The sequence below is a fragment of the Topomyia yanbarensis genome, chromosome 1, assembly GCF_030247195.1.
Source record: "Topomyia yanbarensis strain Yona2022 chromosome 1, ASM3024719v1, whole genome shotgun sequence".
NCBI lineage: Eukaryota > Metazoa > Arthropoda > Insecta > Diptera > Culicidae > Topomyia > Topomyia yanbarensis.
This window is the reverse complement of record NC_080670.1, coordinates 77,966,591-78,110,769: the sequence shown is the minus strand read 5'-3', so window position 1 is coordinate 78,110,769 and position 144,179 is coordinate 77,966,591. Positions and strand designations below refer to the sequence as shown.

At 38.6% G+C, this 144,179-nt stretch overlaps 2 protein-coding genes, 3 long non-coding RNA genes and 1 pseudogene across 5 annotated transcripts; 4 read left to right on the top strand and 2 right to left on the bottom strand.

The window, feature by feature from the left end:
- Nucleotides 1-43,895: 43,895 nt before the first annotated feature.
- LOC131677997 (uncharacterized) lies at nt 43,896-56,986 on the bottom strand. The gene is made up of 5 exons (XR_009303520.1): nt 55,736-56,986; nt 55,461-55,678; nt 46,532-46,676; nt 46,084-46,474; nt 43,896-46,026 (listed from the first exon to the last, which is right to left on the bottom strand). It is a non-coding gene; the product is annotated as an uncharacterized LOC131677997 (long non-coding RNA).
- Nucleotides 56,987-60,836: 3,850 nt separating this feature from the next.
- LOC131677994 (26S proteasome regulatory subunit 10B) lies at nt 60,837-62,329 on the top strand. The gene is made up of 3 exons (XM_058958106.1): nt 60,837-61,028; nt 61,132-61,972; nt 62,027-62,329. The coding sequence occupies exons 1-3, from the start codon at nt 60,932-60,934 to the stop codon at nt 62,268-62,270; spliced, it is 1,182 nt and encodes a 393-aa protein (XP_058814089.1). The 5' UTR covers nt 60,837-60,931; the 3' UTR covers nt 62,271-62,329.
- Nucleotides 62,237-124,593, bottom strand: LOC131677996 (tRNA (guanine-N(7)-)-methyltransferase non-catalytic subunit wuho). Its single transcript, XM_058958107.1, has 2 exons — nt 123,956-124,593; nt 62,237-63,024 (listed from the first exon to the last, which is right to left on the bottom strand). Exons 1-2 carry the CDS (start codon nt 124,471-124,473, stop codon nt 62,364-62,366), a joined length of 1,179 nt encoding a protein of 392 aa, XP_058814090.1. The 5' UTR covers nt 124,474-124,593; the 3' UTR covers nt 62,237-62,363.
- A 4,956-nt stretch (nt 124,594-129,549) lies between these two features.
- On the top strand, nt 129,550-131,267 carry LOC131677991 (DEAD-box helicase Dbp80-like; annotated as a pseudogene).
- Nucleotides 131,268-139,106: 7,839 nt separating this feature from the next.
- Nucleotides 139,107-140,215, top strand: LOC131677990 (uncharacterized). Its single transcript, XR_009303519.1, has 3 exons — nt 139,107-139,480; nt 139,570-139,823; nt 139,885-140,215. It is a non-coding gene; the product is annotated as an uncharacterized LOC131677990 (long non-coding RNA).
- A 494-nt stretch (nt 140,216-140,709) lies between these two features.
- LOC131677989 (uncharacterized) lies at nt 140,710-142,335 on the top strand. The gene is made up of 5 exons (XR_009303518.1): nt 140,710-140,799; nt 140,864-141,059; nt 141,120-141,264; nt 141,321-141,596; nt 141,658-142,335. It is a non-coding gene; the product is annotated as an uncharacterized LOC131677989 (long non-coding RNA).
- Nucleotides 142,336-144,179: the final 1,844 nt, after the last annotated feature.

Here is a 144,179-nt window from a genome sequence, read left to right as displayed (position 1 = left end):
GAGGCTTACTTAGGTGCTCTCTCTGTCGCACCTTGATTCACTCCCTAACACTCCACATGAGGCTGACTTTTGTGCTCACCTTTTTCGTTCCTTGCGAGGCTGACTTGTGTGCTCACCTTTTTCATTCCTTACTAGGCTTACTTTGTTTTCATGTAACTTTAAAATGTTTCACAATATCGCCTTGATGTCAAAGAGAAAGTTGCAGGAAAGTTTACGGGCCTTTTGAAAAACCTATTATTGTTGATGGAGAAACGCGACTAACTTATGAAAAGGTCGTAATAAAACAAAATAATTGCGTTGTTAAAACAAAAGTTAAAATATCTCGAGAACTACTACATTTTAGAAAAATTTTGTTAAGAGCATTTCGATTTAAAATGGCGTTTAGAATCATATTCAAAAAGAAAATTGTATTTTTGACTGCAAATAGTAAGAATTATAAAAAAAATGTCAAAAGTTGTTGTTAGGAAAACTTTTTTATTGAAAGCTTCTCCAGGATCCAAATACACTAAAAAAGTAAGCTTTTACGTCTTTAAAACGATAAACATTAAATTTTTGACATTTTTTGATGGGGTAACGCGAATAACTTTTAAAAAGAGCATAATCACACGAATTGTTTTTGAAGGAGCAAAATTTCAAATATCTCGAAAACTATCGCATTTTGGAAGATTTTTGTTAAATGCATTTTGATTTTAAATGGTGCTGTATATTCTGTAAAAGAATTACAATTTTTTATGTCTATTAGTATGAAATTTAAAAACATGTACGAAGTTATTGTTAGGAAAACTTTTTTACCGATTTTTTCTCCATCATGCAATCACATTCAAAATGTTTCTTTTCTCTTTAGGTTTTTGGTAACAAAATATAAAAAATTTAAAAAAATGGGTTTTTTCGCAATTTAAATTTTTATCGCAATTTTTTGTTTTTTTTGAAAAATGACACATTTTTTTCAGTGTATATTTTTTCAGACAGAAGTATTCCCTGTAACTCGTTCTCAGATAGTTTTGCTGTATAAAATACAGTAATCGAATAAAAAAATTTGAAATTCATACACGTAGAAACGTTTACGCCCTTTTGAAAAGTTGCTCTTGAGTCAAGTAATCTTATTACCTGTGGAAAATATTTAGTCTTGCATGACGGTGAAACGTGTAAAGTTTCATTGGAATCTAAGATGGTCGGTCATGATTTTAAAGATTTTCGGACGGATCTTCGTGGAATTCCTCAGTAGTAACACATACAAGCAACGAAGTACTCCTCGAATAATCCGGTGGAGAAAATATAAAATAACAGAGTTAAATGATTACAAGCGCGAAATGGTACTTCTATTTCTACCATTCCGGAATGAGGCTTGCGACATTATTGATTGTAACAAATTCATTGATTTGTATGATCAAAATGAGTTTTTCATATTGAATAAGTTGAAACAATATGATTGTAACATTAATCTCGAACAAATCGTCGAAGAATACCTTCGTATAACCGAAGAGAGTGAAACCGACGATCTACAAAAGGCAATCAACGATAAACATAACGAATTCGTAAGGGCCATTACAATTGAGCCCAACTATGACGATATCGAGCAGTTGCCTACTGGTGCTTTGGCAGCGGTCGTTAAAAAACGTACTAATGTCACGAGCAAGCAAGAGTATTGTGCTATGGTCAGGACAACAAATGTCGAACAACGAAACTTGGTTCTACATTTGATAAATATATTGCACAGTTTTAACGGAACAAACACACCCTTGCAGATATTTTTCATTGGTCCTGCAAGATGTGGTAAAACCTTTACTCTTCGAATACTTATGGAGACATACAATCGCTTCAGTCAAGTTCGTTGAAAAATGCATATGTTACTTGTGCTTCAACGGGTAAAGCAGCTGTCGCTATTGGTGGTACTACAGTTCATTCCGCGTTCCGCATTACAATGGCGCGCAGAAATAATTCTAAACTTGGATTTGAAACACTTCAACTTTATCGAAATGCTTTTACAGGTGTTAATACGATCATTATCGATGAAGTAAGTATGATAGGTGCAGATAGGGTGATGAGCCCATTATCGCTATGTTTCTATTATCACGCTACCCATTTGAAGCCGTTGGTTAAAGCAGTGTCTGCCATCTTTGTTTAACGCATTGAGTCAAATGGTAGCGCAACAGTAGGGGCACTCGATTCGTGTTTTCGTTGCGCTCAAACACGAGAATTTCACTGTTTTCAGCGCATGTATGTTATTATCATGGTACTTAACAACGAAGCAAAGCTTTTGATGCCAATTTGTACGCATTCCATTGTTTGTAGGCCGAGTAATGAATGAATCAGTGAGACGCCCTGCTTAGTATGGTGAAAATAGGCACTTCACCCTATACTTAATAACATACATACACGTTTGCAAGACATTACTGGAAACTATGATGAAGCATTTGGCGGAATTCATCTTATATTCTGTGGTGATCTTCGTGAGTTGCCACCTGTCAATGCGCGTCCAGTTTACAAGCCTTGTAGGAACTCCATTTGCGGACCTATACTTTGGCAATCTCAAAATTTCTTCCCGTTAGTGCAAGTTATGCGACAATCTGATGTGGAATTTTCATCTATTCTTAGAAAAATTGGTAATGGCGAGGCACTTACTACTTCAGAAACTGAACTGATCGAGAGTCGATTCCGAACAGCGGAGTGGTGTAGTCAAAATGTTCCTAATGCAATACGCCTCTGCCATCGTAATATGGATGTGGAGAGGTACAATACTGAAACATTGCGTGATCGTGAGGGACTTGATTTTATTGCGGAACAACTAGCTAGTGCTAGGGTTAAGCTACATAAAATGAGCGTTGTAGAGACAGGTGGTTTACCTTACTTATTGCGATTAACACTCGGCATGCCCTATATGACCACCACAAACATTGACGTTGAAGATGGTATGGTTAATGGTGCTATTGGGGAACTCAAATATATCGAACACTGCGAAGATGATTCCAGTGAACGCATTACCCGACTTTGGCTAAAATTCGAAAGTGATGTTATCGGTACCGCTTTGAGAATTAAATCAAGACCTTTGGTATATTCCAAACCAAGTCACTTGAAATTTGATTGGGTTCCTGTTACAAAACGATCAGCCAGTATAAAGCTTGGCAGCATCACTTGTAAACGGATTCAATTCCCGCTCGTTAGTGCGTGTGCACTAGAGTGGCCCAAGGTTGTATGAAAAAAGTGCAAAGTTTGGAATTTCAAACCTTACCCCCCAAAATGATAGTTTGGGTCCCCACCAAGCTTTCCTGAAAATTTCAGCTCGATTGGTCCACTGTAAGGGGTTCTGCAAACTGTTCAAAGTTTGTATGGAAAAAAGAGACCAAATGTATGGAGAAATGCATCAGTTTCACATTTTCAGCTCTAGGTGGCGCCGTAATCGATGAAAGTCTTTCGTGTGACAAAATAAGAATCTTGATGTAATAATGAATGGACTCGTGAAAACCGGAGGTCAATCTGATGACAGCAGACAAAGTTATAAGCGGGCAAAGTTGAGGGTGTCTGGTACTGCAGTTGGGGTGGCTCTGTCGAAAGTGCAAAAAAAACTTGCTTATGAACGCACGAATTACATGAGGTAGAAACACTCGATTACATGGTTTAACAACTTCTAATAACTCAAAATGCTGGCTATTTGGAAGAGTGGTATCTTCGGCAAACTGGACAACTATGTCAAGGGCTTTCCGGTAAAGACCTGAATAATTCAGAATTCTCTCACTAGGTGGCGCTAGAGCGAATGAAAGTGCCCTATACTTTTTTTTTAATAGTGCTATAGCTCGTGATCGGGAACACTTGGCTGACCGTAGTCTTCTGCAAAGTAGATCATAAGGTCAAGGGCTTTTCGACTGAGAACAGTTTAATTCAAAATTCTTCCTCTGGGCGGAGTTGGAGTGCCTGGAAAATTCTAACACTCTTTAATTTTATATTAGGCCATATCTCGTGATGGGAATCATTTAATGGGGCGGAGTTTTCGGCGCAGTAGTACAATTTCTAACGGTGAACATGATTCTCGTACTAATCGACATTTTTTTTTCTTTTTGGCTTATTATCTCTCAAGTGAAATTATCCGGTGGAGATGTAGAGTGGTTTTTTTTCTCAACATTTCACCAGAGTTACACATCTATTTTACATTTATTAATTTTATTGTGCTACAAAACCTTCCTTTATTTTAGTGCGTATGGTCTTCGGAAAAGTCTGTCTACGCTGCTGCACTACTTGCAGAAGAAATTGCAGTTGATCTTCATTTTTCGTCAATTTTCTACAATACTCCTGGATCAACTTAACACCTCGTTCCGCGCAATCGTTCACTACTAGTAATGCTTTATTTTTTTCCCTGCCTTCTAAAAAATCTGCCAATTGATCCCATTTGTTCGGATCTTCCGGAAGGACATTCGCGGATTTTCCGGTAATTTCGAAAAAAATCATTGAGTTTTGAGAAACGACAACTCGTATGACTTCACTTTCACCGACTTTTTTGCATTTTTTGATAGTTCTAAGTAATAATCCATCCATAATAACAATTTAGATTTTTTGCAATTAGCAGTCAAAGTTGACCATGAAGGTAACCCCAGTACTATCTGGCTTCCAAAGGGGACCCCACATTGAGTCTTATGGGAATTCAAGTTTTCTCGTTCGTTTTCCAAGGTTTTAAGAAAAAGTAGTCTGTCGATTTGCAATCAGTAAATTTTATGTTGAAACTCACATATCGGCGAACTCGATATAATACTGTTTTAATTGGATTGCATTGTACGTTGACGTTCCGGCCCAAACAGTCGTTCCTGAAGGTAAGGGCAGCTGATACACTTGCTATGTATGGCTATTTTCTATCTAATATTTATTTCTTGCGCAAATGTATATTTTTGAGCATATTTTTCGAAAATTCCAGTGAAGGTATCATGTCACTACATTGAAAGTTCACCGAACAATACGGAATTAAAAGAAAAACGGTACATTGGGGTCGGCAAAAAAATTGAATAAATTATTATCTTTAGTTATAGAGTTATCATGCCTTCGGAAGAGTTTCTGTACGACAATTAGCGTTTTATTTGGTTGAATAACACTAGTTCGAAATTCAGTCACTAGGCGGCGCTGTTACAAACTTTTTAATAAAGCTAGATAGAAATGTAGTGTCTTCGAAAAAGTTGTAGGTTCTATAATTTTAAACATATCTTGCAAAACTTTGTAGGTCCTGTATGTTTCGAGATAGAGAAGGTTTTAGTTAAAACATTTACTTACAGATTATGTTTTCAAAAATGCGCCATATTTCAAAACCTGTATGACCTACAAAGTTGGTATCTTTAGAAGATATATTTATAATTACCTGACATACAACTTTGCCTAAGACACCATCTTTCTATCTCATTCCATTTAAAAGTTGAAAACAGCGCCGCCCTAGCGATTGTTTCCGAACTAATATGAAATGATCAAATAAAGCGCTAGATGTCACACAACAACTTTGCCAAAGGCACCATACCTAACTCTAAAACGAAAAATAAGGAAAGGACGTGTGAATTGTGGGTTGGCCCTTTTTGGACGCTAGGTACCCCCGAGGTTCGCCCCCTCCCCCGAATTACGAAAATGTTCGTGAATTGAAAACTAGTACATGTAATGACCTTATTTTTTCTAGACACCATGGGTCAATGAACTACTAATCAAATAGTGTATTTTTACAATGCAGACAATGCTAATTTGAAAATGCGGAAGTTTTTTCCATTTCCTTTAAAAAATGCAAAATGTGGGTTAACCTCTTTTGGACGCCAGTCATTCAGTTGTTCTTTCTTGTTATAAACCTTTGGTTGCTGTTGAAAATCGTAATATCGTGATTGCAACTTACGTTTTTTCCCGCTATTCTAGTGTTGATAGTTTTGTCTTGAATTGGATGCCATGGAGCATGAAGAGAAGTTCTCTCACTTAACAATATTGCAGCTGCCAATGATTCTAAGAAGCACACGTTCATCTAAATTACTTAATTTAGTAAGTGTTTGGTTGAATCTGAAGAGAAAATCTAATTCAGCTACCAAACTAAATCTACTAGTTTGCAACATAAGCTTACTAATATGCAAGATAAATCCGCATCTTTTCTTTGTTTGCGAGAATGCAATTCCGCGAATCGTAAAATTTGCCACAACAGAAACCGCGTGAGAATTAATTTGTGTGAATTTTAATTTATTTCTCTTGGGAATGGAGAGACATTAAATTGTTTTCTCTAATCAATGGGTTTTGATGCTCTTAAAAACAATTAAACTTAATGCTACATCGCACAACTTCGGACACTACCCTCCCCCATGTCACACTTCGTCACAAATTTGGTATACCCTCCGTACCCTCTAAAATGCTACGTCATTTATGTATGACCCCAAAAAGGTTTTACACGGGGTCTGAAATTCCGATTTTCAAATGTTCGGTTTTAAGACAGAGCGAACTAAGTCACAAAACATAGCATTGGATAATGAATTTCTTCAGCTACATTCGACTTTTACCAGATTTGAAAATGTTGCCATAAGAAAAAAAATATGGCGTAAATTCTTTTCAAATTAAAATATAAATTATGCTGCGATTCAAACATTAAACTCGTTGTTCTCGAAATCAATACAATGTCCCTTAATCCGGTCTGACTTAACACCGTCCAAATGATCATTGTACAATACGTAAGGGGTTACATACCTTTTTTTTTTTTTTTCAGAAAATCGAAAAAAAAATTATTACTTCATCTGAAAGTACAACAGCTTAAGAATATTTTCCCAAATTTTTATAGAGATGCAAGAAATAGATTGAAAGTTACAGCGCTTCGAAGCGCGTCGAATGTCGATGTCGATTAGTACGAGAATTATGAAATTATACTACTGCGCCGAAGACTCCGCTCCATTAAATGATTCCCATCACGAGATATGACCTAATATAAAATGAAAGAGTATTAGAATTTTCCAGGCACTTCAACTCCGCCCAGAGGAAGAATTTTGAATTAAACTGTTCTCAGTCGAAAAGCCCTTGACCTTATGATCTACTTTGCAGAAGACTACGGTCAGCCAAGTGTTCCCGATCACGAGCTATAGCACTATTAAAAAAAAGTATAGGGCACTTTCATTCGCTCTAGCGCCACCTAGTGAGAGAATTCTGAATTATTCAGGTCTTTACCGGAAAGCCCTTGACATAGTTGTCCAGTTTGCCGAAGATACCACTCTTCCAAATAGCCAGCATTTTGAGTTATTAGAAGTTGTTAAATCATGTAATCGAGTGTTTCTACCTCATGTAATTCGTGCGTTCATAAGCAAGTTTTTTTTGCACTTTCGACAGAGCCACCCCAACTGCAGTACCAGACACCCTCAACTTTGCCCGCTTATAACTTTGTCTGCTGTCATTAGATTGACCTCCGGTTTTCACGAGTCCATTCATTGTTACATGAAGATTCTTATTTTTTCACACGAAAGACTTTCATCGATTACGGCGCCACCTAGAGCTGAAAATGTGAAACTGATGCATTTCTCCATACATTTGGTTTCTTTTTTCCATACAAACTTTGAGCAATTTGCGGAACCCCTTACAGTGGACCAATCGAGCTGAAATTTTCAGGATAGCTTGTTGGGGACCCAAACTATCGTTTTAGGGGGTAAGGTTTTGATTTCGAGATTTATGCCATTTTGGGCCAGTCTAGTGTGCACTCACAGTACACAAATCACAAGGAGGTACCTTTTCTGAAATTGTGTTTGATTACGATAAATGTTTTGAACAACAATTAGTATATGTAGGATTATCACGGGATACATCAATGGATGGACTTTTTTTAACAAACTCGAAAAATAATTTCAAATTTCACACTCTAAGGGTAGTAATTCACCCCGAATGACTGAATTGAGAACAGAGCTAGTACGCCTGTCAAATCATCAGCTGTTGACTATTAACAGTGAATAACTGAATTTTATTGGAGCGATAGATCATAGTTGCAGCTTGATAAGTTTTAACGTCCAAAGTTTGAATGCTCATTTCAATATTTCAACGGACAATTTACTAACCATAGTCGACATTTTAGCCCTCAGTGAGACTTAGTTGAACAATTGTTCTTCTGTGGATATAAACGGTTATAGTTGTATCATAATATAAGCGTATATAAGCGTCCTAATTCTAGAGCTGGTGGTGTTGCAATTTATCAAAAGACCACTGCATCTACTATGGCTATTGTTCATGAAATTGAACAAGTCAGTGAAGAGCCTGACGCGAATTTGTCTCTGGCGGATAATAATGGTGATATTTGTGCAGCAGAAGTTATGCTAAAAGGTATTAAAACGTTACTGGTTGCTGTATACATTTCGCCAGATACAACATTTAAAGAAAAGCAATTTTTCATTACACGTAATTTATTTCCTTACGCTTGGAAAAATATCCCGATGGTTGTTTCGGAAGATTTTAACATAGACATTTCAAAGCAGGAAAACATGAAATTTGTTCATTTCATGAATGAATGCCTCAAGCTTCGTCTTATTACTGATCCTTCACAAACTACTACACTTGGAGGTACATGCATTGATCTAGTGTTTGTCAAGAACTGCAATGTAGAAAGCCGAAGATATATTTCGTACTTTTCATATCACAGGCCAATACTTTCCTTAATTGATCCGATAGAAAGATGAACGATCACTTTGTTTTCAGTAATGAGAGATGGCATTTCGTCACGGGTTACTTACAATAATATTGTATTGAGTCTATCTCCTGCGTTTCGAAGATCTATGCCTTCCTCTTCAGGGTAAAAACACTAACAATGTTATCTTTGTCAAGTTAGTTTGAACATTTGAACGGAAAACTCAACGCACTGATCTACCTGAGCCGGTCCCCCCACGCATCACTAGCAGACTGAGCAATGAGTGCACACTTAATCTTGTTCTACCGAATCCCAGCATTTTTCACTACTTTTACCGAGTTTTGCACAGCTGAGCACTCAGCTAACAAAGCTTTTACCGAGATCTCAGTAGAAGTGACGTTTGTTTTGAATAAACTCGGTAAATATATCGCTGAAAATCAGTAAATTAACGCCACTTTGCTGAGCTATCAGTTGAAAAATTTTACTGACTGTTCACCTGTGCGGAAATTACCGAACTGAATTGAGTGTGTGATGTGCGCGGGGTCCAGCTCAGGTAGATCAGTGCGTTGCGTCTTCCGTTCAAATGTTCAAACCAACTTGACAAAGATAATATTGTTAGTGTTTTTTACCCTGGAGATGAAGACATAGACCTTTGAAACGCAGGTGATCGACGCAATAAAATATTAATGTAAGAAACCCGTGACCAAACGCCATCTTTCTTGAATTGATCCAGCAATTTAACATTTTCATTATACGATGCAGAAAGAAATCATGAACGGTTTATAACGCTACAGCTACACCAATCATGTCAGTATCGCACCCATGGACAACAGTTCAATCCGGAAATAGAGAGCAGAAGTCAGCAGCCTCCAACGGGAATCGAATCAAGCGCATCATTCGCCAAAGCGAACATAAACGGTCCTTTTCAGGACCACCATTATTTTAATGAAGAATTAATTAGAAGTCTTTCCTTGTTCCGAAAAATTCCGTTGATAACCTACATATTCATATAAATAGTGTATTCTACTTCACTCCGGTTATGTCTTTGACATTACCCACCCATATTTTTTCACCTCAGAAAAATCTCAACGACCTCGGCTGGAATTGAACCCAGCCAAATTGGAATGAGTGGCGGTCACGCTTACCACTCAACCACCGGCGACGTGTTTGCTTTCCACTACTCATGTGTACCAAAAATAATATCGATCAATTTCGCTTCTACTTAATTTCTTTCCTTTTTTATTTATTCAGCATGTTATTTTTTCTTTTATTGCTATGTCTTAAAGTAGATCCATGCTATCACTCACTAACACAATAAATTGCTTATTATCTCATTTACAATCACAATCTCCTTCATCCCAAGCAAACAAACGTGGCCTTCGCGATAGCACAAACCTGATCACAAACGCGAACGCTCGTGATCTTGCCAACATTCAAACACCCAAGTAATTAAGTGAATGTTTTAGCACATATAAATTTACAAACACGGTCTCAAGCATCAATCCATCGCTCGCACAATCATGAATCGGTCACGTCCACAAGTCTCTACTCTCGTTCCTGGCAGCACAAATGCATGCTTTTAGTTGGACCAATAGAAAAAAAATTAGGCAACACCGTAAAAGGTAAAACTTACTTTCCTCTAGCATCTAAACCAGGCACTAAAAATTAAGTATATTCACGGTCCGCGCGCGATCATTCAAGAACACGCGAACATACAAAGCTACATATACGCTAGCACACGCGACAAAAACGTCAACATAATAACGCTCGAGTCCTTCGCGGTCATCCACGCATACATACGCCCACGACCTAGCAAACAAGGCAACACCCTGGTGACTAAGTGAACGGTTTATCACTTATAAATTCACAAACGCGGTGTCAGGAGTGAACCTCCAAATGTCGTGTTCGTGCGATCATGAATCGGTTACATCTGGAACTCCCTACCCTCAGCTCTAGGACCAAACAAAAAGATGACGCTTACTTCCACTAAACACGACATAAAAATCACAAGCTACACCAGCGTTTTAGCAGACATGATAACACACGGGGTTAATATGAACGTCTCATCACCTATAAATTTTCAAACGCGGCCTCAAGCATGAACCTACTGTGCTCACGCGATCATGAATCGGTCACTTCCGGAATTCTGGGTACCAGCAGTCTAGGTCCATGCCTTCAGTTGGACCAATTAAAAAAAGAAAGCTCTCCACTGGATCCACTGATTAACACGTTCCAGAAATTCCTCTATCGAAAAACTCAATCGGAGTAGGGTTATTTCACCGCCGTGTCCTAGCAGATCGTAATAAGGCTGGCAGCTTATTGACCCACGGAAATCAGCAGCTAAACGGCTCACTGAGACGAGAACAAAATGGCGACGTAATGGATTGAGACGAAAAACAAGAAAAGAGTCGAAAGCTAAATGACTCAAAGGACGAGCCATTTCATGCATCAAGTGAGGTTCCGAGATAACTGCAGAAAACTCGTGGGCCAAAGGACTAGATGCGAAGAAAGCACAACGCTCCCCCTCTCCCCCACGAAATAATACCTTGATATAGTTCCGTGGAGAAGAAGGGCGAACAAAGAGTAAGGAGTATTTTAGTGGTCAGGTTCGAAAGAGAGTCGTGAGTCTCACACAGTACCAATATACTACAGGCCAAGCTTTCGAAGCTTTTTGAACCTTAGGTAATTGTTCCGAATCGCGGCTTTTTCGAAAAGAGGGTTAATTTCTTTTGGAAATGGTTCTAAATAGTCTATTTTATAACAAGCAATGAAAAAAATTTGGGGGGAAAGCTTTAAAGTAGTTTAAACTGGAAAAATAAGTTGTTCCCACTTACCTTACTAACAATGGCATTACTCATGAGGTAGTGACGTTAAGGGTGAAGGTATTGTGATGCGGCTTTGCCGCATAGTCGAGTCCAAGGATTCGAAGCGGCGCAAAGCCGCTGAGAAACCGACGGACGAGGTGGTTTTGATCTTGCTATCGAAGGGTGCATTCAAACCTGTAATCCACTCGTTTGCCCGGTATACTCAAACAAAGGGGCTATCCCTAGTTTAAGTCCGACTGAGCGGCAGCGAAGTCGGACAGCATTTGAATGAAGCGATGTGGCGTAGCCACATTCGGCACTGACATTTTGTTTTTGTAAATGAATACTATCCTGTTACTAAATAAAACATTGTTAATGCCTAATGTGGCTACGCCACATCGCTTTGCTCAGTCGGACTTAAACTAGGGATAGCCCCTATGTTTGAGTATACCGGGCAAACGAGTGGATTACAGGTTTGATTGCACCCTTCGATAGCAAGATCAAAACCACCTCGTCCGTCGGATTCTCAGCGGCTTTGCGCCGCTTCGAATCCTTGGACTCGACTATGCGGCAAAGCCGCATCACGCTACCTTCGCCCTTAACGTCACTTTCTCATGAGCAATGCCGTTGTTAGTAAGGTAAGTGGCAACAACTTATTTTTCCAGTTTAAACTACTTTAAAGCTTTCCCCCCGAATTTTTTTCATTGCTTGTTACAAAATAGGCCATTTAGAACCATTTCCAAAATAAATTAACCCTCTTTTCGAAAAAGCCGCGATTCGGAACAATTACCGAACCTTATTATAAAAACCTGTTTTTATCCACCTAGTGGTGCAATAGTGCCTTTCTCATTTGTTTAAACTAAGATTCCATGGCTGGTTATGTTCAATACAACGGTGGAAATGTATATTACATATTCAGCACGATTTGCACATACATACAATGGACCGACAGCCACGATCTTGAGATGCTATGTGTCGACACTGAAACATCGCTTAAAAACAGCGGCTGATCAAGGAAGAGGATCCAGGGGGACCGGACCCTGCCGAAAATTTTCAACTTGTTAAGAAACTTTAAACTAGTTTCAATTTTAAAGTAGCAACCCCTCACTGGATACTCCTACCTATGCCTAAAAAAGTAAAAAAAAATCGCCGGGATCAGATTGACGATTTTAGAGTGATTGCATAACCTTTCTATATGAGGAAGGCAAAAAGGTGCCAAAGTCCAAAAAAGTCAATTTTCGCCAAAAAAATTTTTTCGAGCTTACATCAAATCTCGACGTTTCATGCATTTTAAAGACATTTGGCATCAAAAATACAAATTCGATGTGGAAATTTCTCCTCCCCCATTTGAGAATTTTTTATTTCAGTTTATATGAGAATTTGCTGTGTGGTTGCACTCTTCAACCCGAAATTCCGGAACCAGCAGTCCAATCAACAAAAAATTCAATAGCAGCCGGTGGGAAGGTTGTATCTTTCATTTGAGACCAGGTTTGTGCAAATCGGTCCAGCCGTCTCTGAGAAACAGAGGTGACATTTTTTCCACATACGCACATACACACACACATACATACACACACAGGGGTTAGGTTGACGGTTTTTAGAGTGATTGAATAACCTTTCTATATAAGAAAGGCAACAACATAGAGAGAGAAAAATTGACCCAAATCTTTGGGCTATGTCGATTGGTATATAGGGAAAGAGTCTTGAAAGTTTGAGCGAATTCTATGCTTTTCGTTTATAAGAAACGTAAAACTACATAAATAATAACATGGGGAACGTGCCAATTGAGCCAATATATTCTAATAAGCTGTCCTGACAAATTACAAGATTTTCCATGCCGAATATTGAGTAGTCAGCGTACAGATCTTCTCCGTCGCAACTATTATCGCCAAAAAAGCACAATTACATCAATAGATGAATGAATCTGCACGACAATCAAAACAGATTCACTGCCGAAACTCCCCCCTTTGAGAATTTTTCATTTCAGTTTATATGGGAATTATCTGTGTAGTCGCACTCTTCAACCCGTAATTCCGGAACCAGCAGTCCAATCAACAAAAAATTCAATAGCAGCCCATGGGAAGGTTGTACCTTTCATTTGATACCAGGTTTGTGCAAATCGGTCCAGCCATCTCTGAGAAACAGAGGTGACATTTTTTTCCACATACACACACAGACATTTTCCGATCTCGACGAGCTAAGTCGAATGGTATATGAAAAAAAAACAAATACTTACAAATTTTCACTCATGCATACAACTGATCGTACGACCAGTTTTTAAGCATGCCAAACTACCATACGATTCGACCCGATCGTACTACATGTCGTACGACAGAGGCACACACGTTACGATAATCGTTCAGACGGTCGTTACGACCCAAATCGTACGACCGGTCGTACGACCAATCGTATCGTGTATGGCCTGTTTATGATATTCTGTGGTTAAAGTTTAAACGATTTTCATGGCCCTTCTTCGCCATAGTAGTCTAACACGAAGGATTTTTTTTTGAAAACCCATTTTTTTATTAAATTGCCCAAAAAAATTGGAAAGTCCACGTGAACATCGTAGGAAGAGGGGTAGCGGTACAGCAATTGTCCACGGAGGGGGTGGAGGGGGTTAACAATGAAGGTTTTTTGTCCACGTGGTATATGAACGACCCCTTATTAGATTTTTTACTGAGGCAGTTAACCTCACTTTTCTTGGCAGTTCACTAGTACTGTTTACATGGACTTGGAAAAATTTGTGGATGAATAGATTCGCTCGAAGCAAATCGCAAAGAATTTTTTTAAGTCCATTACGGTGTGTATATAAAATGACCTTGTAACAAAAAAATAAGCATCGCTGAATCTTTTGCTATTCGGATGAATAGATTCGCTCGAAGCAAATCGCAAAGAATTTTTTTAAGTCCATCACGGTGTGTATATAAAATGACCTTGTAACAAAAAAATAAGCATCGCTGAATCTTTCGCTATTCGATAGCAGACCTTTATACCTTTAATTTAAGACTTGTTTGAAAATAATCCACCGAGGTTCGACGAACATTTTTATTTTTTCAATTCAATGAGGGTGGCTAACTATCGCCAAGGTCCAAAATAACTCTTCTAAAGGTGCAATCATGCCATATGTATTCGATAACATATAAAATAGTTTCAATTTAAGTGTTTTATTACAAGACTTATCATACATTAACATTAATAAATAAATCTAATTAATCGTGAATGTTGTATAGGTTAATATTAAAGTTATCACTTCTTATTCGAAAAAGTTGTTGATCATGCACAATTCCATAAATGTCTCAATAACTACCTTAGAATAAGATGGTAAATTCCACCAAAAAAATTGTAAGATAGAGAGAATTCCTTTTTATTTGATACCCAAACTGGTCAAGTTACGGTTGAGATATTGATCAATTAAAAAAATGTGGCAAAGTTTCATGGTTTGAAAGCATTTACTAACAATGCTATATTTCAGCTCCCCGACTGAAATTTCACAATATTTATCCACGAAAACTTTTGTAATGAATAGTACTTTCCAATATATGCCTTTGGTTTAACGAAAAAAATATTGATATTTGTTTTGTGTGGGTTTTCTTCAAAATTGAAAAAAAATATTGTTCACGCTTTGTATAATCATTGATCGCTTTGTTCTATCACTGATATAAGCACTTTTTGTAAAAAACTTTTAAATGGGATTTATTCTCCACGGTCTGCGCAAAATAAAAAAAGTATTTAAAAATTAATCAGACTTTGAATTTTTCATAAATCTTATTTGCCGAACCTCTAGATGATTTTTTAGAAACTTGATTTGTTCTACAAAAGCAATCAAAATATGCTTATCTTTCATTATTGGGTCGATCACCATGACTTTTCGAACATCGATTTTTTTTGGGACAGTCTAATATAGTATGTTTCATAAATCATATTTAGTTTCTTTTACATTTTAACGACATTCAATTAGTTAAAGATGTTGGGTAAGTTATGAGAATTTAGAGCCTCAGTACTCAAGTGAGAACAAGGATATGAAGTATACAAATCGGAAAACTAGAAGTGGCAGGGTCATTAGAACAGGTTTAATACCTTACGGGCTTAACTTTTGTCTGCTGGTGGACTTGAGTGATTCGTAGTTATGCTGCCTTAGCTCGACCCCTATCAGCAGAAGACAAAAGTTAAGCCCGTAAAGTAATAAGCCTGTTCTAATGACCCTGCCACTTCTAGTTTTCCGATCTGTATACTTCATATCCTTGTTCTCACTTGAGTACTATGGCTCTAAATTTTCATAACTTTCCCTACCCAGTAATCTCTAGCTAATTAAATGTCGTTAAAATGTAAAAAAAAGAAAATGTGACTACATAGTCGAAATAAAAAGGTAAAATATACTTAGATTTGAACTTAAAAAAAATGTTCTAGATCCCTCGATGGATTATTTCCGAATTAGTTTTAAATGAAAGGTAAAAGTTTCTTTCAACCAATAACGAGCAATTCAGCGATGCTTATTTTTTTGCCATAATATTGTTCTATTATACACACCAAGGAGCTTTTATTCTCTGGTGATACGATCCTCGAAATCGCCGATCAGCCATGTTGGTTCTAGAAACGACAGCTAACAACATTGTTTACTACATCCCCATGCATGTTTGCTTGGCTTTCAGTATGTAAACAAAGTTGTTCGCTGTCATTATTCTTCCCCGCAGCTTGCTGCACGCTTACCTCACTCCTCACCTAGTTACTGCCAAAGACGAATCTCCTTAGAACTCTAAGCACCTTGATACACACCGTGCATGTAAACAGTACAAGCAAACTGTCAAAAATAAACATCGAGTTCATTTGTGACTTCAGTGTAAAGTAACGACGCTGAATCCCTCTGGATGAAGACTCGCCAACTCTATCTTATGGCATATTCGTTTTTGACAGTGCACTACACCGGTGTAGTCGGTGCTACACTCATTCAAACTTGGGTGTAATCAGTCTATCTCTTTCTTTGCACTACACCGGTGTAGCACCAAGAAAAAACGAAAACGCCATTGAATACTTTACGCTGACGTCACAAATGAACTTGAGTGTTCATTTTTGACAGTTCGCTTGTACTGTTTACATGGATTTAGAAAAATTCTTTGCGATTTGCTTGGAGCGAATCTAGTCGTCCACAAAATTTTTCTAAGTCCAATGTAAACAGTACAAGTGAACTGTCAAGAAAAGTGAGGTTAACTGTTTCAGTAAAGAACCTAATTATTCTTATTATTTATCAGTGTCATTCCAATCGATCACGAGACCTGTCAAAAGCCCTCTATCCGAAGAAAGTCGCTTCGAATCCTTCTGGAACGAGGGCCATTGACAGGTCTCGTGCTCGATTGGGATGACACTGACAGATAAATGATAAACAAAAGATTGACGTGTCGAGTCTTTATTCAGAGGAATTCAGCGTCGTTAAAGTATTCAATAGGTTATATGTATTAAAAATAAACGATGGAATTATTTCATCTTGATTCGAAATGCAGTCATGAGTAATGTTTACTTAGCTCGATTGGCCTGTATTTTGGCTCACACTATTCGTCTCTCCTAATTCTCTCTGGATTTCACTACCTCAATTCTTCGGTAAGATTTTCAGCCTCACCACCGATACTAGACAATAAAGCCGCGATCGGATCGTAGAAATCGGTCATTTCTACCAGCACGTCAGCTTCATCCTCAAAGCCCTGACTGCCAACCGAGTCGATTGCGTGAAACACTTCGTTCATTATGAATTCTCTCGTAAATTAACGAAATAGGAATAGGAAATCACCAACAGGGTATCGTAAGCTAATAAATTTACAATTTACACAAGTCAAAACCAAATGCGTTGTTTATGTTTAAACGAAGACTGCCGAAGACTGAACCGACCAAAGGGCCGAAGTCGCAATGATATCGAATCCAGACAAATAGCTTTGAAAATTTTCTTCAGAAAAATAAATCGTATTTTAACAGTGTTTGCATACTGCGCTTTCAAATGTATTAATACACTTAAAAACAATACTAGTTTTCGAAAGCATAATTAAATTGTTATAAATAATAACGTATTCATTAATAAAATTGAAAAAATATATTCTGCCAAGTGTTGTTATCAAATGTTGATTAGGCCATTTTCGAGTCTCTCACTGTTTTGACGACTCTCACCCAGTTAAGCTCAGCCGGAAATGAACCGGAATTCTGGCTGGTTCCAGCTCGTGTGTCACTGGAGTCGGAATATGAGCTGGAACCAGCCAGAATTCCAGCTCAATTCCGGCTGAACTTTACTGGGCAATCTTACAGGATTTGGGATTGACGCCACCGGTGTACCCACTGAGACGTCCAAAAAATTGTTTCAAAACCGTTCAACACAGGTCCAACGATGGACGTTTGTTGAACGGTTATTTGGACGTCGTCTAAATCGGTCCAGCAAACTTCCTTCATTCCCAGTTAAACTCATTCCGGAACCGGTTCGGATTTCTGAATAAGCCTTTCTATTCCCGTTAAAAAAGAAACGGGGCCGAATTATTTCGTGAGGAAAACAAAATATTTTGCGCTGCAAAAACCCGGTCAAACCATTCGGAATTTGATTCGGAATCCTGAATGGAGTCAGTATGGATTCCAAATCAAATGCAACAACCGATTCTGAGTCAGAATCGGTTGTTGCATTTGATTTGGGATCCATAATGACTCCATTCAGAATTCCGAACCGGTTCCGGAATGAGTTTAACTGGGAACCGGTTGTGGTTAGGTATTTCCTCCCAGTTAAACTCATTCCGGAACCGGTTCGGATTTCTGAATGGAGTCATTATGGATTCCAAATCAAATGCAACAACCGATTCCGACTCAGAATCGGTTGTTGCATTTGATTTGGAATCCATACTGACTCCATTCAGGATTCCGAATCAAATTCCGAATGGTTTGACCGGGCTGATGCAAACAAACCAAAATCCGTTGGCGATACATTGCATCTGTGGTTGTAAATCAGCTGTCAGAAATCTTAATGGAGTTATTATGGATTCCAAATCAAATGCAACAACCGATTCCGACTCAGAATCGGTTATTGCATTTGATTTGGAATTCATACTGACTCCATTCAGGATTCCGAATCAAATTCCGAATGGTTTGACCGGGTTGGACCAAAGACCTTATGTGGTTTTTGTTTGAGGCGAACTGAGTCAGTTCCTAACCCCAACTGCTGTCAAAATGTATGAACTGACAGCGGTTGGTGCTAGAACCTGACTCAGTTTCAGGTTCAAACGAAATCGTCATTAGTATAAAGGTTCCCCCACACTGACGCGATTTTGTCGCAGCGACTGCGAAAATTTCGCCTTGCGATTTTATCGCGCTTGCTGCGACGGTGCGATTCGCATGTATGCCCAAACTGGTGCGAATTTCGCAGTGATCGCGACAATGTATTCGTCATCGGACGAAGAAGAGGCGCTTCTATTTCTTGCATTGGAGAACGCGGAAAATTCAAGGTATTTTTTAATATTCATACTAAGACGTATATATTAAGTGATAATATATATATTGGAATTTGTATTCCAGAAAAAAGAAAAGAAAGTGGGTTCACGATATCAATCTGGAGCGCAAGTTATTTGGAGAATATCACACTCTTATGCCGCAATTAAAACAAGACGAAAAACGATTTCACATTTATTTCAGAATGCCAATCGCATGTTTTTATCAAATTTTAAATTTAATTAGAAATGACATCGTGAAAATAGACACGAATTTCCGGGAGGCTATAGGTCCAGAAGAACGACTGGCTATTGCAATAAGGTAACAAATCCATCTATTCAGTATATACATAAACGTATAGACCTAAACGTAATGCAGCGGAATATTTTATACATATATGGATCGGCTAAATTTGTGGCAGTTTCAGTTTTACTGCATTTCATATATCTAATGTCTAGTTTGCTGCATTCCATATAATATAGATATTTTCTGTCTCTGTTTGGATACATTCCACATATCTACACGGAAAAATAAAACAACCCGCAGAATAAGTTCTTTTAACTTAAATTTAGGTAGTTTTGAGTCTTGCGTCGCTTTCGCACTTATTAAAGTTGTTGTTAAAAACAAAGTGAGAGATTCGACTCAGTCGAGACCTTCGTGGAATAAGCACAGAGAACAGACGTCCATCTTCAGCGTTCAACTTGTGTAAAATCTCTAACGGTTTCGAAGGTAGTTTGGATATCTAAACCAGGTGCGCTACTGTCGTCATGATTTTTTGTGGCTGAGTGCGACAGAATTGACAGCGGTTATTCCTCTACCCAGTCAAACTAGTCCGGAACCGATTCGGACTTCCAGCATGAATTCCAGCTCAAATGCGTCAACCGATAGAGTCGGAATCGGTTGTTTTCTTTGAGATCTAGATTTCATGCAGAATCCATCCAGGATTTCGAACCGGTTCCGGAATCGATTTGACGGATAGTTGGGATAGGTTGGTGTGGCGGCGCTAGTGTTTTTAGTATATTAATTCAAATGTTTACACACGTTTTTTAAATATTTTTGTTCGATCATGGATGTCTGTTCTCTGTGGAATAAGGTACTTTTGAGATGTTTGAGGTGTACTCAAAATTAGGTAGATTCAACTTAAATTTTGGCATATTTAACTCAAGGTTGAGTATAAAAAACCTGTCAATGAGATGTGGTTTTTTGCCGTGGTTAAAGGGAAACTACCTTCAACACTGTTTACCTAATTTTACCTTATTCCACGATACCCCAAGATTGAGTCAAGAGAGCTAAACTTTGGGTAGTTTTTCGTATCCGTGAATTGCTAATACACGTAGTAAATATCTTTGATATAGGGCCGATTTAGATCCACGTTTAACTTTTAAGCGAGGTTTACTGCCTATGATCGCAAATCAGTTCCATAAAGATGAGGAATCCCATAGAAAAGGGGACAAATGTGCGTTCATGAGTAGTTTAACACACTGTTGATCCTGGTTTTAAAGTTAAGCGTGAGTTCCCGATCAAACACATGCGGAATTCGGTTCGGAATACTAAATGGGTTTCAGCTCTAATGATCTGATCCCGACTTGATCGAAATTATTCTCAGTGTGCGGTGATTTTTTGATTTGTTATTTTTCATTGTTGACATTCTATCTGAAAAAGGACGTTTCAGACAATACATCAGCTTCCGTCAACGTCAACGGAACGTCACCGTTCCGTCACGATAAGTTTAATACTTTTCTCTTGTGCCCGTTCACATGTGTCGTACGTCAAAACGTTCCGTGCCGTTGATGTTGTGTGTGAATGCTTCCATTTAACTGCATGTAACTAATCTTGACGTTCCGTTGACGTTGACGGAAGCTGATGTATCGTCTGAATTGTCCTTTAAACTCTTGAAGCTGCTGATCCAAATCATCGGTGGTACACAGCAGAGTAACATCTGCGGAATCGTAACATGGAGCTTCTTGAGATACAGGAACACTGACTAGCAATCCGAACACAATGCGTTGTAGTAAAGGTTGGCCAATTCCAGGAACAATTCCAGGACCAATTCCATTAGAAAAAGGGAGAAGAAAAGCTGTGCTGAAAAAAACCATACCGATATGTTGTGGTGAAACGAAATCAGGATCGGCCAGAATCAGACTGGATAAAAATTTTCAAAGTGACATAATCAGCCTTATTCTGCATTACGGCGGATCGCTTTTTCGAACGGATGTGATTTGCATTCTCAATAACGACAGCAAAATCAAACGGGAGCCTACTTCGATCGAACCATATTTGTTTGAAAATGTGATCCGTCGTAATACAGAATAAGGTTGAATGCAAATTGCAATGTCTAAGAATATTATAAATGTAATAGGTCCGAAAACCTAACACAGCAATAGAAAGGAGTAAGGTTGATTTCAATGCCCTGGAAACATTTGTGAAGCTGAACTGGATTGCTAAATGAGGGTGGTTGATGAAATGGAAACATGGGTGGCACCAGCTTACTGGAAATGGGGGGGGGGGGCGTATTATAGCTGAACGATGTATATTGTATGCGAACTAGCTTCCAGCAATGCAATTATCTCGATCGATTAACCCAACTATGATTGCGAAAAAAAGTTATGACATTATATTTCACAATACGACATCAGAAAATGAATGCATCCAGTGGGAAATCTTTATTAAAGTAGACCACAAGATGAAGATTTAAGTTATCAGCGTAAACCGATTTACACACAACACAATTTTGACCCCCACGAGAATACGTTTTGTATCCCAAGCTGAAAAATATAGAGGTTTTTTTTTACAAATTTAATTTCCTACAATTTGTCATTATTGTGTTCAAGGAAGGCTGATGTTACATGAAATAATTACACGATCAAACTAATATTCACTCTTTAGTCTTGTGGATTGCTAAAACGACTACACAGCACGACATGTTAGTAACACGAATATACCGAATATTACCTGGTACCTAAAAATATCAACCTTTTCCTAGCCTTTTAATTCGTCCTCAATGCTAACAATCTTCAACGGCGTAGTATACAACCAAAAGCTTCTTGCATGATTCACTGCACATAGAAAATCTTCATTCATGCCGTATGGGTTTTTCGAGTAACTACACTGCTTCAAAAAAGGTTGTATTAGGCAATCGGTATGTTGGTTTTGACCTGTCGGGCTGTCGTTAGTTTACAAGCGCCTTGCGTCTCACCAGTCTTGCCGGGGTTCATTGCACGCTGCTGTGCTTTCGAAACGACTTCTGTGAGTGTGATCTGCGATGCCACTAACATCAACCCTTGCATGACGTCTGCCTGAAGGACTTGTTCCTGTACGAAAAAAGCAAATGTTTAATCAATATGGAGGTTTATTGATATTTAACTCGTTTTCGACATTATCGGGCTCTCGTCCAGTTTAATGGTGACAATTTACAAATTAGGCCGCGGATTTTCTCGGTACCGTGCCAAAAAACTGAGGATTAGTTTATTCCAAACAAATCACACGCTTGGCCCGTTCCCCAGACACAGTTCGGGGAACATTCAAAGTTTATCTCACATTTCCCGGGCCAAAATAAAATGTTCCTATTTCTATTCCGGCGACAAAGAACAGGTACCCAGTAGGTCGGTACACACATCTGCTACTGATTCACCTGGCACTATAACCTCATTCCTCATTCCGGTAGCACATATTCATTACGTGTCAGAAATCAATTCAGATTGTTATTATAGCCGAAGGATATTAAAATAGTGATAAAGTTCACAATTATCAGAAAACTGACATCAGTTATATATAATTATCGTTTGCCATATACTACAGCATAGTAAACAAAACAATGTGAGAGCAACATGTGAAAAGGACACATAAGCACAGGTCACTAATAATCCCAGTAAAGTTCAGCCGGAAATGAATTGGAATTCTGGCTGGTTTCAGTTCGTATTCCGGCTCGTGACACAACCGATTCTACCTAGAATCGGTTGTGTCACTGGAGCCGGGATACGAACTGAAACCAGCCAGAATTCCGATACATTTCCGACTGACCTTAACTGGGAAAAAGGTGACCAGTCGAGTTTAAATAAATGCCTGCGAGCGGTAGGTTTTTAAAAAATTATAGGCTACTTCTCGTAACATGCCGTTCACTGCAGTGAACTTCGACCCAGCCAAACCATTCGGAATCTTGTATAGATTCAGTAGATTCCAGCCAGAGATGCCAGATTTGAAGATTTCTCGACAAACATATGATTATAGGGAATAGGGAAAGAGACGAAGAGTGAAAATCAGTCAAAACGGCAACACTCCCTTTATGATGATTTCAACACTAGAATTTTGGCAACCGCTTCCACAGGCAGCACTTTAAATGACTCCTATTATATTTTGAAAACAAACCGTATGTCGATCGTTGGATTTGTTTATTAAACGATGCGCATTTCGAAAAAAAGAGATTAAATAATTCTAAAGCTTGTTTTTACTCATACATATACTCTAGAATGCACCTCACAATCACGATTGAACCAAATTCTGACGAAAATTGAAATTTCTTTTTTAATAGATGTACAATACTTATCTCCTCCAACTCAGGCATGAGTAATGTTTATTTACATTGCACGATTGGTCTGCTTAATAAGGTATTTTTGGTTTCACACTGTTCGTCTCTTTCCCTATTCTCTTTGTTCTGAACCAGCTCGTGATTGGACGAAAGTGACATCAGCAAACGTTCGGCTTGGAAACTAAAAGTACTAAAGGGCAGCTTGGAAGTGTTGTCATATTGGTCACTGCACAGTGACGTCATGCATTAAATGTGACAGGTGGTGGTCCTGTTGATTAAATTTTGAACTTAGAGATTATTCGTATTCTCAAAATAATATATTGGGAAACATTTGAAATATATTGGGAATTACGTTTTTGGAAGTATAGATGTACTCTAGAACACCTTACAATTAAATTGTCCTATTCCCTATCGTGGGGAAATGTATATGAAAGATCTAATAAGTGAACTATTATTAATTGTTTATCAATTACTTCTAGTGTTCTCTGAATCGGTAGGTAGTTTTGTGGTAAAATTTCTTGGGAATTGATTATTAGCACTAAGCTTATTTTAATTGAATTCAAATTTGTTAAGTCCAAACTGTAAACAAAAGGACCAGCACTTGTCAAATTTGTGAGGTTAAGGCATTTCATACAATGGTCAATTGTGATATAAAATATAAAACGACGATTGTTTGCTGTGTTTTTTTTGTTTTGAGATACCGCTTTCTTTCCATAACATCCGTCTGTAATTATGAAGTACAAGCAGAGCTTTCACCATTCATTCAAATTCAATCCGAACGAATCACAATACAGTTCAGTAAAACGCTTGCCTTCACCCCAACCGAATGAATTGCCGCTATGGATACCGAAGTAACAACACGAGGAAACAGAAACAGGAACGAATATATTCACACATACTTGCATAAGCACGTATCATTATAATGATGAACAGTTGTGAGTATCATGGAGAGAGAGAGAGTATATCAGTATTTTCTTCTCTCTTGAATAGTGGTCCATTGTTGCTTGGTTGATTATTTGACGGAGTTGTTTCACGAACATAATAGCTGTTGAATCATTCAGATTCATTGTGAAATGCCGAATCCGAATATAAAATTCGACTGGCCATATTAGCGGTTTTCAGCGTATTTCGCTACGTCAGTTAAGAACATATGGCTTGTGGAGCGGGCATTAGGCAATAGACCTTTCTCGTCCGACCTAACCCCCTTTTTTCTTATTTTTATTCAAAAGACTACACATTTTTAAGAATATTTCCGCTGAAATGAGACTTTTTAGAGCTATCGTGATTTTTTAATGATTTTTTCAAATTTGAAAAATGCAAGAATGTTGAGTATTTTTTTCACCTTTGCAAGAATGGTGGGACTCAAAATATGTGTTTGGGCAGCACTGTTTTGTATATTTTTGCTTGGCTTCCTGGCAACGCGGCAAATGAAGTGGTGAGTAGCGGTACAAAGTTCATTGGTTATGTAAACAAACTAAAGTGAACCTCTCGTGGAGAACGTTGCATGGTAATGTTTAACCTCACTTTTTTGACAGTTCAAAGAGATTGTTTACATGATCTTGGAATTTTTGTTGATTCGATCATAGTATGAGAAACTTGGTTTGGTTCGCTGCCAAATGTTAACACTTTCCCAACAAGGTCGCTCAGCTGTATTTTTTAATTGATGTCGGCATCATACATTGTTCCGTTAAATTTAACATTTTTACTTTTCTTGTACATGATTCATTGAAGAAGCAAGGAATTTCTAGCCAAACATTTGAAAAAGGCCTACTGCCAAATGCAAACAAATCGAATTTTGATGTTCTCTATTAAAATCCTGGGACAGAACCTGTGGATAGATGTTTTCTTTTTCTTTTTTCTGTTCATTTTATCTCTTGTCTTGCATAGCCACTCTTTCTTCCTCACATATTTTAAATGGACTGGCTACATTTGACAGTCCCCCCTGACTGCATTTGACGGTTCCCTTTGGCTGCATTTGACAGCTCCCCTGGATACAATTGACATTAGGTTTTTTCGTATCCACACGTTCCGTCCCAGTAAAAAACTATCTATCTGGCCATGTACATAAACATAACGCAACAATGGATTATGAAGAATTTTGATAATGATTTTATAACAAATTATAAAAGAGCCCGGCTGATATAAAAGTCCTAACTAGCAATACACTTATTATAAAATGATTATAAAGGATTATTGTAACTGATTCTAAAAGGATTATGAAGGCAGTGAAATACGTACTCAATGAATTAAGGGGTGTATCTGATGTAAACAATATGCGCAATCAAACTAAATAAAACAGTATTCAATTTTTAAATAGAATTATAATGAATTCGACCAAAACTTCTTTTGCCTTTCTCTCATTTTCAAATGTTTGGGTAGAATTTAGATTATTTTATCGTTGTTGCGATCAATTTCGTTTGGTTTGTTTTGTTCACAATGTTAGTCGCAGAGCATTTTGGTGATCTATGGCAATTGATGACCTTTACACCCCATACTAGGTCCGCTCCTGCGCCGCACTCGTCTGTCGCTATGTCAATGACAGGGACTTGGATTAAAGGCCAAAATTTCAGCTACGGTTGGTGGTGTTGCTGCAATCGGTTTGCCTTCGGCTACGTTGGACATTCGGCTAACGGGAATATTCAGCGATTCCGATTCGAAGGAAGCAGCGCCAGTAGCAGACTGCTTCGGTTCAGCAATACGCTCCGGTATCGGACGAAGCTAACACTCCGACAGGACGAAGGTTTCAACGAGGGGCTCAGGCATAAGTAGCAGAGTTCTTGCACTTCCTGCTTGTCGAGTGAACAATTCCGACGAAACCACTGCCGCTCTCGTCAAGTTTGATCACCGTAATAAGTGCGACGTCAGCGGTATAGTGCCAGGATTAGTCGAGAACAGTGCCAGGACTGACTTGCCAAGAGCTACAAGATGAAATAGCAATGCGTTTTTAAAGTGACCATAGTATAACGTAGAGGCTTTAGCCAGATGATTTATTCAGCAGAATAAGATAGCAAAATTACCCAAAACATAAGACCTGGCTGCCGAAGTGAATCCACACACATCATCACCTACAGAGGCAACCAATATTGGAACGCAGCGAAATTCCACACAATGAATTGATCTCGTTAGGTGAAATTCCAGGAAGTACAATTTTCATAGCACAATTTAGTCGACCGAAATTGTAGTCCTCAGTCGAGAGAGAGAGAGAGAGAGACTGATAGAGTAGCAGCAGCTAGGAATTTTCTTTCGAAAGCTAGCAGCGGTTTCGCGTATCCTGCTCTAAGTAGAGAGCGTTAAGACAGATCTCCGAAACATGTCAAGTGCTATCAGATGAGAAAAACGTCGCATCTATGACCAGTACGACAAGGACGGTCTTCTGACCAACGGTTCCGTTCGGCACCACCATCCCGAGCAAATACTCATGGGTTCAAACACCACATAGCCCCTTGAAAAGACCTTGAGCATGGTCCGTGCCAAAATTCACAACCATCAAGACACCATAAAATGGTCTCAATAACCCATAAGTACACCAACATATGGTATTTTATATGGGATCTACCGGACCATGGTGATGGTGTTTTCATGGGTTGAACCCATTTCAAACACCCATGACAAACCCCATGAGCATGGGGGTATTATGCGCTTTTCGTTTGCTCGGGATAACACACGGCACCGGCGACACATATATATTCACAACATACTAATTACTTATCCTTCCGAAAAAGTAAATAAATTGACTATGCAATTTATCATTCGCTGCCTAGTTATTTCCTGCCAATTTGAACACGACAGCAGTTGCAGAAAGCTTTATTGCGGTGCAAAAATGATGACAACTCGGGATATAATATAAATTTACATATTTCTCCTTCCTGATATTCTTCCAGAATGTATAATGCTCTGCATTCTTATCACTCCTATCAAATCCTTCTTACTCCTTATTGTCAGTGTCGAGCACTGTTTTGCATTTGCCAGCTAAATCAACGACAATGCGATAATCGTCAATCGACGAAACCTTTGCTGTAATGGAACTTGAACACGAATAATAAATATTTGTTCCATTCGAAAGCGATAACCTTGTTGTCCTCATGTTTGCAGCTATCATACGCTGGTAGGCATTCTGACCAATGGAAACGTTTTTCGGTATGGTCATTGAACGATCATTTCAACAACTTATCATCGACCGAATTCGTTACCTATAAAGTTCAGGTAAACTTCACCACCTAAAAATGAGTAATAAATCGGATCATCTTATTAGGACTTAACCCACGAGCAAACAAACAAATGTGTACAAATCCTTATCCATCATCCAGAAAGCAATCGTTTTATAGCCCAATGCTTGATCTTACTATTCAGCATATGCCACCAGGTTTTGCATCCAGCGCCGATTGGTCAATGTATGAACCAGGGGTGACCTTACGCATCTCGAAACGAAAGGTTTATTGTATTCAAGCTTGTGTGAAAAGGTCGATTCGAATTGGTTGCATAATGTGGCACCAGGTTCCCATTGTTCCAATCCTCATCCCTCTTGAGTTGATAGTCTTTCAAAGAGCATCGAAAGTATTCAAGTAATGTAAATTTTAAAAGTCCATGTAAACAAGTCTTAGGTAAACAAGCACACTGAACTGTCAGAAAAGTGAGGTTATACATTTTCATGCAATGCTCTATGTTTTTGACAGGTATATGAATGAATCATTTCAGCATCAGTGATGCCAGGTCTATTTAAACAATAGCCTGCAGTGAAAATATAAAAGTCTGCAGATTGCTACAAAAATCTTCAATAAATTTGACATAGAAATGTAGTTGTTGTTGTTTGTTTATTTATGACACTTTACACATTTGGGTGGTGCATTCGTGTCAAGGAAGTAGTATCTGGTTTACATATCATTCGTTTCGATCAATTCAGTGTTCATATTTGCGTATCAAGTTTGATCTGTCGTATAAAGTTTAGTATCTTCATTTCGCTGCTCTCCTCGCCATTCAGTGCATCTCTTAAACTAGTTGTACTGATACCATGCTGTTGTCTATCGTTGGTGTATTTCCTGCAATATAGTATTACATGCCGTACATCTACTACTACTCCACAGCATTCACAATTCGGTGGTGCTTCTCTCTTTAGAAGGAATGTATGGGTCAGTCTTGTGTGACCGATTCTTAACCGAGTCAGTATGCGTTGGTCGGCAGCACTATTTCGCTCCGTCCATCGCTGTGTATCGCATTTGATTTCTCGCAGCTTAGCCTCTCGGGAACCAAACCATTGCATATCCCAATGTCACCGTATCGCGTTCTTTATTACTCTCCAAGCATCTTCAGCTGGGATTGGTACATCAATGGCCGGCTGTGCTCTTGCCTCGTTCGCAAGTCGATCTGCCTCGTCGTTACCTGTTATGCCACTATGTCCTGGGATCCAGACGAATCGAACAGGATTGCTTTGTGCTAATGCTTCAGCCTCTTGGATCCACGGATGATTCGATTTGCCGCCTTCTAAGGCCAACAGGCAGCTCGCAGAGCCTGTAAGAATGACCAGTTCCTTCTGAATGTTTGGTATTGACAAAGCCATCTTAATTGCATACGCTTCCGCAGACAATACACTACAGTGTTGCGGAAGGCTGTGTGTTCCCGCTATACCAACACCATAGAGTCCGGCTCCGACTGTATCATTACATTTGGAGCCGTCGGTGTATAATACAGTCGATTGTTGGAATCGGTTTTTCAACAGATTTTCGACTATTGGTCGAACTTTACCGGGTGGGTCTCCGGCCCGTACAACTTTCTTCACATCCCAAACAATCGTCGGTTTCGCTGTGTGCCACTCTCGATCCCTTCTTCGGGAAAGCGTGCCTATTATGGGTAACGTTGCTCCGGTGAATTGCTGCGTAAGCTCCGACGCTCGTCGGATCAGTGGGAGGTCACTGTTGTTACGGTCTTTCTCCAGCACTCGTAAAGCAATCCGCGCAATCGACTGTACCGCTAGTAGTTCGAAAGGAAGTGTGCCTGCTTCGGCCATAATCGAAGGGATTGGGCTGGTAACAAATGCACCAGAAGCGAAACGGACCATTTTGTTGTAAGCAGGTGTGAGTGTCTGCAGCGATATTTGGCCTCCTCTGCTCACTAGGCCAATCCCATAAATTAGCTTCGAAGTGATCATCGCCGATCCCACTTCAAGTAATGTCGACCGTTTACCACGCGGGAGTTTGGCACCTATCATTTTAAGAATCCGATGTCTGGATTCGCAGGACTTCTTCACCAGCTTGCAATGCGCTTTAAAATTCAAAGTCCGGTCCAACGTTACACCGAGGATCCTCAATTGGTTTGTTTTCGGGACAACTACACGGTCGATGGTGATGTTACGCACTGGGTCTCGACGTGCGTTCGGACTGCAGTAAAAGATGTTCGACTTTGTAGCAGAAATCGCGAAGCCAACATTCTTCGTCCATTTTTCGACAGCCCTAACCGCGGCCTGCAGTTTTCGATGTAGACCTTCTGTTTTGCGACCTCGCACAACAAGCAGTATGTCGTCCGCATACAAAAGTATTTCTACGCCAGCTGGGATTACTTTGAAGATCGGTTGCATCGCGACAAGGAACAGTGTCACTGATAATACGGAGCCTTGTGGTACTCCATTTTCCAGTTCATATATTTCTGACAACTGATTTCCTATGCAAACCTGGAACTTCCTTTCGGAGAGAAAGCTTTGCAGCATGTTGATCATTCGACCTCGTATTCTCCAAGACTTTAGTGTGCGAAGTATACCATGCCGCCATGTTGTATCGTATGCCTTGGAGAGGTCCAACGACGCTATGAGACTGTGCTGGTCGGTTGTTGGGAGCGATCTCTCTAGCTGTGCAAAGTATGTATCGACGCCTCGTCCTGAACGAAAAGCATGTTGCCGTTTATCGAGTCGCCCACTTGACTCCAGTGCGGTGATGAGTCTGCGATTTACGATACGCTCGAACAGCTTTGCCATACAGCTAGTGAGCGATATCGGGCGAAAAGTAGCAGGTCCAGAGTCGTTGCAATTTGGTTTTTTGATAGGGATAACTATAGCGTTTCGCCAGCTAGCGGGAAAAACACCGCTGCGCCAAACAACGTTGAAGATCTCGAGAAGTGTTACCTTCACGGATAACGGGAGTCGTCGAAGAAGCGGATAGCCTATCATGTCAGGTCCTGTCGAGACACTTCGCCCTTTGTCCAAAGCCCACATCAGTTCATTCAGAGTAAGGTCAGTGTTGTACACATCATTGTTATCGGGCGAGTAATTTATGCGCCGTTGCTCGGCTCGTGCCTTCGTCGCTTGAAATGATGCAGAGTAGCTCGATGTCGCCGATCTCTCACTGTAGTGTTTTGCTAGCTCTTCCGCTACTTCTTCGGGGTGGTTCGTAAAGTCGTCCGATCGCTTGAAAGCTACAGTGCTTCGCTGCCGGTTACCACGCAAAGTATTCACTGTTCGCCACAGCTCAGTTGTTGTGCTACTCTGTGAAATCTTAGCCACGAAATCCTCCCATGATTGTTGTTTCGCTAGCTTAACCGCTTTTCGTGCTGCTGCTCGTGATTCCTGGAATCGTCTGAGCACTGTTGGCCTGTCTGGATCCAATATATCCAGACGTCGAAGGGCACGGAGATGTTTTCTACGCTGCCTAACAGCTTCCTTCACTTCAGGGCACCACCATGGTACAGCTTTTGGTCCAGTTCGGCCACTACTACGTGGTATGCATTTGATAGCGGCCGCCACGATTGTATCCGCGAACTTATCAATGTCCCACTCATCTGTAGCGTTGATGGCCTCAGCCGTGATGCGCTCATACAAAGGCCAGTCTGCTCGATCATAGAGCCATTTTTGTCGAGTTTTTTGTACATTCGACCAACTAGGGATGGAGATCGTGATTGGGATGTGATCGCTGTTATGTGTGTCCGGAAGGGTTCGCCAGGTGAACTTTCGAGCCAGGTTTTCCGAGCAGAAGGAAATATCAATAGCTGAAGTATTGCCCGTTGCGGGATCGATGCGAGTTGGAGAATAGTCGTTCAGAATCACGAGCTTTCTACTCAAAGTAGTTTCTGCGATGAAGCGACCAAGCGCGTTCGATGACTTAGATCCCCAAGCGATGTGATGTGCGTTAAAGTCTCCAAGGAACACTACTGGACCTTCCAGTTCATTGAGCAGGTCGCTCAATGCTGTCTGGCATTGCTGAGTGGAAGGTGGGATGTAGATAGACACAACTGTTGCCTGTACTGGCAGGAAGATACGTGCGGCGACGAGCTGTAAGCTAGTGTTCAGTTGCACGCGTTCAAAGGGTATGCCCTCTCGGATCGCAAGTCCTACACCATGTTGCCAATAGTGTTGGGACTTTGATTTCAGTAGCAGCGTATAGTTCCTGCCGACAAAACTAGATTCCACCACGCTTTGGTTGACTTTCGTTTCTTGCAGCGCTATTGCGCAAGGTTCGTGCTCGGAGATGAGCAGCTTCAGCTCGCTGATGTTCGCTCTTAGACCGCGCAGGTTCCATTGCAGTGCGAAACATCCGTTGGAACGACCATTTGTGGTCGACTGTGTTGACGATGATGTGGTCGATATTCGGCGCGTCGGTGGTTGGGTATTGGCGCGTGATGATCCTTCACCGGTGGAAAGCCAGGAGGAGAATTGCGAGGACTGTATATCCGGGAGGTAGGGACAGTCCTCTTCCCCCCGATCGATCCCTTCATCATGAAGTGGGGAAGCTACTTTCTTCTCTTCTTCCCCAAACCGGTTACTCGTTCGATGCGTGTTGGTCACATCTGTAACGGGATAAACCGCAACAGAATCCGTTCGTAAGGAAGGTAGAATAGGACTGACCTGTCTAGCCCCACAGTGCCAGCCGCTGTCGAGATTACTACACGGTTACTTCCAGAACTGCCGACAGCGACCGGCACTGGGGAAAGACTTTGTGTAGCTCTCGTTGTTTGTTGTTTCATAGCTCTAGTTGTGGTGGTGATGGTAACGTTTCGATACGGGTCTCTTGATGGACCTTCTCCGGGTGAAGTCAGAGGAGGAGGCGAAGCATGGATATGCTCTTCGTTACCAGTCAAACCTGTAAAAATGTTAAGGACAGCAGTATCTGCGAGATGATTGACGCCTTTAGAACTGACCTGAGGAAGGTCCAGCCCCACAGTGCCAACCGCTGTCGCACAAACTACACTGTCATGTTCAAAAACACCGACTGCGGTCGGCACTGGGGATAGACTTTGTGTAGTTCTGCTGATCTCCTTCTGTTCGTCGATCGTGGGTTTTTGGTCTGCTGGTTTACAAGTTGTAGTGGTGAAATCGGTGTTCCTATCGGCCACAGAGGTGAATTCACTATCAACGGGTTGGGGTATGATGGCCCGGATAGTTCCTTCATCCTGCTGTGCTTGCGTTGGAAGGAGTACTACACTTTCCTCTCTTCCAAACCGATCTATCTCGTGGTCAGTATTCGTGCGTGGGTTGTCGTTGGTATCCAAACGTTGTTGAAAATGAAAATTATCGAAGAGGCTGGCTAGGAGGCGTCTCGGTAATCTCAATTTCATCGTCTGAATAATCCATGGTTTCGTTGGTGGTAGTGGTAGCGGTTCTTTTTGGTGGTGGGCTCAAGTTATCCGGTGGGGTTGTCGTGGGTTTGCTGAACGGGGTGTGTTGTTTCTGTGGTCTTCCTCGCTTCGAGTCCGTGTTAGTCGCTGGTGAGTTGTTCCTTGATCTTGTTATTGGCCCGGCTGTCTGGTTCGTTGGTTTTTGTTCTTTACTTTGCTGTGGTTTTTCTTGACTAGCGGACTGTTGTTTCATTTGGTGTATGTACGCTATCATTTGTTCGATTTTTTCATCCTTTCTTTTGGCCTCCGCCAGAAGTTTTGCGATCTGCTCATCCTTCCTCTTCATTGTCAGCTCCAGCTCTTTTAGTTTATTAAGAATTTCGCTCGGTTGCGCTGAGGCTTGGGCGTAACTTCCAAGATTTTGCTGTTCAGCTCGTTTGCGCGCTTCCGGGAATGTCAAATTGTCGCGGATTTTTATTTTTATGACCTCTGCTTCCTTTTTGTAATTTGGACATTGGCGGCTTGTTGGTTGGTGATCACCTTTGCAATTTAGGCAGAACTGAGCTGCTCGACATTTTTCTTCACCTTGATGTTCTCCAGAGCAATTAGGACAACGTTGCGGGCCAGGACAGCGAACACGAATATGGCCGTATTTGAAGCAACCATAACAAAGCATCGGGTTTGGGAAGTACGGGCGGGTAGGGACGCGAAGCAAACCGATCTTCATGTATTCCGGGTATGTGGTCTTGCAGAAGGTCAAGATAAGCGCTGGCGTATTCACTCTTTTCTCCTCTTCCTTTCGTGTAATTCGCTGTACACGAATCACACCCTGGCTTATAATTTCTTGCAAAACCTCCTTTTCTTCAAGGTGAATCAGATCGTAGCAGGAAATTACGCATCTGCTTACGTTCAGATTCGGATGGGATTCAACCACAACATCAGTACCGTCAATAAGCTTGGTCATCTTCATTAATTTGGTAACTTGGACTGGGTTCCGAACTCGAAGGGTATACCGTGTCCCTTGAGCTTCGGTATTCGCACCTTCAATTGGGCCTCCAGCGACAACCTCCACCGATTTACCAATGACGAACGGGTTTCTTGGCAAAGGTACACCGTCTTTGCCTGTCAGCTGCAGGAACGTCAATTCGCCGAATTTGTTCGTCGGATCCATGTATACCGGCAATCTTCTTTGACTTGACCCTCCCGGATCACCGCTACTAGTGGCCGCCATCTTGGATTACGCCACCAGACGTTGGAAACTGCTATGTGGCACGGTCACCCGATACCAACCCCAAATGGACAAAAAAGGTGAAGAAAAGGAAAGATCTTACCTTATTTGCCCCCTCAACGTCGACTTTTTCGAAGCGTTCCCACAATTTTGGGACACACTGTAGATGCGCAGTGATGAATCTGTTCGCTTGCTTGCTTCTACACAGCCTCTAAATAGCAAAACAAGCAAGAAAAACGCAATTTTCCAATTTTTATTTTTTGCCGTTCATACACTTTTGTCCCGCACTGTACCGTACAAATATCGGTACACACTGTACTGGTATCTCAAATACCACCAAATCCAACGTTAAAAAAATCAATAATTTTTCAAAAACTTTTTACGTTTTTTGCAACTCAAAAATATCGTCCGTTCGGCACACCGTCACACTCCACCAGCGAGTGAATGCAAGATCGGCCCGGCAACCACGCGGGTACCCACTGAGAAGTCCAAAAAATTGTTTCAAAATCGTTCAACACGGGTCCAACGATGGACGTTCGTTGAACGGTTATTTGGACGATGTCCAAATTGGTCGAACGAACGTCCTTCATTGGACGATTTTGAAACCAACCGTTCTTAGAGGGTAGGCACAGCGATGGCTGTTTGTTTACCTATTGCACCGCGTGGGCAAAACTAAAATTCACTTTTTCAGCCGTTTCTGAACCGATTTTCACCAAACTTTCACTGTTCACCACTAGAGAAGCACTTCGATCACCTTTTTGTCGAAAAATAAACCGCGACTATCGCGAAAAACACCGAAAAAACACTGTGTTTAATTCCCGAATGCGCGCTGTTCATACCGTAAGGAACGGTGTTTCCAACTCAGAATATAGAAATGTAGTATGTATATATTTTAAATGATCAAAAATGTTGAAGGCTTGTGTATAAATTGGCTGGCATAGGCTTTGTTCTGCTAAATATTTCTAATCTGCAAAACATCTGCAGTGAAAATGCAAAATCTGCAGATTTACTAATATATATGCAGATCTGGCATCCTTTTAGTATTCCCCACAGGAAATTCATCCAAATGGTGTAAAAATACGGGGAAACAAGGCAAGATAGGTATTCAGAATATGGGGTTAAATGAGCAGCTTGCACTATTTTTGATTTTTCCAATAGTTAGAGGTACCAAATCATCGCGGCAATCGGCAGTAACGAATTGGGGATAAAAAAGGAAGCATCCTATCATATAAAATTTTTTGACGAGAAAGGTCTATTGTTTAAATAGACCTGGCATCACTGATGCTGAAATGATTGATTCATATACCTGTCAAAAACATAGAGCATTGCATGAAAATGTATAACCTCTCTTTTCTGACAGTTCAGTGTGCTTGTTTACCTAAGACTTGTTTACATGGACCTTTAAAATTTACATTACTTGAATACTTTCGATGCTCTTTGAAAGACTATCAACTCAAGAGGGATGAGGATTGGAACAATGGGAACCTGGTGCCACATTATGCAACCAATTCGAATCGACCTTTTCACACAAGCTTGAATACAATAAACCTTTCGTTTCGAGATGCGTAAGGTCACCCCTGGTTCATACATTGACCAATCGGCGCTGGATGCAAAACCCGGTGGCATATGCTGAATAGTAAGATCAAGCATTGGGCTATAAAACGATTGCTTTCTGGATAAGGATTTGTACACATTTGTTTGTTTGCTCGTGGGTTAAGTCCTAATAAGATGATCCGATTTATTACTCATTTTTGAGTGGTGAAGTTTACCTGAACTTTATAGGTAACGAATTCGGTCGATGATAAGTTGTTGAAATGATCGTTCAATGACCATACCGAAAAACGTTTCCATTGGTCAGAATGCCTACCAGCGTATGATAGCTGCAAACATGAGGACAACAAGGTTATCGCTTTCGAATGGAACAATTATTTATTATTCGTGTTCAAGTTCCATTACAGCAAAAGTTTCGTCGATTGACGATTATCGCATTGTCGTTGATTTAGCCGGCAAATGCAAAACAGTGCTCGGCACTGACGATAAGGAGTAAGTAGGATTTGATAGGAGTGATAAGAATGCAGAGCATTATACATTCTGGAAGAATATCAGGGAGGAGAAATTATATGTAAATTTATATTATATCCCGAGTTGCCATCATTTTTGCACCGCAATAAAGCTGTCGTGTTCAAATTGGCAGGAAATAACTAGGCAGTGAATGATAAATTGCATAGTCAATTTATTTACTTTTTCGGAAGGATAAGTAATTAGTATGTTGTGAATATATATGTGTCGCCGGTGCCGTGTGTTATGGTGGTACCGGACGGAACCGTTGGTCAGCAGACCGTCCTTGTCGTACTGGTCATAGATGCGACGTTTTTCTCATCTGATAGCACTTGACATGTTTCGGAGATCTGTCTTAACGCTCTCTACTTAGCGCAGGATACGCGAAACCGCTGCTAGCTTTCGAAAGAAAATTCCTAGCTGCTGCTACTCTATCAGTCTCTCTCTCGACTGAGGACTACAATTTCGGTCGACTAAATTGTGCTATGAAAATTGTACTTCCTGGAATTTCACCTAACGAGATCAATTCATTGTGAGGAATTTCGCTGCGTTCCAATATTGCTTGCCTCTGTAGGTGATGATGTGTGTGAATTCACTTCGGCAGCCAGGTCTTATTTTTTGGGTAATTTTGCTATCTTATTCTGCTGAATAAATCATCTGGCTAAAGCCTCTACGTTATACTATGGTCACTTTAAAAACGCATTGCTATTTAATCTTGTAGTTCTTGGCAAGTCAGTCCTGACACTGTTCTCGACTAATCCTGGCACTATACCGCTGACGTCGCACTTATTACGGTGATCAAACTTGGCGAGAGCGGCAGTGGTTTCGTCGGAATTGTTCACTCGACAAGCAGGAAGTGCAAGGACTCTGCTACTTATGCCTGAGCCCCTCGTTGAAACCTTCGTCCTGTCGGAGTGTTAGCTTCGTCCGATACCGGAGCGTATTGCTGAACCGAAGCAGTCTGCTACTGGCGCTGCTTCCTTCGAATCGGAATCGCTGAATATTCCCGTTAGGCGAATGTCCACCGTGGCCGAAGGCAAACCGATTGCAGCAACACCACCAACCGTAGCTGAAATTTTGGCCTTTAATCCAAGTCCCTGATATTGACATAGCGATAGACGAGTGCGGAGCAGGTTGGACCATCGGTTGACTCGGTGCCGGACAGGGCGAAACAGCTGCAACAGGAGCGGACCTAGTATGGGGTGTAAAGGTCATCAATTGCCATAAATCACCAAAATGCTCTGCGACTAACATTGTGAACAAAACAAACCAAACAAAATTGATCGCAATAACGATAAAATAATCTAAATTCTACCCAAACATTTGAAAATGAGAAAAAGGCAAAAGAAGTTTTGGTCGAATTCATTATAATTCTATTTAAAAATTGAATACTGTTTTATTTAGTTTGAGCATATTGTTTACATCAGACACACCCCTTAATTCATTGAGTACGTATTTCACTGCCTTTATAATCCTTTTGGAATCAGTTACAATAATCCTTTATAATCATTTTATAATAAGTGTATTGCTAGTTAGGACTTTTATATCAGCCGGGCTCTTTTATAATTTGTTATAAAATCATTATCAAAATTCTTCATAATCCATTGTTGCGTTATGTTTATGTACATGGCCAGATAGATAGTTTTTTACTGGGACGGAACGTGTGGATACGAAAAAACCTAATGTCAATTGTAGCCAGGGGAGCTGTCAAATGCAGCCAAAGGGAACCGTCAAATGCAGTCAGGGGGGACTGTCAAATGTAGCCAGTCCATTTAAAATATGTGAGGAAGAAAGAGTGGCTATGCAAGACAAGAGATAAAATGAAAAAGAAAAAGAAAACATCTATCCACAGGTTCTGTCCCAGGATTTTAATAGAGAACATCAAAATTCGATTTGTTTGCATTTGGCAGTAGGCCTTTTTCAAATGTTTGGCTAGAAATTCCTTGCTTCTTCAATGAATCATGTACAAGAAAAGCAAAAATGTTAAATTTAACGGAACAATGTATGATGCCGACATCAATTAAAAAATACAGCTGAGCGACCTTGTTGGGAAAGTGTTAACATTTGGCAGCGAACCAAACCAAGTTTCTCATACTATGATCGAATTAACAAAAATTCCAAGATCATGTAAACAATTTCTTTGAACTGTCAAAAAAGTGAGGTTAAACATTACCATGCAACGTTCTCCACCGAGAGGTTCACTTTAGTTTGTTTACATAACCAATGAACTTTGTACCGCGACTCACCACTTCATTTGCCGCGTTGCCAGGAAGCCAAGCAAAAATATACAAAACAGTGCTGCCCAAACACATATTTTGAGTCCCACCATTCTTGCAAAGGTGAAAAAAATACTCAACATTCTTGCATTTTTCAAATTTAAAAAAATCATTCTCATTTCAGCGGAAATATTCTTAAAAATGTGTAGTCTTTTGAATAAAAATAAGAAAAAAGGGGGTTAGGTCGGACGAGAAAGGTCTATTCCATAAAAAGTGCACATAGTCAAAAATTGAGTTTTCGTCGCTTACTCAGTTTTGAGTTCGGGAAGAAAATGTCAATTTTGAGTACTTTTTACTCAAAGGCCAAATATGAAATTTAACCATTCCGTATTTTTTTTAATAAAAGTAACAAACGCCTTAATCAGTATTTTAAAATCCACTTACCTGCATCTCTATTCGTTAATACGATGCGTACAAGTCTATTCCGAGGTCCTTTCTCCACTTTCCTGTAAATAGGATCTCGTTTGAATTGATCTAAAAAATAATAAAGCCTGTTATTAAAAAAAGAACAACACTTGTGAATACTTACCTTTTAGTTTTTCTCCTCGTCGATTCTTTTGCTGTGTAATTAATCTACACACAGAGAACAGACATCCATGATCGAACAAAAATATTTAAAAAACGTGTGTAAACATTTGAATTAATATACTAAAAACACTAGCGCCGCCACACCAACCTATCCCAACTATCCGTCAAATCGATTCCGGAACCGGTTCGAAATCCTGGATGGATTCTGCATGAAATCTAGCTCAAAGAAAACAACCGATTCCGACTCTATCGGTTGACGCATTTGAGCTGGAATTCATGCTGGAAGTCCGAATCGGTTCCGGACTAGTTTGACTGGGTAGAGGAATAACCGCTGTCAATTCTGTCGCACTCAGCCACAAAAAAACATGACGACAGTAGCGCACCTGGTTTAGATATCCAAACTACCTTCGAAACCGTTAGAGATTTTACACAAGTTGAATGCTGAAGATGGACGTCTGTTCTCTGTGATCTACATTTGAATCAATTTTCAATCTTGTTTGCAGATTGTGCCACTCCGTGCACCACCAGTAAGTTTTTTTTTCACTCAAATCATTGATAATTTAATGGTTCCTCAAGAGTGGAGTCAATTCTACTCAAATCGATACTCATTTTTGACAGGTTACACCGGTTTTTGAAATTGAGTAGTGAGAACTCAAATTTTGAGTAGTTTTGAATGAGCGTGTAGAGCATTGCATGAATATGTATAACCTCACTTTTCTGGCAGTTCAGTGTGCTTGTTTACCTAAGACTTGTTTACATGGACCTTTAAAATTTACATTACTTGAATACTTTCGATGCTCTTTGAAAGACTATCAACTCAAGAGGGATGAGGATTGGAACAATGGGAACCTGGTGCCACATTATGCAACCAATTCGAATCGACCTTTTCACACAAGCTTGAATACAATAAACCTTTCGTTTCGAGATGCGTAATGTCACCCCTGTTTCATACATTGACCAATCGGCGCTGGATGCAAAGCCCGGTGGCATATACTGAATCGTAAGATCAAACATTGGGCTTTAAAACGATTGCTTTCTGGATGATGGATAAGGATTTGTACACATTTGTTTGTTTGCTCGTGGGTTACCCAAGTAACCAATAAGCATTATAACGTAGCCTAATATCTGCTTTAGATCCACATATAAAGCTGTCCTACAAAGCCGTGAAGCCCTAAATACTTATTTAATGCCGATATTATGCCAGAAAAGGCGAAATATAGTGCTATTACTGTGCGGAGATTGACAGCTCGTTTCTGCAGTACTAATGCTATTATATAGCAAAAGCGTACAAATGTCAAATTTGAAAGCCTTATATTGACACTACTAATGCTATTAAAAAGCTTCAGTTGGTTGTCATTGTCCGCCATGGTTTTAAAACCATTTCTTATGTTTCCTTTCGGTATGATGAGCAAAAAGGAAAAATTTTAAAATAAAATATCCTGTTTAAAACCGTAATTGACTCTGTTCTAATGCATTGTTATGAATATCCTTAATGGGTTTTCGTGCTCACATGATATGAATGTTTACGAAAATTACCTTTAGTAAGTCTCGAACTGAGGTACCTTGCCTCGCCTTCACTGTAAGTGCGCTGCGTTTGCTTCCTGGACTATATTGCATATGTTCGATTGAAATGAAATATGCCGAATATAATCTTCAAGAAGAGTTGCATAATAAATAAACCCACAGCATTACAATAGCATTATATCAACTTTGTATATGCTCTATAATGGCATTAAATGCACTTGTAAAGCTTACATGCTTTAAAGATCCTTGAAGCATGTACGCGTTATATCAGCTTTATATACGCATATAGAGCAAGCTATAATGCTATATGTCGGCTGTGCAGTTATGCATTATTGATGCTAATAAAGAGCTTTATTGCGTTGTTAATGCTGTAATGTAGTTTCAATGCAACATTAGTGCAAATGTATAGCCAATATAGTGCAATGGCTTAATGCTTATGGTTACTTGGGTAAGTCCTAACAAGATGATTCGATTTATTACTCATTTGTAGATGGTGAAGTTTACCTGAACTTTATAGGTAACGAATTCGGTCGATGATAAGTTGTTGAAATGATCGTTCAATGCCCATATCGAAAAACGTTTCAATTGGTCAGAATGCCTACCAGCGTATGATAGCTGCAAACATGAGGACAACAAGGTTATCGCTTTCGAATGGAACAATTATTTATTATTCGTGTTCAAGTTCCATTACAGCAAAAGTTTCGTCGATAGACGATTATCGCATTGTCGTTGATTTAGCTGGCAAATTCAAAACAGTGCTCGGCACTGACAATAAGGAGTAAGAAGGATTTGATAGGAGTGATAAGAATGCAGAACATTATACATTCTGGAAGAATATCGGGGAGGAGAAATTATATGTAAATTTATATTATATCCCGAGTTGCCATCATTTTTGCACCGCAATAAAGCTTTCTGCAACTGCAACTGAAATAACTAGGCAGCGAATGATAAATTGCATAGTCAATTTATTTACCTTTTCGGAAGGATAAGTAATTAGTATGTTGTGAATATATATGTGTCGCCGGTGCCGTGTGTTATCCCGAGCAAACGAAAAGCGCATAATACCCCCATGCTCATGGGGTTTGTCATGGGTGTTTGAAATGGGTTCAACCCATGAAAACACTATCACCATGGTCCGGTAGATCCCATATAAAATACCATATGTTGGTGTACTTATGGGTTATTGAGACCATTTTATGGTGTCTTGATGGTTGTGAATTTTGGCACGGACCATGCTTAAGGTCTTTTCAAGGGGCTATGTGTTGTTTGAACCCATGAGTATTTGCTCGGGATGGTGGTACCGAACGGAACCGTTGGTCAGCAGACCATCCTTGTCGTACTGGTCATAGATGCGACGTTTTTCTCATCTGATAGCACTTGACATGTTTCGGAGATCTGTCTTAACGCTCTCTACTTAGCGCAGGATACGCGAAACCGCTGCTAGCTTTCGAAAGAAAATTCCTAGCTGCTGCTACTCTATCAGTCTCTCTCTCGACTGAGGACTACAATTTCGGTCGACTAAATTGTGCTATGAAAATTGTACTCCCTGGAATTTCACCTAACGAGATCAATTCATTGTGAGGAATTTCGCTGCGTTCCAATATTGCTTGCCTCTGTAGGTGATGATGTGTGTGGATCTAGGGGAAGATCACTCTAAGAATGTATAACAAATTTGCATCAAATTAGAAAAAATGCATTTAATTTCCATTTTTGCATCAGCTTTGCACTCCCTCGCAGAAAAGTTTGTTTAACAAACGTTCTACCACAGAGAACAGACATCCATGATCGAACAAAAATATTTAAAAAACGTGTGTAAACATTTGAATTAATATACTAAAAACACTAGCGCCGCCACACCAACCTATCCCAACTATCCGTCAAATCGATTCCGGAACCGGTTCGAAATCCTGGATGGATTCTGCATGAAATCTAGCTCAAAGAAAACAACCGATTCCGACTATCGGTTGACGCATTTGAGCTGGAATTCATGCTGGAAGTCCGAATCGGTTCCGGACAAGTTTGACTGGGTAGAGGAATAACCGCTGTCAATTCTGTCGCACTCAGCCACAAAAAAACATGACGACAGTAGCGCACCTGGTTTAGATATCCAAACTACCTTCGAAACCGTTAGAGATTTTACACAAGTTGAATGCTGAAGATGGACGTCTGTTCTCTGTGCTAATATGTAATGTAATATGTCTGTAACTTTTCCGCTGCACCTTGGCACATCATACAGACAGCAAATAGAGTCAGACAAATAATCCACCACAGATTCTGTACTCGAGGACAGTGTTTGACTTATCCAGAAGGATTGAGGAACGGGTCTTAGCGAAGTTGAAATGTTTCTAACATTATTTTATTCAATAAAGTTATGGTAATTCTTTTGATAAACTATAGGGTGATGTGCCTATTATGGCAGTAGAGCCTATTGTGACTCTATTTCGTACCTCTTGGTTTCGAACCAAGCATATGAGATAATAACACTATCGATTTGGCTAAAACAGGTGAGAAAAAATAAGCTCAAGTTATATTCTTTATTTGTTGTGCACATATGTATCTAGAACTATCCTCTAAATCCAACTTTTAATTAAAACAAAATCACCTTATTGAAATATCTACTAATCCGCCTCACTCACGTAGTGAACCGAAACTGGATGCATCGGAGCTTAGCAAAATAAACACTAACGAGCCAGCATACACCGCCTCATATCTCGTTATTCCGGCACAAATATACTAAACATTGCACTGATATATACCTTTATTTTAGCTGGAGAACCTTTTTACGATAATTTCACTTTAAAATCACTCGTCAAACACTAGAATAGGCCTAGTGTTATAATAGGATAAAACTAAATACGGGGGTTCCTATTATTGGCATGTTTTGCTGATACACTACCACAATCAAAACCAAATTTTTGCATCCATCATAGAGAAAAGAATCACCAGTGCGGCCAAACCAAAACATGAACTTGTAAATATAATGTAATGCAATTTCAGGTAAAAGTAATCAATTATTTCAAGTTATTCAACTAATTGTTGATTGCAGATATTTTATTTTCATCTGCACATACAATTCGGATCGGGAGAAAGCAATGTGTGATGTGAAACTTGTCATTCCAGTTGCTAACCTTCGAATGTTTTTTTTCTGCGTGCGCAATTCTGGGCGCTCTTCTACTAACAGCTGATGAGTTTCATTGATGTGCGCGATGTTTACGTTTGTTTTGATCGGCTGAAAAAAGTAGAATGATTCGTTTTACAAATCACACGTTGGCGTCCATGATCTGGATACCTAGTTAGAATCGACGCAAATGGAATGAGGCATTGTGTTTCAACTAGATTGTTTTTCGATGAGGTGGAAATTGGCACACCCATGAGGCGATATTTGGATCGTTGAGGTGGGAATAGATGCACAGAATGGAACGTTTATTTTTATTTATGCTGAAAATTGAGGCAATTCTGCTAAATAAGGATTATATAGATGTTTAAGAAACAGTACACTAATACTTTATTCTGAGAAAGGTTATAGATAATATGGCTTCTTTTAAAGTTGTTCAAAAAATAGTGCGACCCTCTCCCTAATGGTGCCAAAATAGGCTCATCACCCTACATATAAAATATAATTTAAAATTATAAAAATATAATTTATCCTGTTTCTTGATATAGTTCAGCCGAAAATGAGCTGGAATTCTGGCTGGTTCTAGTTAGTATTTCCGCTCCAGTGATACAATCGATTCAACTAATCGGTTGTGTCAATGGAGCCGAACTAGAACGAGCCGGCTGAACTTAACTGGGATCCTGAGGAAGTTCATGGAATTCATTGCTACGGTTTTAAACCAGAATCTCTTCAGTCCTGATTGGAATTTACAAGAAGCAACTTAGGTTGAGTTTTAACTTTTTTCAATCCGAGATAACCGGGACAAATTGAATTCTTGGTGCCATTTTTATGCTGGTCTATGGCTATACGTGTCAGAATCCTCAGTGATGCCTCAGCCACAGAGAACAGACATCCATGATCGAACAAAAATATTTAAAAAACGTGTGTAAACATTTGAATTAATATACTAAAAACACTAGCGCCGCCACACCAACCTATCCCAACTATCCGTCAAATCGATTCCGGAACCGGTTCGAAATCCTGGATGGATTCTGCATGAAATCTAGCTCAAAGAAAACAACCGATTCCGACTATCGGTTGACGCATTTGAGCTGGAATTCATGCTGGAAGTCCGAATCGGTTCCGGACAAGTTTGACTGGGTAGAGGAATAACCGCTGTCAATTCTGTCGCACTCAACCACAAAAAAACATGACGACAGTAGCGCACCTGGTTTAGATATCCAAACTACCTTCGAAACCGTTAGAGATTTTACACAAGTTGAATGCTGAAGATGGACGTCTGTTCTCTGTGCCTCAGCTATGCGTTTGAGAGGAATTATGAAAAAGTACGGAAAAGACGAAGCTATATGGAATTTTAGTCATCCAAGAGAGTACTTGTTGGACGGCTGTTGCGAAACTGTATACTTTGCACGTTAACGAACGCTTATTCCAGGAAATTTATTTTATGTTTGTAGTGCAAAACACTCGCGTTGGGTTGTTCAGTAGCTCCATTTATCTACAATACAAGAACTGTCGCGACTTCATTAACTTGAATGAAACGAGCCAAAAACGTACTGTTTCATCAAGTGGCTGGTCGTGTCGTTGGTAAGGCAGCGATGATCAACGCAATTCTATTGGCTATTCCAAATTCAATCTTTTGAAGGTCAGCCCCAAGAGCTGTGATTCCATTAGTATCAGTTAGGATAACATTTTTTACTAACCTAGTAAAAATTAAAAGAAATCGTAGTCGTTTTCAGAGCCCGACCTGAAACCACCCTTCATGTTGTGATTACTACATTTGATGGCCTTTATACACAGCTGCATTGGCGTTGTCCGTTCAATTTTCTTTCGTCTGATGCTCCTGGTTGACGGTGATATTGACAAGGAGTATGAACGAAGATTGATGAAAGGGGCTTCATTAATTACGCAGCTTGATTCGATGAACTTTTGATCATCTTGGCCATTTCAGCATCAATGAATTTGTATTTTTGGTATGGTTCTAGAAGGGATCAGCGATTAAATTGTTCAAAATAATCAAATATTTTGGTTAGATTCTTATAACAACAACTGCGGTTTATCTATCCACTTACCTATTAATTATTATAATTAATTATTTAATTAATTTAGCTATTACTAAAGGTTCAATTCAGGTTTAATAAAGCTTATCACATCACGGTACTAGTTACTTAAGAGAAAATATTATTATTCCTTATCAATATTCTATTTTTCCTGATGATACGGAAAACTCCCCAAATAAAGTTCTTCACGCTCTTACGGATCTTGACGCTCATATAGAACGTTATGCTTCAGTATGCGCGACATACCAGTAGATACTCGGGATTCGCTAGTTCTGAAACATATAAACGGCTATGTTGAAATTCTGAATGTACTGCAACCGAGTACCAAGCTGCTTCAGATTATCCTGTAATGTGGCGAAAAAATGACGATATGTTGTCATTGAGATGTATTAGATGCTTACCTTTGTTCACAAGACCAGTCAGTTCGTAGCAGTGCATTGCTTCACCACAGATAGTGTACAGGCACCGTTTCGGAAACTGCTCCTTTTTCAAGCTGCTTCAACGTTCGGATATTTTTGCTATCAGTACTCTTTGACCTCGGCAGCTGTTGAGGTAGTTCACCGGTAGCTAAAAACGTGTCAGTGCAGATGATACAAACGTTGTCTGCACCAACTCGTGTCATGATGCGAATCACTGTGAATGTCTAGATAGTGCTGCTTTTCCACAAGGCAAAATCAATAGGTGATCGCAGATCGTCTTCGGCTTCCTGCATTGATTTAGTATCCCTGTAAGCACCAGCTTGGCGAAATAACTTTTATCGCGTTTATCTAAACCAGTTACGTCGAAGTAAACCTGAAAATGCACCCAAATTAAACCAAAAACCAAACATAGCCAAAATTCAGAACTTACCGTTTGCCTCATGTGTGAGTCCGTAATTATATTCGGGGCATTCTCGCTGATTCATCGGGTGGTAGCTCGTTCAGAGGATTTGTTTCCCCAAGAAATAATTTTTTTCCAGTTTTACGGAGTTAATGTTGTAAACATAATATGGTTGCTATACAGCAACAGAAAATTAAACAAACAAGGAAGTGTTGCTGAAGAAATTATTTTTTGGTCGCATCGAGGGGCGACTCAATGAATTGGTAACTGGCGGTAAATAACACGGACACTTTTCATTCAAAAGATTTCATGAAGTTTCAGGTCGTGTCGTTGGATATTCTGTTACGTAGGTATATAAATCTATGGATGATCGTGTAGAATTATTTAATTCAGTCGATCCACCATGCTTTCAGGAGTATTGGTTTTATACGTAACCTACCCAGCAGTCTCCGTCAGGCGAAGGTTTTTATATTTAATCGAAAGAAAAGAGTTCTTTCTACGAATTTTTGCGATTAAAGAAGTTGCTTAAGGTGTAAATTGACCTAAAAATATTCTAAAATTTACAATAACTTTGTTGTTTCGAGAGCTACAGATTCATCGTTGTAATAAAAAAATGTGTATTTTATCGCTTTCAACAACTTTGTAGAAGATACTTTTAATAATAAAAAGTAATTGTAAAAAGTTATATTCGAAAAACCGTTTTAAGGGATTTATCCAAAGCAAACCTACATATCTCGCTACTGTTACTATATATAGAGCTTTAGTATCTTCAGTAAAGTTTTTCACGATAATATTTTCTAGAACTTTGCTGAAGACAGCGAGCTTCTAGCTAAATTATTTGGGGAAATAAATTTTCTATTTCACTTCTATCTATTTATATCTGGAAACTTCTTCGAAAAAATCCATTCTCCAAAACCAATGGTTCAGGAGTTATTGAATTTTGATCGTGAAAACGTCGTGTTGCAACACTGTGCACCGCAAACCATCAAGCTAAACGCAAACGAGGAAATCGTAATAGAACTACCCACACCGGCAGAAGATGGAGATTACTTCGTAAAAGACCCACTCCCACTGACAGATGATATCGTCGTATTACCGGGTTGATACAAGGTAAATGCGAACAAGTCATTTGTACTGTTACAAAATCGCAGTAACATAGAAGTACGGACTAGTCCCAAACGCGTGGTGTTTGCGGAAATAAATAATTTTGAAATATTTAAAACTAACGCACCTTCTAAAGACGAGCTACCTCCCAATCCAAAACTACGCGACCAACTCAGACTCGTTCATCTAAATTATGAAGAAAAATAAACTTCTTTCAATCGTAACAAAGCACCAAAACGTCTTCTATCTCGACGATAATGATCTCACGTTTACAAATGCGATCAAGCATAGAGACAAATGACGAAATCCCAGTCCACGCCAAAAGCTATCGGATAGCTGCCACAAGCAAGCGGTGCAAAAGCTAATCTCGAAAATGCTTGCGCAAGGAATCATCTGTCCGAGCACGCTACCATGGTGCTCGTCAACTTGGATTGTTTCAAAGAAGCCTGATGCTTCGGAAGAGTAGAAATGGCGCTTAATAGTAGACTACATGAAACTTAACGAAAAGACCCCAGCAGACAAATACCCGTTGCCTAATATTACTGAAATACTAGACAAACTTGGCAGATTTCACGACAGTAGACCTCGCATCCGATTTGTAACAGATTGAAGTACAAACTAAGAACGTTCCAAAAACGGCATTTTGCGTCGAACACGCACTATACGAATATCTTCGTATGTAGTATGATAGCGAAAGATAATAATTCATTCCACGTTTTTTAACTTTCCGACCACAACGTACCATTTTTCTCTTAATCCTTTATTGCTCGGTGAACTTTCAATGGAGAGACTTTCACTGGAATTTTCGAGAAAATATGCTTAATAATATACATTTGTGCAAGAAATATATTAGATAGAAAATATCCGTACATAGCAAGTATATGAGCGGCCCCAATCTTCAGGAACGACAGTTTGGGCCGAAACGTCAACGTACAATGCAATCTAGCTGAATCATATCGAGTGCACCGATATGTGAGCTACAAAATAAAATTTACTGATTCCGAATCGATAGACTACCTTTTCTTAAAACCTCGGAAAACGAACGAGAAAACTTGAATTTACATAAGACTCAATGTGGGGTTAGGGTGCTTACAGAGTGGCAGCGAGAAACTGAGCGGAGGCTGGTACTGACAGTAGGATGCGAGAAACTTGTTTGCTGCAAACTAAAGGAATGTTGTCAGAGTGAAAGCCGAGCGGATCTGCGCCGACTGCCTGCGTTTACTCTGACATGCTCCATTTGATACGCTGTTAGCAGGTTTCACGCATCTCGCATCATAATGTCAGTACCAGCCCTGGCTCAGCTTCTCGCCGCCACTCTGTAAGCGGCCTTAGCCCCTTTTGGACGCCAGCTAGTACTGGGGCTACCTCCAATGTCAACTTTGACTGCTAATAGCAAAAAAATCTAAAAATTGTTTTCAAAATTCCTAGAAACCAGAATGAATTAAAAAGCTTTCTAGGAATACTAAAGTATTACAGGCGATTCGTTCGCGATTTCGCCAAAATCACAAAACCACTAAGCGACCGTTCATAAACCACGTAGACCGAAATTTGAGAACTTTTAACCCCCCCCCCCCCCCTCCCCCCTAGTAGACCTTAGTAGACTTTTACCAACCCCCCCCCCACGCCAAAAGTCTACGTAGACTTTTAATTTTTTTTATTCGCGGGAAATGTGAAACTAGCAAGAAGCACATTATAATGTTCAATTAAAAATTAGTGTTCAAATTTATTTGAAGCTTTTTAAATATTAAAGAAAGGTTTTTACATTGGTTTTTGTCTATGATTGATTAAATCAATTAATACCAATTCAAGGTGCTTTCCAACGTTTGTGTAGCGGAATACTTCTTTTCGAGATTAGTAACTCAAGTATATGTATAAAGATATATTGCTATAACTAGTTCAAATTTTGACCGAAGTGCTACCTACACCAACAATGCAGAATTGATAAACACTTTTTGAGCCTTATTAGTGCATTCAAAATTGTTAAATTATGAGAAACAATTACAAAATAAAACTGTATGTATGTACTATCATCTAGACTAAAATAATAAACTAAACATGCACACAAATTTCAATTTTCGTGAACAAATTTCAATATTTCTAAGATAATAAGACAATATAAATTGCCTTATGTGATTAAGGGAACGAAGCTATTTAAATCTTCCCAAAAATATATTTATTTTTCTTATGTAATAAATACCCATATCACCTGAGAATGTTATCGTAAAGTATCAAACTCCGCATATTTTCGAAGATAAATATAATAGAACCGGTCTGCACGGAGTTGCATAGGGTCAAGACGTAAAATGTAACGGGTGTTTAATTATTTTGAAATCAGTGTAAATGATTGCAAGAGAGACTGATTAACTCGAGTAAACTCTTTGTTGTAGAATTTTAATTACACTACTGCTTTTTACCACCGGTGTCAATAAATAAAAAATAAGAAAATTTATCCACTTAATCCTAACTGACCGATACTTTGAATACAACTCTCTTTAAATCTCATTTATAATTAGTAATACGAGAATAACAAAAAATAAAAGTCTACGTAGACCGATGCAAGTAACTTTGATCTAGAAGCAGTGCACTTCCAAGGCCCCATTGGGAGGGACAAGCCTGTTGCTTTCGCATCTAGGACTCTGACAAAACCAAAAGGATACTCCGCGATAGAAAAGGAATTGTTGGCGATTATTTGGGCAACTCAATACTTCAAACCATACTTATTTGGAAGGAAGTTTACTCTATATACAGACCACCAACCTTTAACGTATGCTTTGAATCTGAAAACATCTAATTCAAAGCTCGCCAAATGGCATCTTCAACTGACTGAATACGACTTCGACATAAAATATCGCCCCGGCAAACAGAATGTCGTCGCTGAAGTGTTGTCAAAAATTCAACAAAAAAATTAAAGGGTTGTGTACAGGACACGACCGCGGTGACATTAAAAATATAGCTTTTTTATCTATCACACATATCGACACACGTTCTTGTTCACTCGCCTGTTTTCATATGTTACAATTTGCTATATACCCTCCCCATTAAAACATAATTTATTGAAGGTCTTTTAACGGTAATCTATTAATTAATCAAGTATCTCACTAGGTGATTGGCATTATTTGGCTGATCCATCTAGTAAAAATAGGCTGGTCTGTCCAGAAAATATATTCAAAAGAAAAGTTCCATATTGAGAGCTGTGATGAGGAAACCCACGCCCGCCAACGGAAATATACAGATTCTCCATAAAATATGAAATTTCATTTTCCATTTAAATTTTCAATAATGTACTAATGAACTTAAGTAAACAATCTTAAGTGTAAGTATTTCTTGATCGATTAGTGGTGGAAAAATGAAATTATTTGATAAATTACATTGTTATGCAACGTTCGCACTACCAGTTAAAACGGGGTTTTATGCTATCTTGGTGACATTTTTCTTGTTGCTAATTATTAAAACGTGTTATAACTCTGTAGTGTAAACATTGTATTATTAAACCAATTCTGCAGCGTTTTATGTTATATAGGTGTTTTATGTGGTAATAGGACTGACATAATTATATCTTCAGTACAGCGGTTTGTTTCATAATTTAAAACAGATTTATTTTAAAATTTAAATTAGTATACCCAACCGTATTTGTTGTATACCTTAAAACGCAATTAGAACTGTGTTTTAAATACATAGGGTAGGACAGACTGACTGGTTAAACTGGGAAAACAATTTTAAGTCCAGTAACGCTTAAGACATGGCTTGAATTTGAATCGAAAAAGAACACCCGCTTCAACTGCTGCTGGGACGGTAAGTTCTGTTTTAAAATTTTCCGTTGTGTGCAGTACGAAACAAAAGTGTTTGAAATTAGAAAACAAAAAGTTCTGCTGGGAATGTGATTGTTTCCGATGCAATTACACTCAGATTTTTCACGCAGGGGATACAGGCCGTGTAAATAAAAACCGCGTAAATTTAAAAAAACGCGTTAATGAAAACCGCGTAAATTTCAAAATCCGCGTAAAAAACCTGAGTGTACTCTCCTATATAAAATATTACGCTGCTGAACAGTGCAATAACTACAGAAGCACGTTGTCAGATGCCTTACTGATAAAAAACATATAACCGAAATATGAAACATGAAAACCAATTGGCTCTTTACCCTACGCAGCTACAAAGCGCCGTAAACATGGATTAACAAGTTACAACGCACACGCATGCATAAAAATAAATATATTTTTTTCAAACGCAACACTCTTAAGCAGCACACACCGTATTGAATTAAATCCAAACCACCCCGCCCACTCACTTTGCAAATCATTCTGTGACACCATGCTGGTACCCGACAAATCCGCACACGGCCGCCGCTGCCGAAAATGCATAGCGTCTACCGCTTATTGTAGTGCCCAGACGCTGCAGCCATGATCTTACCCGTTCGACATAAGAACAAAAACTGATTCAAACGGGTACGCGTCACCTCTATTTATAAACTAACCGTATATGGTTTAGTCACTTAGGTGCGAGTGTGTGCAAATGCCAACGTTACCGAAAATCGTTAGCGCTTATTGCATCGCCCGGAGACGACGTTGCTCGTGTGGGATAAGAGCAACAACTGATTTAAACGGACATGCGTTGCTTCTATTTATGACTTTTCGTGTTTCATTGAGCAACTAAGCTGCCCTCTTTTGACGGCTGTATCTGAGAAATCTACCTCACGAATGGTATTTTTCCCGTTTTTTGTGAACTTTTTAATTTTACCAATTTCCAAAAGTCTACTTTTATTGGGGAGATATTAAATTATTACCAATATTTAAGTTAGGTGTTTCTGAATCGATTGGTGTATGAATGATTAAAATCCATCTAGTAATATCGGAGTTATAAGCGTGCAAACCTTACATAGTTTCGTTACATGGGAGATAGTTTAGATTTTAGAATGACACCTAGCCCCAGATAGTGGAGTAAGACATTTTTAATGTCAAAATTACCACGAATGAAGATAGACGGCTCAGCGGACACTGATGATTCGGAGTTTATCCCGTGCACAGCTACCGTTGAACGTCTTCCATAACCAGATAATACTAAAAGTAGGACAACGTGACTCCGAAGAATTAGAAGTTTTTCCTAGAATGTACAGGAGAACAGTAACGAAACCAATATTTGGAGTCTCAGCCGTAATCCGCATTTTCCGCGAACCTATGAACCCTGGCCAGGTAAATTGTATTTATTGTCCCAAGCGACTTATCTCAACTCTATAGACTACTCTATAAAAACTACTTCAGCAGATGAAAAACCTTCAAAGTAAGAATCGCTCAAACAATCTTATTTGATTTGAAAACTGTCGAAGACCAAGATCACATTATAGAAGAAACTCATGAAGTATCCCGCAGAGGAATTCAAGAGAACAAAGCAGAAATCGCAAGAAGCTTCTTCTTTCCCAAAATGAAAACGAAAATTTGTGATCGTCGAGAGGTTCCATTCGACCCTAAGCGAAATATTTAGATCAACCCAACACACATTCGAAGCCGTTCCTAACAAAGAAATATTCTTAGTATCATGTACGCTATATAACAATAGCATACACACGGCGACAAATCTTAAACCCCGCGAAGTGTTCTATGGTATCAAAAACGGACAAGAAAGACCTTTAAACATCAATGCTCTAATAGAATTACGGGACACATTATACGACGAAACGACGCTTAAACTAGCCAAGGTTCAGAAACAACAAAACGAATACCAAAATGCGATAAGGGAAGAACCACCATTCCTGGAGGCTAACGAACCAGTCTTCAATCGGATCCAAGGGATCAAAACGAAACAAAAAAACCAGTTCGGACCCGTTTGCGTCTCTCTAGTACTATAGTTTCTACGTCATTTAAATGTTAGCGGATTAGCGAAAAAAGCCGAAAGATCAATGAAATATTAGTGCATATATAATTAAAATATCTTCAACCCACATTTGTGAATTCGACAATAAAATTTTTACACCTTTAAAGTCGCTATATAACAGGGCTGTCAAAGCGGTGTTTCCTTGCAAAGCTAGCCGCAACACTACAGATTTTGTTCTATCTAGTCGCACTAGGCAACATCAAAAGTTCGTGGGAAGCCATAATTTTTTGTGCCGTGTGCGCCGTCGCCTCGTCTGCACACATATTTTATGATCCAATTGCGGAAGAATTCGACAACAGAGTGTATTCTGTGCGGTATGAAACCCAGACGACGAGACGAGAGACGGAACATGACATCGGAAACCCCAAGTATGTGAGCCGTGATATATCCCGAATGTGATGTGAAGTGTTTACGTACGAGCTACACATGCGCCGAAATCGCCAATATGTGTTCAGATAGATTTCTCACACACTAAACCAGCCAAAAACTGTTCAGTAATTTTTTTTGACGACTTGAACAGTAAAGTGATGTTTTTACGGAGCTATCAGCAAATTGGTTAAAAACATTGCGATAAAGTTTTCATTTTTTGCGATTTTCAGTAATTTTTTGAATATTTTGCTGAAACCCGCAATATTTTTCACTGAATTTATCAGCACTTCTGTTTTTTCGGCACATAAACATTATCCAGTAAAATATTGACTGATTGTTCGGCAAAATTGTTCCAACATTACCGAACCTTGTCAAAAACTTACAAAACAGGTACAGTAAATCATCTGTCAAGTCGCCATTTTCAGAGGAAACTGCTGACTGACCAGTATTTTTTGACGTTTGGAGAGAACGGATTGCGGAGAATTCGGTAACCGAATTGTTTTACTGGATTGATTACCGAACGGTTTGCTGTTCAAAACCCCAGCAAAATTTTACTGTTCACAGTAATTCAAATTCAGTGTGCATGTCGAAATTATTCACGGTGTGGGAATAACATTCTCATCTTTCCATTAAAAACCCTACTGAACAGTCAATCAACACGACGTGTACGTTGAACAAGGCGCTTCTTTAGTAGGAATCGTTTCGTCCTGTGCCTTGATTAGGGTTACTGCTCCCTAATTCATCTTAGCACCTCTATTCATCCCACCCATTTGAACACATTAGTTAGAGCAGTATCTGCTATCTCTATTCAACGCATTAGCTCAAATGGTGAAATGAATAAGGGTACGTTGTAGTCAACTTTTCGCTTCGCTCAAGCGTGAGAATTTTACATTTTCCAGGCATTGCTGTACTGCTTCTTAGAAACGAAGCAAATATTATGATACCTATTTGAGCGCAATCCTTTCGCTCTAAGTCGAGTTATCAACGAAATAGTGTGACATCCTGACTAATGAGATGAATAAGGGCTCGTCTACTCTATTTTTCACAAGCTGACAATATGAGAACCGTTATCATATTATCAAACTGCCAAGTTTTATAATATGATAACATGCCCTTAAATTTTGCTATTTTAGTGTTTAGATTTGCAAGAGACAAAAAGTTAAAATTGCCTTGGATCTTTGCAAACTTACTAATTTTACTCTAAATAGTTAAGCTAACGTGGCTCCTAGTCCGAGATACGCATTTCTGTTTTGCGACTATCTCGTTCGGGAAATCCTTATGGGGGTTTTGATTGAAAAACCTCGGGGCGGTGGATTGCACTGGTGTTGCATTTTCAAGCAGAAGAGCAGGCCACTAGACGTGTTCCCACTTCTGCTAGAAAGTGCAAAACCAGTGCAATACACTGCCTCGGCGTTTTTCAATGAAAAACGACATTAGACTGCTTAGGAGGTTGTGCTAATGCCTCTTGCACATGGCCCGGCATAAGATTATTTCAATTCAACAAAAGCAAGATAAGTCGCATAACACTAGCTTTGCAACATTAATTTCTGGAGCGCAATATCACTATTAGTAAGGTTATTTGATAAATTTACAATATTTAAATAGCAAAATCACTTACAGAGGGAAAAGTACATGTCATCCTCATTATTTTTCTATGGCGCCCATCCAGCCATTCTTGATACCCGCCTCCAAGAAAAGACAATAACGGAAGGGTCTTCAGATCATAATTATTCGGATTATACTTGAAACCAATCTACATTGCCTGTTACGAACCAGCCAGCGACATCATGTTACCGAATAAGCTAGACGAAGCCATACATTCCTGCTTCGTTTGAGCTGCAAGAAATTATCATCTGTGTGCAAGCTGATAATAAACGAAAATTCAATACTCACTGGTAAGTTTATACTTGGTGAATCGTTATCCAAAATAATCCAGCAGACTTTGAGAATCAATCATTGACGAGGAAATACTTATTTTGTTGAAAGAGAAAGAACCCGTCTTGAGTGAAAACGGTGAAAGGTCCGCGTCACTATAGTTACTATATTCATAGTTAGGCGGAGACACCCATTGAACATGTCAAATACCGGAGCCAATCGAGCATGACGTCACATAACATGTTGTCTTTGGATGTATATGGGAAAGGTATTAGGTCTGTTCCAGTACCAGGAGAAACTGGAAGTACTCCGGAGAAAATCGTTCCTGTACTCTCTTCTTCTCTTTTTTCTTCTGGTGGAAAACCGGAGTAAAAAGGAGCAAAGATTTTTTGCTCCTGTTTACTCCGGAGTGACTTCCGTGTACTGGAACAAACCTATTGTGATTATGCCCGAGTAGAATTTTACAATGGTATTTACCCTACAAACAATCATAAAACAATAAATATTATAGTTATTACTGTTTCACAATTGTTTGACGCAGAGTTCTCGCAATAGATTTACAATCAAATTTCAAGTAACAATCAATTTTATTGTTCAACAAAAAACCGATACAGTAAATTCACATTAAATTTTACTGTTTACGTGAGAAAAATGTATGGAAAAAATCGATTTTTTTAATGTTAAGATACATAACCACCCCCCTTTTATACTGTAAAAGTCGATTTTACATTGAAATTTACTGTAGAAACATCAAAGTTTATTGTTTTTGTATTGTAGCATAACACTAGAATTCACTGTAAATTATTGTAAAATTACTGTACTGTCACAGCGAAATTCATAGTTTTGTTACTGTACATTTCTATTCGGGTGGTCATTAAAGATGCTGAATCCCTCTGGATAAAGACTCGCCATCTCTATCTTATTCTTATTATTTATCAGTAAGTGTCACTCCAATCGAGCACGAGACCTCTCAAAAGCCCTCATTCCAAAGAAAATCGCTTCGAATCCTTCTGGAGTAGTTGAATATAATGTTATATTAAACTGCGTATATACCCCCTTAAATCAAAATTTCCCAACATTATATTAAACTAATTAAAAAATAAAGAACTCTTTCCGAAGACATCAAAGTGTCTTAACCAATAGTTTCGTCCCAAATATGAATGTCCGGCTTTTTTTTATTCTGTCCCACTGTGTGCCGTAATGCAATGATTGCTGACAGTAAGCCAGACTGTCCGTGAAAAGTCGACGCCTGTTTTGGTCGCTGCATTGGATGATAGGGTCTGCGTTCGAACTGTACTCTAATGAGGTTTATGAAAATACAAGTATCCGTCTAGCAATCCAAATTACGGAACTCTATGATCCGTGGAACGCTCAAAAGGGAACTAGAAAGCTGCTAAAGAAGTATTATGAATCAATCAAGTTTGAATGTGAATGTCAGTGATAGGTTGGACTCCAATGAGGAAGACATTGGTGCTGAAGTGCTTCATGATTTTACCACCTTGAACATGTAGCCAATTGAGCTGTAGGAAAAAGCCTTACGAGAGGGAAAAAGAAACTAGTTATAACAAAAATCGCTGATTAACTCTTCCATATGGACCCAGAATATTTGCAAAAATAAAACGCCAAAATTTCTATATTATGCATATATTTTTCAATTCAATCGATGCCTTTTGGTATAACGACCCATTTGATCAGGTTGTGTTCGACTCTTTCGTTTTCTTTAACACCGGTTTGATTATCTTGAACTACGTTTATTCCAAAAATCAATCCGTCGTATTGTTAAATGTCTCCAATTTATCTTTTTTGTTTGCCCCATAACAACTAAATTAAATTTTCTCTGCCGCTAATTTGATGGATTGCATAGCCGTTCATCTGCGCGAAAAATGAAAGTATGTAACCAGCGGTATACATTTAGGTACTCTTGAAAATACAAAATTAGGAAAATTTGCGATATTTTTTTCAATTTTTTCTACCAAGTTGTGGAAGATAGCAGGAATAGGCTGCTCAATTTTTTTATTTTTCTGGCTAGATTCTGTAAACTTAGCAGGAAAAGGCGGGCTCTTATGTTTGTTTACCTTGCTAGATTGTGTGAAGTTAGCAGGTAAAGGCGGGCCATACTGTTGTTTTCCTTGCTAGATTGTGTGAAGTTAGCACGAAAAGGCGGGACATATATTACTTTTTCCTGCTAGAATGTGTGAAGTTAGCGGGAAAAGGTGTGGCTTTGTAGTTTAATTTTTGACATGTAGGCTGAGCCAGAGATCGTTTTTCCTGCTGACCTTTTTTCCCGCTGTGTTGATTCCAGTTCTCTTCTCTTACACCGAGCAAAATTTACATTGAATTTCCATAAAAACGTCTTATGACTTTCAGACATAAGGATTTTAAATGGATTTTATAAATCTGTCTTATGATTTGGAGGGGAAATTTTCCAAATCCATCTCTTATTATTTTCATAACACAGTCTTATGAAATTTATGAAAATGTCCGAATGAACGCCATAGGTGCCCATTTATGAAAATTGCTGACATTTATAAGTAGAAAACATAGTAGAAACACAGAGAACAGACATCCATGATAGAACAAAAATATTTAAAAAACGTGTGTAAACATTTGAATTAATATACTAAAAACACTAGCGCCGCCACACCAACCTATCCCAAATATCCGTCAAATCGATTCCGGAACCGGTTCGAAATCCTGGATGGATTCTGCATGAAATCTAGCTCAAAGAAAACAACCGATTCCGACTCTATCGGTTGACGCATTTGAGCTGGAATTCATGCTGGAAGTCCGAATCGGTTCCGGACAAGTTTGACTGGGTAGAGGAATAACCGCTGTCAATTCTGTCGCACTCAGCCACAAAAAAACATGACGACAGTAGCGCACCTGGTTTAGATATCCAAACTACCTTCGAAACCGTTAGAGATTTTACACAAGTTGAATGCTGAAGATGGACGTCTGTTCTCTGTGGTAGAAATAACGATTTCCATAGAACAGTCTTATGAAATTCATTACAATGTTCGAATGAATGCCATAAGTTTTTTATTTATGGATATTATTGTGCATTTATATAAAAAAAGAACATGGCTGACATTTCTAGAGCATTTTTAGTAGACAAAAAATCAACAGTAAAAATCAACCTTGAGAGGATATTAGGTTTTACACCAACCGACATAACCCCACAGAATGAGCCGGATGAACTTCGTTTAACAATTCTCGGTGGTTTGTTTACATGGGAGTTACGTGAGTTTGAATGTAACAGATGGGCACCCGTTGCACTCCAACTCACGCAACTGACAAATTAAACAAATCACTGAGAATCAGTGTTGGGAAAATTATTATCAATGAAAGTTCATTCCAGGTTCATTCGCGAATTAATCTTTCCCAGAACATTTCCAAACAAAAATCTGTGAAACCAAACATCGCATCCGAGTGTATCATTCTTGAGACAAATATTCAATGGTTCTTTGAATCGAAGTTCGCACGCGAACTTCTGCCTCAGTGAAACTCTTGAAAGAATGTTCACCAAAAACAAAATCGCAAAAGAGACATTCGGTAGCGAAAAACGCTTTTAGTGATGTGCACATCATATGGAAAATATAATTGTATATGAACTTCCTCACTGGACCATACAAACAACAGGTTGTTAAGAACGGTCACCACCACCAGAATTTGTTTTTTTCCATATATATTTTGCCAACATACCACTCAAGCACCATACAGTTTGTGGATATTTTAGATCTAGCGATGCATAAAATATTAGGGCGGAGAAAGAAATCTTTTCTCTTTCCCATTTTAATTCTGTCGATTGGTAAGTTTTTTTTACACGCCGACTTCTGAAGAAAGCTTCGTCGAGACTAAAAGTAGACTGACGCTTTATCCCATTGAGCTGTCGCCGCAATAATGAAAGGGAAAGGTTTTTTGTATTATATTAATCTACAGGTTTTTGGAAATCCCTCGGGAATCAATTGTTCGAAGATTGTGCAAGATGTTTTCATAAGGCGAACTTTTTTCTATATTTTTGCCGATGCAAAAGTTCGCAAGCGATTCTTTCTTCTTCCGATATTTGCTTGAGCCAAATAATGTTCCCAAATATCGGCACTCTTGAAATTCACTGACGATTTTTTCCCTAGCGATATTTTATATCAGTGAACTTTTTATTAGAAAATCGGCGATGAAAAGATTCTTTTGTGAACATTGATATTTTGATTTTTTCCCAACACTGCTGAGAATTGTCAAACATGAACGTCATTCCTCATGAGTTCATTCGTGTGGTCATCTTGTGGAACTCAATTCGGGACAAATTAACCGCCAAGTATAGATCCCTTCAGAAGATTGAAGAGAAAACTCTCATTAAATATTAAAATTTGTACATAATGAGCAACGCTTCGTCAATATTTTTTGGGAAGCTGGGCTTAGACAACTGGGAAACTGGACTTGGCAACTGAATGATAATGATTGTTACTTCTCAAATGATTTTGATAATTATAAAATATGCGTCAGACACTAATTATATGCACAACTTATTTCATTTCAAATAATCGGATATCTTCTGTAAAAATCATAACCATGTAAACAGATTTAATGCTCACAGTAATGTATTCAATAACATAAAAACAATTTAAAATTTTGTTGCAATTTGACTGAAAATCTCACTTCTTTTGTTTCAAACAGCGGTAATCAAAAAGTGCTGAAACTATTAACTCCTGGTTGGCCGTCCAGGCCAGTACTGAATTCATAAGAAACAATTATGAACTTTTCACAAAAGTGACGTTTATGAAAAACAAAATACAATTTTATAGAATCAATAACAGATCTCTTATGGGTTTCATGAGAAAAACTTATGAAATTCTTAAAGGAGCGAAGTCATAGGACTATTTTATGAAATACATTATTTGTACGTCTATGGAGTGCATGAATAAAGATAAATGAATTCATAAGCCTGCCTATGACATTCTAAAGCGTTCAATGACATCGTCAGAAGGTTGGTTCATATGCCGAGACTTATGAAATTCTCAGATGCTTTTTGCTCAGTGTAGGTTTTAACCAAATTTATTTATTTTACTGATTTTTTCTGCGTGTAGTTTTTCGTCGTGTATTTTTTCTCCGTGTGTCTTAATATTTAAAACAATTATATCGTCTTTGGTCGACGTGGTGCTCTTCTTGGCTTAAGCGAAAGCAGAAGTGTATTATTCGATTCTTGAAAATAAATAGAAAATGACCTCGGCTTTAGAACCAGCCCGTGACAAGGCTTTACAAGATTACCGTAAGAAGTTGTTGGAACACAAAGAAGTGGAGTCCAGACTGAAAGAACGTAAGTATTAAGGCTGTGACTTCCAAGATGGAGGTTATACATAAAAATGTCTTGTCATGCATTGCAATTGTATTCGATTGACTTTACTTTTCCTTTATTTTAGTAAGAGAATCTTTGAAAGAATTAACAAAACAGTTTGATAAATCTGAAAACGACTTAAAGGCACTTCAAAGCGTTGGTCAGATTGTGGGTGAGGTGTTGAAGCAATTGACAGAAGACAAATTCATCGTGAAAGCCACTAATGGCCCCCGCTACGTTGTCGGATGTCGTCGTCAGCTGGATAAATCTAAGCTAAAATCTGGAACAAGAGTGGCGTTAGACATGACTACTTTGACAATTATGCGATATTTGCCTCGTGAGGTAGACCCTCTCGTTTATAACATGTCGCACGAGGACCCGGGCGAGGTAACTTACTCTGCTATCGGTGGTCTGTCGGAGCAGATTCGCGAACTGCGGGAAGTTATCGAGCTTCCGTTACTTAATCCTGAACTGTTTCTGCGTGTAGGGATCACTCCTCCAAAAGGATGTTTGCTTTATGGTCCACCTGGAACGGGAAAAACACTTCTGGCTCGTGCAGTAGCTTCGCAATTAGATGCAAACTTTCTCAAAGTGGTGTCGTCGGCAATTGTAGACAAGTACATCGGAGAATCAGCTCGTTTAATTAGAGAAATGTTCAACTATGCTCGTGATCATCAACCATGCATCATTTTTATGGACGAGATTGATGCCATCGGAGGAAGACGTTTCTCCGAGGGAACTTCAGCCGACCGTGAGATCCAACGCACGTTAATGGAACTTCTTAATCAGATGGATGGATTTGACTCTCTTGGTCAGGTCAAGATGATTATGGCCACCAATCGGCCAGATACTTTGGATCCTGCTCTATTGCGTCCTGGTCGTTTGGATAGAAAAATTGAAATTCCACTGCCAAATGAACAAGCCAGGTTTGTCTACATGTATTTGTGTAATGCTATTATTTTTACATTTTACTTCTAAAGGTTGGAGATATTGAAAATTCACGCTGGGCCTATAGCCAAGCACGGCGATATTGACTATGAGGCTGTAGTAAAACTTTCCGATAATTTCAATGGAGCTGACTTGCGAAACGTTTGTACAGAAGCTGGCCTATTCGCGATACGCGCCGAGCGGGAGTATGTCATCCAGGAAGATTTTATGAAAGCTGTTCGGAAAGTAGCAGACAACAAACGTTTGGAAAGCAAGCTGGATTATAAACCAGTTTAAACAACACATGTTTTGCGTTGTGTAAATTTATTATGAACAATAAAAGTTTTTAACACTAATGAATAGAAAGAATCATAGAATATTGAAAAAAATCTATTTGCTATTTTCCTCACATCTCTTCCGTTTGCGTTCGTGATAGTCTTTGATGTTATCAAATTTTTTTTTAAACAGGAATGAAACTGAATCAACATAGGGCAATCGCTCATCTTTTAAACAGCTAACGAAAGTCTCACTCGGATAATCTACATAATCTATGTTGAAAATGTTTTTTTCTTGATCAAAGTCATACATTTTCAACGCCACTATCGAAGTATCTTCCTCTATAGTAAGTGCAAGCAAATTAAAATGGTTGTCGAATGTGATTGTCGACAAAACGATATTAGGCGCGGTATTTAACTTCTGAATAAATTCACACCTAAAAGTATCCTTGATAATTATTCTGTACACAGCTAATGTATTTGGTTTGTAGCAAAGTACGACTGCCAGTGTACTTCCATCATGAAGCAGTTTTGTCGTTAGTTTAGTACCCGGTAATTTTAGTTCCTTTCGAAACAGTTCTTTTCCTGTCTTATACTCCCATACGCGTAACGTTTTATCTCCTGACAAGGAAAGTAATAATGAACAGTTGGATGTGGCTAGGAATTCCAAGTGAGAAACAAATTCAGTATGACCAAGACAAAATGTTTCAATGTTATGGCTTTCCGGACATCTGGTCACGCGTATTTTTTCATCTCTCTCGCTGGTAATGATTAGGCTGAAATTAAAAAATGGGCCTTCCAAAATCAGTACTGTCATCATATTGATAATTTTTCTAAGTAGAGTGGGGTCAAGTAGGTCAGTTTTCTTTGGCGAGCTCGTGCGATGGCATTTTGCATAAAGGCCCTAGTATAAAGGTACGCAAAGAGTGTGCAGAAAGTGAAGCCGAAAAAAGTCTACCTATCGAGCAAAATTAGAATCCAACTTTGCTGCAGAGGTATCAGAGATGTATTCCAATTGTGCTCGATAGGTAGGCTTTTTTTTGACTTCACTCTTTGCGCAACTGTTCTCTATAAACTGTGATTTTGCACTGCTTTTGACAAACAAAATCCTTGACTTGATACAAAGTTTATGTAACTGACAAGTTTTCGTTCTGCTGATAAATAAATCACAAACAAGCACTCGTTCAAAAGGTTATACGTCTGGCAACATTTTGGCAATTGACCATTGTATGAAATGCCTTAACCTCACAAATTTGACAAGTGCTGGTACTTTTGTTTACAGTTTGGACTTCACAAATTTGAATTTTATTGAAATAAGCTTAGTGCTAATAATTAATTACCAAGAGATTTAACCGCAAAACTAGTTACCGATTCAGAGAACACTAGAAGTAATTGATAAACAAATAATTAGTTCACTAATTAGATCTTTCATATACATTTTCGCACAGTAGGGAATAGCACAATTTAATTGTAAGGCGCTCATGAGAACATTTGTACTTCTAAAAACATGATTCCCAATATATTTTAAAGGCTTAATTTTGAGAATACGAATAATCTCTAAGTTCAAAATGTAATCAACAGGACCACCACCTGTCACATTTAGAGCATGACGTCACTGTGCAGTGACCAATTGGATTTACTATGAAAAATCGACACAGATCTTTCATTAGGGCCTAAGTCGCAATGTACTCAAATGGAGAAAAATCAGTTTCAATATTCGGCGAAGGTTTTCTAAATGTAGTTTTTATTGTAGGTATAAATTACTTTATGACCGTGTTTTTCCGGAAGCATTTTTCGTTAAACCTTATGACAATATAACAAAGAATTTAATTCTATGTGCTTTTAGTGGGTAGAAACTAAAAAAATGCTTACGCCCAATTTGCATCCCAGTCGTGCACGGTGTATTTATTAGAACAATTTTATGCAAACAAATTCAGCATCTCTGAAACTTTGGAATATGAAAGAATGGGCTTTCCCCTTTCATTTGAAACTAAGATCAAAATAATCCGTCGGGGGGTCCAGAGCAACTTTTTTTTGAAGTTTTTTTCGTAACAATATAAGTTTTACTATTGGAGATAGTTCATATTTCTGTCCCTAGATAGTGCTTTATACATTCGAACAACACTAAAAGTGAGAATTGTATAGAAAATTTAATTGTCTACAAGTTTGTTGACCACTAAAAATTGATCTGAAATCATCCGGAAAAGTTGTTTAAGATTTTAACAAAGTTATATCTAAGATAGTTTCACACGAGGCCTAGTGATTTGGAAATATGTTTTCTCGCACTTATTATATTACAAAAAAAAATAATTGGGTTTAGTGGCATAAAAATATTAGACGGGATTCATTACGTTGACAATTCTAATTGAACTTCTGAAAATTAGGATGTTTGACAGAGTCAGAAAACTAGTTGTGCTTTTGGTTTGTAATCTTTCCCGATAAGTTCGAAGGGACTACCATTCATCGGAAGGTATTGCTTGCTTACAAGGGTTTGCTTACATTTATGTTCTGTTACACGGGTGTTTTAGAAAGGACCATACATCGTATAATTTAGGTTATGATCGCTTAAGTCCGCTATTATAATTTCGTTCAAGACGAAATGTTGGGACACACCGTTTCTAGTTTAACGCAAACCACAGTAGTAACTGTCCAAATTAGTGGCTAGTGTGAAATTTTCTCCGCAAAGCATATTGTGGCAGTTGGATTTTACGGCCATTTCCTATCAATTATGCGATATATCGTTACTAAATTGATCCTAGATTATGCGATATGTATTACTTTTGAAAACAAAATATGATTTGAGTGTAACAATAACCTTATATACTTAAAAGTCCTAGAATATATCCCAAAAAAAATTATCTTGATCCAAAAGCTCAAAGTTTTTTGTTCACTGTTTGTCACATTGAGTTAATTTTGAAAACGGATAATCAGCGTTTTGAACCAAGCGTTGCAATGAAATCTGCGAAATATTGCAATGGTGCGTTAAAAGTTTCATTGAGTTTGTTCAAATATAAAGGTTGAAGTTCAGGACAAGTCAATTTTATACGAAGATGCTAACAGAGTAGGAGATTCATGTAAGAATAGTTATCAGTCATCCCTGAGAACAATCGAAAAAATGAAAAAGATGGCATACATAATTGAAAAGGCTGTTTCTGCGGGAGGAATTACTTACCATCATGAAAAAGAATATTAATATCATACTAGGTTGGTCAAAACTTATCTAAAACTTCTCATCCCAAAAATATGAATCGTGCCCTGTATCAGGGAATTATAATTTTCAGCTAAAAGATGACTTTCCAAGCTCTCAAATTCCGCTGAATTCACTATTGAACTAAACACAACTATTTGGCAAATAAAAAAGTGCTTGTGAATTAACAAACCACTAGGTCTTCTGTGAAACTAACTTAGACTTAGAATTCGTTAAAATATTAAACTACTTTTCGGGATAATTTCAAATCGGTTTTTAGTTGGTAACAAAGTTGTAGACAATTAAATAATCTATCAGATTCTCACTTTTAGTGTTGTTCGAATGTCTAAAACACCATCTAGGGGCTGAAATATGAACTAGTTCCATTGTAAAATCTATGCTTTCACGAAAAAAAACTTAAAAAAAAAAAGTTGCTCTAGACCCCCCGACGGATTATTTTGATTTTGGTTTCAAATAAAAGGGGAAAGCCCATTCTTTTATATCCTGAAGTTTCAGAGATGCTGAATTTTTTTGCATAAAGTTGTTAAAAAAAGACATCGTGCGTGATTTCGCCCTTCAGCAACCACCATTTGCGGAAGGGCTAAACCATGTACATAATTTTCAGAAGGGCGCGGTAAATGGGCTAAACTGACTCTGTCTTGCTGGGTAGGGCTGGGTAAATGGGCGAGCTTGACAGTATACTTTTTAATAGGGCTCAGCAAATGAGCGCATAGAAACCCAATGTAAAAGAAAGGGCGCGTGAATCTTTTCTTCAAATTTCATGAAAATATCGAAATATTCGAATGTTTATGTGCAACAACTATCGAGTAGACATGATCATAGTAGATATTGCTTATCATTTATATAACAGAATCGCCGTTTATTCTTTTATTTGTGAATAATGACCGTACGCCCGCTTCTGTCTAAAAATGTAAGTTTGGCCTTTATATTCCATATGAGAAGAAGGGCCTAAGTCGAAATCTCGAAGAAAATGCATGTTTCGCCGTTTTGTTTTCTTTAATTATACATCGAACTAAAAACCATTTTAACTAATTTTCACCTCAATCTTGTAGTATTTTTGTTGCATAATGTCGTAATAGCGAAAACGCAGTTTGTTTACATTTGCGATTTAAGCCCTAATGAAAAATCTATGTCGAAATATTCAGCCAGACATAAAATCATTATTGGTCACTGCACAGTGACGTCATGCTCTAAATGTGACAGGTGGTGGTCCTGTTGATTACATTTTGAACTTAGAGATTATTCGTATTCTCAAAATTAAGCCTTTAAAATATATTGGGAATCATGTTTTTAGAAGTACAAATGTTCTCATGAGCGCCTTACAATTAAATTGTGCTATTCCCTACTGTGCGAAAATGTATATGAAAGAGCTAATTAGTGAACTAATTATTTATCAATTACTTCTAGTGTTCTCTGAATCGGTAACTAGTTTTGCGGTTAAATTTCTTGGTAATTAATTATTAGCACTAAGCTTATTTCAATGGAATTCAAATTTGTTAAGTCCAAACTGTAAACAAAAGTACCAGCACTTGTCAAATTTGTGAGGTTAAGGCATTTCATACAATGGTCAATAGGCGAAGGTACGATGCTTTTAAAATATGGGCGTATGATAGGTTAGTACACTGATAGAAATCCGCACATAAATTTATTTTGTTTCAAACCACTTAAAATCCATATGAAGAAGAATTGCTAATGGCGCACACATACCATTTATGTGTTAACTGTATAAAATATATATGCATACACATAAGTTATATGTGCGTATTGTTATAGAATCAGGTGTTATGTGCCCTATAGTTATGAAATGTAAATGTAAGATTAATATTTCTTGTAAATACGCACATTAGGTTTATGTGCCAGCAAAGTGTCTATATGCCACCACTAATTGCAAAAATCTATATGTAAAATCAATAGGCATTACGTTTACATTTTTATCTGTGTATTTTCGAGGTTAAATAAAACAATGTATACGCCTAAAAATCAGTGGCTCAGCTTTTATTTAACCCTCTAGTGCCCAAATTTTTATTTGGCTTGAAAAAACTTTTGTAGGTGGGTTTCGTGATGAGAAAAACGAAAATAATGTTGATAATTCATGTAAGCTATGGATTTTTCATTAAAGCCTTAAAATAAGTAAACCGCCTAGAGGCGGTGTTGGGCACCTGGGCGAATAAAAAACAAAAACTTTTTTCTTCTAGTTACTTCAACATAAGCGAATTCAGATGGTTTATATTTTGGACTCCATCAGAACACACTCAAGCTAAGAAGAATTTCTCTAGTGCTTTGGTTGTTTAATTAATGACTTCTAATTTATAGTAGGGGAAACCAGTGTCTGCTGGCGATGGTTTCACTTATCATGCGTTATTTTTTAAGTTAAGAAGATCGTGTAAAAGAGAATTTTCAATATTCTTCAGGTGAAATTCCGAAGTAAACAAACAAAAAAGAACAAATCAAGCATGATTTTTGAAAACAGCGAAACTCGCACTTGACCCAAACAGAGAAAACGGCGATGACATTTTCGAAGTTTTGTTTTAAATGTTATTTAAAAACCATACCGATTTTTACACCAATTATTCATCCAAAATGCTCACCAAAGACGCCTTTCCATTGAATGGAACGAACATTCGCGATCAAGACATTTAAAAGAGCGGATTGAAGAAAAATTAAAGTTACGATGTTATTAGTATCACGCTCACAGTTTCGTCGTTTTACTTTCGTTGGTTTGGTATCTTTGTTGCACTTACGTTATTTCAGTTTCATCAATTGTGGTGACTAATCTTATCATTTTTTAATCAATTCTATGACTGAACTGTTCCGCCGAGGCAGTATGCCAATGAGGACAACCAACATTTGTAGTTTGTCACTTTTGAGCAGTGTGCTGAAGACAAATAAAGGTTACGTTATTCTGAGCATCACTCTTACACTTTCGACATTTTTCAATTAGTCGATTTTAGTGTCTCATTTTTGCTCGCATTGTCACAAGTATTTAGATTTGATCTACTGTAGGATAGATTTACATAATCAAAAATAAAAATGTGCTGAAAGTGCATTAGTGGTGCTTAGAATAACATTACTTGCATTTTTTTTTCTCTAAAATATTGGCTAGAATTAAGGAACTGCGTGCTCTTGTTCCCCTTATAGAAACATTACCTATTTTGAGCATTTTAGTAGAAAGATTGTAGTATATTTAAATGATTTAGTTACAAAAACCGATTAAATTAAAATAACGTAAGTGTTACAGCAGTACCAAACCTAACGTAACTAACATGACGAAACTGTATTTATGCATTGTTGACGTGTCAGTTGTTTATTCGTCATTATTTCGATTGCGAATTTTTCAGCTGCTTTACCGAATAATGAAACGAATGTTTGTCAGCATGTACATTAAGATGCGTAGAATACGGGGGAGTGATAATCTCAGTTTGTTTACATTTGTTAGTTACGGTGTTTTTGAAAATCATGCTTGAAATTTTGTTTATGGTTAGTTTTTTTCCAAGTTTTCATCGAATTTTCAACTTTGAGCTACAATTGCCTTTAACAGAAAGCTACGATTATTTAAACAATGTGTGTGTATGAAAGGTGTGAGCGTTGGGAAGAAATACTAGTGCGGATGACAACATACAATCACGTTCTAGTAGTTTTATTTAGATTTTTAAAGAGACCGCCTAGAGGCGGTGTTGGGAACTAGAGGGTTAAAGGGTATAAATATTGCAGATTATTTTAAAATAATAACGCATAATAAATGCAATCCATTGACGTAATTCAGATATGAAAATGAGGATATGGCCAATGAAGTGAAAAATCATGGAACTGCGGAAGGAAATGTTAAAAAAAACTTTTTCAGCAGCTTCACCTGGCTTTGTACTTGCGAATGACTTCTTCGGTGTCCTAGTCCTCGCCAGTCGGTTGCTTAACTGTGCGACGATGACGTTTGCGCTTTGTAGCATTTTTTAATTCATTTTTCTTTTTTTGTCATGTTTTTGTCGATTCTCTACTTCAACAACATTTTAAATTATTATATTGTCAACTCGCGCGAAATATCTTAAGCCCTTTCATTGATTACGAGCACTTCCCTTTCACACGAGCACGTAATGCTTCGAACGGAACCTTGAATTGTTTAAAGGCTGATCGAATAATGGCGCCATCTTGAACAGATGCAATTGCGTTCTTTAATGTCCTCTTCACTTTGTTTTGACGTTAATCGCACGAAATTGCGCACACTTTTCCTGTCAAAATAATTCAAATTTACATTATAGTAGTGACCTCGGGGACCCCGAGCAGCTGACCTATCGTGGCCCCAAGCGGATGTTTCACGTTGATGTCCGTAATTTTTTTTTCAAAAACGAACATATCGAAATATCAACACAAAATTCGTGTCCAACAGCTCCTACCCATTCATTCGTAACCGTGCGCCCTTTCAGTTTACACACGCGCGTTGTTTGTTGTAACATTACCTTGAGTTAGGCGATATCGGTGAAGGTGTTTATCCCAGCAAGGGCTGGAGTATAAACATTATAAACGTTAAATTGTGTCAAGTAGTGCAGTGCAGTGCGGTACTAAACAGTTTTCTTGCCTGAAAGACGGCTTTGTTTAGACGAGCTATACCAGCTCTCTACTGTGTGAAGGTCACGCGGGTGACGGACAAAAGAAACGAAGGATCAATTCCAGCTCGACAGGAACCAACTGGTGAAGTGTTTCGTTTTTTACCTTTCTTATCAATTTTTTTTTATTATCGTTTTTGGTTTTTATTTTGATTTAACCCTTTCATGCCCAACTTTTTGCTAGTGCATGTAGGGTTTTAAAAGTATTTTTCTTTTAAAACGGTGGAGTCAAGAAACTCGAAAAACCTTTTCTCATAAAGGTAGGTGCTGTCCATGCAGTGCTAGAAGCAGCTCAATTTTTACCTTTCAATGCTCACTACAATTTTCCTAGAATATTTACGATAGTCAAACTGCGTGGAAAACGTAGCCAAAAATGCTCTAAATTGATAAGTTTTATCAGTTTTCACTAATATTGCAACATAATGAAGTTATATGAAAAATTCATTTTCCGTCGTCAACGTAAACGGTCCCTGGCAGCACTGCTCCATCGGAGTTCAATCAGACTAATTGAAATAACTTCAGTTCTAGAGCTGATCCTTGTAACTGTTAATACTCAAATGAAAGCCAATAGTCACATTTATTAGCCTTACTTGTTTTTGTGAGCAAATCTTGCCTCAATCAAAAGTTATAGCTGTTTAAAAACGTTGTTGTCCACAAACAACATGGGCATGAATGGGTTAAGTTATATAGTGCGGTCGAGCGTGTTGCTCTCGCAACAAAATGGAACAAACAGAAGGATCGCCCTCCGAAGACCAATATTATGGGGAAGAGGAACGTGTATCTGATTCGGAGACAGATGATGTTATGGGCGATCCACTTCCCCCACTTTGCCCCAATATCTCACAGCCCCCCCGAGTCAAGGTTAACCAGGATGGATCCGATGGTCCTTGGGTGGTATACTTTCGGCCCAAAAATAAACCATTAAACAGCATAACTGTTGCACGGGAGCTGACAAAACGTTACTCGGCTGTAACCGAGATTAAAAAGGTTCAGTCAGATAAACTGCGCGTAGACGTTACTGACTTGAAACAGACCAATGGTATCATTAGCAATAGCCTTTTTACGCTGGAGTATCGCGTCTACATTCCTTCTCGTGATGGTGAGATCGACGGTGTGGTAAGTGATGCGGGTCTAACTATCGATGATGGGGTTGGCCGCTTTAAGGACCCTAACCTTCAATCAGTTAAGATTTTGGAGTGCAAGCAATTGCACTCAAAGTTCATCGAAGATGGGAATTAATATCCATCAGACTCGTTTCGCGTAACCTTCGCCGGATCTGCACTTCCGAGCTACGTTCAAGTGGGAGGAGCTCGTCTACCTGTGCGTCTGTTCGTACCGCAGGTCATGAATTGTTCCAATTGCAAGCAGCTAGGTCACACGGCCACCTACTGCAGCAATAAGCAACGGTGCAGTAAATGTGGGGAACGCCATGCGGATGATACTTGCAGTAGGCCCGCTGAGAAGTGTGTTTACTGTGGAGAGAATCCGCATGAGCTTTTGACATGCCCAACGTACAAACTTCGCGCGGATAAACTGGAGCAATCCGCCAAAGATAGCTCCAGACGATCTTAAGCAGAAATGCTTAGAAGAGCTGTTCCACTTATCTCCGAAAACCCATTCGATCTAACGCCTCTAACGACCCTTGCGAGGGGCATTCTTTGGCTCTGCTTGGAAACTCTAGGAAAAGACTTAATCAAAACTCACCTGAACTTCCTCGTAAAGGTCATAGGCTGTCCCAAACAAGGGTACAAAATAAAAATCAACTGGAAGTTCTGCCACAAATCCGAAGATAATACCTCCTGGTTTTGGGAAATTGAGATACAAGCAGGAGTTCCCAGCACTCCCTGGGGCACCAAAAATCCCAAGTGCTCCCATTTTACAGTAAGAAACTCAACTTAATACGGGATTCCTTAATTCTCTGACATTGTGGACTGGATATTCACAGCTTTCAACATTACGGATCCTCTGAAAAGCTTGCTGGTTGCTATTCTACCAACAGTAAGAACATTTTTAAAACAGTTGACTGAACAATGGCCTCTCCGTGCAGCGATCGTATCCTTCGATGGCTATTTTATTAAACGAAATCAAGGATCTTATCTGCAGTTCCACTGTTTTACAGTGGAACTGCAGAAGTATTATCCCCAAAATTGATTCATTAAAACACTTGCTAGATTACAATAATTGTGATGCCTTTTCCCTATGTGAAACATGGCTTACTTCTAATATAAACCTCAACTTCGACGATTTTAACATTATGCGCTTGGATCGAGAAGACTCATATGGAGGGGTACTTTTAGGGATCAAAAAGTGCTACTCCTTCAATCGAATCAATCTCCCTTCGACACCAGGCATTGAAGTTGTCGCTTGTCAAACAACAATTAAAGGCAAAGATCTTTGCATTGCTTCTATTTACATTCCTCCTAGGGCCATTATGAGATATCGAAGACTCTCTAACGTGATTGAACACCTTCCCTTGCCCCGCCTGCTTCTTGGGGACTTTAACTCTCACGGTACAGAGTGGGGATGTCTGTACGACGATAATCGATCCTCGACAATTCAAGACCTAAAGACTTCAATATGACAATTCTGAACACAGGGGAAATGACACGGATTCCTAGACCACCAGCGCAAGCAAGTGCACTGGACATATCTCTAGGCTCGACATCACTACGATTAGATTGCAAGTGGAAGGTAATATCTGATCCCCACGGTAGTGACCACCTGCCGATTGTAATTGCAATCACCACTCGTTCAAGACCTTCGGAACCAATCAATGTTTTCTATGACCTCACACGAAACATTGATTGGAAGAGCTACGCTTCTGAGATATCCAAAACTATCGATTCAACACAGGTACTTCCCCCGAAGGAAGAGTATAAGTTTTTGTCCAACTCGATTCTCGATATCGCGATTCAAACTCAGACGAAACGAGTACCCGACGGGAACACCCAAAAACGTTCTCCCAACCCGTGGTAGGACAAAGAGTGCTCAGACGTGTACGCGGAGAAGGCTTCCGCGTATAAAGCCTTCCGGAACGACGGGTTAGTCGCCAGCTATCGACTGTATGCGATATTAGAAAAGCGAATGAAAAATTTAATGCAAGCCAAGAAACGCAGTTACTGGCGCCGGTTTGTCGACGGGTTAACAAGAGAAACATCGATGAGCACTCTTTGGGGCACGGCCTGATGTGTGCGAAATCGAAACAGTACTAACGAGAGCGTGGAATATTCAAACCGTATTCAATTTCGCCAAGGTTTGTCCGGATCCCGCCCCGGCACAGAAAATCTACCGCCCCGCGTCGCCTTACAATACCGCGAACGAAATACCGTTGCGATGGAGTTCTCACTTGCTCTCTTATCATGTAACAATAAAGCTCCAGGGCCAGACAGATTTCAATGTGCAACTCCTGGTAATCCTAAAGTGTTTATTGATCAAAACCGGCGCCGGCCAGGCCCGAACGTAGATCGCGGAAGGAAAGGGAAGGAATTGTTAGTTCGATACTTGCTTTTGCTAGAGGCAGTATATACTACTGCGCACTCCACAAGTATCACGGGAGGAGGATATTTGTTAGTAAGTATAGAAGTTGGATTCTACTTCTTTTTTACCGACGCCAGAGAGGTCACTCCACTTATCTGGACGAGATATCGATTCATCAACTCATGGACCGGGAACCAACGGCTTTACTTCCCTTCCGAAGGAAGACGTAACCACAGATTTTTTCACCTCTGAAAAATCTCAACGGCCTCGGCTGGAATTGAACCCAGGACAACTGGAATGAGTAGCGGTCACGCTTACCACTCAACCACTGGCGCCGTCTGGAGATAAGTGAGTGTCATCGCCATCATAGGAGTTGTGTCGTTTGTTTACGTTTATACGATCGGTTTGTTCGCTCCCGAAAATAAGGTCTTTTTGCAGTGAAATCTGAACATATGTTTAAATAAAATTGTTGACATAATTTTTCCTCGGCTTGTTAGTGAATTCAATATTAAATTCAGCTAGTACTACCCGTCTGCAGTGCAATAAAATTTCATTTAATTCAATCGAAACTGAATGAACGCAGTCAATCAGTCGTCTACGGTAGCATTCATATTCATTTAACGCATCAGATGCTGTTGATAAGAAGCTCGGTTCATGGCTCTTCACTCACCGTCGCTTTCAAATGAGTCGCAATTCATAGTCAACCTCCTTCGTTTGATCCTCTCAAATGAATAGATCCGCTTTCAATTTACCCAGTGAGCACCAGTCAGATGAGATCCGGGTAAGCCTAAGACAAGAAGAGACAACTGGCTTCGTGTTTTTGGTTATCTTGCCTTTCTTGTGCCAGATGACAGATGAATGTATGCAGCTAGCGCTGTTGGCAGTGCAGCCAATTTCTTTGTCATATTTAGCTTGCTATATTACACATAATAATGACCGTTTTATTAACACACATTTCGCCAAATTTTATCACATACTAAATGTTTCTAGCAAATTTGACCAGCATAACAGCCTATTCATCAAAATCAAATTTTCAACAAAAATATAATAGAGATGAACGTTACGTTTTTCATTGAAACCAGTTCCAACAAGCTGTTATTACTAGATTCATTATAGTCTACAGACACGAGAATAGTCGATGTTTTCTTTCAGAAAGAATTCGAAAAGATTTTGCTGCACATGAATGCCATAAACTGGTCATATCGATGGTGGGTTTATTGATTTGAAGTAACCAAAAGTCGCCATATTGGATTGATTGCAAAATGTCCTCAACCATCAGTTCCCGTCATCTACTGACCAGCCTTGCAAAAGTGATATAGATATATATTTAATATGGTTTTCGCTTTAGTGGTTACCGGAAACCGTTATCTTTGTTCTCAAAATGACCTAAATTAATAAATTCCAGTGTTTTAAGACTACTTTAAATGATACCCATATTGATAGTTGTTTTCACTGTTTCTTGGTAATCAAAGGCCGCCATCTTGGATTTCAAAATGGCCTCACCTTTTAAATGGTATCCATGTTGCCCTCATCTCTGATTTTAAAATGATTTTAACCATCGAGCTTGAGCTTGACCTTAAGCGACCACCCCTGGCTGTTATCATTCTGGACTAGCTGAAGTTGCACAGGGAATCAGAAGGTAATTATGCTTGGGATTAGGGAAACATCTTTCAATGTGCAACTCCTGGTAATCCTGAAGTGTTTATTGATCAAAACCGGCCAGACCCGAACGTAGTTCTCAGAAGGAACGTTAGTCCGATACTTGCTTTTGCTAGAGGCCGTATATACTACTGCGCACTCCACAAGTATCACGGGAGGAAGATATTTGTTAGTAACTAGATATCGACCCATCAACTCATGGACCGGGAACCAACGGCTTTACTTCTCTTCCGAAGGAAGCATTTTCACTTCAGAAAAATCTCGAGAAAGAAATGTGAGTTAATAAAACGGTCATTATTATGTGTATTATAGCAACATATCTAAATATAACAAAGAAATTGGCTGCACTGCCAACCTCGCTAGCTGCATATAGTAATCTGTCAAAAATTAGTCAACAGGGTACAAGAAAGGTAAGAAAACTAAAAATACATAGACAACTGCTCCAAGATCAAGAGAAAGAAAGGTGCGGAAAATTTGTCATTTTTGAGTTTATTTGTTTTATACTTGTAAAATCAAGCATGGCCGCCGGGCCCCCGGTAGTAAACATAATCATCAGGACGAGGAACCCGATTCTTTGGCGCACGATGAAAAGAGAGAAAAGGCCTTTTTGCCTTTCTCATATAAAGAAAGGCTATGCAATCACTGTAAAAATCGACTTTTTAACGAGGCCCGGAGGGCCGAGTGTCATACACCATTCGATTCAGTTCGTCGAGATCGGCAAATGTCTGTGTGTGTGTGTGTGTGTATGTGTGTGTGTCATTTAAACTCACAGAATTTTCTCAGAGATGGCTGAACCGATTTTCGCAAACTTAGTTTCATCTGAAAGGTATAACGCTCCCATATTGAATTTTTAGTTGATCCGACTACCGGTTCCGGAGTTACGGGTTGAAGAGTGCGGTCACACAGCAAATTCCTATATAAACTGGTACCACCATGATGTTCAAATGATGTAAAACATATTAAAATTCCTAAGCTAATATCACACCCATTCCCCAACGAATTCTCTACCGATTTTTACAAACTTGATTTCATATGAAAGATACAGTAATACCATTGACTGTTGCTGAATTTCATTCGGTTCTGACTTTTGCTTCCGGAGTTACAGGGGTGTTAGTAAGGATACACTGGAATTTCCCATATAAATCGGTACAATCGTAATACCTCAGAGGCTAAAAACTATTCAAATGGTCACCAAATTACTTCTAATCGCAGATCTAGATCACTGATTGCCAATCAAACATTCTTTGAATATACTGTCCACTATCGACGATTCCGGAAGTCCGGAATTCCGGGCATATTTCACGATTGAAGTCACATCGGTTCTTCGGTGATGACTGAACCGATTTTCTCAAACCAAGTCTCAAATGGAAGGCAAAATATGCAGTTGAGTATTGCGTCGCCGACTCTCCCCCCCCCCCTTCTTGCCCTTACACCTCCCTCCTTCATCACTCCCCTCCCCTTGGACCACCCTCACGCCCGCATTTCCTTCATCCACCCCGTATACCGAAATAAGATGAAGGATTTCTGACGCATCCTCCACTCCCACTCTACTAACCCACCATTCCCTCAACTTTCAAACCCATTCCACCAACATTTCAAAATATAATCACATGAAGATAACATTGAACTCATGCTGATTAAGCTAATTAAATATTATTCTTTTGCCTTTCTCATATAGAAAGGTTATGCAATTGCTCCAAAACCGACTCTAACCGAGGCCCGGACTCAGTTCGCCGAGATCGCAAAATATCTGTGTGTATGTATGTGTATATATGTATGTATGTATGTATGTATGTATATATGTATGTCTGTATGTATGTTTTTTTTTATAGTAAAGTTAAAAAAGCTTTAAAAGCCTGGCCTGTAGTGTATTGGCACTGTGTGGTGCTCACGACTCACGTTCGTGCCTAACCACTAAAAACATTCCTTACTTTTTACGCCCTTCTTACTCACGGAACTACTACGTGCCTAACCACTAAAAACATTCCTTACTTTTTACGCCCTTCTTACTCACGGAACTACGTCATCGTATTACTTCGTGGGGGGGGGGGAGGTTCGTTGCGCTTTCGTCGCACCTCTTTCTGCTGCTCTATCTCGGAGCCTCGCTTGGTTCATGGAGTGACACGACCTATGAGCTTTGATTTAACTCTCGGTTCCTCTCCTGCTTCTTGTCTCCATCCATTACGTTGCCGTTTATTTCTTGTCCCTGTGGTGAGCCGTTTAGGTGCTGATTCCCTGAGCCATTCAGTTTCCGTGAGTCATTCAGCTCCCGGCCTCATCACGATCCGCTTGGATAGTGCTCAACAGTGAACTCATCCTACTCCGACCTATGGTTCCCCGACGGAGGAATTTCCCCCGACACCGATACCCGCTTTCTTGAGCCATTTAGCTCTACTAAAATCTTCCAGCTTTACCGCTTATCCTACTCCGATTGAGAGTTCCCCGACAACGGAATTTCTTTCGTTACCGGTGTTTGTTTCGTGAGCCAATTAGCTCCCCTTTTCGCCACGATTCTGTCGGGTAGTCCACGGCGCCGAATCAGCCCTATCGTGAATTCCCCGGCGGCAGACCGCTCCCGATACCGATGTACGTTTCTGTGAGCCATTAAGCTGCCCGCCTCGTCTACTCGGTCTAGTCCCCGGCGGTGGACCTAGCCTACTCAACGACCAGCCAACAGATGCTGAGGTCCATCCAGCGAATCCGAGTAGAGCGTAGCTTCCGGTTCACTGGCGCCCCAACGACCCACTTCTGGCTATTCGACGCGGTCTAAGTATGTATGTATGTATGTATGTATGCATGTATGTATGTATGTATATACGTGTGTGTATGTGTGGATTTGTTAACAAAATGTCCACATCGGTTTCTCGGAGATGGCTGAACCGATTTTTACAAACTAAGATTCAAATGAAAGGTATAATATTCCCATAGGTTCCTATTGAATTTTCATTTTCAACCGACATCTTGTTCCGGATTACTAGTTGAAGAGTATGGTTACAAAACAAAATTTGTTGATTTGTCCACATCGGTTTCTCGGAATTTTCTGAACCGATTTTGACAAACTTAATTTTAAATGAAAGGTCCATCAGCTGCTGTTGAATTTTGTGTGGATCCGAGTTCTGGTTCCTGAATTACAGGGTGATACGGACGATCACGCAGCAAATCCCGATTCTAACGAATTCTGCGATGAATGTAAAAAGGTGAATTTGTAGATCTAGGTCCCCAACAGTCATTCAAAGTTTCTTTGGCCACACTAGCCACCATCGACGGATCCTGAAGCATCCAAATTCAGAATAACGGTTATATTGGTTTCTCGAAAATGGCTAGACCGATTTGATCAACTTAGTCTCAAATGAAAGGTGTTGCGTCCCCGGAAACTGATATTAAATTCCATCTCCAGCCGACTTCCGGCTCCGGAGTTACGGGTTGTGGAGTGCGATCACATAGAAAACTCCGATTCAAACCGATACCGCGATGAATGCAAAAAGGTGCTCTTATATGTACTTACCAAGTGTAATAAAAATGAAAGATATTTCCATAATGTTATATTGTACGGACCAGCTATTAAATCATAGTTTGGAGAGATGAGAAAGGCACAATTGCACCTCTAGGTGGATTAAAACAGGTTTTTTTTTCTCGAAACTACTAAATCAAAATAATGATTACCAAAACAAAACTTATCTTAACAGAAAAGCCCACTACGTCATTTGATTATTTTTTTCTTTTTCATATCCTCCTGATTTATCAGGAAAAAATGACATCCTCACTCATACAGAGATAAAAATGTTCCTACCTGTATCCGTCTTGAGTTGTCTCGTCGTATCATAGCCTTTACCCTATATGTATTTATTATCTTGGTCGGAGTTATTTTCATGTCAGTGAGTGTTCATTCATATTCATTTGTGAGTGGTTCAATGGAATGGTTCACTTCCATTAGCTGAGACCGTACTAATGTGGGGTAGGTTTTCAATAGAAACTAAACAGGCAAAAACATCAAATGACCAGAACCTGTTATTCAATTGACAGTGAGCTCTGAGTTACTCAAACGAACTCAACTAATATAGTGGTGGTATGCTTACAGTGAAAGACTCGCAGTTTCAATTGAAACGAATATTTTCGTTTGAAATTGATATTTTACCGCACTGCCCGTCTGTGTGATAAAATTTAGCAAAAGAACTCATTAAAAATCACCACCGAGAGTAGTGCCATTGTTCAACAGCGCCCTTTGTTGCAAAGCAAAATGAATTGCAAAAAGTTCTGCTTGCCGATCGATACCAGATCGCATCCATATGCTGTGTGCGAAGGAAAATATGGCGAAAGGTTTCATGCAAACTGTGTGGGACTTACTGATTCACAAATTGAGTCGTTCTCCGGAAATGTACTATGGCTCTGTGATATTTGCGTAAGCATTTTTTTTCCAAATACGTGACACCATGGTTGTACCTGAACGAGTGAAAAATGTTCCAACGCATATTGAGCATGAAGTAAATTGTCTCAAAGATAAAGTTGCTGAAATATTAGAAACACTGTCGGCGGTTGTGCCATACATCGAACAACAAGATCAGCGTCAGTACCATTCAACGCCAGTATCTACATCGAATTTGCTGGATGGAACCAAATTGGACACGGACCCGAATAATACTGTTACCGATGTTCATGCGAGTTCGCTGAGAGGGAATGATCGTACATTCGCACTTTTCCTTACGAACATTGACGGTGTCGTCACCGAAGCTGAAATATCTCTTCTTGTCAATCGTTCACTAGGCCTAGATTCATTGGATGAAGTCCAAATAACGAAATTGGTTCCGAAATGGAAAGACTGTAGCAAGTTAGACTACGCTTCCTTTAAGGTGACCATCGACGAAAAATGGAAACAACTCGCTTTGCAAGCTACATCTTGGCCCCGAGGAGTGAAATACCGCGAATTTATTGATCAGCGCAACGCAACGTGGAAGCCAGGAACTTGAACTTCAGAAATTATGCTACCTTAGTCTTAAGCAGTGGTCGCTGTTGCACAACGAGTTTGACGGAAATGGTTGATGATGTTTTTAATTTTAATTTAATTATGCTTTGTATATACATTTATGAACATTTGCATTTGCTGTTATTGTATTTTTTCCGTTCTATTCTTTAAGCTGTTGGTGTCCTAACTTTAAGTATGCTTCAATTAGATCATAAAAGGTCCGTTGAAATAAACAGTTGAATAAATAAATAAAATAAATAAATAAATCCAAAAACCAGGAAAACCAGCCTCCGACCACAACTCGTATCGACCGATTGCAATGCTATCCTGTATCCGGAAGTTATTCGAGAAAATGATCTTATTTCGCCTCGACAATTGGGTCGAAGCAAATGGCTTACTGTCAGATACACAATTTGGCTTCCGCAAAAGCAAAGGGACGAACGATTGCCTTGCGTTGCTCTCAACAGAAATTCAAATGGCATATGCTAACAAAGAGCAGATGGCATCAGTATTCTTGGATATTACGGGCGCTTTCGATTCAGTTTCTATCAACATTTTTTGTGAGAAGTTGCACCAGCATGGTCTTTCACCAATTTTAAATAACTTTTTGCTAAACCTGTTGTCTGAAAAACAAATGCATTTCTCGCATGGTGATTTATCGACATCACGATATAGCTACTTGGGCCTTCCCCAGGGCCCATGTCTAAGCCCTCTTCTCTACAATTTTTACGTGAATGACATTGACGAATGTCTTGTCAATTCCTGCACGCTAAGGCAACTTGCAGATGACGGTGTGGTCTCTATTACAGGTCCCAAGGCCGTCGACTTGCAAGAACCACTGCATAATACCTTGGACAATTTGTCTGCTTGGGCTCTCCAGCTGGGTATCGAGTTCTCTACGGAGAAAACTGAGCTAGTCGTATTTTCAAGGAAGCGTGACCCAACGAAACTACAGCTTCAGTTAATTGATAAAACTGGGGATGTCACATTAGGTATCTGAAACAGAAGTGCCAACAAAGGATCAACTTTCTCCGTACAATAACCGGAACATGGTGGGGCGCCCACCCAGGAGACCTAATCAGGCTGTACCAAACAACGATATTATCAGTGATGGAGCACGGATGTTTCTGCTTTCGCTCCGTTGCGAGCATACATTTCATCAAACTAGAGAGAATCCAGTATCGCTGTTTGCGTATTGCCTTGGGTTGCATGCACTCGACCCATACGATGAGTTTAGAAGTGCTGGTGGGCGTTCTTCCACTAAAAAATCGATTTTGGGACCTCTCGTATCGATTGCTCATTCGATGCGATATTTTGAACCCATTGGTGATTGCAAATTTCGAAAGGCTTGTCGAGCTTAATTCTCAGACCCGATTCATGTCCTTGTACTTCGATTACATGGCACAGAACATCAATTCATCTTCATATAACGTTAACCGTGCTCATCTCTTAGATACTTCTGCTCCAACTGTATTTTTCGACACATCTATGAAGGAGGAGATTTGTGGAATCCCAGATCACATTCGCCCACAAGTGGTCCCAAATATTTTCTATAATAAATACCATCAAGTCGACTGCGGTAAAATGTTCTACACTGACGGATCAATTCTCGACGGGTCCACAGGCTTCGGTATCTTCAACGAAAATCTTGCTGCCTCATTCAAACTCAATGATCCTGCTTCAATTTACGTTGCAGAATTAGCTGCCATTCAGTATACTCTCGGGATCATTGACACCCTGCCCGCAGACCATTACTTCATCGTTTCGCACAGTCTCAGCTCCATTGAGGCCATCCGTGCGGTGAAACCTGGAAAGCACTCACCGTATTTTCTGGGAAAAATACGGGAATATCTAAGTGCTTTATCTGTAAAATCTTACCAGATTACCTTGGTTGGTCCCGTCACATTGTTCTATTGCGGGCAATGAGAAGGCGGACTCTTTAGCCAAGGTGGGCGCATTAGAAAGCGACACTTACGAAAGACAAATTTGCTTCAATGAATTTTTCAGTATCTCTCGTCAGAGGACGCTCGAAAATTGGCAAACTTCATGGAGCAATGGGCATCTGGGACGGTGGCTACATTCTATTATCCCGAAGGTATCAACGAATGATTGGTTTAAGGGCTTGGATGTGAACCGGGACTTTATTCGTACGATGTCAAGGCTCATGTCCAACCATTACTCGTTTGATGGGCATCTCCGTCGTATAGGGTTTGCTGACAGTAATCATTGTGAGAACGGCTATCACGACATCGAGCATGTTGTTTGGCTGTGCGCAGAGTACCGTGTTGCCAGGTCCCAACTAATAGATTCCCTTCGGGCCCAAGGTAGATCACCCTATGTGCCAGTCCGGGACGTCATGGCAAGCCGTGACCACCCCTACATTTTTCTTATCTACACCTTTTTGAAAACTGTTGATGTCCAAGTTTAATACATTTTCCCCTCTCATTCACAGTAGAACCTCGTCAACCTCTCCCTGTATCTACAATATGGCATTGCTTCACGAGTCTACAATGCATACCATTCTTGATATCTGTCCATCCAGAACATCATGACACATGTCACAAGAACATCATGACAGCATCGGAGTGTCAATAATCATCCGAAATATCGACCCTCCCCTCGCCCCTGCGATTACAGGATGGAAACCACTACAATAAATTGTGCATATCCCCCACAATCATCAACCAGCCAACGAGAATGTCAATTTTACAAAATTTTACAATATGTATCCCACTTCCTACCTTTTTCTTTTACTAACATAAGAGGGGAGCAAGCCGCTCCTAAATACGACTTTCTCTTCCCCCACCAACACGTGCGATGTACCTTAAAAATGAATTATCGGCCTCGTTAAGCTACCGTATTTGGGCCTAAATAAACTTAGTTATAAAAAAAACAAAATTCGTGTTCAGAATTAAGTTTTACGTAAGGAAAAACTTACTTGACATTTTTACATTGATTAATTCAAGAGTACTTATTCAAAAGGTTCTAAGTGACATTGAGCTGGAACTGAGAAAAACGAGGCTGAAGTTTCATGGACCTAAAGCAAATCCCTATTAGAGAACAAATATGTGTTTTGATGAAACAATTATGCCAATATAGTCTATGGACTATGCTCTTTAGGTAAATAATACTAAAACATGAAATGTTTAGTGCTAATGTAGTCTTTAAGCGCTTTAAAATGATGCGTCCTTTTGAAAATTATAGGTCCTTTCACATAGGTCTTTTTTTCGGGCCTAAGAATCATACGACGCTGCACATAAGGCTTTTGACGTAGGACTACGTCTTTGTTTTCGATATAGGGGTGCACGTTGAAAATTCTACAAAAATGGTATGTAACGAAAAGTGGTCCAATTTCAAACGCATATAATTCAGCCATCTCACGATAAATTTTCAAATTTTTTGCACAAATCGCCCCGAAATACTTCTAAGAATAGATTCCAATAGATAAACCCAGAGATTTTTGATATCATAGCATTAAAAAATTAAATAATATACAACCTTGTCAAAATATCGCGCATTAACACACAGAAGATAGCGCTTCCCAAGCCCTGTACGACGGATTGGTGTACCTAGCGCGCAACGCTTCTATGAATGACGTCATCATCGACTATTTAAAGAACGGACTTGGCCAGACACGCTCAGTTCCCTGTTGAACGGCTGGCGAAGCAGATCACTGCGCTGTGTTTTTTACAGCCAGTGTAGCTGAACTAGAAGTCCGTTACACTGGCTGTGGAGGGACGCTACCCTGTGTCGTCCAACAGGCGACCGCTCCAACTGCTTCCTAAATGCCGCTGTAATGTTGCCAGTAAATGTTTGGTTTAACTAGCACATGTATTTACTATTTGCGCTTGAAATTAAGTAATGTAGTGGTAGTAATAAGCTTCCTATTTTGGTTTAAACGCAAGGACAGTTTTTAAAACAGGATTTGATTAATTAGTTTAGCTCATCTAAGCAATTTTATCAATTCTGTAATTTAAAAGGAATTTTACGGAACTTGGTGAATTTGGCCCCACTTGCAACTGGTATAATCAACCTGCACAAAGTGTTGCATAACGCAGGGCTGGTTTTTGGAACAAAATCATTCAGCCCTTCGCTATGCAAAATCACGATATTATGACAGATGGGCTAAGCGCGGCCGTTCCTTTCAATCGGGAAAGGCCGCGTGGAATTTTGGTGAAACGCGCTAATAGTGTCATGGTGGTACTAGTTGTCTCTTTCGCACTACCCATCATCATCAGCGTTGACTCATTTTGAATTGTGCGCTTGGTTTCAATGTTTGGGGTGAATGTGTTGATTGGTAGGGGAACTGGTGGTAAAATGAACACGTTAAGCAAAGTCATTATTTTCTAACTAATAAGTGAATGAGATATTACAATCACCTTATATGTTTCTTGTTAGGCATGTTTTGTACATATCTGGTAAAAATACTTCGTCATAAACACATTTTTTCAAACATGATTCTTGATTTCTAAACATGTCCAAAAAATGAGACATGTTTATAGCGAGTGGGTAAAATGAACAGCTTCTGGTGACCTGCAAAATGTCCTGTATGTATGCAATGCGCAGCGTTGGAAAGCATTTTCCGATCAATGCTAATATCCCAACAAATCATGAGCTTTGCATACACACAGGGCATTTCGCAGACAAAAAAAAAATTATCACGGAAGAATTGAATTTTCATGACGTAATATTATCCATTTTACAATCCTGTGGCATCGAAACACATCTACAAACTTGGGGTTATCCATGGGTGTTTGAACTTTTAGGATCTGTTTGAGAGCAACTAGAAAGCTTGGTCTATGCATGAGATGTGATTATATTGTCTAAAATTTGATTTTTCTTCACCGGTCCGGGTGTTTTTTCCCACACACTAAGTACTAAGAAAATAAATATTTTACATTAAGTAGTATAGTCCTACGTCTACAGTTCGTGCAACCCCATAGGGCTGCCCCTTGTAGTTTTTTTCAGCAAAGGTTGCTCTTACGACGAATATTGAATTTCTTCAAAGTTTTCGACAAAATGAACACCGGAATACGAATGTTCTTCATTACTATGGTAAATAGTTGCACTGGATTTAACAGAAGTCTTGCAGAAAAAAAATTGCGCGAAACTTTAGTTTATATTAACAAACCATTGGCTGGAAGTGGTTAAAACCAACGAATGGCATGTTACTTTAGATTAACTAAGCTTTCCAATTATCATTTAATTTATTATACTTTCTAAATTCAACCTCAAAAATAAGTCGCATGAACAGAAGAAAATAATTTCTTTTATTTTGATGCTTAGGACGTTTTTACTAGGTCATGCGCCGTTTTTGCATGGCGCCTATGACCCAGTGAGCAAATTTTCTGGCAGTGACCGCTCTGCTAGATTTCTGTAAGTCTTGGTTTGGCAGCCCCGTCAGATTTCTGCGCGTATCCTGTCGGGTTAGTTGAGCTAGGGCGAACTCAGTTTCGCTCGCGTTTTCTGGAAAATTTTGACAAAAACCGAGCTAAACCCTGGCATAACTCGGACATAAACTGTGCAAAGATCCTGGCAATTTCTACCTGGTAGAATTTAGCACGAATCGAGTAAAACATCTGACAAAGATGTGGCAGGAAGCGTGCAGAGATCTTGGCCGTATATTTCTGGCTAGATTCTGGATAAAAGTGAGCAGCATCGGTTGGTTTAACCGCTTCTGTCAGAAACGGTTGTTGCATTTGAGCGAATTCGTTGCCAAAATTCTCGCACAAATCGCGCAAAATGCTCGCAGAAACTCTGCCAGCATCAATTTCGCTTTGCTCAACTTTTGCTAACTTTTTGCTTGCCACGCTGACCGGGGAGCAGTTGCAGAGGTTTTGAAATGTTTCACGCATAGGTCCTTTCAATTTAAAAGGTCTCAAGTGCAAAATTTCAAAATATGATCATGAAAACTTTGCGACTTTTTATATAATGCTTGTTATTTTGATAAATACTAGGTATAATGAATCCTGGTTTTCGGTATTCGTTAGCTATGTTGTAATTTTTTTTTTGTAAAATATGTTTATTTGTCGGTTTTGTTATAGTTAAAATGTTATCACAAAATAAATTGTTTTGGTGTTTAAGAATTTGAAACTCGAAGTCCAAATTACTTGCATTCACCCTAACATCTAGGTTGTTCTGAATGAAGGAGATGTAGCAAAACAAAAGTTTGAGGACTTTTGCTCTTGTTGTCACCGTAAATCGTTCTAATGAAGGTCTCATTAATTCTAATTTTCAATAGGACGTAAGTAACAATGAGAGATTCTCTTTGAGGTCTTTCTCTTCTGTTCATTACTCGGCCATTTCAACATTTACTACTCTATTCTTTGCATAATATTGTAGTAAAAACCGTCGGCTTTCGATATGTACTGGAAAATTAGTACAAAGTGTTGTAATGACGTCGTAATAAAAGAAAGAGAAAGTAAACAAAGAGAGGCTCTCATTGTTGCTTACGTCCTATTGAAAATTTTCTCTAGAATTCGTCGTTTTATAAACGCCGTCCGGCGGTCACCACCAGCACTTTTTCTCGTAGTAATGTGTAAGCCTCTTGTACTCTGTCGCACTCGAAAAATTTGTGCTGTATTGGCTCTCAAACGCGAAACTTTTTCGCTCGATGCGCCAACTAGATTTCATTTTTGGTACCAGTCAAATGATGATGAAAATATTTTCTTGCATTGATGATATAGGAGGGTTGTCCTACTTTAATTGTTTTAAGATAAACGTTACATAGTTTCACAAAAAGTTTAATTGCAGGTGATAAGAAAACACTCGTTCTTTCGTTTGACATAAAAAAATTTAGTCGAACTCGATATTTTATGGTGAATTATTGAGATCCGGAATTATTTTTGTATTGTTGAGGTTAGGTTGGTTGTTTTAGATACGGAAAATGTTTATTTAGAAATTGGATTTATCAGTGGATAATCTCGACTGCCAACTCCTGCACTCTTAAATTCAATGATTTTCGCTCACTATCATGTTTTCTATCGAAATTTAATCTCTGAATTTCATTTTAGTATTGGCGATTTGCGGCAAAACCAAAATTAGTCATGCGACACCTATGATTCAGCTCATGAACTGGCAAAGTGATACAGTTTGCTTTTTTTCACCCGCAAGTGAGTCGTAGCTTACTACTAAAACTTCATTTTCTTTTCGGAAAAAGCTTACCCCTGCCAAAATAAGAATGAAACGAGTAAGAAATTTAGTTTTATTTGCAACTATTCTGAAATAACAGCCATTTGCAACTATTTGGCTCATACATTTCTTAGAAATGTAATCGGGGTATTATTGTGGTTATAAAAAATCGTTCTGTAAATAGAGTTCCAACTCGAAACCGAGACCCAATCAGTTCCAATGCCAAACTCGTTCATATTTTGGACTACGTAGGAGATTCAGTGAAGACTATCAGAGAGAAGGATCGGCTGTGTATGATACAAAGCTCCTATTAGCCGGATATATTTTTCCTCGCGTGATCTGGAGAGTTTCATGAATTTACACCATCTCATAAAGGTTTAGCTTAACTTAAGAGGAACGGGAAATGATGTTGCGGCGGCTACGGTGCTCAACAAATTACATTTCGGAACAGCACACATATAGCTTTGTGAATAATATTAGAAATCACCATGTTTTACACTCTTTTCGCAAGATGTTTACTCTTCATCTTATAAAATGATGGTTTTCCTTCATTTTCATAAACAATTATCAACAAATTGTTCGGTGATTTGGTGTTTAAAAGTTATTTTTTATCAATGTTTACAGAAAATATATGCACTATGACAGAACAGAATGAAATCAGCAACACTTTGCTTCCTGCGCCATCTGTGAGCTGTTTCAACGTAGAATCGCCAATAAACTGAAACCGGAAGAACGAATTTTTGGTGATGTAACAAGAAATTTACCATCTGGATATTTTTTAGAGATAGGAAACATATTTTCTTCATCAATATTACTTTTCATAAGAAGAAATAACATTTAATTATAATATTGATTGAATATATAAAATTAAAAATTTACTTTCCAATGTGTTTTGACAGATGAAAATAAAAACATCATCATTTCACTCTCGTGCCGTCTGGCGGGCGGCATCCAGCGTTAGATCACGAATGGTTTCCACTGGTTCTACACAGTACAGGCAGTTCTCACCGTCTGTTGTCCTCATAGTGTGTAGTAGTCGTCTGTGTGGGACTTTTTGGTTTACCCACATGAACAATATACTGCGTTGCTCGGGAAGAAGCGCCCGGGAGGATATATTCTTCCATATGCGTCTCCAGTTTGCTCCCGGGTTGGAAATTTCCACTTTGGCTCTGTCGGTGCGCTCAATGAAGAAGCGGGTAATTAGATCGGTGGTTGGGCTTTGGCGAATTTGGATAGGAAGTGTTGGAATGTTTGCTAGCATAGATTTTAGGCAGGGAAGAGAAATTGCTCGCGGTGGATTTGCTTGGTAAAGGAAAGAAGAGTAATAGGGGAGGGATTCAATCTCTTGTAAGTGTCTGTTTATCAGCAGCGCTTTACATTTTATCGCAGGCAGTTGTAGTTTTAAACCGCCGTGATCTTTGGTGCGTGCTAGTTGCTGCATAGGTACCGTCGCACATGAGGAATTCCACGAAGATCCGTCCGAAAATCTTTAAAATCGTGACCGACCATCTTAGATTCCGATGAAACTTTACACATTTCACCGGCATGGAAGACTAAACATTTTCCACAGGTAATAAAATTATTTTGACTCAAGAGCAACTTTTCAAAAGGGCGTTTCCACGTGTGTGAATTTCAAATTTTTTTTGTTCAATTACTGTATTTTATACAACAAAACTATCTGAGAACGAGTTACAGGGAATGAATACTTCTGTCCGAAAAAAATATACACTGAAAAAAAATTTGTGTCATTTTTCAACAAAATAAACATTTATGTTTAAAAAATTAAATTGCGAAAAAACCCATTTTAAAAAATATATATATTTTGTCTACAAAAACCGAAAGAGAAAAGAAACATTTTGAATGTGATTGCATGATGGAGAACTTATCGATAAAAAAGTTTTTCTAACGATAACTTCAAACATGTTTTTAAATTTCATACTAATTGACATACAAAACTGTAATTTTATTACAGAATATAATTCTAAGCATCATTTAAAATAAAAATGCATTTAACAAAAATCTTCCAAAATGTGATAGTTTTCGAGATATTTGGAATTTTGCTCCATCAAAATCAATTAATTCGTGTAATTATGCTCTTTTTAAAAGTTATTCGCGTTACCCCATCATAAAATGTCATAAATCTAATGTTTATCGTTTTAAAGACGTAAAAGCAACTTTTTAGTGTATTTGGAGCATGGAGAAGCTTTCAATAAAAAAGTTTTCTTAACAACTTTTGACATATTTTTATAATTCATACTAAAAATACAATTTTCTTTTTGAATTTGGTTCTATACGCCATTTTAAATCGAAATGGTCATAACACAAATTTTCTGAACTGTAGTAGTTCTCGAGATATTTTAACTTTTGTTTTAACAATACAATTATTTTATTTTATTAGGACATTTTCATCAGTTATTCGCGTTTCTCCATCAACAATAATAAGTTTTTCAAAAGGCCCATAAACTTTCCTGCAACTTTTCTTTGACATCAAGGCGATATTGTAAATCATTTGAAAGTTACATGAAAGCAACCAAAATATGATTCAACTATATAGTTTAATCATCAGACCCGATGGTTGAATAATATTTTGGTTGCTTTCATGTAACTTTCAAATGGTTTACAATATCGCCTTGATGTCAAAGAGAAAGTTGCTGGAAAGTTTATGGGCCTTTTGAAAACCTATTATTGTTCATGGAGAAACGCGAATAACTTATGAAAAGGTCGTAATAAAACAAAATTATTGTGTTGTTAAAACAAAAGTTAAAATATCTCGAGAACTACTACATTTCAGAAATTTTTTTGTTATGACCATTTCGATTTAAAATGGTGTTTAGAATCATATTCAAAAGAAATTTTTGACTGCAAATAATATGAATTATAAAAATATGTCAAAAGTTGTTGTTAAGAAAACTTTTTTATTGATAGCTTCTCCATGCTCCAAATATACTAAAAAAGTTACTTTTACGTCTTTAAAACGATAAACATTAGATTCATGACATTTTATGATGGGGTAATGCGAATAACTTTTAAAAAGAGCATAATTACATGAATTAATTGTTTTTGATGGAGCAAAATTCCAAATATCTCGAAAACTATCACATTTTGGAAGATTTTTGTTAAATGCATTTTTATTTTAATTGATGCTTAGAATAATATTCTGTAATAAAATTACAGTTTTGTATGTCAATTAGTATGAAATTTAAAAACATGTATGAAGTTATTGTTAGAAAAACTTTTTTACCGGTAAGTTCTCCATCATGCAATCATAAGCATAATCGTAGCATAATCATAATCATAATCATAGAGCATAATTACATGAATTAATTGTTTTTGATGGAGCAAAATTCCAAATATCTCGAAAACTATCACATTTTGGAAGATTTTTGTTAAATGCATTTTTATTTTAATTGATGCTTAGAATAATATTCTGTAATAAAAGTACAGTTTTGTATGTCAATTAGTATGAAATTTAAAAACATGTATGAAGTTATTGTTAGAAAAACTGTTTTACCGGTAAGTTCTCCATCATTCAATCACATTCAAAATGTTTCTTTTCTTTTTAGGTTTTTGTTGATAAAATATAAAAAATTTAAAAAAATGGGTTTTTTCGCAATTTAAATTTTTAACATAAATTTTTGTGTTTTTGAAAAATGACACAACAGTTTTTTCAGTGTATATTTTTTCGGATAGAAGTGTCTATTCCCTGTAACTCGTTCTCAGATAGTTTTGCTGTATAAAATACAGTAATCGAACAAAAAATTTTTGAAATTCATACCCGTAGAAACGTTTACGCCCTTTGGAAAAATTGCTCTTGTATCAAAATATTCCAATTACCAGAGAATATCATGGAGATTCATACACCGAACACACCTGCAAAGTTTTTTTCGAATCGACGATGGTCATATTTTGCGGTCGGCCGGTTTCTCATGGAATCCCTCACATGCGCCACGGAAGAGGTAGGACCGCATGGTAGCTGTAATTTTAGCCACTTGAGCTGTTGTCGGTTGTAAGTTTGCTGCCATGTACCACATCTTCGATGAAATGAAGGTATTTAGTAGTGTGACTTTTTGGTGTAGGGTCTGCATGCGCAGCGAGTGCATCCATACTTGGCGAGCAAAATTTGTCGTGAGGATGTCCCAGTTTAGCGATGTCATTTCCCTGACCGAGTTGGTAAAAAATTATACCCAAGATTTTTATGCTGTTTTCTGTCCTGAGCCACGGTACTGATAGTTGATTTACCGTGAACCCCACATCAATTGCTGTCGTTTTTGATTCGTTCAAGCGGGCGCCTGCGACTCGTTCGAATCGCTTGAACAAAGCCCGCATTTCGTTCAGCTGGCTTGCGGTACTGACGATGGCGCTGATGTCGTCTGCATATGCAACCATTAGATCCCTTGCACACACCTGTTTTAGGCGTCGTAGAAGCGGTCCCAGGTAGATTCCAAAAAGATGGCTGGCCAGAGGATCACCCTGCCGAACTGATCGCTGGATGGGGAAGGGTGCCGACAGGTGTCCATTGATTAGCAGCCTCGATGATGATGCTGCTGCTATGCGAGAAAGTAGCTTTATCAGAGCCGCGTTGAAACCCAGCGATCGCATGGTGTGAAACAAAAAATTGTGGTTGACTCGGTCAAACGCGTGGTCGAATGAAACCAATTTTCCTCCTCGTTTGTTGGCTTTTAGTTGCGCGATCTTATCTTTCAAGGCCAGGGTGGCTTGAAAAATATTCCTGTTTGGGTTTGAACACTTTTGCACGTCCGTCAGCACGCTGTGGGAACGAAGAACGTTTTCAAGACGCTGTTTGAGGATCCGAGAGAGAATTTTATAGTCGTAATTTATCAGACTTATTGGCCTGTACGCACGGGCGGTGTCGCCTGCCCCTCGTTTTTTCGCCAGTACGATTACCCCATCGACGAACTGGGCTGGAATGTTTGAGCTGATAGCCTCATTCAATACCAGGTTTAATTCTCGGTGGATGACGTCAAAAGTTCGCAGGTAGAATTCTTTCTGCAATCCATCAGGCCCTGGCGGTTTTCTGGAGGCACTGGTGCGGATGGCAGTTAGTATTTCAACAGTCGTGATTTCATTCATGGTGGCTTCATTTTCGACATCGGTCTCTGGGATGACTCGTTCGCATTGGAAGGGACTGTCGCTTTGTGGTTCTTCCACATCGGCTCGTGCGTATAGGTCAGTAAAATATTGAACCATGTGGTTCTGGATGGCAGTTGAATTGTCGATGATTTCGTCTCTCTCATTCCGTAGGTGTTCGATGATTGTTCTTCGTTTTTCTCGCCCCCCAGCTGGTAGGTTGAGATAGGTTCTCCCGCCACGCGTGTTTCGTTGATTCTCACGAACATCTCTGAGAAGTGGCGCTGATGTGAAAGCATTTCAGCTTTTAGTCGGTTGATGGTGGGAAGCATTGCACGATTGTTTTGGTAGCTGTCGTATGCCTGCCAGTAACCCGTAAATATGTTGTTGCTCGCAATGGAAAATGTTGAATGCGATTTTTGATTTCCATCGAAAAAATGACTTTATTTTAGGTTTGGCACACGACAGCCACCAATCCATCCACGATGGAAAGTTACGGTGCTGGCGAGTCCAATATTGCCATTGAATTTGGAACTCGTCGATATTTGCGGTGCTCAAGAGATAGGGACGGAGAGACCAAAACCCGCGACCATGTGCTCGGTCGCTGTTGAAATCGCCACCCAGGATGGTGTGTGCGGTTCGGTGGCGAAGGTAGTAGGCGATCATTGTGTTGAAGAAGCGCTCTCGTTCGGCTCGTTGGGCAGATCCTGACGGGGCATACAAATTGCACAGCGTGATGTTATTTGCGCGCAAAGCAAGCAATCTTCCGTCCAGGCTCTTCTCTACGTGTGAGAATTTAATGTTTTCTTTGAGCGCAATTGCCGTTCCTCTCCTCGCATGGTCAACGTTGCAGACGACGTTGTAGCCGGGTATGGTGAATTGTTCGTTTTCAACCTCCTGTAGGAACACGATGTCAAGGTCCATCGAGCGAACAAATGTGCGTAGGGCGTTGAGTTTGGTAGTGTTGGTGATTGTGTTGATGTTGATGGTTCCGATGTTACAACTGACGAAGTCCATTGTTTACATTTCTTCGTCGGAGATCTGGACGCGTCCGTGTTCGATGGTGGTGAAATCCCCTTCGCCGTGTCTCATTTTCTTCCCCGGCGGTAGTCTGCGTGAGCGTCGGTTGCTAGCCGAAGCTTGAGAGCTGTCTGTCTCGTTTCCATCGCTTTTGCGCTGTGTGACGACGTTTGCGATTGTGGCTAGAGCCGAGAGAGGTTGGATGGTCGCTTGAGTTGCTGTGGGTTTCTGATTGGTGGTGGTGGTGTTTTTCTGCTGTGCGGCTGCAGATCGTGTCTCGATTGCTTCTCGAGGTTTTGTTTGACTGGCTGTCAACGGCTCTCGTGTCGGGGGTTTTGATCCCGATGATTGTAGTGGTTCGCCCGACTTGGGTAGGTTTTTGTTCGGTTTTACCGGTCCTTTCTGCTGTACATGCATTTTTGCCACGTTTGCGTATGACTGGTCGGCTGAATGTTTCTGTACAAGCAGTTTTTTATTTTGCACATATGGAATGCCGATGTGTGCAAATTCTCGGCAGTGTAGGCAAGTTTGCCGCTGCCCCTTGTATCCGACTGCGGTGTCTTCTCCCTGAATCGTGACGAGAGAAGGAATATTCTTCTTACCACCATCCGAGCGACACGAACGCCGGTCTTCACACCTTCGAAAGGGCCATAGCGATTGTCCCACAGGAGGTCACGAATGTTGAGTACTTCACCGTATTCGGCTAGGAAAGCCGATATTTGTTCGTTGGTGATGTCTTCGGGTAGGTCAAAGATCTGCACCTCCACCGCCCCGTCCTCCATCATAATCCGCAGCTTGTGTGTTTTGCCGTCGATTGTAAACTCGTGTTTACTATCGTGTTCTTCGACGATCTTTTCTGCCAGGGCAAGGTTGTTGACCTTCACGAAGGTACAACCCAGCCTTCTGCTTAGCTAAATTTGTAACACATTATCTCGTGTGAGACCGAGTTCTTTCCCGACGAGTTTTAAGATTAAATCGTGGGAAAGGTGTTTCGGAAACTGCGAATAGTCTACGCGAAACGTGTTTTCGCGCATGGCGGATAGGCACTGTCGCGACGAAAGCGCAATGCTTTAGAGCACCGATGAAAAATTGGCAAATAAACGAGTAGTATAGTTCGTGAGCAAACTTTCGGTTTAACGCGTCCGAGATAAATCGACCGATCAGCACGGAAGCTTGCTGCTAACTAGTTGTAATCACGTGTTGCGCTGCAAATAACTCAGTTTGTTTACATTTGTCAATAAGGACCATTTGAATCAGCACTCTTGAATTGAACTATACTGAGAACGAAACATGAGAGGGGACAATCCGTTTCACAGAACAGAACGAAAACATAAACGACTTCGCAACTAATACAGCTGTGAGCTGAACTACGGTAACAGCCGAAATGACAGTCGTCAACTATGTTCTCCTTCTTCTTCCAGTTCGCATTCCGGCTCAGTGACACAAGCGATTCTAACTAGAATCAGTTGTGTCACTGGCGCCGGAATACGAGCTGGAACCAACCAGAATTCCGGTTCATTTCCGGCTGAGCTTAACTGAGTAGTTCTAGTTATTTTTCGTCGGCCAATTTCCGCTAGGTGGCCAAACACCGACGCCAGAGAGGTGACTCCACTATCTGGACTAGATATCGACCCATCAACACATGGACCGGGACCAACGGCTTTACTTTAGAGTTACTATATTAAGAGTTAGGCGGACACAAAAGCCGGAAAACTGGTAGCACTTATTTCAGGAAGAAAAAACTGGCATCCCATGTAAATGTTCAAGCTCTAGCTTAATAATATCATTGTCGTCGTGAGTAAGAACTTTACATGCACGAATAGAAAAACCAATTCGAAGATCTGATGATATGATTTCATACGTGTGCGCATATCTCTTCTTGATCGCTGATTTCGACTAGCATATTATGCTAAGAGTTAATGAACAAACGTATAAACGGACGAGTTATTACCGAAAGAGAAAGTAAACAAAGAGAAACTGTCATTTTCACTTAGGACCATTTGACATGTTTGGCTAGATTTGACATGTTCAATTGGCTCCGCTCAGTGTCTCTGCCTAACTATGAATATAGTAACTATACTTTACTTCCCTGATTCCTGAATACTTCCCTACTACAGACACTTTATACACAGGCTTGCGAAGACAAATATAGTAAAACTATCAACCACCACGAAATATTTGCTAGACGCTGTCTAGCAAATATTTCGTACCCAATATCAACTGGATCGGTCCTGATTATCACGGTTAAACAGCAATAAATAATACCTTTTACAAATATATCTACGATTAGTACACGAGACATGCGAAACCGCTTACCCTATATTCTCTTTTTGGGGTGAAGTAACCAAAAATGGAGTCCAAAGTGCTGGACCGAGGCGGAATGTTGGGTACGCGCAAAATATATGTGATTTGACAACCACAGCCTACCCCTGGCAACCACGAACATTTCCTGACATCACGGAAGATCCCATAAGCTTTCCATGGGCTTCCCCCTTTACTTCCCCTCTCAATACTCTCATGCACGTTTGGCTACACTTTTTGGGGGAGTAAAGGGGCCCAGTAAAGTCCAGTCGTAAATGAGCCGGAATTCCGGCTTGTTCCAGTTAGTATTCCGGCTCCAGTGACACATCCGATTCTAGTTAGAATCTTGACGATATTGCTTGTGTCACTGGAGCCGGAATACTAACTGGAACTAGCCGGAATTCAGGCTGAACTTTACTGGGGGAAGCCCCAGTAAAGTGTCTGTAGGCATGACCACACATTTTTTCTACCTCAGAAAAATCTCAACGACCTCGGCTGGGATTGAACCCAGAACTGGAGTGAGTGGCGGTCACGCTTACCACTCAACCACCGACGCCATCCAAACTATGGTTTCTACTACAGACACTTTATGTAACAGAATTGCGGAGAGAAAAACAGTAAAACTAGCAACCATGAATGTAAACTGGCATCACGGAAGCTCCCATACGCTTTGAATGGGCTTCCTATTGCACTTCCCCTCTCAAAATTCTCAAGCGGGTAGGGTCAAGACAAGAATATTGTCAATAAAAATATTGTCAAGACTGCTTCAATACGTCAATCCTAGGGGCAGATCACTTGTGATGTATTTTTAAAAATCAGAGAAATTAAATGCATTTATTTTCATCAACATAGAAATTCATAATGTATTTTGCGTTGCGTGCAATGTTTTTGCGTTGCGTGCAATGTTGTTTGCGTTGCATGTAAGACGTCAAAACCATACAGAAAAACTAGCCCTACATTTAACAAAACGTCGAACAAAGTGGATCAGCGTAGGACGTTTGTTAAACAAACTTTTTTGCGAGGCTGTGCAAAGCTGATGCAAAAATGGAAATTAAATGCATTTTTTTCAATTTGATGCAAATTTGTTATACATTCTTAGAGCGATCTGCCCCTAGCGTCAATCCCATTAAGCGGACCCTACACGTACAGAAATATTGTCAATAAATCGATTATTGATCAATATATTGATCGTGTAAGGGTATATTGAAAATATTGATCATGTGGAAATTAAATGGGATTGACGTATTGAAGCAGTCTTGACAATACTTGTATTGACAATATTCTTGTCCCGTGTAGGGTCCGCTTTAGATTTCTACATGATCAATATTTTCAAGATACCCTTACACGATCAATATATTGATCAATAATCGATTTATTGACAATATTTCTACACGTGTAGGGTCCGCTTCATGGTCGTTTGGCTGCACTTTTTGACAGTCCGTTTGGCTGCAATTTTTGACACTTCGCTAGTCTGTGTATAAAGTGTCTGTAGTTTCTACCGTGTACGTCGCACAGCGAGCGACCTCTGCAATTGAGCAATCCATGGGACGTTTCTGATCAGCTGATTATGTGATCGGTGTTAAGTCAGCTCGGACTAAGTCGCAAAACATCAAAAATGAGATAATGATAGCACCAAGAGGGTGACATGACATCATATTATCGTGGTCAACATAAGAGGATTATTTGTAGCGAAATAAACGAAATTTGTTCTAAATGCGAGCACTTTTGTTTTCATCAAATCATAGAAAGTGTGCATTGTTTTTTTTTTTATTTATTTACTGCAATTGCTGTTTGTTGATGAAATTTCTATACCGTTTATTCAAAACGTAATATCTAACAAATGTAAACAAACTGAGTTTATTGTGCCAAATAAAAGCTAAGCATTGACTCTTTATCGTCCACAAATAATAGAGAAAAATGATAACTCTTTATATGTTAATTTAATGTTAAGTCAAAATGTCACATATAGTATACCAAAGCTTTGCTAATATTTTGTAGATGCGATGTTTTGCGTTGTGATGTTTCTCCAAGTCGACTGTAGTTAGTATGTTTTTCCAATGCCAAACCTCATATCTACACTCTCGGTTGCAATACAGCACATGAAATATATCACAACTACAATCCCGTCTCTCTAAACGTCACAGTAAAATGTGCCATCTACAAACAGTGTTGCCAAGACCACATATATAAAATAGCATAATAGCAAAAGTGATCGGCAAAATGTAATAAAATAATAGTTATCAATTAGGCAATCCATGAGACGTTTCTGATCAACTGATTATTTCTTTTTTAATTCTTCTGACGTTACTCCGAGGGGTGCGACGTCCGACAATATCGTTGATTCCAACATCAAACGAATCGGATTAACGAAAGATGTTTGTCGGACGAGTTTTTTTGTTCGCAGGAGTAGACTTGTTGACAGAACCCAACGCTGAATTGTCAAACAAACGTCTAATGCATTGCCTAATTATCTCCCTATTATCTTCGCGAAAAACATGTAATATGCTTATACAGGGTGTTTGGTTCATGGTTAAGAATCTCTCGGGGGTGATAGACTGCCATATTTGGAGAAAAAAATTGTTCTACACATACCATCAAATCTCAACCGTTACAGAGTTATTGAACTTTTAGTGTAAAAAACTTATTTGTCTTAAAATACCTCTAACTTTAAAAGTATACTTTGTATTTTAAATGTTTTAGTTCCATTTGAAAGGTGAGAAAATTTCGCATTGAGTGATGCCCTCACATGTTTCAGCTAATGAGTTTAAATAGCCTTTTAAAAGTAATTTATTGAAAATTAAGCAATTACAGACGATTTTTCGTTCATTTCTTGAAAATCATAATAGTTAACCTCATCATTTTAATAATTCAGATTGTTAGTCTTGATGAGCTGCTTAATTTGTTCTTTGACATGATACACTTACCTTTTCTTATTTTCATGATTTTGGGTTATTCAACTTGGATATTTCTATGTTATTTTCACTAGTACCAGCTCCAATTGAAAAACTACGGCACTTGTTGTACTTTTTTTCTTTTTATTCGAAAGCCAGGAAAATTTTACAGTGAAAAATGTATTAATACCTTTCAGTTAAGTGAATTTAGTATTCTTTTAAAAGTAAATTAGTTTAAAGTTAGTTCTATTATTAGCATTTTCGTTAATTTTCTTAAAATAGTAAATTATAAACATCACCATTATTATCATGGAAATAATGCATCTCAGCAAGCTCTACAGTTCTTTCTTTGACTCCATTCAATTATCTCTTTTGGTTTCGACGCAAAATCGTTTTTATCACATCGTTTCATATGCAAAAATAACGATTTCGAACCCACTACATTTGTGGAGAGCTCATGCTGTGTTAACTATTAAATAGCAGCAAAATGAAAAGAGATGTAGACAAAGTGTCAAATTAAAAGTTATAGAGAACATTAAGGGGCATCAAATGAACAATAGTAACGATAAATTTTGTTGATTAATAATTAGAATAATTAAAAAACTCTCCAAAAAAACACAAATTTTGAGTTATTTCGTTAGTAAAAAATCATTTAGTACACTTAACTAAAAGACATTTGTACATACATTGATAGGAAATTTTCTCAGTTTTCCAATGAAATCTTGTAAATAATGATATAAAGCATATTTTTTAGATTAGAGTCTTTTAAGCACTTGCAAGTCGGTTACGGGAAAAGTATAGTAATGAAATTACTAAGAAATGAGAAGAGATAGAAATATGACGTCCAAGAACAAATTATGAATCGTCCCAAAACTCAACTTTTGGATACTGGATATTGCTATAATCATACTTCATTATTTCGAGAAAATTAGCAAAAACCTCCTCAAAAACACTAACTTTTAACTACTTTACAGTTAAAAGGTAATTAAAACTAATTACTTAAAAGATATGAGAACACCGTTCAATAGGAAATTTTCTCACCTTTCAAATGGAACTGAAACATTTAAAATACAAAGTATACTTTTAAAGTTAGAGGTATTTTAAGACAAATAAGTTTTTTACACAAAAAGTTCAATAACTCTGTAACGGTTGAGATTTGATGGTATGTGTAGAACAATTTTTTTCTCCAAATATGGCAGTCTATCACCCCCCGAGAGATTCTTAACCATGAACCAAACACCCTGTATAAGTAAATGCAGAGGTGATAGTAGAATTAATAGCCTTCTGTGTGCTTTAATTGTGAAATAAATTTGAAAGTTGCAAGTAAATTTTTGCACGCGATTTTCTCCGTTTGATGTTTCTATGATGTAATGAAAAAACGCTCTAGATTTCAAGCCATTTTAAAGTTGTCAAAATGACCCCCACCTATCGGTGAAAAATCTATGTTGGGTATTGTCAAACTTAAAGAGACTAGAATAACAAAGAGACGCCATGTTCCGTTTGGAATTCCAATTTTACTGTCAACGTCATTCCAAACGAACAAGAGAGTTGTCAATCGTAAACGTTTAGAATTATGTGGCATTGTTTTAAGGAAGTATTGTTATGCAATTCATTAAAATTACTAAAGATTTTATAGATAAAAATTATATCCTCAAACCAAATTTGTTACAATACCATGGTGTTTAGAAACGCTAAAGAGAAAAAGGCTTGGTTTTATGGGAGCACGAGTAACGAATACCAAATGATGCAAATAATAAATTTTGGCCTAATATGGTTTTGCTGCTGCAAAATACGATTCCTGCGGATATAACGTTTTAGCTGGTCGAGGAACTCAGCTGACCAGAAATAGCATCGGATTTTTATATTGGTTAGAAGAAACAAACGAAATAACAACAAACAAGTTTGGTGAGGCTTGCACATTTGCACTGTTGCCTGTGACCTGTAGCCTGGTTGCTAGTTGAACGTTTTTGATTATTATCATATTGATCAATAATCGATTTATTGACAATATTTCTACACGTGTAGGGTCCGCTTCATGGTCGTTTGGCTGCACTTTTTGACAGTCCGTTTGGCTGCAATTTTTGACACTTCGCTAGTCTGTGTATAAAGTGTCTGTAGTTTCTACCGTGTACGTCGCACAGCGAGCGACCTCTGCAATTGAGCAATCCATGGGACGTTTCTGATCAGCTGATTATGTGATCGGTGTTAAGTCAGCTCGGACTAAGTCGCAAAACATCAAAAATGAGATAATGATAGCACCAAGAGGGTGACATGACATCATATTATCGTGGTCAACATAAGAGGATTATTTGTAGCGAAATAAACGAAATTTGTTCTAAATGCGAGCACTTTTGTTTTCATCAAATCATAGAAAGTGTGCATTGTTTTTTTTTTATTTATTTACTGCAATTGCTGTTTGTTGATGAAATTTCTATACCGTTTATTCAAAACGTAATATCTAACAAATGTAAACAAACTGAGTTTATTGTGCCAAATAAAAGCTAAGCATTGACTCTTTATCGTCCACAAATAATAGAGAAAAATGATAACTCTTTATATGTTAATTTAATGTTAAGTCAAAATGTCACATATAGTATACCAAAGCTTTGCTAATATTTTGTAGATGCGATGTTTTGCGTTGTGATGTTTCTCCAAGTCGACTGTAGTTAGTATGTTTTTCCAATGCCAAACCTCATATCTACACTCTCGGTTGCAATACAGCACATGAAATATATCACAACTACAATCCCGTCTCTCTAAACGTCACAGTAAAATGTGCCATCTACAAACAGTGTTGCCAAGACCACATATATAAAATAGCATAATAGCAAAAGTGATCGGCAAAATGTAATAAAATAATAGTTATCAATTAGGCAATCCATGAGACGTTTCTGATCAACTGATTATTTCTTTTTTAATTCTTCTGACGTTACTCCGAGGGGTGCGACGTCCGACAATATCGTTGATTCCAACATCAAACGAATCGGATTAACGAAAGATGTTTGTCGGACGAGTTTTTTTGTTCGCAGGAGTAGACTTGTTGACAGAACCCAACGCTGAATTGTCAAACAAACGTCTAATGCATTGCCTAATTATCTCCCTATTATCTTCGCGAAAAACATGTAATATGCTTATACAGGGTGTTTGGTTCATGGTTAAGAATCTCTCGGGGGTGATAGACTGCCATATTTGGAGAAAAAAATTGTTCTACACATACCATCAAATCTCAACCGTTACAGAGTTATTGAACTTTTAGTGTAAAAAACTTATTTGTCTTAAAATACCTCTAACTTTAAAAGTATACTTTGTATTTTAAATGTTTTAGTTCCATTTGAAAGGTGAGAAAATTTCGCATTGAGTGATGCCCTCACATGTTTCAGCTAATGAGTTTAAATAGCCTTTTAAAAGTAATTTATTGAAAATTAAGCAATTACAGACGATTTTTCGTTCATTTCTTGAAAATCATAATAGTTAACCTCATCATTTTAATAATTCAGATTGTTAGTCTTGATGAGCTGCTTAATTTGTTCTTTGACATGATACACTTACCTTTTCTTATTTTCATGATTTTGGGTTATTCAACTTGGATATTTCTATGTTATTTTCACTAGTACCAGCTCCAATTGAAAAACTACGGCACTTGTTGTACTTTTTTTCTTTTTATTCGAAAGCCAGGAAAATTTTACAGTGAAAAATGTATTAATACCTTTCAGTTAAGTGAATTTAGTATTCTTTTAAAAGTAAATTAGTTTAAAGTTAGTTCTATTATTAGCATTTTCGTTAATTTTCTTAAAATAGTAAATTATAAACATCACCATTATTATCATGGAAATAATGCATCTCAGCAAGCTCTACAGTTCTTTCTTTGACTCCATTCAATTATCTCTTTTGGTTTCGACGCAAAATCGTTTTTATCACATCGTTTCATATGCAAAAATAACGATTTCGAACCCACTACATTTGTGGAGAGCTCATGCTGTGTTAACTATTAAATAGCAGCAAAATGAAAAGAGATGTAGACAAAGTGTCAAATTAAAAGTTATAGAGAACATTAAGGGGCATCAAATGAACAATAGTAACGATAAATTTTGTTGATTAATAATTAGAATAATTAAAAAACTCTCCAAAAAAACACAAATTTTGAGTTATTTCGTTAGTAAAAAATCATTTAGTACACTTAACTAAAAGACATTTGTACATACATTGATAGGAAATTTTCTCAGTTTTCCAATGAAATCTTGTAAATAATGATATAAAGCATATTTTTTAGATTAGAGTCTTTTAAGCACTTGCAAGTCGGTTACGGGAAAAGTATAGTAATGAAATTACTAAGAAATGAGAAGAGATAGAAATATGACGTCCAAGAACAAATTATGAATCGTCCCAAAACTCAACTTTTGGATACTGGATATTGCTATAATCATACTTCATTATTTCGAGAAAATTAGCAAAAACCTCCTCAAAAACACTAACTTTTAACTACTTTACAGTTAAAAGGTAATTAAAACTAATTACTTAAAAGATATGAGAACACCGTTCAATAGGAAATTTTCTCACCTTTCAAATGGAACTGAAACATTTAAAATACAAAGTATACTTTTAAAGTTAGAGGTATTTTAAGACAAATAAGTTTTTTACACAAAAAGTTCAATAACTCTGTAACGGTTGAGATTTGATGGTATGTGTAGAACAATTTTTTTCTCCAAATATGGCAGTCTATCACCCCCCGAGAGATTCTTAACCATGAACCAAACACCCTGTATAAGTAAATGCAGAGGTGATAGTAGAATTAATAGCCTTCTGTGTGCTTTAATTGTGAAATAAATTTGAAAGTTGCAAGTAAATTTTTGCACGCGATTTTCTCCGTTTGATGTTTCTATGATGTAATGAAAAAACGCTCTAGATTTCAAGCCATTTTAAAGTTGTCAAAATGACCCCCACCTATCGGTGAAAAATCTATGTTGGGTATTGTCAAACTTAAAGAGACTAGAATAACAAAGAGACGCCATGTTCCGTTTGGAATTCCAATTTTACTGTCAACGTCATTCCAAACGAACAAGAGAGTTGTCAATCGTAAACGTTTAGAATTATGTGGCATTGTTTTAAGGAAGTATTGTTATGCAATTCATTAAAATTACTAAAGATTTTATAGATAAAAATTATATCCTCAAACCAAATTTGTTACAATACCATGGTGTTTAGAAACGCTAAAGAGAAAAAGGCTTGGTTTTATGGGAGCACGAGTAACGAATACCAAATGATGCAAATAATAAATTTTGGCCTAATATGGTTTTGCTGCTGCAAAATACGATTCCTGCGGATATAACGTTTTAGCTGGTCGAGGAACTCAGCTGACCAGAAATAGCATCGGATTTTTATATTGGTTAGAAGAAACAAACGAAATAACAACAAACAAGTTTGGTGAGGCTTGCACATTTGCACTGTTGCCTGTGACCTGTAGCCTGGTTGCTAGTTGAACGTTTTTGATTATTATCATATGTGATAATTGCAGGATTAGTGCGACAATACCATTGAAACTAAGAATCATGCTTGGTCCCTATTTTTATTTATGGTTTAACTTACAGTGGGTCTAAAAAATATTTGTTATCTGATTTGACCCTTCATTTGCTTTACTTGCTTTACACATGTTAAACTCGCTTATTTCTGAAAATAGAGCTAGATGATTATTTCTTGGGTATGCTGTATCTGTAATCGCAGGTAAAACATATGATTTGTTCTCATGCTAGTTTTATAATCTTGAAGAAAGGTGCAGATCATTTTAAACTCACTACTTACAAGTTCAAGTTTAACTGATGAATCAAATATACGGAGTAATTTAACTTCCGACCACAATAAAATAATTGTTTCTAATGGATACGTTTATAAAGTCCACATAAAACAAAATAAATTTCACGAGGATTCACATTGTTACTTGTTTTTTTCTGTAGCGCGTTATTAAAAATAATGACGTGTCAATTTAGAAGCGCTTCTATTTGACCGGTACAGTGCTCTTAAGGGGTTACAGAACTGTAGATTTTTTAAAACATTGAATATTTATTTATTGGTTTATTGGTGCTTTAGGATGCTGAAAATGATATTCCAAAAAACTAATCGCGAAAACAATAAATACATATTCAAATTTTCCGCAACGCCTCTTATGTATGTATACCCCGAGTATACTGAAAACGTTAACCGTGTTTTTCTCGAAATAACTTTTTTTGATCTGGCCGGAAATGTAACTTCTTCAGCGACGTACGTGGGATTTAATTTTTTCATTGCATAATTTTTTGCTAAGCAATTTTATGTCAATTTTTAACACATTTTCGACTAAAAAAATGTGCCATTTCGCGAAAAATGAGGACATAGAAAAAATCTTACGTACGTCGTGCTGTCGTTCTAAGGAGTTTAAAAAGCTTTGATTTTTGGCTCTGGATAAAAAATTACGGGACATAGAGTTCCGGCAGTGGACCCCTTCCAAAAAAAACTCCCCGACGGGAAAGTGCTACACAGCGTTATCTTGTGATGAAATTACTCGAAAAAATCATTTTTTGCAATTCATTACTTATGTTATATATCTCATTAACCCTCCGGAAGTCGCGTTTATGGCCCACTGAACAAGCAGCCGCTGATGCTTTAAGACGATTTCGTTACATTTTCAGAGCAGCGTGCACTGCCGGAAAGTTAAACAAGATCTCGATTCATCTCATTATTGCGTCAAGATAAATTCCCGAAATATGCCTATTTTTCGTGCTCTATAGTGGTGTAGCCCCTCAATAGTCAGTTCTGGAATCTTTTGACGGCATTTTTCTTCTGTGCCATCATTTAAATAAATTAGTTGGTTTTCACTCGAATTTCCACGCGAATAATAAGAGAGAGGATTAAAATTAAAACCTAACATGTTCGGGTACGAGTATAGCAAAGAAGTTCAAAATGGCAAATCCACCGTCTTTACAGTACATACTAAATTGTTCCAAGGAACGTTTATCTGTTTACCGTGATTTTATAATTTGTAAAACTTATAATATTAAGATACATATCTTGCCTATTTTCTATTTTGGTCCTTACAACAAAACAAATGAACATTCCAAAAATTTTGTGAGGTTATGACAAGATTGATTTGCAGAGGATGTTTATGACCTCATTGAATAAAAATCTTCTTGTGTAAACCTTGTACCTATAGTTGATTTCGTGACGTGAGGATGTGCTTTTGTTTTCATTTCGATCCAAAAAAGGAATACGATCTACGTTTATCCCAAAAACTAACGTAAACTTCGTATTCTATACATATATTAATCAATTCACCTGTATGTATTCATGCATACACCACAGACTAACAGACATAACACTCGAAAACAATACTTCACCCGCTTTAACGGTCATTTTAAATGTATTTGTAGTTGGGACTGCGGCCACAGTTGCAATTATGGCGCCACTGACATATGAACAAACCTATGGGGGATAGACCACTAATGAGAAATTGTTCCCAAACCTGAGGGGTAACCCACCAGCAAATGAATGTTTGGGACTGTGAATAAAAGGTGGAGCTGTTGTTCTGTGAAAATTGCCGGATCGATATTTTTGAGCGAATTCCCTCATAGTGTTATGTCTGTTAGTCTGTGCATACACTTCGAATCGAGTACACTTCCGTGATACTTATTCATAGTCCAATTAGGTGATCCAAATTTTCTGATAAGCAGAAATATAGGATTTTATTCATGATGAAATAAGTTTTTATGGATATTTAGTAATATTATATCAGACAATACTAATTATCCTCAACATATTCCATTTTCTTCTCAAAATTTATCAATGCTAACAAAGTAAATACGTAATAGTTTAATAGTTTTGCACTTTAGGTGTGAGTCGTATTGTAGTCATGCTTGGGTCTGTAATAGCCAAATACTTTACGCTTTCTTGGCTATTCTTGAGCGACGTAGCGATACAAAAAAAAAATTCGTTCTAAATTCAATATAATTTCTTTGAAAATCTACGCTTGTTCTGCATTACAACGATAGCATTAGTTAGACTAATAATATTGCGCAATAAAAGCAGAATGTTGAAAGTTGTTCTACGTGGCTTATGAACTGCCCTTGAATTTTAATTGCAAATATGGGAAATCGTTCAACGTGTCTTTGGTATGTGTGCAAAGAACTAGAATATTTGAGTGAAAATTCTGCTAAAAAATCGATGAAGAGTTCTATGGGCGATGTCAATATATTAAACGAATGCTTTTTATCCCAAAAATGATAAAAAAAATGTTAAGATTGTTTATTAACCAATTTATGTATGTGAAACTTCTTCTACCATTATCACTACCATGTATCAATAATGTAGCCATTGCTAATTACGGCTCCTATGGGACATGCAACTATAGATACATAACCTCAACTATAGGTGCAAGGGAGCTCAAAATTCAAAGCAATTTTGTTTTCAACTGTTTTTTGAGCAAGCTTGCAATTGGATCTTTTTATTGTTCCTAGTACCTTTTTGATAAAACACCTCATTCAAGAAAGTTATAATGAGGAATAATTTATCACACATAAATCATTGACCCCGAAACTGAGCCATTCATTCGCTCATTGACGCGCAGAATCCCCTTCCCAGGTCCCATGCTCTTGAAACATTCGCTTTCGCCTGCTGTTTAAGGTTCAAAGAACTTTCGGTGAGCGTCTACACGAATTGAACGCTTGATAGTATGCGTTGGAAAAAATGCGTTCAACTTTGTCACCGGTTTATCCATATAAAGCATTTATTAAAGAAGAAAATCAGTCTATTTATTAGATTATCACGACTCAAATCATGCAAAATAGTTAGTGGAAAAACAATTGACCGGGTGGAATGGTGCTTTTGAAAAAGTGGCGGTGATTTTTCGTCACACTACCACACTGTCCCGGGGCACGCAACACAACTGCTGCGTAGTGAAAAAACCACAGCCACTTTTTCAAAAACACCATCCCGCCTGGTCAATTGTTTTTACACCAGCTATTTGGCATGATTTGAAACCTGATAATCTAATAAGGCTGTGAACCATTTGGTGAAATTTTTAACTTTTAGTTAAAATCTGACACCACAGAGAACAGACATCCATGATCGAACAAAAATATTTAAAAAACGTTTGTAAACATTTGTATTAATGTACTAAAAACACTAGCGCCGCCACACCAACCTATCCCAACTATCCGTCAAATCGATTCCGGAACCGGTTCGAAATCCTTGATGGATTCTGCATGGAATCTAGCTCAAAGAAAACAACCGATTCCGACTCTATCGGTTGACGCATTTGAGCTGGAATTCATGCTGGAAGTCCGAATCGGTTCCGGACTAGTTTGACTGGGTAGAGGATTAACCGCTGTCAATTCTGTCGCACTCAGCCACAAAAAAACATGACGACAGTAGCGCACCTGGTTTAGATATCCAAACTACCTTCGAAACCGTTAGAGATTTTACACAAGTTGAATGCTGAAGATGGACGTCTGTTCTCTGTGCTGACACTTCGAAAGTTATTTGCAAAATACCCTACTCTGGAGCATGGTTGAAATTGACAGAGCGATCACAGAGAACAGACATCCATGATCGAACAAAAATATTTAAAAAACGTGTGCAAACATTTGAATTAATAAACGATAAACACTAGCGCCGCCACACCAACCTATCCCAACTATCCGTCAAATCCATTCCGGAACCGGTTCGAAATCCTGAATGGATTCAGTATGGAATCCTTCTCAAAGAAAACAACCGATTCCGACTCTATCGGTTCTTTCATTTGAGCTGGAATTCATGCTGGAAGTCCGAACCGGTTCCGGACTAGTTTGACTGGGTAGAGGAATAACCGCTGTCAATTCAGTCGAACTCAGCCACAAAAAACATGACGACAGTAGCGCACCTGATTTGGATATCCCAACTACATTCAAAACCGTTAGAGATTTTACACAAGTTGAATGCTGAAGATGGACGTCTGTTCTCTGTGGAGCGATAGTTAAATTGGACAGCTCGATGGTTAAAATTTTGCCCATGATGCAGAATAAAAAGGTGGAAACATTTCCTGTACCTAATTGAGGTTATCAATATTTTTCAATACAAAATTAAGGGATAAAGATGGAAACGATAACGTGTTGTATTAAGATTTGTTTGAGTTAATTCATGATGTGGATGTTTACATTTCGTGGCTATGACTGTCATACTTAATGCAATAAGAAAAAAACTAATTTTAAAATATCGACAAACGTTCACACCTCTACCAAGTCATCGCAGCTGTAAATTCTAAATAACTATCCATATGTCAACTTTTGAAATGGTTCACTCTCTCGGTTAAATTTTTCCATTCAAGGGAAAATAACTTTCGAACTGTCAAATTTTAACTAAAAGTTAAAGAAAATCGCCAAATGGTTCACAGCCTAAATCGACTGATTTTCTTCTTTTAGAGTTCAATGCATGCTTTCTAGGATAAATCGGCGGCAAAGCTGTACACAATTTTTTCTACGCATACCACCAAGCGCTCAACTCTAACACATGCTCAAAAAAAATTAACTTGAGCCTTAACGATTTCCACGCAAAATAATAGACAAATGAACAAATGAATAACGGATGTACGCTCAATTGTGATGTTGTACGAAAATTAATTATCGCCACAAGCGTATACCTAATTTTAATGATAGTGACAAGTAGGGTTGTGGCACCGGTAATACTGGTACCGAAAATCCCGGGAATACGGACTAGAGTGACAGGAAAAAAATGACCCCTATCGGCCCACCCCTGATTCGATTCCTAGTCCCACCAAGAGTACTTGCACGAAATTTGAAGCAAATCGGACAAGTCTAGCTACCGGACCAACGTGCCTGAAGTTTGTATGGGATTTTTCGACAATTTACATGGAGAAAACCCACTAACTAGCATTTTTGCCGCTAGATGGCGCTGTATGTATCACATTATCACTGTAAGTGAAAATAAGAAAGATAATTTAATTGTCTACAACCTTTCTGAAGACTGCTATTGAATTCGGCTTTGATAAAAGAAGTTATTAAGCTTTTAGTGAAGTGATGTCTGAGTCAGTTTTGTATGGGGCCTAGCAGTGCATGGTTGTGTATCAGTACTCGATTTGCGCGAACTAAACATTTTTGTGAAATAACCGTAAGATTTAGCTCTATGATATATTCAGAAGAATGGTAGTAAAAATACGAGCCATGTTTTGGTTACAACGTTTTAGTTCCACATTTCACCACGTAGAGGGCGCCAACACTAACTTTTCTAGGGAAATAGATAGAAATTAGGTGTCTTCCACAAAGTTGTAGAACAGGAATTTTACAATAATTCTTTCGAACATCTTGATAGTCTATCTCTCTTCTATGAAAAGTTAGTGTTGGCGCCCTCTATGCGGTCATAGTTGGAACTAAAATTTTCCAACCAAAACATAACTCGTATTATGTCTTATAATTCTTCTGAACATACTATTGGGCTAAACCTATCGATTATTTCACAAAAATGCATAGTTTGTGGGAATCGATTACAGATACACAACCATGCACTGCTAGGCCCCATACAAAACTGACTCAGACATCACTTCGTTAAAAGTTTAATAACTTCTTTTAACAAAGCCTGATTCACTAGTAGTCTTTGGCAAAGTTGTAGACAATTAAATTATCTTTCTTATTTTCACTTACAGTGATAATACGATACATACACTGCCACCTAGCGGCAAAAATGCGAGTTAGTGGGTTTTCTCCATGTAAATTGTCGAAAAATCCCATACAAACTTCAGGTACATTGGTCCGATAGCTAGACTTATCCGATTTGCTTCAAATTTGGTGCAAATACTCCTGGTGGGACTAGGAATCAAATCAGGGGTGGGCCGATTGCGTTTTAAAAAATTCATTATTTTCCAGGGCAGTCTAATACGGACCCATTTTTGGTACCGTAATACCGGTACTGAACAAAAGCCAGTACCGGTATTTTCGGTACCATGAATTTTTTTATGAAAAATATGTGGAGTCTCTAGGGGGACCTGTCTCGAAGTATCGGTCTTCAAGATGACTTTTGATTATATTAATTACCTTCTAATAAGTTAAACATTACTAGCTCCCGTTGTACTGAACGGTATGTTTAAATTCCTGCTTTATTTCGTCGAAATTAAATTTTAACGATCTTGTACTAAATTTCAAAATATTCACATCTACCGTGTAAGAGACGTAAAAATTTGCTATGATTTTTTTTATTAGCGACATTCTGATTGGTTTCCATTATTCACTGGGTGGCGTGTGATAAGACTATGGTCTAAGTCATGTCATTGGTTTGCTCTTAAACCTTTATTTATAGAAGAATGAACAGCGATTTAGAAGCTAACAATTTTAGACTTGGTGAACTACTTCAAATGGGGCGATTTGTAATTATTGGTGATCGGAACATTCAGCAAAACTCCATAGTTTACAGAAAAGCAAGGAGCTTTGGTTTGCAGGTCGAAACCAATTTACAGAAAATCAAGAGAGGAAATGCGAGCAACCTGCTCGGATTTACTGCCATTCTCGCTTTGATAATTAATTTGATTTGTTAATAGTGTTTCTTACATTTACCATCTGTTGAAGTCGACAAAAGTCGCACTGCATAGCAGTTATTGATTTCAAAGTGGCCTAGATTTCGAAATAAAAGAAGGTATCGTATTCGAAAAATATTTTCTGCTGAAATGAGTCATGCCATTCCGCATCAATTAAAAACAATAAACATGTTTTTTGATCAGCACAAATCAACCATCTGAGAATGAGGTCATCAGTTTGAGCATTCAATTTCACTTTGAAACTTTTTTTCGAATTTTTTAAAAACAATTTTGAGTACCGGTACTTTACCGGTACTACCGGTACTGAGGGCTTCAGTACCGTAGTACCGGTTCTCGCCAAAAAGGGTCGGTACTGCGAACCCTAGTGACAAACCTGTGGACGAAATCTAAGATTTCGTTTTAAACTTGTAGGATTAAGTTATAATAAAACTATTAATACTTATAACATCAGTTTGTATATCAGGTGCCTCTGGTCATTATAAAACTCTCTATGCGATGATACGTAAAAAGTTTTCTCAATTTGCTCTGAGGACCGAGTACTTTTAGTTTTGCAGGTAGTGTAGCAATACTTTATAAAGTCGTTAGCTTTACCACGCAACTTGTATCAAATCTTCAGTACATTGTAAATAATCTACACTTTTTTTCGAAGAGATTTCACACATAAGTTTTAAATTTCAAGCCACACTGAGAGTTCAAGAACTTTCCATTAAGAAAATTATACTTAAAACTTAAGTGTGCCACCCGATGACACGATCGACTGTCATCACTTTTAAATTTGAAGTGTCAGCGTGTTAACCCATGAAATTCAATTTTTAATTGATTCAATTGAAGACATGGACCTAGACTTCTGGAATCGAGGATATAGACTTCCGGACGTGAACGATTCATGATCGCGCGAGTGCGTAGGTTCACGCTTGAGACTGCGTTTGAGTGATTACAAGTGCTGAGACGTTCATATTATCACCGGGATGTTATAATGTCTGGAAGAGCGCGGGTATATGTTGCGATGGTCGCGAAGGGCTTAAGCATTTTTATATTTGTATGTCGCGTGTATGTGACTTTGTGTGTATACATTCGATTTTTATGTAGTTTAGTGAATATGAACATTATATTTTTGATTGGTCCACCTGAAGGCATTGGACTTATGCTACTAGGGCCGAGAATAGGGGATTCCGGACGAAACCGATTCATGATCGCGCGAACACGGGCATTTGGAGGTTCACTCGTGATACCGGGATTGTTAATTTATAAGTGCTAAACCGGGGTGTTATACTTTTTACGAGATCGTGGGTGTGGTCGTGCGTGGATGATCGCGAAGGACTCGAGCGTTTGTATGTGGACGATTTTGTCGCGTGTGCTATTATGTATGTAACTTCGCGCGGACACATTATTTTTACAAGCGTGTGGCGATTCGCATGTTCGCGTATTCTTCAATGATCGCGCGTGGACGTCTTGTCTAGTTTTTATTTCTATTGGTGCAACTAAATGCATTATTTTGGGCTGCTATGATCAAGAGCGGAGACTTTTGGACGTGACCGATTCATGATTGCGCGAGCTTAGGTTCCAACGTTCACCCAATCAATCGGGGTGTTTGAATATTGGCGAGATCGCGGGCGTTCGTATTTGTGACCAGGTTTGTGTTATCGCGCAGGCCACGTTTGTACGTTTGGAATGAGAGATTGTTAGTGTATATGAGAGAATAAACAATTTGTGTTAGTGAGTGTTAGCATGGATCTAATTGAAAATATATCAACAAAAGAAGAGTGCCTGCAGAGAGAACACATTGTATATGATTTGACCATGGCAGTTGATAATAAAATAATCGTATCCCAAGTTTCTGTGATATAATCACTGTAATACTGCTTTGGTGGAAAAGCCCCCGGACCACATCAAGGTACAGTATCATGCCGAGGGGCACACTTTTTTTTAGAACAGATTCAACACATAAGATTTGAGTTTCAAACCACACTGAAAAATCAAGCATTTTCCTTTTGCCCTTCAATAAAATAACACTTAAATTATAAGTGTGTCACCCGAAGGGCGAATGTTATCGCATTTAATTTGTAAGTGTAAGCTTATTGAATAGTAAACGTTTTGGCCATGTTTTTGACAATTTCGGTGACATTAAGTGTAAAAACATGCGCAAATATCTAATTCAAGACATGGAAAATTTGGAAGGTTTTGGATGGTAAGTTAACGCTTAAAAATATTTACACAGAGAACAGACATCCATGATCGAACAAAAATATTTAAAAAGCGTGTGTAAACATTTGAATTTATATGCGTGTGTAAACATTTGAACACTAGCGCGGCCACACCAACCTATCTCAACTATCCGTCAAATCCATTCCGGAACCGATTCGAAATCCTGAATGGATTCAGTACGGAATCTGGCTCAAAGAAAACAACCGATTCCGACTCTATCGGTTGATGCATTTGAACTGGAATTCATGCTGGAAGTCCGAACCGGTTCCGGACTAGTTTGACTGGGGAGAGGAATAACCGCTGTCAATTCAGTCGAACTCAGTCACAAAAAACGTGACGACAGGAGCGCACCTGGTTTGGATATGCCAACTACCTTCGAAACCGTTAGAGATGTTACACAAGTTGTATGCTGAAGATGGACGTCTGTTCTCTGTGATATTTATTTGCATTAATTATATATTAACATGCGTTTGCAGATAATGTAATCGATGGTCCACTATTTTTGGCAGCTGTATGATTTATATATATATATATGGAAGAAGAGACGCGTTAATGATGAATGTTTTAATTCAATTTTCATGTAAGAATATTTTATAATCTTATTTTACACAATGTATATCGTTATAATATATTTTTATTTTCAAATAAAAAAATATTTAATCAATCTAAAGAATCTTTACTGCCATTAACATATAATGTTCTCCCATTTAAAAATCAATATTTTTGCAAATGGCTTTTATAGGAAATGATATAACATTGAATTCGATGCAAACTTAAATTCATGCAATATTTATTTGTCGTTCACTTAATTTGAATACGCCATGCATTTGAAGCGTGAGTGTGTCGTCTATTTTTTTTTCCATACGTTTATTTGACACGGCATTTGCAAAAGCTTTTTACGCCAGTTTCTTTTTTTACATAGCACGTTACAAAAATCCTTAAGACTAATTTTAACTATACTAGTACTTTGTCTAAAACTAACACTGAAATCACTTTATTGTTTGTTTTTTTCTTACATTGTTGTATTTCATACTGATCTAGTATTTTCGGGTGTATTTATTTACTTTTTTTTCTGTTATTGTCTAAATTTAAAAACTAAATATTCTAGGACACTTTAATTGGTGAATGATTAGCCTTGGATGAGAGTATGAGGAGACGAATTTAATTAAATTTTGACAGACGCTGTTTTTAGAAAATGATAGATAAGTTCCATGTATAGAGGATCGCGATACGCCAGGATGTCTCTAACAGGAACATGGATTGGTCTTCCTCGGACTTGTAAAGAATCTACTAATTGTGATCTGGCTTCACGATATTCAGTGCAGGACCAAACAACATGCTCAATGTCATGGTAACCTTCTCCACAAGCACAATGATTACCCTCAGCGAGCCCAATACGACGGAGATGCGCATCTAAAGTATAATGATTGGACATGAGCCTAGACATCACACGGATGAAGTCCCGACTTACATCCAATCCTTTGAACCATGCCTTCGTTGATACTTTAGGGATAATTGAGTGTAGCCATCGTCCCATATCTCCATTGTCCCAAGATGTTTGCCAACTAGTAAGTGTCCTCTGTCGAGAAGCGCTATAAAATTCATTGTAAGCGATGGGTCTTTCATATATTTCACCATCTAGTGCACCAATCTTGGCTAAATTATCAGCTTTCTCATTGCCCGCAATAGAGCAATGGGCGGGGAGCCACACTAGGGTAAATTTATAACATTTTCTTGTCAGGTTACTCAGAGATTCTCGTATCTTCCCCAAAAAGAATGGATCGTGATTATCAATCCTCTTTGAGCGTAGAGCTGCAATTGTGCTGAGACTATCAGTGAGGATAAAGTAATGGTTCGGGGGTAAAGTATTAATTATTTGAAAACTATAGTGAACTGCTGCTAGTTCCGCTATATAAACAGAGGCGGGTTCTGCAAGTTTGAGAGAAATTGAAAAATTATTGTTGAAAATACCGAAACCAGTGGCCTCACTGATTCGTGACCCATCAGTGTAAAACATTTTAAGGCAGTCTATGTGTTGATATTTACTTGTGAATATTTTAGGGATCTCCCGCGAGCGTAGATGATCCGGAATTCCACGAATCTCTGCTTGCATGGACGTGTCGAAGAATAAAGTGGATTCAGGAGTATCTAGTATATTGACGTATGTGGGAACATACCTAGCAGGCGTTATTTCTTGTGACATGTGATTGAAATACACTGTCATGAATCTGGTTTGGGGTTGAAGCTCGACAAGTCTTTCAAAATTTTCAATTACCAGTGGGTTCATAACCTCACATCGGATAAGTAAACGAGAAGAGAGATCCCAGAATCGGTCTTTTAAAGGAAGAACTCCCGCTAGTACTTCAAGACTCATCGTATGGGTCGACTGCATGCAACCTAAGGCAATTCGTAAACAGCGATACTGTATCCGTTCCAGTTTAATAATGTGAGTGTTCGCAGCTGAACGGAAACAGATGCACCCATATTCCATTACTGAAAGTATTGTTGTTTGATACAATCTTATCATGTCACTTGGATGAGAACCCCACCATGATCCAGTTATTGTTCGCAGAAAATTTATCCTTTGTTGGCATTTCGTTATTAGATACCTAATGTGGCCTCCCCATGTGCCTTTAGAATCGAACCAAATTCCAAGGTATTTAAAAGTCAGGACTTGGGCTATCGTTCTACCAACCAACTGAAGCTGAAGCTGAGCTGGATCACGCTTCCTTGAAAAAAAAAAACCAACTCTGTTTTCTCCGTAGAGAAATCGATGCCTAACTTCAAAGCCCAACTTGATAAATTATCCAAACTATCTTGCAGTGGTTGTTGTAAATTTAAGGCTTTTGGTCCTGTAACAGAAACCACGCCATCATCTGCAAGTTGTCTTAGAGTGCATGGGCTGACAATACAATTATCAATATCATTCACGTAAAAATTGTAGAGAAGGGGGCTTAAACAAGAACCTTGTGGGAGGCCCATGTAACTTATTCTGAGTGTCGCCAAATCGCCATATGAAAAATGCATGTGCTTTTCTGACAATAAATTGTATAAATAATTATTTAATATTGGTGAAAGACCACATTGATGTAGCTTCTCCGAGAGAACATCAATGGAGACTGAGTCGAATGCTCCTTTTATGTCTAAGAACACAGACGCCATTTGTTCTTTTTTTGCGTAAGCAAGTTGGATTTCTGACGAGAGTAGCGCCAGACAATCATTCGTTCCCTTTCCCCTCCGAAAACCAAACTGGGTATCTGATAGCAAGCCGTTCGCCTCAACCCAATTGTCGAGACGTCGTAGGATAATTTTTTCCAACAATTTCCTGATGCAGGATAGCATTGCAATCGGTCGATACGAGTTATGATCGGAGGCTGGTTTTCCCGGTTTTGGAATAGCGATAACTCTCACTTGTCTCCAGTCGTGCGGGACAATGTTCTGCTCAAGAAGCTTATTGAATAAATTCAACAAGCGTTTTTTTGCTAGGTCAGGCAGATTCTTCACCAAGTTGAATTTAATTCTGTCTAGTCCCGGAGCATTATTGTTGCATGAGAGGAGTGCAATTGAGAATTCCATCATTGTCAAAGGCGAATCTATGAAATCGTTACTTGTGGGAGCATCGCGAGTGATTTTCTGCGCAGGAGCAGAATCGGGACAAATTTTCTTGGCAAAATTAAATATCCAACGATTCGAAAAATCTTCGCTTTCATTAGTCACGTTTCGATTCCTCATTCTTCTGGCTGTGCTCCAAAGAGTACTCATTGATGTTTCTCTTGACAAGCCATTAACGAAGTGTCTCCAATAACTAGATTTTTTGGCACGACGTATACTGTCAAATTTGTTTTGCAAAATGAAATAATTTTCAAAGTTCTCACGTATACCCCCTTTCTGTTTCATAATTTCTTTGTAGGCAACTTGTTTAGCTTCATATGCATCAGAGCACTCTTTGTCCCACCAAGGATTAGGGGGCCGTCTATTTATTGTCATTCCAGGATTGCATTTCGTTTGGGCTTGTTCTGCTGCTTCAATAATTAAACCCGCTAAGAATTCATATTCTTCGGTAGGGGGTAGCTCTTCTGTCGAAGCAAGAGAAGTGGAAATTAATGTTTCGTATGTTTTCCAATCAATATTTCGTGTTAAGTCATAAGGAACATTGATTGAATTCGTAAGGCCTAATTCACTGTTAATTGAAACAACGATTGGCAAATGATCGCTACCGTGAGGATCAGGTACAACCTTCCACGTGCAATCTAACCGAAGTGATGTCGAGCACAGAGATAGATCTAATGCACTTGGACGTGCAGGAGGTCTGGGGATGCGTGTTGATTCGCCAGTATTTAAAACTGTCATATTAAATTCGTCACAAACATTGTATATCAAAGAGGATCGATTATCATTGTAGAGGGAACCCCACAATACACCGTGCGAGTTGAAGTCTCCCAGTATCAGACGCGGAGCAGCCATGGATTCCACTACCTCAAAAATTTGACGTTGTCCAATTTGAACTTTGGGAGGTATATATATAGAAGCGATAGACATGTCTTTGCCTTTAATATTCGTTTGGACTGCTACAGCCTCAATGCCAGCAATCATGGGGATGTTAATTCTATAGAAAGAATAGCACTTTTTAATTCCTAGAAGCACTCCTCCATACGGAGTGTCTCGGTCTAGGCGAATAATGTTGAAATCATTTAAGTTGAAATTAATGTTTGAGGTAAGCCATGTTTCACATAGAGCAAAAGCATCGCATTTTAAATTATGCAGTAAAATTTTTAAGGAATCAATTTTAGGTATGATACTTCTGCAATTCCACTGTAAAACAGTGATGAAATCTTTCATTGGAGGAGGTGAATTACCCATTGAAAGATATAATCGCTGCAAGGATGGGCCATTGAGCAATCAGCTGCTCTAAAAATGTTCTAATTGTTGGGAGGAAAGCTGAAAGTATACTCTTTAGTGGTTCAGAAATATTGAATGCTTTAAAAATCCAATCAACAATTTCAGAAAATTTCAATAATCCTACCCCCGGCTGAGGCTCAGAGGAAGTCGAAATTTTATTATTTCCAGTAATGGTGTTCTGTTTGGATTGTACGTTCCCAAAACCGGGCGGAATTGATTTCGGTTTTGAATCGGAATTTTTCGGTTTTGGGCGCAGTTTATCTATTGGTGGAGAAATTTTAAGGCCCTTTCTTGGCAGCTTGGGAAAAGAAGACTGTTTTCTTTTTCTGGAATTTCCGGGTAAAACAAATGATGTACCTTCGCACGCTCCGTCAGAGTCAGACTGTTCCGAAAATAGAGATGCGTAAGTGTTTTCTAAGAAGATGGGTTTAGGGGTAGCATTTTTCAACATTTCTGCATAGGAGCGCTTAGACCTCTCCTTCAAGGATCGTTTAATTTTATCCTCACGCAATTTATAAATGGGGCATGCAGGGAGCTCATGTGAGTTTTCTCCGCACATTAAGCATTTTTCTGAATTTTCATTGCATGTATCCTCTTGATGAGAACCCCCACATTTGCCACACCGTGCCTTATTGGAACAGTAAGTGGCTGTGTGGCCAAGCTGTTTGCAATTAAGGCAATTCATTACACGAGGGATAAAAAGGCGAACAGGGAGACGAATCTTATCGATAATGACATAGTTGGGCAGCGCAGACCCAGCGAAAGTCACTCGAAATGAGTCAGACAGTCGATAAACTTTTTTATCTCCTTCGTGTGATACTGAATGCAATTGCTTGCATTCAAGTATTTTTACGTCTTTAAGTATGGTGTCTTTGAAACGACCAACCCCATGCTTAACTAAGTCATCAACAGTCAAACTCGATTCTGTGATGACCCCATCAATTTCAATTTCTTTTGAAGGAATATACGCTCTATATTCACGCGTAAAAAGCTCGCAAGAAGCAATTGCATTGGCTTGTTTGAAACTACCAACGACAATGCGTATTTTATCTTTATTAACTTTGACGATCTCTTTTACATCCGAGAATCGCGAAGTCAAATCTTTAGAAATTTGAATGATATTTAGCGCCTTTGCTTTACGCCTAATAAATACAATCCATGGTCCCGTTGACGACTCTGGGTAAATTTTAATTCTAGTCGGATTTACATTTTCAGCATAAGGCTTAGGGGGAGGGTCTGTTACTCGTTCTCCCATCTCTTCATCCATTTTACCTAGTAAGAAAAACTATCACAAAAAGGAATGAAAAATATACCTGTTATCTACTATCTATTAGGTGACGAAGACACCGGTAGAACACACCTCATGTGTTACGTTGTAAACTCGGTGCCCGTTGTTTGACAATGTGACACTTGCTGTCCTTCTTCGTCGCGTTGCTTCTTCAGTAGAGAAATAGTCCTACCTGCAACACTTCAAAACTCTCTCCGATTAAGCTGCTCGTTGGTATCACCACCACAAGCGCGCTCTCTCCGTTTCCACCACCTCGGTAGACAAATGTGGCTACCTGTGGCTTGCTGCGAAAATCCCACTGTCGATGCGGCACTTTTCGGTGCCACTATTCGTCGTACCACTTCTGCGGTAGACAAATAGAGCAAATGGGTCTACCTGTGACGCTTCCCTCTCGTCGATTAGAATTGCCCGACGACACCAATACACTATATTTTTTTCTGTGTGTACAGGCACGATCACTGTCGATTTCTGAGTGTGTCGTCTATTGGAACCTAAGACAAGACGTGACATTACCCCCGTTTTTGTTCCAATTTTACGTCAGAATGGTCCAGCTCCTGATTGGTTGATTCTGACTTTTTGCACCGTACGCAATGTTACTGCAGGGATATCGAAATGATGTGTGGCAGTGTTGCTACATTTATAGGTAAAGATTGTCATTACTTTTGACAAATAAAATTATTATCGTTAAAAAAGTAAAAATGATAAATTGAACTTAAATTGTGCGGCAAAGCGAAAAAATGATTATCATGCATTTACCGTATACGTGGCTCATTAACTTTAACAAAAATACAACAGAAACCACACTAGAATCTAAAATTATTCAGAAAATGGCTTCATCAAACCTTACTAAACACCCATGACATGGAAAATCGGTTCCCTTCACCAATATAGTGGATTCAAGATATATAATATTGTCAGCATGAAATAAATTAACAAGACTCCATTTCCATTAATAAAAACACTTCAGAAGATTTCGGCAGGGTGAAAATGTGCGAAAAGAATGTCGAAAGAAAAATAAAAAGCCGATTGTCACGTCTTGTCTTAGATTGGAACTAACGTGTTTTCAAAGAAGTGCGTTATTAAATGTCTGACACATGAGTTCTAAGTGTCAAGACAGTAGCGGCAAAATTAAATGCTAAACACTTGAGTTTAATGTGCGGATTATTTGCAGTGTAGAAAATCATATAAGCTTGAAATAAGCCACCATCATCCACACAACGCAACAACCACACGGTTAAATAAAACAACCTCCAGAATAAGTTCTTTTAAATTACTTTTGAGTTGTGCGTCGCTTTCGCACTTATTAGTGTTGTCAAAAACAAAACGAGAGATTCGACTCAGTCGAGGTCTTCCGTGGAGGAAGGTACTTTTGAGTTGTTTGGGGTATACTCGAAATTAGGTAAATTCAACTTAAATTTGAGTATAAAAAACCTATCAATGAGTTGTAATTTTTGCCGTGGTTAAATGGAAACTACCTTCAACACGGTTTACCTAATTTTAAGTTCCCCCACGAAACCTCGAGATTGAGTCAAAGGAACTCAATTTTAGGTAGTTTTTCGTTTCCGTGCAGTGCAAATAAAATCAATCTCACCGGCACTGCCGCTTGTAAAGCACTATTTAGAATCTCAGTGAAAATGAACGTGAACAAGTGTTGAATACCTTCTATTGTTCACGGTGGACGACGCCGTGAACAGTTTCATCAGTGAACAACGATTTCACGCTAAAGGCCTATTTACACCCTCGGTGAAAATGAACGTGAACTCGATGCGCAAAAAAATTGTTTTTTTCCAATATCTCGCATATTAGTGCATAGAAATTGATGAAACTGGAACTAAACGATAGTACATTAATATACTTAGCGAATACATGCACAATTATTCGATATAATTGAATCAATGCAATAATATTCATATTCCCCGATCATTTTAAATATTCCACGGTGAAATATGTTCGCACTGGATAATTCACTTGTTCACCGGGAGTGTACACGCGACGATGGGCGGAATTGATGCGGAGTGGTGAATATAAATGTCATCGCTGTTCACGGTGAACGTTCGCCGTCGAATAACAGATTGCATTCTGACAAACTGTAAACTGCCAGGTGAGCGTGAAATCGTTGTTCGCTGATGAAACTGTTCACGACGTCTTCCACCGTGAACAATGGAAGGTATTCAACACTTGTTCACGTTCATTTTCACGGAGAGTCTAAATAGTGCTTAAACTGGCAGTTTACAGTTTGTCAGAATGCAATCTGCAAGCAGGGATGCCACATTGAAATCTCGACATAGATTTTTCATTAGGGCTTAAATCGCAAATGTAAACAAACTGCGTTTTCGCTATTACGACATTATGCAACAAAAATACTACAAGATTGAGGTGAAAATTAGTTAAAATGGTTTTTAGTTCGATGTATAATTAAAGAAAACAAAACGGCGAAACATGCATTTTCTTCGAGATTTCGAGTTAGGCCCTTCTTCTCATATGGAATATAAAGGCCAAACTTACATTTTTAGACAGAAGCGGGCGTACGGTTGTTATTCACAAATAAAAGAATAAACGGCGGTTCTATTATATAAATGATAAGCAATATCTACTATGATCATGTCTACTCGATAGTTGTTGCACATAAACATTCGAATATTTCGATATTTTCATGAAATTTGAAGAAAAGATTCACGCGCCCTTTCTTTTACATTGGGTTTCTATGCGCCCATTTGCTGAGCCCTATTAAAAAGTATACTGTCAAGCTCGCCCATTTACCCAGCTCTACCCAGCAAGACAGTCAGTTTAGCCCATTTACCGCGCCCTTCTGAAAATTATGTACACAGTTTAGCCCTTCCGCAAATGGTGGTTGCTGAAGGGCGAAATCACGACTGGGATGCAAATTGGGCGTAAGCATTTTTTTAGTTTCTACCTACTAAAAGCACATAGGAATTAAATTCTTTGTTATATTGTCATAAGGTTTAACGAAAAATGCTTCCCGAAAAACACGGTCATAAAGTAATTTATACCTACAATAAAAACTACATTTGTTACTATGTTTTAATTGCCGCAAGGTTCTACTGTATCGATTTTGTTGGCTATTTTCGGCAAATTTGAGACTAAGAGAAACGAAAGCAATGAAATTGAAAGACGGATAGGTATTCTAGAGCGAATCAGTTATAAACTTAGAACGGAAAACTAGAACTAGGCAGGCTCATATGGGCATGATCGAAAGGAAATGTGAAGAATTTTTTGCCTTCTGCATAGTAGGAGTTGGGCGTTCCACCCAAGTCTACCGCATGGTCTATGGTAGAACATAACTCATCATCATGTTTTAGCCGGCGTCGGCGGTAAAACATGATGATGAGTTATGTTCTACCATAGACCATGCGGTAGACTTGGGTGGAACGCCCAACTCCTACTATGCAGAAGGCAAAAAATTCTTCACATTTCCTTTCGATCATGCCCATATGAGCCTGCCTAGTTCTAGTTTTCTGTTCTAAGTTTATAACTGATTCGCTCTAGAATACCTATCCGTCTTTCAATTTCATTGCTTTCGTTTCTCTTAGTCTCAAATTTGCCGAAAATAGCCAACAAAATCGATACAGTAAAAACTACATTTAGAAAAGCTTCGCCGAATATTGAAACTGATTTTTCTCCATTTGAGTACATTGCGACTTAGGCCCTAATGAAAGATCTGTGTCGAATCTGTGTTCGGCCAAAAAAATCTTTTTATCATCTGTGATGACTAAAACAAGAAAAAAATCTGTGATAAATTTCCAAAAAATCTGAAAAATCACAATATTTCCATAAATCTTAAAAATTCTGTGAAATTTTTATCAAAATGCCAAAAATCTGTCATGTGTGAAAAAGAATCTGTGATCAAAATTAGTGAAAAAAAATCTGTGACATTACAGAAAAATCTGTGAATATGGTAACCCTGCAATTGAGATATATTGAGGTAGATGTTTAAAATACGCACAGAGATCTCGCATTTTTATACTACAGCCCTCCCTTTAAGCCCAGAAGCGGCTTGTTTTCCTCCAAATTAGCCGTGTAATGGCGTTTTCGTTTTTTCTTGGTGCTACACCGGTGTAGTGCAAAGAAAGAGATAGACTGATTACACCCAAGTTTGAATGAGTGTAGCACCGACTACACCGGTGTAGTGCACTGTCAAAAACGAATATGTCATAAGTAAACGATGTTTTTCTTCCAATTCAAACGTCAAAACGGCACAATACCAACGCAGCTGGATGTCTATATCGTTGATTCGATTATACATCAAACGAATCGGACTAACAAAAGATGTTACGAGTTTTTCTGGTCGCATGAGTAGACTTGTTAAAAGAACCCAACGCTGAATTGCCTATTAATATAGCACAGATAATGCCCTATACCTATTTGACCCCATTCTACTCTATTGTTTGTTCAGTGTCAACAAAAGTAATGCACGTACCTTTCATCGGGATTTATTAGTACGTCGAGCACTTGGCTCATATGGCCAAATAACCATTGCCCTGGTTTTGTGAAATCTTTGCAGTCATATGCATAGCAATCTCCACCTTTATCGCAAACGACAATAAACTCGCCACTACCTGCAAATTTCATACAACTGGTGGTTCTTGCCACAAACCGTCGGGATAACAACTTAAGACTCCCAGCTTTACTAAAATCCTCGCTCTCGTAAAGCAACAATGATTTGTCGCTTGTAGAAACAGCTAATATTGTTTCGTGCACTTCCGCAGAGACTATGTTTATTTTTTCCTCGTTAATTTCTTTGTTTTGGTGGTCTTGAAGTTTGCAGACATCTTCCTCACTTCCACTGTCGGCATCAAAATATTTCCGTGGATGACCTTTCTCTGGCGGTGCGTTCAAATCGACCTTATATGACCAATTCGTTGTCTTGTTCACAAAATATATATTCTTGTTGAAGGCAACTATTGCTAAATTTCCAGCTAATTTTAAAAACGGCATAACTATCGAATAAGAACAATCAACTCAAAATCATGTACGTTTGCTCCAGTTCAAAAATATTATGTAGATAAATATGTTTGTTCTGTTTGTTCCAATGCACGTGCACGCGAGCAGGGTGGCCAGATAGAATTCCTTAATATCGGTAGGGTCAAAGAGAATAGGGAAAGAGACGAATAGTGTGAAGCCAAAAATACCTTATTGAGCAGACCAATCGTGCAATGTAAATAAACATTACTCATGCCTGAGTTGGAGGAGATAAGTATTGTACATCTATTAAAAAATAAATTTCAATTTTCGTCAGAATTTGGTTCAATCGTGATTGTGAGGTGTATTCTACAGTATATGCATGAGTAAAAACAAGCTATAGAATTATTTCATCTCTTTGTTTCGAAATGCGCATCGTTTGATAAACAAATCCAACGATCGACATACGGTTTGTTTTCAAAATATAATAGAAGTCATCTAAAGTGCTGCCTGTAGAAGCGGTTGCCAAAATTCTAGTGTTGAAATCATCATAAAGGGAGTGTTGCCGTTATGACTAATTTTCACTCTTCGTCTCTTTCCCTATTCTCTTTGGGTAGGGTCACTAAAAGTAAAGACGCTGAATCCCACTGGATAAAGACTCGCCATCTCAATCTTATTCTTATTATTTATTGTCGCTGCAGCACTATTCTGCAATGCGCTGAACAGTCCAGCGACGCGAAGATTTCTAGCGACGTCAGTGGAATTGTCATTTCATGAATAAAATAAACAAAGAAATTTTCGTCAATAAAACTATAGTTAATCTTATATTTTGTGTTGTCATGGTTATAGTCGACATGCTACTAAAAATCAATCACTTTCTTATTTATTTTAATCATGTGAGATCATGATAAATGAATATCATAATATAGAACTTTTAAATGCGATTGTATGGCTCTAATTTGAATTTTTTTCTTTAAGAATCACAAAAAGATTGGTTTTGAATTATTTGTTTATAATCAAAACATTTAACAAAGTCTAGACTACATCAAGAAACTATGAACTTCGCTGGGGTAACGTATGCTGACGAGCGACAAGTCGCTTCTGATTTTTGTCTGCAGACACAATATCTGTAAAGGTCATTCCAATCGAGCACGAGACCTGTCAAAAGTCAATCCGAAGAAAATCGCTTCGAATCCTTCTGGAACGAGGGCCATTGACAGATCTCGTATTCGATTGGAATGACACTGACAGATAAATGGTAAACAAACGATTGACGTGTCGAGTCTTTATCCAGAGGGATTCAGCGTCTTTGACTAAAAGTTTATCGGTAGTTATCGGTAGGCCGGGTTATTGAGTTCTTGTCGACCAGTCTCACGAACACCAATGCAGCTTACTGGTTGAAAACAATCCCATTTACTTTAGCCGTCTTTGTTTATTATTTTCCACCAGCTAGTGAAGTAGTATTTGTGTCATGTGACGTGTACGTACATGAGCCGTAGAAAAGTCTATTAAGATTTCTGACAGCTCATTTACAACCACAGATGCAAAATCAAACCATAGGAAATTGGCTTGTTTTCATCACGAAATACCTAACCTCAACCGATTTTTGCAGTGCAAAATATTTTGTTTTCATCACGAAATAGTTCAGCGTCTGTTCTTTTTTAACGGGAATAGAAACCCGGATAGAATTTTACAATAGCATTTACCCTACAAACAATCATAAAACAATAAATATTATAGTTATTACTGTTTCAACGTTGTTCGATGCCAAGTTTTCACAGTAGATTTGCAATAAAATTTCATGTAACAATAAATTTCGCTGTTCAGCAAAAAACTGATACAGTGCATTCACATTAAATTTTACTGTTTTCGAGAAAAAAATGTATGGAGAAAAATTGATTTTTTTAATGTTAAGATACATAACCACCCCCCTTTTTCACTGTAAAAGTCTATTTTACATTGAAATTTACTGTAAAAACGTTAAAGTTTATTGTTTTTGTATTGTAGCATTACACTAAAACTTACTGTAAATTATTGTAAAATTACTGTACTGTCACAGTGAAAATCATGGTTTTGTTACTGTACATTTCTATTCGGGAAGGTCAATTGTCCCAAAAACGTACACGCAACCAAAGAGAATAGTGAAAGAGACGAAGAGTGAAAATCAGTCAAAACGGCAACACTCCCTTTATAATGATTTCAACACTAGAATTTTGGCAACCGCTTCCACAGGCAGCACTTTAATGGCGATTTCGCTTGAACCTGAAACTGAGTCAGGTTCTAACCCCAACTGCTGTCAGTTCATACATTTTGACAGCAGTTGGGGTTAGGAACTGACTCAGTTTCGCTTCAAACGAAAACCACATAAATGACTCCTATTATATTTTGAAAACAAACCGTATGTCGATCGTTGGATTTGTTTATCAAACGATGCGCATTTCGAAACAAAGAGATGAAATAATTCTAATGCTTGTTTTTACTCATACATATACTCTAGAATGCACCTCACAATCACGATTGAATCAAATTCTGACGAAAATTGAAATTTCTTTTTTAATGTACAATACTTATCTCCTCCAACTCAGGCATGAGTAATGTTTATTTATATTGCACGATTGGTCTGCTCAATTAGGCAATCCATTAGACGTTTGTTTGACAATTCAAGCTAAGTATGCACCTCTTGCGAAATGAAATTTCCTATACAAAACCTATGCATAAAAAACGTCGCGAAATGTTCGCGAAAAAAAATTTCGTTTCCATTTCGTAAGCGGTACGCAGCTATCGCGAAAACGATAACGAAAAATGAAGTTAGCTGAAACACGGTTCGACAAACGATAAGATTCATAATAGTTCCGCGAGACAGCGCTGCTTTCTATGCGCTGTCACCAAGGCAAACTTTTTCTTTGCGAAATAATGGTCATCGGTATTATTTCGCACGGAGGCTCGCGAAATTTTGACAGGTTGCAATGAAAAAATATAAGAAAACACAAGATTGGTAATTTTTTGTATTTTTTTCATCGCAACCTGTCAAAATTTCGTAGTTTATAAATTCAATATTTCGAATTTGAATGGTAAGTTTAAAAATATTACTGGAAGTGTGATTGTTTCTAGTTTTAAACAATTAAATTTAAATAATTAATATTATTTGTAGCACACCCGAACAAAGCAAATAAGCTCAACTAATCTTGTCTCAACATCCTGGATCTGGCAATCATCCAACCAACATTAAATCGATACAACCGCAGCAGTACCAACTACTCCAAATCCAGCAACAGCCAACAACCCCTCAAAAAAGGACCACATAGCAATTACTGCTCAAACGAACAATAGGAGTTTACGAATGATGGACACATCGGAAAACATTTCATCGGCACATTCTACCTTAAAACTTGTCTGCCACTATTTTTACCAGTGGTTGCCTTCCTGATTTAGAGAAATCGAATTCAAGCACAAACGTCATATTCCAGCCTTGGTTCCTACTAGTTCCTTGCATGAAAATATCACTGCCTCCACAGTGCTCGTGATTCCATTCCAGCAGCAGCAAGCAATCACTATTCGAGTGCTTATCGCCAACATTTCACAGCAAGCTCAGCAGCAGAACCACCTTCAACCACAACATCAGAAAATTAAGATTTCTTCCTCCAGACCATGACCATCATCCTAAAGGTCGGTAGCAATAACGTTCAACCGACGGTACAACCTGGTCAGCAACCGCAATTAGTGCAATAGATCCAAACCAAATGTAGAAGACCATTGACCAACTGCAAAAAAGATAGCAACAGCACATTCAAACAGTAGCAGCAGCATACTATACTGTACCATGCGGTGTGCAGGAGGACTTTTTTATTCAGTTGGTGCGGCAAGGTGAGGCATTTTTATTACCTTTTTTATTTCGAAAGGATCAGTACCGTGTTTAGTACATTGTAGTGTAATACCCTATTCTTTTTTAAAAGCTCGGGTTCACTCATTTACGGATATTTTTTTATTATGATTTTTTCAGATCGAACACCAACAACATATAATCATGGTAATCACCCAGCAAGAGAACGCAGTGATAATGGGCCAACAGAAAACAACATCAAGATGCTCGGTAAGGACTTTCTCTTTCAGTATGTATTTACCAGTAGCATCCCTCCTCCAAACATTCTTTTGCATATCTAGATGTCCACACATTCACAGAACAAACATAATGGCACGTCATGTTCAATCGGCTAACCGTTTGGAATAAGCGCTCATCATCGGTTTCATGGCAGGGAAGTGAGCAGGCAAAAGAAGGCATTATTTTTTCCGCAAGGTCGCTCTGGTCAAAATTTTAGCGAATTGCAAGGAATAAACCACCCGAGGGACAGTACCCGTGCTGATTCAGGACGATTTCCCATACTTTGTACCTTGCTATTGAATTTTAATACCCGATCGAAACAATGGCAAGCGCTACCGATAACTGGGTCAAAAAGACGACGGATCAAGAAATTTCTGCACACGGTAAGTGTTTTTTTGTTATAACCTATTTTTGAAGCGATCATTGGGATGGGATTTGAATTTTTCTTTTCAATACAAATAGGTTAGCGAACTGAGTACATATCACCAAGGATAAGGATTCAGAGCCGGCGGCTGGCAGTCCAGAGAAAGAGAATGCGGAAAAACCTAGTCCACCGGCAGTAGAACCAAAGCTGCACCTGATGTTTAAAGTTCGGTAGCTACGGAAATTCTGACTTCTCCTGAAGAAAAACAAGCTGCAAGAGAAAATGGAGAAACACCTTCCTCCGCGGAAGATGCAGAGGCATTCAAGTAAGTCGAAATCTGCAGAAAATTTTAATTAGGACATAAGGAACATTGACAGCCTCCCTTTGTTTACTTTCTCTTTCGATTATGACGTCACTATAACACTTTGCACTAATTTTCCAGTACATAGCCGATGGTTTTTACTAAAATATTAGGCAAAGAGTTGAGTACTAAATATTGAAACGACCAAGTAACAAACAGAGGAGAAAGACCCCAAAGAGAATCTCATGGTTGCTTACGTCCTATTCTAAATTTTCTCCCGAAATATTTAGTATCAGCTTTAAAATTATCCGTGACTAATCTTTTAGCCCGGCGGATGCAAGTTTGCTAATGAAAGATGTTCGCTAAGGTCTAGTAGAATCAAAGCTGGATCTGAAGGTGCAGCGGAAGGATTCTTCTTCGCCGGTTGGTTGGTTACAACTTTCTAAGCTTTGCACGTGAAGCCGGAATTACTTCAGGGAGTCTATGCGATGGGTTTCAACGCCCATTCCAAGATTCAGGAGATGGCTCTACCTACTCTGTTGGCCGGTCCGCCACGGAATATAATCGCCCAGAGTCAGTCGGGAACAGGAAAAACCGCTGCCTTCGTGCTGGCAATGCTCAGTTGAGTCCATCAGTTAAAAAACTATCTGCAGGTGATTTGCCTTTCCCCCACGTATGAGCTGGCAATTCAGAAGGGGGAAGTAGCTGCCAAAATGGCAAAGTTTTATCCGGAAATCAAACTTCCTTACGCCGTTCGCGGTGAGGAGACCGTCAAAGGGCCGAAGCTGACTAATCATATCATCATCGGAACACCCGGCAAGCTAATGGACTGGGGTATAAAGTTCAGGACGTACGACCTAGTTATCCATTTTTGTACTGGACGAGGCGGGTGTTATGGTCGGTGTTCTTCTTGGCCACGTACGAGCGCGAGGTGATGGAGTTTGCCGAGTACATCGTACCCAATCCGATCGTCATTCGGCAGGCGCGGGAGCAAGAATCACTCGATAACATCAAACAGTACTACGTCAAGTTCCGCAACCAGGACGAGAAATTTTGTGATTACCGTCGGACAAGCGATCATTTTCTGTCATATGATGTATAGGACAGTTGTAAACTCCAAGTAAACTTATTTTCAGAACTGTTAATCGATCGAAACAGGTACGCAAAACGGCCGGTTGGTTGACCGGCAGGATGTCCCAGGATGGTCACTCGGTAGCGGTACTGTCCGGTGATCTCACGGTGGAGCAACGGTTGGAACGAACGTTTTGTCCAGGGGTAAGTTCCACCACTTGATTCTGGCTACAGCACCAGGTTACGGAGAGATTCTTTCGTCTTAGGTATCGACGTCGAACAGGTGACCATTGTCGTCAACTTCGACCTGCCGATGGATTAGTAGGGACGAGCCGATTGCGAAACGTATCTACATCGAATTAGACGCACCGGTAGATTCGGTGTGACTAATTCTTGTGATCCTATAGATTGTATTTCTTCCCACTTCTTTAACAGAACGGAATCACCATCAACCTAGTGGGCAGTGATCGAAGCATGATGATTTGCAGATCAATCGAAAAACACTTCCGGAAAAAGATTCAGTTGCTAGACGCGGAGAACTCGGACGAAATTGAAAAGATCGCACCGTAAAGTGTTTTCGACCAGCTACTGGTGAAAGGCGTAGGAGCTTTTTTGGGTCATACTTGTTTTGATTCTGAATTTATAATTTTATATTTTTTTAATTTTTTTTTTCTTCCTTGATCTGACATAAGGTATACAAATGTAACCAACAGGGTACCGTCAAAGAGAATAGGGAAAGAGACGAAGAGTGAAAATTAGTCATAACGGCAACACTCCCTTTATGATGATTTCAACACTAGAATTTTGGCAACCGCTTCTACAGGCAGCACTTTAGATGACTTCTATTATATTTTGAAAACAAACCGTATGTCGATCGTTGGATTTGTTTATCAAACGATGCGCATTTCGAAACAAAGAGATGAAATAATTCTATAGCTTGTTTTTACTCATGCATATACTGTAGAATACACCTCACAATCACGATTGAACCAAATTCTGACGAAAATTGAAATTTATTTTTTAATAGATGTACAATACTTATCTCCTCCAACTCAGGCATGAGTAATGTTTATGTACATTGCACGATTGGTCTGCTCAATAAGGTATTTTTGGCTTCACACTATTCGTCTCTTTCCCTATTCTCTTTGGGTACCGTAAGCTAATAAATTAGGCAATCCATGAGACGTTTTTGATCAGCTGATTATTTCTTGTTTACTTATTCTGACGTTACTCCGAGGGGTGCGACGTCCGACAATATCGTTGATTCGATCCAACATCAAACGAATCGGACTAACAAAGTTGTTTGTCGGACGAGTTTTTCTGTTCGCAGGAGTAGACTTGTTGACAGAACCCACCGCTGAATTGTCAAACAAACGTCTAATGGATTGCCTAATTTACAATTACAATTTATCTCTACCCAGTTCTATCCAAACATTTGAAAAGAGCCTAACTGCAAAATGTAACAAATTGAAATTTCATGTTTTCCATTAACAAATATCTACCCGAGCACGTACATAACGCAACATTTGATTATGAAGAATTTTGATAGCGATTTTACAACAATTTATAAAAGGGCCTAATTGATTTTTATGACCGAACTGATTATGAAAGGATCTAACTGATTGAAAAGTGCCTAACTAGCAATACACTCGTTTTAAATGGATTATAACGTATTATTGTATTATGACTGATTATAAAAGGCTTATAACATCTTTTCCATAATTTACATACAGGGTCAATTAGAATTCAGTTAATTCGTCTAACTTTCGGTGTAATATCAGACTTGAACAGCATTTTTTGTGTAAGGTATTCTGCCGCTAGAAGCAAAACTGTCCCATGTGCTATGGGAATCCCTATACACATGGGACAATTATGCTTCTTGCGGGAGTAATACAAGTAGTAGCAATATGCGCAATTCCTCAAACCTCTCTAGTGTTTCATGCAATAAGAATTACCACGAATTATGGCAATAAATTTGAATTACGATTCTCACAATTGTTATACCAAAAATAGGTTTGTATCCGTACTGATTATTGGTAGCATTCCCTGAGACTTCCAGAACCTTTAGTAGTAGCCATTGTTATCATAATCGATTTTTAACGTCAGCCAAAGTTTAAAGCCTAGGGTTTGGTTCGACCTAAAACCGATTGAGTCGGAGTCGGTTGTTATATTTGCGTTATTGAGATATCTGACGTTTAAAATACTCACACTGATATCTCGCATTTTTATACTACCGCCCTCCCCTTAAGCCCAGAAGCGGTTTGTTTTCCTCCCAATTTACCTTACAATCGATTTGTTTTCCTCCCAATTCAAACGTCAAAACGGCACAATACCAACGCAGCTGGATAAGTCTATATTTCCGGATTCCGAAACGTGTTTCGAAAGGTAGTTTTCCCGAGACTTGTAAAAGCGGTAAAGGCGGCCAAGGCAATTAGATTTGCTTCTTAATGGTCAAACGCCGATTTAGAGTTACGATTCGGACAATTACAATAGATTTGGTTTGAGCGAATTTCGATCATTTCCCTGGGTCTTCTAGAACCGGTAGAAGCAGCCAATTTAGATAGAAAATGGCCAGCCAATGATTTAAATTTCCGATTGCAGGAATTGTGCTGTCTAAATTGGTCAGACTGAACTTCCCCGAGACATCTCGAACCGTCACAAATAAGCATTATGATTGATCATGCTCGAAATATGATTCACGCTGAGTACGTCACTTCCCTGAGAGCTTCATGAATGGCAAATAGGTTTACAATTGTTACTGGTTTCATACACATCCGTGATGGATTAATTCTTCTTCTTCTTCCAATTCTGTTTATTTTCCGTCGGCCTATTTCCGCTACGAGGCCAAAAACCGACGCCAGAGAGGTGACACTCCCACTATCTGGATTGGATATCGACCCATCAACTCATGGACCGGGGACCAACGGCTTTACTTCCCTTCCGAAGGAAGGCGTGACCTCAGATTTTTCTCACCTCTGAAAAATCTCAACGACCTCGACTGGGATTGAACCCAGACCAACTGGGGTGGGTGGCGGTCACGCTTACCACCCAACCATCGGCGCCGTCGTGATGAATTAATAAAATACATCATTTAAAACATTTAAATGACAACAGAAATATAAAAAAGAAATAAACAAACAACAGCTGATGTCGTTTTCCAGTTATCAAAAGCGACATCTAACAGCAAACACACAGACTAGTTTTCGCGAGCAAATGTCAAAATTCCGCACGGAAGAAGGAAAAATATTTCGCGACCTCATTTCGCAAGAGGTGCATACTAAGCTTTAACAAGTAAAACAAATGATTTTTCCTTTGAATTTCATACGGAAATCCATTAAAACGCATTTTGTGTTTCAAATTATATTCAAACAAATTCAACGTGAATGACATATTTTGTTTTTGAATGTCGATTTCCATACTATTGAGTCGTAAATCATAAACTTTCCACATGACTTTCACGTGAAATGCATTTCAATTTGTAAAACGATTCCTCCGATTCTTCTGCCATTTTTTTATTTTATTCAATTCGTTTATTTGATAAGGCACGTTTGCGTTAGCTTAAAGTTGCCATTTATTTAACATTTTGAATTTCTTAAAACTAGGGGGTTACACATTTAAATATTGTTTTGTTTTTATATAATGAAACTGAAGAAATTTTACAGCTAACTTACACATATACAAGAGGGGATAATATAATATTCGTAAGATTAGGGGGCGTCATTTTGTATGTTTTTTGTATAGTAATGCACTTTAGGTTTTTCAGAAGGGAGATTATTGGAGCAATTAATTATGAACTAAACGGAACATTTTTCAAATATAATTAAATTAGGAATAACTAGAGGGAGTGATCAAATTTTATTAAGAGTAGGTGTGATTAATTAGGACTATTTTTAAGTAGTGGTACTGCTGGTCATTTCTTAACGAGATTATATATTGATCAACTAAAATTAGAAAAGACAGGGGGTAATTAAGTTTTGGGAAGATATTCAGGATGATTAGGGGGGGGGGGGTGTGGGAAGGGGGGGTTGGGTGAAGTTCTACATCTGTGTATCAGAGACAGGAGAGAGAGGGTGGGCGAAGCTGTCAGGGTGGAGTAAGATATTAACTTTCAGTTTCCGACATCGGGAATCAACGGTATTAAGGATTACAGACTCGGACGGTCTTCATCAGGATGTATTCGAAAGCCGGGCGGTCTTCCTCGAGCCGACAGGGTTTCCTCCAGACGATTTCGTAGTACAGCTCGGATGTGTGTCGGCAATACACCGCGTGTGATGTTGTGCTGTAGGTCTCGTGTTTGTTGGGTCATTCGACAGAGATGTTTTGTGTCGTCTTGGAGTCGCATTAAACCATCGTTGGGGTACGGTAGGCGGAAGAGGGCACTTCTGAGAATGACAAGAAAAATAATAGGGGCAGTTAAATCTGAATATTGAGGGTTTTTAGGAAGGTGTATACGAGGGACATATAGAGGCGATCGCGGCTTGCCAGTACGTCTCGAACCGAAACATTGGGTGATCTTCCTCAGGCGCGAAGGGAATCCAATAGTTGAGATCTGGTAGAACAGTACTCGGCACATGCCCAGACAATATGTTCAATATCGTGATAACCGTTGCCGCAGGCGCAGATACCGCTGAGTCAAACCACGTGAAGTGGGCCTCGAAATTTCCACAAAATCACCGATTTTCATGAAAAATATTTTTTTGTGTAGGGGACATGGAGTGTAACTTTTGGTATAAATATTTTTTTAATTGCTTTTTTTGTTTAAATTATAGGGTTTTAAACTTTTGAAAACAATAAAATTGTATTTTTTTCAATTTCTTATATCTCAAAAACTACTCCAGATATTTGAATGAAATTTTGCACACTTATAGAATGATGTTTACATATATATATATATATATATATATATATATATATATATATATATATATATATATATATATATATATATATATATATATATATATATATATATATATATATATATATATATATATATATATATATATATATATATATATATATATATATATATATATATATATATATATATTTATGGAATATTTGTTTTAATAGCAGTATTTTACATACATTTTTAATAAACAATTTAAAATATTTTCGTGTTCTCCGCGCTATAATAAATCGTAAAATATGTCAAATGACGCGGAAAACGTTCACCTTCAATAATCTGTAAAGATATTTTTGTCCTTTTGTTTATGTCCAGAGATACAACGTTTTTTGTCACGCGCCGCGCTCTTTCAACATGCCGCGCATTTCGATGATGCCCACGATAACGCACTAGCATCAGCCCACGCGCACTCGACCAACGGGCATGTTCAAACTTGCGTTCAGCACCTTGCGGTATCTATCATTTAGCACGCGGCAACTTCTGTTGTATACCAAATAGCAACTTTTATTGTTTAGAACGTCGTCAGTTCTTCTTTAGTTTAACATGTTTTAATTAAAATTGTTATCAGAAATGAGGTTTTATAGTTGTAACGAGTACGATACATATACAACATGTAGGTATGCTTTAGTGCACTTATTGCAAGCCTGAATGTTTTCCATATTCTCAACAAAATTACAAACGTCTTTGCCAATGTACTGTTCGTACCTTTCATTCCACCAAGAAGTTACTAAGTTCAAATCGCAACTACTTGTAAGTTTAATTTACCTGTTGTTTATTTTGTGCTGTTATTTTTCCCACTCTTCCAATTCTACTTCCACTCTCCTCCTTCTCTTTTCCTTCTGCTCAGGAAATGTTGAAAAGACACGACAAGGCACAAATCTCCGGCTACATACGGGGAACGTGCCAATTGAGTCAATGTATATCCTGGATTGAAAAAAATCCGAAGTCAAGCGAGTAAGCCTAAAGCTCTTTCCAACTTTGTATAAGAAACTTTAGCACTGAAACTCTGAGTTTCAGTGTCCAAACACGGTGTCGTCTATGTAAGGACGGCCGAAAACTCGAAATCGTAATTGCACTACTGCTGGGCATTTGCATATCAGATGATATGAGGTTTCGTAGTCGGATTCACAAATATCACATGAAAATGACTAAGCGCGCTGAATAGTTGCCATGTGATAATTGAGTTTGCAGTGGCCGGTTAAAGCCCTGGTCAGTATGCCGCAGTGGAGTTTCGGAAAATGTAGGAGATTTTTCGAAATCACTGGGCACGGTTGTTCTAGAACCGCCTATGTTTGGTGACACGTTTGTAGATTTCTCCAATAATTGCGATGCTATTGTATTTTTTCTCTTATCCAACTTGTCGAAATTGGCAGGGCGGGCTCAGGACCAACGAAGTCAATCACTGCACCTGCCTTGGCCCATTCGTCAGCCCATTCATTTCAAGTAATACCGGAATGTCCGGGCACCCAGACAAAGTAGATCGTTTTGACAATGCTTAGTTCTTCGATTTAGGTTCGGCAAGCGATCACTAGCTTGGACCCTCCGTGAAAAATTTAGTTGTCATCGTCTTTCAATTGTAAATTTTCGATATTTTGGATCATTTGTGGTTGTCCCGATTAAATAATAGAACCTGCAATTCCAAATCCGGTTTCATCGTAGTACGATTCGCTTCATAGCACGAAGTCAAGCGAAAGGTGCGTTCCGGTCATCAAATTGAGTTGCAGAGAGAGAAAGTGACGTGCAGCCCATTATACTTCCGGAAGCGACGTAGGACGTGTTTTTGTCAGTACATAGGATATAGAAAGGATCTTCACATACTGGGTACCGGTGAGACCGTTACATGAACCATTTCCAAGTATTTTAAATATCATTGCAATATTGCCTGTATTAAGCAATAACATTTTTCAGATTCGTATGATATGAATTTATATAATCTCCAGCTCACATTTTTTCGCCTTTTGATATGTCCGTCACCTATGAAAACTGTTTCGGTTCCGAGCGTTTACCTTAAGTAGATGATAGGACTATTATGAAATAGAAACGTTTGTAAGGATGTGGCCAGATGTGTGGAGATGAGGGGGTCTACGTCATTGTAGATCGTGGCCAAGTTTGATATGGCAATGGATATGCTCAATTCTGCAACTCCATCTACGATTTGTGCAGGTGTTCGTGCTATGCTATGCATGCGATCACTAGCTTGGACCGTGATTCGTCTGAGCTAAAAGCTTTGATTGCAGCCTGACTATCGGATCAGAAGTTTATAACTTTACCGGACCTCAGTATCTACCTAGCGAGTGAAATTGTTCCAATCTCATTTCACGACAGTAGACACCAGCACCAGCACGTCCCTCCATCGGAGAACCGTCAGTGTAACAGACCACTTGCGTTTGTTGCTATCTCTCCATATAGCCAGACAACCACTCCTCTCGAGAGGAGATGGTTTAGCTTTGGCTGGACTATCATCGCCTCTCCCCTCTGCCACCACACAAGGCATCCGTGTGACAGTATGGGGCATACAATTGTCGTGTAAATCCAATAGATGTATTTAGGTTTGTGACTCCAGGTCTTTCTAAAAGGTCGTCTGCACTGCCCGAAGGTCATGCACACTTTCTGGACTCTGAACTCAATGTGAGCAGACCAATTAAGTTTGGAATCCAATATAACTCCAACGTATATGACTTGATCTGCACACTAGCTCAGAATCAAAGAACTGCAAGGAAAGAACCCCGGTTGTTAATCGCTTCTTCGTGAAAAGAACCAATGAAGTTTTGTTTGGATTTATTGATAATTTAATTTGTCGACACCACTGTTCGACAGCTCTTAATGCTTGTTGCATTATGTCAAAGATTGTTCCGATGCAAAGTTTAGTAATTAGTATTTGGTAATCATCAGCAAACTCGTAGGTTGGAAATCCAAGCTCATTGAGTTTCTTCAACAAGCCGTCGGCAACCAGGTTCCATAGCACAGGTGACAGAACGCCACCCTGAGGACAGCCGCAAATACTCAATTTCCTTATCTCTGCCTGTCTCAGTAGCGCGAGCTTATCATTTACCAGTAAACAAGGACAACAAAAAGATAAATAAGGCATATGAATTAACGCTAACATGAAAAACCACCGGAAGGAATTCAAAGTACGGTCACTGAAGAGGAACTCCGACCGCCACTCACCCCAGTTGGTCTGGGTTCAATCCCAGCCGAGGTCGTTAAGATTTTTCTGAAGTGAAAAAAATCTGTGGTCACGCCTTCCTTCGGAAGGGAAGTAAAGCCGTTGGTTTCCGGTCCTTTAGTTAATGGATCCATATCTAGTCCAGATAGTGGGAGTCACCTCTCTTGGCGTCGGTGTTCGGGCTTGTAGCGGCAATAGGCCGACGGAAAATAACTAGAACTAGAAGAAGAAGAGGAACTCCGAGGCTAGATAGAGAACCTGCGAACGACCACCTCCGCCTCGATTCTGAAAATGGTCTGTCACACGCGGCACAAACCCTGCAACATAAACGCCCTCAGAGTAGTACTAGCATACTGCCTATCCTGGACAGTTCCAAGGAACAATCGGGTCATCAGCTCCCAAGATACTTTGAAAGCAACATCGATCTCATTTCAGTAAACGGGCTAGAAATCATCAGCCGAATAATACACGGTAATTTAAAATAAAACAACCGATGAGGCCTGCCTACAAAGTGAATGTTGTTTGTGCAGTTCGAAGATGTTTACAGTCACATTGAATTTAGTAAAAAATTTGCGAAGTGAAAGTTATATCGGTTAGGTTTGAGGTAATTTTATTCACAGTACAAACTAGGATTCAAATTGCAATCATAATTTATTATCAGACATGCACGTCTCTTACGTATGTTTGTCCGGTGCGAGGATGTGTCGTCTTGAACACGCCTATCGTATGGTAAAATGTATGTAACCTAAGAATACTACTATTATGATCTGCGTCGGAATCTATCGTCGTCGTCAGCTCATGCACAAGTAATTTTGGCAAGATGTACAACGTAAGCAACGTAATGAGTCTTAGACATACTATTTCGAGACACTTTGTTGTAAATATTGTTTTTGAAACTTATTGTTCTCGTTATATAGAAGTTTCCGAACAATCAGGATTCTAATTAAATTATTTATCTTTTTGTTTTGCTGGTCAGAATGGCGACGGCTCACTAGAACAAGTGAAACCGCAGTGCGATGAGCTCGAATTGGACAATGAAACCGAAAATTAGAATGAACAGAACAAGGATTATGCCCAAGATCAATATAATACGGTATAGAATCAACTCTATTCTCGCCCCATCAATTGGGCTACAGGTAAATGTCCGAAGTGCAACTAAAAAATAGATAGCCCGAACTGTAAGTATAGTACATTCGATAGTAATAATTAAAAAAAATTTTGTCAGATATTCGACGATGCGATCATTTTACTTGACGCAGGCGTAAGCCATGCACCGATCGGTGATATGAAACGTTTCGATTGTAAATCTTGGTCGTTTAACGTAAAATGGTATGGAATTGATTCGATCCCCTTACCATCTACTATACTAAAAGTATGTGCTTGAACCGCTACGAGTTGAATAAGACCTATTGCCGATTCGAAAGATCACGTTGAATCAGGTGCGATGCTTTGCGCAACAAAACATTACGCCAAGTTCCGGTAGGCAAAAGTCTCCATATATGATTAATTCCGGTCAATAGCTTTCTATTTTCATGTTCAGTAAAATGGATAATGCCAAAAAAACAAAGTTTATCCCTGCCGTTATTAGCGAGATTAACAGAAAATTTACCAGAAAGCAACATTCATCAAAGATCCAGTGTAAATCGGGTCGAGTGACTATTAATGCGTCGCAGTATGGATCGTATAGATTCGTCAATTAATGCGAATCCGCACCCGCAAGGCAAGTATACATTGATTGGCATCGATATTTATACGATTGGTCTCAGTTTACACACCGGTGCAGCAGTACTCGCTGTATATTATACCACTGGTGAACCTGAATTCGCTTGCGCCACCACTGTCGGTTGTTTCCGAATGCTGAAAATCCTATTATAGGGAGGTACCCGGTCAGCGTGGCAAGCAAAAAGTTAGCAAAAGTTAAGCAAAGCGAAATTGATGCTGGCAGAGTTTCTGCGAGCATTTTGCGCGATTTGTGCGAGAATTCTGGCAACGAATTCGCTCAAATGCAACAACCGTTTCTGACAGAAGCGGTTAAACCAACCGATGCTGCTCACTTTTATCCAGAATCGAGCCAGAAATGTACGGCCAAGATCTCTGCACGCTTCCTGCCACATCTTTGTCAGATGTTTTGCTCGATTCGTGCTAAATTCTGCCAGGTAGGAATTGCCAGGATCTTTGCACAGTTTATGTCCGAGTGATGCCAGGGTTTAGCTCGGTTCCTGTCAAAATTTGCCAGAAAATGCGAGACAAAACGGGTTCGCCCTAGCTCAACTAACCCGACAGGATACGCGCAGAAATCTGACAGGGCTGCCAAACCAAGACTTACAGAAATCTAGCAGAGTGGTCTCTGCCAGAAAATTTGCTCACTGGGTATCGGCTCTAAACGGAATCACGAGGAGCACAAATTCGTATCTGTTAGAAATCAACTCTATCCTCGTTTCACCACCTAAGCCAAGTTAAATGTTCGAGTTTTATAGTACGTCATACCATAATAATTAAATTCTTTTTCTCTTTGCTAGGTAATCGACGCATCAGTCATTTTACTAGACGCAGATGTAGATTGCAAATCTGTCGAATCGGTGGATGCCTTTTCTACGCGGTATGTTGGTACGGCCTGGGTGCAACATCATTGGTAGTCAGTGGGGGTTTAGTGGATACGTAAGAAAACCCCCATTTCACAATCAATTTGACTCTCGTGTCACAACTGAAACAAAGGTAAATCGAACTGCATGTATAGTACATCGATATGCAATAATTTAATTATTTTTTTAATAGTTATTCGACAATCCGGTTATTGGACTTGACACCGAATGTAAGCCATTCACTGGTCGACGACAGGAAGTCTCCATTGCATACTCGAACAAATAACGTAAAACTGTATGTAGTGAACTCGATCCCCGTACCATCAAACAGACCAAAGGTAAATGCCTGAACTGTAATACATGCGACCACAATAAATAAATTCTATTTTGTTAGGTATTTGACGATCCAGTAGTTCGTTACTGTTATCGTTGCAAAGAAGAGTGTACACATGCAACGCAGGCGAGAGTCGTATAACATTTCAAACAGCACGATGGTGGACGTTGTTGGTATTATGCAGCGGACCAAGTTCGACTTCCGTATATGTACCAGCAACCATCTTCCAGTGAAACGATAAGCACGGTCGGACGAGATCCATTGCCGGTTCGGAAGGTCACGCTTAATCTAATCCTGTGCTTTCTGCAGCAAAAATTACAGCAAAAGACAGTTCCGGTAGGTAGAAGTCTCCATATAATACTTATTCCGATTAATAGCTTTCTATTTTCGTTTTCAGTAAAATGGAGAAGAAAAAACAAATCCCTGCAGCAGAATTGACAAAGTTTACCAGAAAGCAACAATTACCACAAAATATTGATGCGTCGCAGTATCAATTGACCAGATTCGCCAATTCATACGAATCCGCTTCCGTACGGCAAATATACAATGACTTACATCGATTTTGAAGATTGGTCTCAATATGCACACCGGAGCAGCAGTATTCGTAGTGTGCCGCTGATGAACCTGAATTCGACTGCGTCACTCGGCTTCTTCCGAATGCTGATAAACCTACAATATGATATTAAACATCAAGACGGAGGTATCATCTCTAAACGAATTCTTCCACTGGATGGAAGGAAAACGCTGCGAAGACGAATGGTCATCGAGACACTAAAAAGGTATCAGTTGGACCGGTTTTCTGCAATGGTCAAATCGTTTGCCAACGGCTTCCAGCTGGCCGAAGGAAAAGTGATCCACGACTTTCAAATATTTCTCGGTCCGATGGCTGATCCAGTTGTTGCTGGACTAGAGAGCAACGCGGTCTATTTGACCCGATTGGTGCAACGACCAGTGACACAATATCCGCAACCCCAGAATATTGCTGCTGAGATCAATTTGGCCTGACAAGGATGAGCGATCAGCATACTACATAATAACGTCTCGTTTGTTCTCGGGAAGTGTATCATTATTTAAAAAAAAATAAAAACAGATTGCATTATTTATTTTATTTTTTTGATAAAAAAGAAAACATCTGAAGTATAAGAAAATAAGAAAAAGAGTACCAAAATAGAGAGCACGACGGCGTCCGATTCTCCATAGCTTGACATCGGAGCTACGTAGCTCTTATACCGCCTGACGAATTTGACAACTTCGAAGCCCAACAGTCCGATTTCGATGGTGCAAAATAGCACGATATAGTTCTTATATAAAGCGCGGTATAGCTCTTACGTCGGACCTCATCGGCCTGACCATCAGCCCGATCGTCAGGCTGACTCGGCCCGACAAATTTCACTGGGATAATATAGAATATTCTAATCAGAACAAATATACGACCGAAACAAAACAAATATTTTGGCAACATTGGTCGAGTGGGGTATGTAGACTAGGATAGGATCCGCCAGCTGGCTTCTTCTTATATTTTACTAATCCCTGTTGAAAACGACATACCCCACTCGACCAATGTTGCCAAAATATTTGTTTTGTTTCGGTCGTATATTTGTTCTGATTAGAATATTCTATATTATGTATCAATTTCATGCTTCTGGAAAAATCAAAGATGTAGTCTTTATAGCATTTAAACGATGATAACGTTTTTTTTCCATCGGAATACAGCAAAACCAAATTATATATATATATATATATATATATATATATATATATATATATATATATATATATATATATATATATATATATATATATATATATATATATATATATATATATATATATATATATATATATATATATATATATATATATATATATATATATATATATATATATATATATATATATATATATATATATATATATATATATATATATATATATATATATATATATATATATATATATATTCGTTGTTGGACATTGCGAAAAATATCTTCATGCCTCTTCATTTTTGTAAGTTGCTTTCTGAGTCAACCAACCTCTGTCACAAGAATAATCTTCTCTGTTCGGATTTATTTTAAATATTCTAAAACTACTTTTCTGCAAGGTTTCATTTTTGTTTTGGAGCAATGTATAGGTTTGTTCCAGTACTACATGTGATCGTTTCGAAGAAAACAGCAGTAGAAAATACACGCTCCTATTTACACCGATGATCGATTCAGTTGAAAACTGTAAAATTCAACTGTATCGATAATACCAAAGGAAGAACAAGAAGCGACTTCCGGGATAACTTTCTCCCTGTTTGCTCAGTACTTCCAATTTACTCGGTACTGGAACAAAGACATTTTTTACATGAAGTTCAAAATCTTTTCATACTTACGCTACACAGCCTGTTGATTTCGAAAAGAGGCTGGCTGGCGGATTTCCGCATTATTCCACACACAGAACAGAATCCACGATAACCGCGCTACCGGATCTCTCGGGAACTTCAGTGCTGGATAATATGTTTGATTTCGTCTGCCAAATAATGCCCGCACTTCATAATTACAGACGGATGTTATAGAAAGAAAGCGGTATCTCGAGAAAACAAAAAAAATCAACACAGTTAACAATCGTCGTTTTATGTTTGATATTATAATATGACACTTCCAAGTAGCCCTTTAGCACTTTTAGCTTCCAAGCCGAAGGTTTGCCTGTCACTTTCGTCCAGTCACGAGCTGGTTCAGAATTGGTTCAAAAACAGGGGACAGGGCTGGCGGATCCTATCCTAGATCCTAGATAAGGATAGGCAATGTTCGATTGGATTCGTTTTTTGACAGCTTAACGCGAATCCAATCGATCCAAAATGGAGTCTCCGCAGTTCTCTTTCTGGAGTTTTTCTACGTAAAACCACGTTCATAATGCTTCCTACACACTAAGGCTGTG

Coding starts and splice junctions, on each gene's coding strand:
- LOC131677994 (XM_058958106.1), top strand. CDS start 60,932: ATGACCTCGGCTTTAGAACCAGCCCGTGACAAGGCTTTACAAGATTAC. Junction 61,029..61,131: donor GGAGTCCAGACTGAAAGAAC/GTAAGTATTAAG, acceptor CCTTTATTTTAG/TAAGAGAATCTTTGAAAGAA. Junction 61,973..62,026: donor CTGCCAAATGAACAAGCCAG/GTTTGTCTACAT, acceptor TTACTTCTAAAG/GTTGGAGATATTGAAAATTC.
- LOC131677996 (XM_058958107.1), bottom strand. CDS start 124,473: ATGCCGTTTTTAAAATTAGCTGGAAATTTAGCAATAGTTGCCTTCAAC. Junction 63,025..123,955: donor CTAATAAATCCCGATGAAAG/GTACGTGCATTA, acceptor TTTTAATTTCAG/CCTAATCATTACCAGCGAGA.